The sequence below is a fragment of the Somniosus microcephalus genome, chromosome 1, assembly GCF_052327205.1.
Source record: "Somniosus microcephalus isolate GS21.2 chromosome 1, FLI_Smic_1.0, whole genome shotgun sequence".
NCBI lineage: Eukaryota > Metazoa > Chordata > Chondrichthyes > Squaliformes > Somniosidae > Somniosus > Somniosus microcephalus.
The window spans coordinates 237,102,104-237,246,282 of NC_140987.1; positions in this window are offsets into that span (position 1 = coordinate 237,102,104).

The following is a 144,179-nucleotide window of genomic DNA, read 5'->3' on the forward strand; positions in this document are numbered from 1 at the left end:
AATGGCGGAGCAGGCTCGAGGGGCCGAATGGCCTACTCCTGCTCCTATCTTCTATGTTTCTATGTTTCTCATAGGGTGAATATTACCAGGACTGCAGAGCTTTGATCTGATCCGTTGATTGTGGGATCGCTTAGCCCTGTCTAAAGCATGCTGCTTCCGCTTTTTAGCATGCATGTAGTGCTGTTTTGCAGCAGCCCCAGGTTGGCACCTCATTTTTAGGTACGCCTGGTGCTGCTCCTGGCATGTTCTTCTACATTCCTTATTGTACCAGGGTTGGTCCCCTGGCTTGGTGGTAATGTTAGAGTGAGGGATAATCCGGGCCATGAGTTTACCGAATGTGGTGGAATACAATTCTGCTGCTACTGATGGCCCACAGCACCTCATGGATGCCCAGTTTTCAGCTGCTCGATCTGTTCTGAATCTATCCCATTTAGCACGGTGGTAGTGCCACACAACACGATGGAGGGTGTTCTAAGTGTGAAGACGGGACTTCGTCTCCACAATGACTTTGCAGTGCTCACTGCTACCAATACTGTCATGGACAGATGCATCTGCGACAGGTAGATTGGTGAAGACGAGTGTGGTGTATGTAACCTGTTCCACCTTAAGAGAACTACTTTAAGAGATGTACTACTTTCTCTTGGCTGCTGTATACTGTAATACCGGTGGTGACCACACCGGTATATAAGTGTTGTGTAAGGATTTGCTGGGCAGTTCAGCCCTGACCTCCGAATAGTAAAGACCTGTTAAAAGTTATTCTTGTTGTCTGTTTCCAGTGATTGATCCTAAACATAACTGGGACACACAGACTCAACAGTGGCGACGAGTCCGATCTTACCCTGCGGCAGTTTTACATCCAAGGCAGCTTCGTCCTCAGAAAGGGCATCGAGAAGAGGCATCTGCCCTCATCATCCTGCTGAGCACCATCGCACGGGAGGCATCAAGAACCCGGGTTAAAAAAAGAAAAAGAATTCTGACCACGAAGCCCTCCATCAGCGACAGGCAGTGATCATCCCTTCTACCACGGTGGTGGGTAAGCCGATCAGCGACACGAGCAGAAAGTCGGCCGCGGTGGCTGTGGAGTAGGGGAGGGAAAACGGAGGAATAAGGGCGGAGAGCTCGACCACGGCCGGTAGAAAGGGCCGGGCTGCAATCGAGGCCGAGAGGCGCAGCGACTGGGGCAGCTTAAGGCTCGAGAGCCGCGGAGAACTCAAACACAGCCGATGTACAGGGCCGGGCTGCAAGCGGGGCTGCGAGGCAAAGCAGCGTCGGGGAGTTGAGAAGCTTAAGGCACGAGAGCCACGGAGAATTCAAACGCAGCCGGTGTAAAGGACCGGGCTGCAAGCGGGGCTGCGAGGCAAAGCAGCGTCGGGGAGTGAGAACCGCTGGGGAGGCGAGAACGGCAGCAGCAAGGCAATCGCCATTGCAGCCAGCGGGGGAAGAAGGCAAACGCGGGAATCCGCCATTGTAGTCGGCGGGGGAAGAAGACGAGCGTGGGAAAGACCGCCAAGTGTGGGAAGCCGCCATTTTAGTAGGCGGGGGAAGAAGACAAGCGCGGGAAGCCGCCATTTTGAGAAAAAGAAAAATTACAAGGATGCCTAAACATGGGAGCATTAATACCTTTGATAGCGATATCGAAGATTGGACCACGTATGTAGAACGTATGGAAGTGTATTGTAAAGCAAATAAGGTACCAAATGATGAGAGAGCACTAACCTTATTAAGCTCAATGGGTGCGAAAACATACGGGCTATTGAAGCACCTTCTATCACCAAATAAACTGGCGGATCAGACTTTCACGAATATTGTTACTCTCCTGAAAGATCATTTAAACCCCACGCCGCTGATGATAGCGGAACGATTTAAATTTTACAGAAGAATGCAGCTGAAGGACGAAAGCAACGCTGAATTTTTAATTGAACTGCGTAAGCTAGCAAAGTACTGTCAGTTTGGAACAGGACTAGCAGATGCGCTGAGAGATAAATTTGTGTGTGGATTGTTAAAAGAAGGAACACAAAAGCGACTGCTTGAGGAGAATGAGCTTATGCTTGATAAAGCTGTCACTATTGCAGCATCGCACGAAGCCGCAGTGAGAGGCACTGCGGAAATGCAGCTACGGTCACCGGAACTCAGCACCAATCAAATGGTCTTGAGTACAGTAAAATGTTATCGTTGTGGAAAGACAACGCACGATCAGAACCAGTGCTGGTTCAAAAGTCAGGAATGCAGAAAATGTGGCAGGCTTGGTCACATAGCTAAAGTATGCCGGTCAGGAAAGAAGACCAGCAACAAAAAGTCACAGCAGGAAAAGTACAGAAAGGTACATAAGGTGACAGAGAACAGTTCGAACGAACAGAAGTCAGATTCAGACTCCAGCAGTAATGAACTGGACAGTCTAAGAGTACACAATGTTGGTAAGGAAGCAGACCTCCAAACAATTTGGGTCACACTTCAGATAGCAGGAGTCCAAGTGAAGATGGAATTGGACATTGGATCGGCATTGACGGTCATGAATAAGAAAGATTACAAAAGGTTATTCCCACATATTCCCCTACGGGATACGGAGATTGTATTGAAAACATACACGGGGCAAAGAGTATACCCTATCGGGAAGATAGAGGTAAAGGTGGTCCACAAGGGCAAAGAAAGCCGAGGAATGGACTTATATGTGCTACCTGAGGGAGGTCCACCACTACTGGGATGGGAGTGGATTAGGAAAATGAATATGGACTGGCATTCCTTAAAAGCACTAACGGTAGATTCCGGTACAAAAGATGTCAAACCTAAACGATTGTCCAGAATATTGGACGATGCTAAAGAGGTGTTCCAACAGGGACTTGGAACACTGAGAGGAATTACGGCAAACATCAAGGTTGAAGAACATGCAAACCCGAAATTTGCAATACGACCTGCTGTGGAAGCTGAGCTGGAAGGGCTAGAACGTTCAGGAGTACTGTCTAAGGTAGACTGGAGTGAGTGGGCCACGCCGATTGTCCCCGTCATGAAGCATTCATCGAGCAACAAGCCGGGGGAACCGGGGAAGGCTCGCATCTGTGGAGATTTCAAGATCACTGTTAATCTGGTGCTTCACACGGTGCAGTATCCGCTTCCGCGGATTGAGGATATCTTCGCTTCGTTTTCTGGCGGGAAACACTTCACCAAGGTAGACCTGGCGCAGGCGTACTTACAGATGGAAGTTGAGGAAGAGTCACGCCAGTATCTCATGATCAACACGCATAGAGGCTTGTACCGGTATAATAGACTGGTTTTTGGAGTGGCATCGGCTCCGGCAATTTGGCAGAGGGCCATGGCGCAGGTATTACAGGGAATTCCAGGTACACAATGTTACCTGGACGATATTCTGATTACAGGAGATGATGACGAGGAACACCTTGCAAACTTGGAACTGGTGCTCACCAGATTGAAAGAATATGGTCGTCGAGTTAATCGCCAGAAATGTGAATTCTTTCAGAAGCGGATCTCGTACTGTGGTCATGTCATTGACCAGGAAGGGCTTCATAAGTCTCCTGACAAGATCGAAGCTGTTGTGAAGGCTCCCGCTCTGGATAATGTATCCCAATTGAGATCGTTTCTAGGGTTGATTAACTATTACCATAAATTTCTGCCAAATTTATCCACGGTGCTGCACCCGCTGAACGTTCTTTTGCAGAAGGGAGTTCCATGGAAGTGGAGCGAGGACTGTAAGAGGGCCTTTTGCGAAAGCAAGGCATTGATCACCTCAGAGGAAGTGTTGGCTCACTTCAACCCAACGCTGCCTATTCGTTTGGCTTGTGATGCTTCTCCATATGGTATTGTGGCAGTACTCTCACACAAGTTGCCAAATGGCCAGGAGAGGCCAGTTGCGTTCGCATCCAGATCATTGATCTCCGCTGAGCGCAACTATGCTCAGATAGATAGGGAGGCTCTCAGCCTTGTGTGGGGAGTAAAGAAGTTTAATCATTACCTGCAGGGCCAAAAGTTTACGCTTCTGACAGACCACCAGCCGTTGGTATCCATTTTTAACCCTAAGAAGGGTGTTTCGGTGATGACAGCACAGAGACTCCAGAGATGGTCCCTTTTCCTAGGGGCACATCAATATCAGATAGAATTCAAAGGTACAAAGCAGCATGGTAATGCTGATGGGCTGTCGCGCCTGCCACTACCTACAGAGGAGGAGGCACCGACGGTTGACCCTGTTGAGTTATTTCACTCGACCATCATCGAATGTTTACCAGTCACCAATGCAAGTATTGAAAGAGAAACCAGGAATGACCCGGCACTGTCCAGGGTCTACGAAGTGACAGTGAAGGGATGGCCAGCACATGGTGATCCACTGTTACCGGCATTCTCAGCAAGACGAGAACAGCTGTCCGTCTGTCAAGGAACATTGATGTATGGAACAAGGGTGATTATTCCTCCTAAGTTAAGAGAGAGAGTTCTAAAGGAACTGCATGAAGGTCATCTGGGGGGAGTCAAGATGAAAAGCCTTGCTAGGGCTTATGTGTGGTGGCCGGGTATCGACCAACAGATAGAGGAGCTGACGAAAAGCTGCTCAGGGTGCCAAAAAGTGCAAAGTGCACCTCCGATTGCACCGCTGCATCCATGGGAATGGCCTTCAACCCCATGGCAACGTGTACATATTGACTTTGCTGGTCCTTTCATGGACTCCATGTTTTTAATTGCGGTGGACGCACATTCTAAATGGCCAGAAGTGATTAAGATGACTACCACTACCTCGGAAAAGATGATCGCTGTGTTAAGAACGATATTTGCAAGAAATGGATTGCCAGAACAAATATGTTCAGACAAGGGACCGCAGTTCGTGTCAGAAGAATTCCAGAGATTCATGAAGAAGAATGGGGTGAAACATTATACCTCTGCCCCATATCATCTGGCTACAAACGGGTTGGCCGAGAGATTTGTACAAACGTTCAAAAAAGCGATAAAGGCCATAAGCGAAGATCAGATTCCACTACAACACAAGGTGGACAAATTCCTACTGGCATATCGAAACGCCACCCATGCAGTGACAAACCAAAGTCCTGCCATGATGTTCTATAACAGGAGGTTGCGGTCCAGGTTGGGCTTGTTAAAACCAAATGTGCGGAGGGAAGTTGAAAACAAACAGTTCCAGCATATAAATAACAAGACCACTCGGAGTTTCGAAATAGGACAACCAGTGTTAGCCCGGGATTATAAAAACGAGAAATGGCAATCTGGAACAATTCGGGCCAGACAAGGACCCCTGATGTACACGGTAGATGTTGGTGAAAATGTAATACGGCGTCATGCTGACCAACTGGTAGAATCGAGAACAAGGGTCGAACCCATGGTTACGGCAGAGACAACCGTGGAAAAAGTTAGTGAACCTGAAGCATCTACCTCAGAAGTGAATGTACCTGATGATGATGTCCAATCCACAAGAGACCAACTAGATGAGTCACCCCAACAACGAGAATCAGAGACCCCTGAAAGGCGTTATCCAACTCGAATCAGGGGGCCTCCTCAGAGACTGAATCTTTGAACTGTTTTGCATGAAGTTGTATATATGTTATTATGTTATGTTAAATGGGGATATAACTGTTAAGCTAAAAAGGGAGGATTGTGGTGTATGTAACCTGTTCCACCTTAAGAGAACTACTTTAAGAGATGTACTACTTTCTCTTGGCTGCTGTATACTGTAATACCGGTGGTGACCACACCGGTAATTAAGTGTTGTGTAAGGAATTGCTGGGCAGTTCAGCCCTGACCTCCGAATAGTAAAGACCTGTTAAAAGTTATTCTTGTTGTCTGTGTCCAGTGATTGATCCTAAACATAACTGGGACACACAGACTCAACAACGAGGTCAAGTAGGTTTTTCCCTCGTGTTGGTTCTCTCACCACCTGCTGCAGGCCCAGACTGGCAGTTATGTCCTTCAGGACTCAGCCAGCTCAGTCAGTAGTGGTGCTAGCAAGCCACTCTTGGTGATGGACATTGAAGACCCCTACATAGAGTACATTCTGTGCCCTTGCTACTCTCAATGCTTCTTCCAAGTAGTGTTCAACATGGAGGAGTACTGATTCATCAGCTGAGGGAGAGCGGTAGGTGGTAATCAGCAGGAGGTCTCCATGCTTGACCTGAAGCCTTGAGACTTCAATGTTGAGGACATGCAGGGTGACTCCATACCACTGTGCCACCACCCCTGGTGTGTCTGTCCTGCCATTGGCTGAAAGGTATGATTCTGTGAGTATGACTATGTCAGGCTGTTGCTTGACAGCTCTCCCAATTTTGGCACAAGTCCCCAGGTGTTGGTGAGGAGGACTTTGCAGGGTCGACTGGGCTGGGTGTGCCATTGCCATGTCCATAGCCAGTGCCGAGGTCGATGCTGGGTGGTCCGTCCGGTTTCATTCTTTTTCGTAGCGGTTTGTTACAACTGAGTAGCTTGCTAGGCCATTTTAGCAACCACATTGCTGTGGGTCTGGAGTCACATATAGGTCAGACCAGGTAAGGACGGCAGATGTCTTTCCCTAAAGGACATTAGTGAACTAGATGGGTTTTTACAACAATCCAATAGTTTCAGGGTCACCATTACTGATACTAGTAATTATTCCAGATTTATTTAATTAACTGAAATTAATTTCCCCAGTGCAGGGGGTGGCCTGTGGGGTGGCGCGTGCGCCCAGTCAGTTATGCCTCTGACTGTTTATGAGTTGTTCGAATCGCTGCCACGCCCCTGGGTTCTAGACACCGGACTTAGGTACAAGGCGGCGGTACAGAGAAGACTTGAGTAGACAGGTGGTTGGATGTAAACAAAAACCAAGATTTTATTGAAGAGGAAAATTGATACAATCTTATGGAAAGTTACTAGTGTACACTTCTGCAGGCAAAAATACAAAAGAATAACTATACTTATACAGGGAATGGGGAACACATGGCACATCGAGGGAAAACAACTGTCTTAACAATCCCCTTATCATTATCCCACCCCCTATACCTAACTAGGTTAAGCTATGAGGGGTCAGAACTTCATGCTCACAAATCAAAAGGGTTTGTTGGACTCAAAACAGCGGCGGGGTTCGGGGTTCGCTCTTGGTGCTCTCTGGAGCCTGCCGTCATCACGTGGTCTCCGGGCACTGCAAGGGCTTTGTCCAGGTTCGAGTACCCCAAAGTTAAAGTCTCTGGCCTAGAAATTGAGTTTGCGCTGCGCCAGGGCTTTAGCGCCGGAAGTTAGCGCCGGCGCTAAAGCACTTTGCGCGCGCCAAAAATTCAGTAGCGCCACGCCCAAACGGCTGCCGGCGCTACTGAAGGGTTTTAGCGCCTGAAAACTGGCGCAACGCGCCGCATTGCGGCGCTATTCCGGCGCTGCGGCGCCCGCTGCGGTGCGGCAGGCTCGGGAAGTGCAGGCCTCCTCCTTCCGTTAAGGAGGAGCTGCCTGCACCCGGCTGCGGCCCGCGCAAATCTCATCAAAAATGAGCCCGGCACCTCGGACAAGTGCCGGGCTTGCATCTGTTCCGGGGGGGGGGGTGGAGAAGTCCGGGGAGGGAGCTGCGGGCAGGCGGCCGGCGGGAAAGCGGCCGGCCGCCGCGCCTCCTTAAAGCGCCGGCGCAGACTCCGGCAACACTCGTTTGCCGGAGTCTTAGTTGCGGCTGCCACTGGCGAGGCGGCCGCAACTGAATTTCGGCTTGGGGCCGGGTTACCACGGCAACCGGGACGCTGCGCACACCGATGACGTCATCGGTGCCGGCGCAGCACTACCGGTCTACCGCCGCGGAAGGGCGCCAGGCAATTTAGGAACCGACGCCAATTGCAGCGCTAGGCCCTCTAGCGCCGCAAAATCGGTGCTAAGGGCACTGAATTTCTAGGCCTCTGTTTGTGTACTTTACCTTGCAGGGATGATTCTTCATCGTCAGCCGACAGTTTGAGTTGGTGTGCAGATATTCACAGGTCGGTTAAGGCTGAAGGCCTGATAATTCAAAGCCTACCCTCAGCCCATCTCCTCAGTTCATCTCCTCAATTGGTCTTCCTCAGGTGGTCTTCCTCAGGTGGTCTTCCCCACTTCCCCTCGTCGCGTCCCACCTCGCCTGGCCTGAATTGTCCATGTCTGCCCGATATGGTGCCGGGGCGATTCCAGATGGAGTGGGGAAAGGCACGGGCAAAGGCCAGGGGGTAAGCGCAGACAGGGAAAGAGCAATAGCCACGAGGGCGAGGGGCTGAAGAGCGGAGAGAGAAGAGAAGAGAGTGATTGCTACCCGGGGGCCTTCAATTATACTCTTTTTGAAAACCCTTATCTGCGCGCCAAATCAGTTTAGTTCTTTGTCTTAATCTTGGCGGGCTATTTTAAATAATGGTAGCAATCCATACTAACTGTTTTTAGATGGCCAGTAATCGCATCTATGGCCCGATAATTGACTTGCATTGTCATGAAAGTTCCTTGATGGGCCTGTCCAGCCTCGATGGCTCTCTTAATCTGTTTCCGATTATATATGTAGACTGCATGATGGCCTTAACTATAGGCCTAAACTGAATTTAGATTCATCTCCAATTCGGTCTAATACATAATTCAGAGTCCTGTCTGGTTTCAAAATACAAAGTCTCTCTTCACAGACATTGCAGCCTTGGGTTTCGATCCACAGCGTTGCAGAGTCCATTTTACAATCTCACAGGTTTCCTGCCATGAGGCACGGATGCCATCTTGGGTACCTTTTTTTGATTTAAAATGTCCACGCAGGGTTCCGTTTATGAATAACAACCTTCGGGGAAATGTAGAAATTTTGCAAATCTTACACTGGCCCCTGTGATACTAAAACTTGCTTGAAATATCACACTTTTAAGGTGAGCAATATTTTTCTGACCCTCCATAGTCAACCTTCCCCTGTAATTACCTGTCTTATATACCCACGAAACATGCACTTCCCAGTCTGCGAAAATGTAGTGTACATCAGCATACAGAGAGTAAAATTATAGACATTACACACACATCCAAGAATGGAGGGGTCCAACACCCCTGCACCACTTGGTACACATATCTTTATTAAACCGCGTCACAAAGAAACAACAAAAGAAAAAAACCTTTATTAAAAATAACAAATACAACGAAACAACAATCCTTTACTTATAATACAGGGAACAGACTTAAACTGGCGTATCTCCCTTCACCTTTACATAATGTTCCTTACAAATTTTCTGGTTTCGGAATTCTGACCACCGACCTTTTCCCTTACACTGGATACAAACTAAATACAACAGTATCCCTAACTGGCAAACCACAAGAATGTGGGAAGCCAGTCTGATCCACGAAGGGACCTCTATATTACTGAAAATGTTTCACCAGGGTGGAGTCACAATATCCAATATCTTAGTCCCTATCTCTACTGTTTTCTGTTCAAGTGTATAAAAATGTTTCTGCGGCACTATAACGGCTTTGAGTATTTTGGTAAGGTGTTCAGGGAGAGGGAGAATTTTATAGCCAAAGTGCACTACGTACTTCTGCAAATCCGTAAAATTCTCCTTCACAGTGAGATGAAGAGTGGAGGGTTCAGGAATGGGGACAATTCGCTCCTGGGGCACTTGAACTTCTGCCTCGGGTGTAAAACAGAAACTGCTGTCACTAACTGGACACCAGCTATGCTGTCCATGCTGGTAGTGGGACGCGCCGGTGGTGCCACAATATGTCCCACCTCCTATATATGCTACCTGCGGGGGAACATAGCCTTGTGCCATTGCCTCCATGGTACAATTTATAGTCTTTGCGCCAGCAGCTCTGAACCCACACTGCGATTTTGAATAGGCATTCAAGTGCTGGGGACACAGGATTATGTGTGCTCCCCGGCTCCGGCACCCTGAGAGGTCAGTACCTGTCATAGAGTGCTCCCACTTAATGACATAAGGCGGGACCGCTGTGAAACGAATGCGTGCACACCCTTGAATGACTCCAATGTTCTCAACCCTGTATACCGGTGTGGGTCGGGCTGTCCTACCCATGACCGGCATCCTAACTACTACTCCCATGATTGTGTGGTTGGACCGCCTACAATCCACGGGGACTGGATAGGCTTCGGAGGCTAGCCGGAGTTGGCACGGGCTCAATGCATTCTCAAAAGGGTGGAGGGCTGCGAGGTGCTTGTTGCTAATCCAGGAGGGTCCCAAACCCTGTTTTAAATCCTCCAGATTATTGCGGCCCTTGCCCAGTAACCACGCCCCGTATAACACACACACCTCATTCTGCACAGCCTGGTCAGAAGCATTTCTGTCCTCCCTTATGAGAGCATGTACCGTCTTTGCGTGATTTTCCAACTCGGCTATGATCTCCTTTAAATGGACCATCATGGCCTGGTCCTCATGCAACTCCGAGCCCACTACCTTGTTCTCATCCAGTAATATCCCTTTTAACTCTGTTTTTAAACCATTTATCTGGGTCTGCAGCTCTATGTCATCCAAGCTGTTGATGACAGAAGACCCAGTATTAAACGCAGCAAAAACATCATTCCATACACCCCGTCTTTGCCTCCCTGCATTACCCAAAAACTCTTGGTGTGTGGTGTAGAGTTCGGTCTTGTCCACGTGGGCAAAATCGAACTTGTAAAACTTCTTGAACATGCCCTTTAATAGGGCCTGGTATAACTGCTCTGTTTCTTTGGGACACCACTCCGGTAAATGTACCTTGGTGAGATTTAAAATCACGGAGGCTACCACGTAGTGTACCCCCTGGTATAGCATCTGATCAGTGAGGACTAGTACCAACCCATTACCTGGTCCCTTGGTGGTGGTGGGGCAATCTTCCCTGGATAACCTCACTGCCTGCGCCGTGGGCAGGGGCTTACGGGGGCGGGTTACCAGCTCAGTGGCGTTGACTGGGATCGGGGAGAAGGGGACTGTGCACGCCTTCAGGCTGGTATCCCACCTCATCCCATCCCTGGCGTCTTGCCACTGACGGTGGAAAATGATGGATATGCCTGCGGGGCAGACCTTCTCTGACCCCCACATACAGATATAAATCCCTTGAACCGATTCCCACCACTTGTCCCAACAGACGCTTAGTCCTCCATGAGTCCCGGTAATCTTCCGATGGGTGTTGTTTCCCAACCGTTCCCACTCGACTTCGGGGTTCCTCATATCCTTGCTCAACTTCCTGAGCCACCACCATCTATCCAGTGGAATGTGTCCTTTACATGTCAAACACATTCGCTTTCCAACGGTGACGCTGACCCTCGTGGTAATGACTCGTACCCTGGGGCACAGGAGGGAGGCTTCCCCGTACGTGAATCCGGTTTGGCTGGAGTACTGAGACGAATTGGACCCCAGCCATCCTGGCCACCTTCTCTCATGGAAGTAGACGGCGGTTTCCTCCGCATTCCGTTCACCTTTCCCATCGATCGCTAGGGGCGCCTTTTCTCCCGCACACCCGTAGATGTGGGAGTCTTGGACATTGCCCCTCCTCTCCACCCTCATCCCGATCAGGGCGAATAGGGTCATGACCCATTCCATCCCCAAAAATCTTCCTGCAAAAAGCTGTAAAAGAACATGCAGCCAGGTCCCTAAGAGATTCTCTGGCTTGGTGAAGCCTGGTCGGGTCCCGCGACCTCGACCCAAATATACACTCTTAACAGACTACTTAACTTAAAGCTACCCATTACCTTATTTAACTTAAATTATAAACACCTAAACTTAAGCCAAATAATTACACTTTACTTAAACTAAAACTTAAACTAAACATCCGCCGCCCATCTCTGGGAGGCCAGGCTAATCCCTTGTCAGACTGCGGCTCGCCGCTACCCCCAGCGTGACCGCACCGTCCTTGACTGTTGGTCCCTCGCAGCCCGTGGCTGCTGGCTGAGGACCTGTGTCCTTGGACCTCTCCCGAACTCGAGGGGAGGCCCTTGGTATCTGGAGGGCGGGTGACCATGGCTTTCTCGGCTGGGGCGTCCGTGGGGACCTTCTAGGGGCTTTGATGGGTGGGGCTTTCTTGGCCGCTGGGCCTTTTACCCGAACCGCTGCTCCTGCAGGCTTGACCTCTCCCGAACCTGGGCTGGGGGCAGGTAACTTTTCGCAGCCTGCTGCTGCGAGCTGAGAGTCTCCGCCCCCAGGCCCCATGGCTGGGTCCGGGGCGGGGTTTTCGACCTCAGGTCCCTCCCTCTCTGCACCTAGGTTAGGGGCGGGTTTTCGCCCTCAGGTCCCTCCCCCTCATATGGATCCCAGAAGAGTGGGGGAGTGTCCCAATCGATGGGCGGGATGGCCCCTCCCTTCAAGCAAGCCACAGCGCCTGCCTGTGCGGTCTGTGGACTCGCTCCTGCTTCAGGCTGAGGATCTTTCTCCTCAGACCTTTCTCCAACTGGCTGCTTTCCCCTTTCAGGTGTAAACAGCTTGCACTGGTTGATATGGAACCATTTTGTACGCCGGGGCATCTTCACGGCGTATACCATGGGGCCGGCTTTATCTACAATACTGTAGGGCCCCATGTACAATGGCTCCAAACTACCTACTCGGGCATAATTCCTCACCATAACCTGACCTCCTATCTCCCACTCATGGTGCTTTCTCGGTTCGAGCAGCAATCGGTTACTCCGATGCTGCCTTCCCATATTCCCAGCCGCCTGCTCATGGACCTGCTTCAGGTGCTCAAAGAGGTTTCGGGTGAACCTGTCCCAGTTTACCTCTCTGAGCTGACCTTCAGTGAGCACCGGGGCTAGTACATGGGTGGGGGCCCGCATAACCCTGCCAGTCATTAGCTCGTACGGGGAATACCCCGTGATTTTAAACTGGTTGGCCCGGATCCCCATCAAAACCAACGGTAGGACTTCGGCCCATTTACGGGGCGAGTCCACCGTTTCCTTTCTTAACCTTTCTTTCAGGGTCCGATTCATGCATTCTACAATCCCCGATGACTGGGGGTTGTGGGCTACGTGCCATTTCCCTTCAATGCCTAGCTGCATCAGGGTGTTCTGCATCACCTGTCTGATGAAGTGGCTCCCTTGGTCGGACTCCACAAACTGTGCTAGTCCCCACCTCGAGAACACTTCCCGGACTAGGATCCTGGCAGTACCCGGAGCTGTGGCAATCCTGCAGGGAAAAGCCTCTACCCACTTGGTAAACACGTCCACCAGGACTAGACAGTAATTATAGCCTCCCTGGGTGGTGGGCAGGTGCCCGATGTAGTTGACTTGTATCGACTGCCATGGTCCCTCTACCCTCCTGACATGTCCCATAGGGACCTTCCTTTTGTGGGGGTCAGGGTTGTTCACAGCGCACACAAGACAGCCTGCACAGAACTCGCGGACATCGTCCCTGTGTCCCGGCCACCATTTCGCCTGCTCCACCCGCTACCAGATGGTCTCAGGCCCGGGGTGTCCCGCTCCTGGACCCTCATGGGCCAGTTGAAGGAATTCCCTCCGGTGTTGCTGCGGCACAACCCACTGTTCCTCCCGGAACATCATGCCCTCTTTGACGGAAAGGGTCGCTGTGCCGTACGGACTACTCCTTTTCCCTCAGTTACTGCACTGAGGACTGCTTTGAGGAAGGGGTCTTGGGCTTGGACCATCTTAAGGTCCGGGGCTAACGCTACCCCTACACTCGCTTGGGTCCCGTCCCTACCTCTGACCGCCGCCATGAGTCTGGACCCCAATGGGTCCCAGAAATTGCCTGTGCAGGCACCCTCCTTGGTGAGCAAGTCAGCCTCCTGGTTGCCTTGGCCGCGGGGTTCTGTGGAGGAATGGGCCTTCACTTTGTGAATGAAAACCCCCTCTTCCTCCCCAACTGCTGCCAGGATCTTTTCCAGCAGGGGCTTTACGGTGAGGGATCTCCCGTCAGCGGAGGTGTATCCGCGGCGGGACCAGATGGCCAGGTACTCAGTATACGAATTGCACGTGAACATGCTGTCCGAGCAAATCGTGTAGGGGTTGGGGAAGATTTCGGGGTGTGTAACAACGTACACCACCGCGGACAGTTCAACCTGCTGTGCGCTCATGGTGCTGGGGAGCTTAATCGCCAGGGCAATGTTTGCCGCTGGGTCGTAAACTCCGCACCCCGTGAGACGCTCGGCAGCAGATACCATGCTGCAACTGTCTACGTAGATTTTGCGGCCTGTGGGATGTATCCCGGCCCGTAAACCTATGTTTACTTCCCAAACCCCTTCAATGGAACACCGATGGGCTGATCCAGGATATACCAGGTTGGCTGCGAGCTTTGGCTCACAGAGACCCTTCACCTTCAGATCCATCTGTGAGAGGAGCAAGGTTCAGCGGGCAATGCGGGCACTGCTCAGTGTTCCATCCTTGACCCTCATGCCCAGAATCATCTGGGTGGGTGTGTGATGGGTGAGGAGGGTGATGGGAGAGGTGCCTGTGAAGATCAATGATCTTTTCACAGCCCAATGTGTGGCCAAAAGATGCCACTCACAATTGGAATAGCTCCTTTCCACATCTGTGAGTATCCTGGAGGAGTAGACCATCGGCCGCAGATGGCCGTGCCGCTCTTGGAGCAGCACAGCACTGAGGCTGCCCCCGCTGGCCGCTACCTCCAGGAAAAACTCTTTCCTCCCATCTATGGCCCCTAAAGCTGGCGCAGTCTGCAAGTCCTTCTTGAGCCTGACAAATGCTGCCTGGCAACCCTCATCCCAAAGCCACTCCACTCCCTTGTGTAGCAGTCGGAGCAGAGGGGCTGCAGTGGCTGCATAGTCCTCAATGAAGTCTCTATAGTACCCAGTTAGCCCTAGGAATGACCTCACACCCGTTACTGTGTTAGGGACCGGTAGTTCTTTTACCGCCTCCCTCCTAGCCTTATCTATGGCCCTTTCTCCAGCACGCACGGTCAGACCGAGGAATTTGACCTCCTGCTGGCCGATCTGCGCTTTCTTGGGATTTACCTTGAAACCCTTCTGTCCTTGCAGCTCCAGCCATTCGGCCAATAGCGGGCCATGCTCCTCTTTTGAATCAGTGAACAGGAGCAGGTCATCCACATATTGAACCAACTGTCTGGGCTGGCTAAAATCCTTCAAACTGTCGGCCATGCACTGATGGAAAATGCTGGGGCTGTTGTGGAAGCCCTGTGGCAAACAGTTCCACGTGTACTGTTGCCCTTTAAACGCAAAGGCAAACTTGTACTGATCCTCCCTCCTTACAGGGATGGACTGAAACCCATTTGAAATATCCAGTACCGTGAAAGTGGTCGCGGATGCTGGAATACTCCCGATGAGGTTGGCAACTGCTGCTACTGTGGGTGCGCAGGCTGGGATGTTGCTATTGAGCACCCGATAGTCCACCGTGGCCCTCCAGCAATTGTCCAGCTTTCTGACCGGCCATAACGGAGAATTCTCGTGGGTCGCTATCGGTCTCAGAACTCCCTGTCGCACTAACGAGGACATGGCTGCTTCCATGTCTGGTTCTGCTTCCCTGGGGAAGTTATACTGTTTCTGTGGTCGGGCCATGGGGTCCCCGTCTACGCTGACCTGAAACCCTGTGACCCTCCCGCAGTCATGTTTGTGAGTGGCAAATGTAGCCAGGTGGGCCTGCACAAATGCCTGGAACTCTGGTGGGGTGTTGCTGACCATGAGCCCGAGGTTATAATCCTCTTTGGGCTTCATGGTGCAGAGGGTCCCCTTCCATTCCTTTCCTGGGATTACTACGACTTCACCGTTCTTTACTCTACCTTCCCCGCAAAGGCAGTGATTCCTCAAATCCACTAGGATCCCGTGGCCCACAATAAAGTCAGCCCCCAGGACCCCTCTTCCACCCTCCATGTCCCATTTCATGAGGACGCACGTCCACTTGGAGCGGAGCGGTCCTATCCGAATGGTGAGCAGGATGGAAAACGAGCCAGCCTGTTCCCTTCCCGTGAACCCCGATAGACTGTATGGGACCCCGCTGGAGAGAGGTGAGGCAAAGGGGTTAGCTGAGTAGATCACGGTGCATGATGCCCCCCGTGTCTAACAGCTAGGTCCTCGTCACCTTCTCCACCTCCATCTCCAAAAGGGGTCTTTTCCACTCATCATATCAGAGAGAACACAGATAAACAGGCTGCGCTGGCTCTAGTCACGGCTGTGGGTTGGATGGGGCTGACGGGGTGAGAGCACCGGTGGCAGCTGCTACTCTCCCCTGGCCAGTCAGTAAGGACCTCATGGCATCCAAAAGTGACTTGACCTCTGCGGAAGGGGTCCCTACCCCTGCCTTTTGGGCTGGGGCTGTGGGCTGCTTTCCCTTGTTATCCTTCCAAGGGTTTTTGCAATCCTTCCATCATTGACCATCCTTCCCACACCCGTAACAATTGGTCTTAGCATGGGGAGGGTGAGCCCCTTCCTGATGCCATTCCTTTCTACTCTGCACTCCTGGTTTTACCTCATGCACCTTCCCTTTTGGTGGGTGTACATGGGTTCCCCTGCCGTTTTTGTAGGCTAGGGTTAGCTGCCTGATTACCGTGAGTTCTGTGGTCTGGGGATCTTTGGGGTCGAACCAGGCTTCTGCCTTGGCCCGGACCTGTGGCAAGCTGTTCGCCACCAGACAACGGAGCCAATGCGTGAGGGAATTCCCCTTCAGGAACGCCCGGCTCGGCGTCACCGGTCAAGTCATCCGGTACACCGGCCACAGCCGGACCGCAAAAGCCTGCGGGGTTTCCCCAGAAAGCTGCATCGTCTTCTCCACACGGGAGAAGGGACTTCCCTCATCCATCTCCATGGCCTCTAGAACCGCATCTCTAAGCTCCTCATACCCGCTCTGCCCCCTTTTACACTCATCAGAGAGGGATTGGAGGAGATTACTCTCCAGGGAGAATAGCAGCATCTTGGCCTTCTCAGCGTCATCGCAGTCGTTGATGCTGACGGTCTGCTATATTTCCCTGAAGTAGATCGAGGGGTCTCCTTTTGGGGAAAGCTTCGGGATATGGTTGACCATAACCCTGAGCTGTTGGGTGTTAAAGGGTAATACGAACTGGTTTTGGAGGGGTCACTCAATGTCGCCATTAGCAGGTGGGCCGAACCTCCGATGCCGCGCTGGGCACATCGGTCCCAGCTCCGGCTTCTTGTGCGGGGGTTGCTCTACCTCCGCCTACACTTCTGGCTCCACTTCGGGTTCCACCCCCGGTTCCACCCCACCTTGCTGTCAAACCTCACTGTAACTTGGCGCTACAGGTGGTGGTCGTGATGTCTCCTCTCTCTCAACTGGGTCGTCCCTGGGAACCACCAATGACATTGGAACTGGCCTCCACTCGTTGCCCATAAAATCTGCCTGGCCTGCCTTTTGGCTTATGAGGCATCCCATGCATTTTGCCTTCCGGAGGGCCCGGCTCAGATTTTCTTTCCTCTCTCTACAGGGGCCGTGGTCAGCCTCCTCAAACCCCTGTTCACTTGCTAGCTTTTAAGCGGCTTTTACCTCCTGCACTCTCTCTTCCTGTTCCCTAATCTGCCTTGCCAAGCAGGCGTTTTCTCCCGCAACCTTAACTCATTTCCCTTGGCCTCGGTGACTTGGCACCGTAGGTACTCCAACTGGGCCTTGTGTTCTCCCACTAAATGCACTCTTTCTTGGTTCAAAGCTTGCAAAGCTACCAATAATTTCTCCCCTGCGAGAGCCTTATCCTGGATCTCCAGGGCTGACTCCCTTAACTCGACTGCCTGTGCTGCAATGAGCCCATCCAAGAGCTGGACATGCTTTTTAAAGCATATCAGCCAAATTACCTTCTCTAAGGACTTCTTGTGTTCCTTTCCCTCTGTCCACTTCGCTGCTGCATCTATCGGACGCCCAGCTCTTAAAAGAGTGGTGATCCACTTCTTAGTGATATTCACCTTGCTAAACACATAATCAGAAATCCTTTCCTCCATCATGGTTCGCTCATCCGAACCACTGTCTACTGCATCGCAACCTTGTTGCCGGTGTCCTGCCGTGGTCGCCATTTCTGTAGGGGGTGGCCTGTGCGGTGGCGCGTGCGCCCAGTCAGTTATGCCTCTGACTGTTTATGAGCGGTTCCAATCACTCCCACGCCCCTGGGTTCTAGACACCGGACTTAGGTACAAGGCGGCTGTACAAAGAAGACTTGAGTAGACAGGTGGTTGGATGTAAACAAAAACCAAGATTTTATTGAAGAGGAAAAATTGATACAATGTTATGGAAAGTTACTAATGTACACTTATACAGGCAAAAATACTTATACAGGGAATGGGGAACACACGGCACATCGAGGGAAAACAACTATCTTAACAATCCCCTTATCCTTATCCCACCCCCTATACCTAACTAGGTTAAGCTATGAGGGGTCAGAACTTCATGCTCACCAATCAAAAGGGTCTGCTGGACTCAAAACAGCGGCGGGGTTCACTCTTGCTGCTCTCTGGAGCCTGCCGTCATCATGTTGTCTCCGGGCGCTGCAAGGGCGTTGTCCAGGTTCGAGTACCCCAAAGTTAAAGTCTCTGTTTGGGTACTTTACCTTGCAGGGATGATTCTTCATTGTCAGCCGACAGTTTGAGTTGGTGTACAGATATTCGCAGGAAGGCTAAGGCTGAAGGCTTGAAAATTCAAAGCTTACCCTGAGCCCGTCTCCTCAGTTCATCTCCTCAGTTGGTCTTCCTCAGGTGGTCTTCCCTCCTCCCCTCGTCGCGTCCTACCTCGCCTGGCCTGAATTGTCCGTGTCCGCCCGATACGGTGCCGGGGCGATTCCAGATGGAGTGGGGAAAGGCACGGGCAAAGGCCAGGGGGTAAGCGCAGGATGGGGAAAGAGCGGCAGCCACGAGGACGAGGGGACGAAGAGTGGAGAGAGAAGAGAAGAGAGTGATTGCTACCCGGGGGCCTTCAATTATACTCTTTTCAAAACCCCTTATCTGCGCGCCAAATCAGGTTAGTTCTTTGTCTTAATCTTGGCGGGCTATTTTAAATAATGGTAGCGATCCATACTAACTCTTTTTAGATGGCCGGTAATCGCATCTACCGGCCCGATAATTGACTTGCATTGTCATGAAAGTTCCTTGATGGGCCTGTCCAGCCTCAATGGCTCTCTTAATCTGTTTCTGATTATATATGTAGAATGCTTGATGGCCTTAACTATAGGCCTAAACTGAATTTAGATTCATCTCCAATTCGGTCTAATACATAATTCAGAGTCCTGTCTGGTTTCAAAATGCAAAGTCTCTCTTCACAGACACTGCAGCCTTGGGTTTCGATCCATAGTGTTGCAGAGTCCATTTAAAAATCTCACAGGCTTACTGCCACGAGGCACGGATGCCATCTTGGGTACCTTTTTTTGATTTAAAATGTCCACGCAGGGTCCCGTTTCTGAATAACAACCTTTGGGGAAATGTAGACATTTTGCCAATCTTACACCAGCTGCTGTGGTGGGATTTGAGCTCACTTCGCTGGATCATTAGTCCAGGCCTCCGGATTACTAGCCCTCTCTTCTCTGGATTACTAACCCAGTGACATTACCACTACACTAATGCTATGGGGCTGTCCCATTGTAATTAATTTGTCATGTAACATTACATTCACAGCACCACCTACAGGCACAGTACTATTGGGATCCTGAGACCATTTACTATATTTAATATTTAACAGGTAGATGGATTTATACCTAATTCAGTTACTATTCCATTAATTTGTAATTACATAAAAACCTGAATGAAATTCAAGATGGCATTCCACAAAATGTTGTTCTCATCATTCTGTGGGGTCTTAAAATGTTGCACTATTTCTGTACACAAATATTTTGAGGCATTTGCCAAATCACCAGTAATCATTGAAAGTACAGATTCATGCTATACCCAATTTTGTTTGTTAACATTGCGACAGAAGGTAATGATGGAACACTGTATGGGACTCTGCAGTTTGTGTGCTCCTGAATTTGTGGAATGCAACTGGCCATGGTTTAACAATGCAGATTGTAACATTAGTTAATTAGCTCAGATTTGCTTTATTCGAATACCGTCGCAGGTCAGGGCTAAATGTTGCCTGTAGCAGTTTTTCCAGAGTGTTTGGAAGTGGGTAGTGGTGTCCCACAGAATTTAGTCTGGGCCACCTCTGTTCATTGTGTATAGCATTGATTTAGATATAGCCCTCGAAGGAGTGGAATTGAAATTTGCAGATGACACCCAAATAGGACATGTACTTAAATTTTTAGAAGGCCAATAGAAGTTGCAAAGGATATCGATAAGGTTGGGTTAAAAACTGGCAGATGGAATTTAATGTAAATAAGTGTGAGCAGTAATTATACTCTGAATGGAAGTAGCCTCAGTGCTGTGGAAAAGCAGAGACTTGGGCCTAGAAATTCGATTAAGCCGGAAAACAGCCGGTGACACCGTGGGCCAAGGCTAAATAAGCGCAGGCAGCACCAGTATTTTGGTCAGGAGTTCACTGGTGTAAATGGTGCAGAAGAGAGTTCAAATACATTTTTAACAACAGCTGACTTTTGAAGAACTCTTGAAAGAAAGAATTGCATTCTCTTGGTGAGAATATGGTATTAAGCGTTTTAAAAACAGACTTCCAAACTTTACATATTTTTTTATCAGTTCCTAAACTAGAAAACCCAATGTATAAAATTTAAGGAAATGCAGCATTGATTTTTTTACTGAGATTCTTACAACTGTAGTATAGTATAGTTTATTTTAAAAGTATTTGCCTCCTATAATTTTTGACTGACTGAGATTTGATGCATCTCATTGGAAGCAGTTTTCACTCCAATTACATAGTTAACAGTTATCTGAGCAGCTGTTTACTGTACGGGTTATAGATCACCGACGCTTTCTCCTGCCTCTCCATGCGGTCAATGGCTTCACGCGCAGGCGTGCTTTGGAGAGGGTGGTAAGAGGCACGGCGAGCTCCAAAATGGATGAGCATGCGTCAATTCAGCGTTGCATGTCGATTGATGTCATGCTCCTGCTAATTAAAATACTTACCGCAAGCGCAGGCAACAGTAGCGCTAGCAACCTGACGAAATTGCTGGCCGCCGCGGGACCTGCCGGAAGTGGGCGAAAGTGAGGCACCCATCATTTTATTCACCAAAATGCACCTAAAAGGCCAGTGCTAAAAACTCCAATTTCTAGGCTTTGGTGTGCAAGTTAAAAGGACATTAAAGGTAGCACCTCAGGTTGGTAAGTCCATTAAAAAAAAACTAGTAAAAGCATTATCACAAAAGGTATAAATTATAAAAGCCAAGAGGTAATGTTGAGGCTATATAAAACATTAATAAGACTTCAGTTAGAGTACTGCATGCAGTATTGGGCTCCACACTATAGGCAGGATATTGCGGCTTTAGAGAGGGTACAATGCAGATTAACTAGGATTATACCCGGTATTAGGAAACACAAATACGAAATAAGACTTGAAAAATTGAGGCTTTTTTCATTAGAACAATGCAGATTATGGGATGATATGATAGAAGTGTGTAAAATTGTGAAAGGATGCGACAGGGTAGAAAGAAGCAGATTGTTTCCAGTAGTTGAGGAGTCTAGAATGAGGGCCATAGATACTCGAGTAAAGTAAGAGATTTAAGGGGGAGAAATTCTGTATCATTCCCTCTGAGATTAAATAAAGTCGGGAGAGTCCATGACTGTGCCTATTGAACAAGGGCTAAATTGTCCTTTCTTGTTAGTAAGACTCAACACTATTATAGTGGTTTCAAAGAAAACTTTTAATTGTGAATTTTTTAAAAATGCTGCACTTCAAAGTGGCTGCCTGAAGCAACATTTACACTACAACTATGATGTTGGTAAAAGTGGTTTTGATCGAACTGATCCCAAGAAGTTATAGTGTAATGCTGAATTGAAAGTCTAATGTTACAGTTGTCATATGAATGGAGCCTCAACTTTCTGTTTGCCCAAAAAGACCACAGCTGGGTTTAACAACATCTACACTGATCAGCAAATGTCAGAAAGTCATTGAACTCTATACAGCAGCCATTTAAGCTGGGAGCTGATATGCAGGCAATCAAACAATAAATGGGTAAGCCAGGGATGATTCAATTATGCCCGAGAATGGGACAATAAATGAAAAAAAAACTTTTCAGGGTTTTTTTCTGACAACCTTGATTGGTGCCTTGAGGTCAGTACATGAACTATAACTTACAAATTTGTTGGAAAATCATTCTGTTTTACTCTTTGCGCTCTGGACTATAACAAGGGCTAAAGGAATTACGAGGGATTGATGGAGGCGGGGAAGAGGGCTAGACCATTTCCAATAAATATATTGGTTAGATTCTGTAGTTAGTTCATCAAAATTGCCTTGGGTAATGAAGCAGTCTCTGTTTCCTTCTGTGTAGCAGTTAATCAGGATCTAATGCGACCTTTTCTGTGTGGCCTTCTGCTGGAAGCTAGATTTCATTACAATGTGATATATTTCTCTGTGAGACTAACCAAGCAACGTACAAATGCTGAACTCATTAGTGGATTATGGTCAGTTTCACTTCAGTTGGTATTCCTCCTATCACATTCCTAGCCGTGACAAGTTCTCTGTATCTATTCACTGTGTAGCTTCATGATGAAAACCAGGTTACTCGTAAACCTGATGAATCCTTCTTCCTTTCTGGTTTTGCCAGTTTTCTCATCAGTGGAGTTGATAATCATTGTTCGGGTAATTATGTTTCAGAATGGATTTAGCAAGACATATTATGAATTATTCTGTCACTGTTGATCAGTCGAGAGCAATGTTTGTCACTGTGATACATGGAGATAAATCAACCAACCTGAAATCTTAAAGAACTCGATGCACAGCCTGTATGTGAGCAGCTGCACATTCTGTTACCTGTAAATCCAGAGACACTCTTTCAGTCAGACGGAATGAACACTTATATTCTTAAGGTTTCAACTTCCGCTTTTGAAGTGTAAAATATCTCCACAAAGTAAATCTCTGTAACATTGAGGCCCACAAGAAATACTGATGTCATCCCTCACCAAACTGCAAAAAATAATGCATCTTAAATGGTTAGTGCCTCTGTTAAACTATCACACACAGGAATTTGACCAAAACAGTTTAACCAGTACTCCTACTTAGACATTAGTGAATTGAAATTGTACTGTGAAAACAGTTATGGTCAAAATGACACCAGGCCGGCAAGGTTGTCCATGTCATTATTGATGTAGCCCAGGGTCCTCAGCCCCCTGCTCATCTACCAGTGCTAATCCACTGCACCATTGATATCCCAGTGCAGCAGTACAGATCACAATTTACCTCCAGTAAGCTCTTGTGTATTATCCTCACAATAAACTGTTCCTCTGGATTGTTAGAGGTTGCTACTTCCTTTTTGACAAGCTAGTCCCTGAATTCCTTACTCTGGGTTGAATCAATCCTGTTCCATAGATTTCAGAAGACTAAATTCATTCTGCAAACTCACAAAACTCTCTGTAACCAGCATTTATAAATCAATTTTACTAAGAATTTTTATGAATGTACAATTAATTATTTTCTATTGTGTTTTTAATCACAATTCCCATATCCCTGAAAGGTTCAAAACATAAGTCGAGATATATTCTAACTGCATTGATAAACATTAGATGCATTCTACCAGTACTAGGAATACTTAATCCACAGAATTTCAATCAGTATTCCAAATAACATTGGAGGCAATCTTTTGACATAAGTAAGAAATTGGTTAGCAGGTAGGAGACAGAGAGTAGGGATAATGGGTATGTACTCGAAATGGCAGGATGTGACTAGTGGTATCCCCCAGGGATCTGTACTGGGGCCTCATCCTTTCACTATAGAAACATAGAAACATAGAAGATAGGAGCAGGAGTAGGCCATTCGGCCCCTCGAGCCTGCTCCGCCATTCAATGAGATCATGGCTGATCATCCAAACTCAGTACCTATCCCTGCCTTCTCCCCATATCCCTTGATCCCTTTAGCCTTAAGAAATATATCTAACTCCTTCTTGAATATATTTAATGAATTGGCCTCAACTGCCGACTGTGGTAGAGAATTCCACAGGTTCACCACTCTCTGGGTGAAGAAATTCCACCTCATCTCTGTCCTAAATGGCTTAACCCTTATCTTTAGACTGTGACCCCTGGCTCTGGACTCCCCCGCCATCGGGAACATCCTTCCTGCATCTAGTCTGTCTAGTCCTGTTAGAATTTTATAAGTATCAATGAGATCCCCTCTCATTTTTCTAAACTCCAGTGAGTATAGGCCCTATCGACCCAATCTCTCCTCATACATCATTCCTGCCATCCCAGGTATCAGTCTGGTGAATCTTCGCTGCACTCCTTCCATGGCAAGAACATCCTTCCTCAGATAAGGCGAACAAAACTGCTCACAATACTCAAGGTGTGGTCTCACCAAGGCCCTATACAACTGCAGCAAGACATCCTTTTTCCTGTACTCAAACCCTCTCGCTATGAAGGCCAGCATACCATTTGCCTTCTTAACCACCTGCTGCACCTGCATGCTTACCTTCAGCGACTGGTGCACAAGGACACCCAGGGCTCGTTGCACTTCCCCTTCTCCCAATCTATTGCCATTCAGATAATAATCTGCCTTCCTGTTTTTGCCACCAAAGTAGATAACCTCACATTTATCCACATTGTACTGCATCTGCCATGCATCTGCCTAATCACCCAACCTGTCAAAATCATACTGGAGTTTCTCGGCATCCTCCTCACAGCACACACGCCCACCCAACTTTGTGTCGCCTGCAAACTTGGAGATATTACATCTAGTTCCCTCGTCTAGATCATTAATATATATTGTGAATAGCTGGGGTCCTAGGACCAATCCCTGTGGTACCCCACTAGTCACTGCCTGCCACTCAGGAAAAGACCCGTTTATTCCAACTCTTTGCTTCCTGTCTGCCATCCAGTTCTTTATCCAATTCAGTACCTTGCCCCCAATCCCATGTGCCTTAACTTTGTACGCTAATCTCTTATGCAGGACCTTATCGAAAGCCTTCTGAAAGTCCAACTACACCACTACAGAAATCACTAAAAGCTAGTGGAAGGTGTTGTGTCTGTGTATAATAAGACACAGACTGCAGGAGAAACGGTACAACAGGTGTTTACTGAATGAGGGTTACTCTAGAACTACAGTACAGATCACTACTCAGTGTTTATATACAGGTGTGGTCACTGCCGGTACTACAGTATACAGGAGCTGTAAAAAGTAGTTCTCTCCCTTATAGGTACATACATTACAAAAGGGTACAAAAATTCTTTATCAATAACTTAGCTGAATGAATAAACAGTGTAGGGGGTAGCACGTGAGCCCAGTCAGTTATGCCTGTGACTGCCCGTGAGTGGTTCGACTCGCTCCCATGCCCTTGAGATTCTGGACACCGGACTTAGGTACAGGTAGCGATACAGAAAATACTCGAGTAGACAGGTGGTTTGGATGTAAGCAAAACTCAAGATTTTATTAAACAGAAAAAAATTAACACAGTCTTATGAGAAGTTACCAATATATAAAATTACAGGCAAATACAAATAACTATACTTATACAGGGAATGGGGAACACACGGCACATTGAGTGAAAACAACTATCTTAACAATCCCCTTATCCTTATCCCACCCCCTATACCTAACTAGATTAAGCTATGAGGGGCCAGAATTTATGCTCACCAATCAAAAGGGTTCGCTGAACTCAAAACAGCGGTGGGGTTCGGGGTTCGCTCTTGGTGCTCCCTGGAGCCTGCCGTCGTCACATGGTCTCTGGACGCTGCAAGGACATTGTCCAGGTTCGAGTACCCCAAAGTTAAAGTCTCTGTTTGGGTACTTTACCTTGCAGGGATGATGCCTCTTCTTCGGCCGACAGTTTGAGTTTGTGTGAAGATAGTCGCAGGTTGGCTGAGGCTGAAGGCCCGATGATTCGAAGCCTACCCTCAGTTCGTCTCCTCAGTTCATCTCCTCAGTTGGTCTTCCTCAGTTGGTCTTCCTCAGTTGGTCTTCCTCCTCCACTCGTCATGTACGCCTCGCCTGGCCTGAATTGTCCGTGTCCGCCCAATACGGTGCCTGTGCAATTTCCAGGTGGAGTGGGGAAAGGCACGGGCAGAGGCCAGGGGGTAAGCGCGGGATGGGGAAAGAGCGACAGCCATGAGGGCAAGGGGCAGAAGAGCCGAGCAGAGAGAGAGAGAGATTGCTACCCGGGGCCTTCAATTGTACTCTTTTCGAAAACCCTTATCTGTGCGCCAAATCAGGTTAGTTCTTTGTCTTAATCTTGGCGGGCTATTTTAAATAATGGTAGCGATCCATACTAACTGGTTTTAGATGGCCGGTAATCGCATCTACCGGCCCGATAATTGACTTGTTTTGTCATGAATGTTCCTTGATGGGCCTGTCCAGCCTCGATGGCTTTCTTAATCTGTTGCCGATTATATATGTAAACTGCTTGATGGCCTTAACTATAGGCCTAACTGAATTTAGATTTGTCTCCAGTTCGATCTAATACATAATTCAAAGTCCTGTCTGGTTTCAAAATAAAAAGTCTCTCTTCACAGAAACCTGCAGCTTGGGTTTCGATTTCTCCATGAGCTGCCTGCGTTGCAGAGTCCAAGTTTTAAAATCTCACAGGATTTCTGCCACGAGGCACGGACACCATCATGGGTACCCTTTTTGATTTAAATGTCCACGCAGGGTCCCGTTTATTAATAACAACCTTTGGGGAAATGTAGAAATTTTGCAAATCTTTCAAGAGCCGTATATCCAAGTTTGTTGATGAAACCAAGTTAGGTAGCACAGTAAATACTGTGAATGGGAACAGAAAGTTGCAAATGAACATTGATAAATTAAGAGAGTGTGCAAAACTGTGGCAGCACGGTGGCATAGTGGTTAACACTGTTGCCTCACAGCGCCAGGGACCCGGGTTCAAATCCAGCCTCGGGTGACTGTCTGTGTGGAGTTTGCACATTCTCCCCGTGTTTGCGTGGGTTTTCTCCGGGTGCTCCGGTTTCCTCCCACAGTCCAAAGATGTGCGGGTTAGGTTGATTGCCCATGATAAAAAAATTGACCCTTAGTGTTAGGGGGGATTAATACGTGGGGTTACGGGATTACGGGGATAGGGCTTGGGTGGGATGGCTGTTGGTGTAGGGACCGGGTGCTAGAGTTGGATGATCAGCCATGATCTCGTTGAATGGCGGAGCAGGCTCGAAGGGCCGAATGGCCTACTCCTGCTCCTATCTTCTATGTTTCTATGTTTCTATGAAGCTCAGTGTGGGAAAGTTTGAAGTCATCCACTTTGGACCTAAAAAGATAGATAAAAGAATTTTCTACGAGGTGAGAAGCTAGAAACTGTGGAGGAGCCGAGAGATGTGTACAGAACTCACTAAAAGCTAGTGGAAGGGTACAAAAATAATTTAAAAGGCTAATGGAATGTTGCCCTTCATCTCAAAGGGGCTGAAATACAAAGGGGTGGAAGTTATGCTACAGTAGCATAGAGCCCTGGTTAGACCGCATCTGGCGTACTGCATTCAGTTCTGGGCACCGCACCTCAGGAAGGACATATTGGCCTTGGAGGGGGTGCAGTGCAGATTCACCAGAATGATACCGGGCTCAGAAGGTTCAATTATGATGACAGGTTGCGTTGACTAGGCTTGTATTCCCTCACATATAGAAAATTATGGTGTTAACTAATTGAGGTGTATAAGATGATTAAAGGATATGTTGGGTTAAATAGAGAGAAACTATTTCCTTGGCGGGGTTGGAGGGTGTCCAAAATAAGGCGGCATAACCATAAAATGAGAGTTAGGCTGTTCAAGGGTAATGTTTGGAAGCACTTCACACAAAGGGTAATAGAAATCTGGAACTCTCTCCCCCAAAAAGCTGTTGAGCTTAGGTTGTAGAAAATTTAAAAAATGATATTGATAGATTTTTGTTCGGTAAGGTTATTATGGGATATGGAACCATGACAGGTAAAGGGAGTTAAGGTACAGTCATGATCTAATTGAATGGCGGAATAAGCTTGCGGGGCTGAATGGCCTACACCCTTTCCTATGCTCCTATATTCCTAACATGTTAAAATCATGTAAGTGTATGCAAATAATGCTGGGAATTTGGCCCATTTCAACTTATTCTTTGTAGAGCTATGAAGTTTGGCATATTAGGGTTTCCATCAAATTGTCTTCAGTTTCCCCCTCCATTCTAAATAAAATGTGGACAGATCCACAAACTTTTTTTTTGAATAAATGAACAACATCTCTTCAATAACGGAAGAAGGGAAGTGTCTTGGTCTGGCTTCAGGGAGATTAAAGCAAACAATTTCCTAATTATTTGATGGATGATGCCATTCTCAGTCATAAAACACAAAAAGCTAACGTTGTAATCACCAATTATTATTCAGAATGATAAATTAGCACACTAAACTGTAGTCCATCGTGTGTTGAACATAAAATATTCAGCCTAAAAATGGCTCCTAAGCTAATTTAGAGAGAAAGAGAAAGAAAGAAAATTTTACAACCTCGCAACTTCTTTGAGTAGTGCCATGGCATCATTTACATCCACCCAAGAGGGCCGATGGGGCCTCGGTTTAATGTTGAATGCAACATGCAGCATGCCCTCACTATTGCAATGAAATGTTAGTATAGATTATGTGCTCAAGTCTCTGGAGTGGACTTGAACTCAGGATCTCCTCATTCAGAGGCACAAATACTACCACTGAGGCGAGGCTGACACCTTGTTCATTGGCTGTGCCGATCGGAGCATCAGCTTGAATTACAGCTGGCTACTCATTATCATTTCCCATGGTGAGGTATTTTTGAAGAGTGAAGTTTGCAGCATACAATGAGGATTCTGAAGATCTGTTGGTTTTTGTACTCTGGGAACTCCTCTGGTTGTTCCAAATATCTGAAGCAACGCTTCATGTTCCAATCATATGCTCAATGACAATCCTTGTACTGGCAGGAGCCTCATTATAACTGTGCTCTTCTGCTATAGCACCAGTTACTTCACTGGCACAGACACAAGGAGCAGAAGAGTAAAGGCAACATTTGAATCAGGGAAAAGCAGCGAGACATTCTCAAAGATCATCCCAGTTGGCCAATTTTATAATAAATTTTGGACGGCTCCACTCCTGATTGTCTGATTCATCAAGTGAGGCTCTGCACCCAGCATGCATCAGAAAATTGGGCTCGGAAATCATAATGCTCCCAAGTTTCCACTGATAGATATGAGGGAATTCAGAAGAATCCAGTAGTGACAAAACAGGCACCGTTTGAGAGATATAATTAGAGGTGAGGAAAAGGACTAGGAGATTAGATGACTAACTGGTCAAATCAAGGATATGACTAGGTAATTGATTAGTTGTTGATGTCATTCAGGATAGTGAAGGTCTATATGAAATATATATATAATAAAAATATTGCAGTTCAAAATTAAGTCATTGGTTATGAAGCACTTTGAGATGTCCTGAGGATATGATAAGGGGCTAAATAGAAACATGTTCTTCCTTACTACCCACATCCAAAAACATTCTTTTTCCTGACTCATTGCTTTCTGTCCCCAGGCATCTATCCATTCAGCTACATTTACTGTATACCATGTGTAAAGTCTATGGGTTGTGCAGTTAATTACGACACAGACTTCAGGAGTAACATACAACAGGACTTTACTATTCGAAGGTCAGGGCGAATCTGCCCAATAAGTCATGCCACAGCACTTATATACCGGTGTGGTCACCGTCGGTATTACCGTATACAGAAGCCAAACAAGTAGTGCCACACCTAAAATAGTTCTCTTAAAGGTGAACGGTTACATACATAGGCCTAGAAATTGGGTTTTGGCTTAGCCAGGGCTTTAGCGCCGGAAGTTAGTGCCGGCGCTAAGTCCCCCTGCGCGCGCCAAAAATTCAGTAGCGCCGCGCCCAAACGGCTGCCGGCGCTACTGAAGGGTCTTAGCGCCTGGAAAAGGGCGCTAACTGCCATTTAGCGCCGCAATTCCGGCGCTGCGGCACCCGATGCGGTGTGGCAGGCTGGGGAAGTGCAGGCCTCCTCCTTCCGTTAAGGAGGAGCTGCCTGCACCCGGCCGCGGCCCGCGCAAATCTGTTTAAAAATGAGCCCGGCACCTCGGACAAGTGCCGGGCTTGCATCTGTTCCGGGGGGGGGGGGAGAAGTCCGGGGAGGGAGCTGCGGGCAGGTGGCCGGCGGGAAAGCGGCCGGCCGCCGCAGGGCCTTTAATGCGCCGGCGCAAACACATGTTGGACTCTGTTGCCAGAGTCTTAGTTGCGGCTGCCACCGGCGAGGCGGCCGCAGCTGAATTTCGGCGCTGGGGCCCGTCGGCATGGCAACCGGGACGCTGCGCACACCGATGACGTCATCGGTGCCGGCGCAGCGCTACCGGTGCAACGCCGCTTTAGGGCCCCAGGGAATTTTTCAACTGGCCATAACTCTGGCGCTAGTCCCTCTAGCGCCTCAAAAGCGGCGCTAAGGCTAGTGAATTTCTAGGCCATAGTCTCTTAAAGGTAGACGGTTACATACACTACAATCCTCCCTTTTTAGCTTACAACATACGTATTTCCCATTAAACATACATTATAACATATATACAACTTTATGCAAGACAGTTCACAGATTCAGTCTCTCTGGAGGTTTCCGGACTCTGTCCGGATAATGCCTCAGTGGTGTTGTCATTCCTGGCGGGGTAGTAGGTGCTTCTGACAAAGTCGATTCGGCTTGAAAGACAGTGTCAGGTTCCTCTGATTCCAGTATTACCAGATCGGCGGTAGGTGTTCTGGGTATCTCGGTTTCAACAGTAACCGGGTAAGGTGGTGGAGTAGGTTGGCCAGTTGTGGCTGACCCTATGATCTGGTCAACATGGCGCCTTATTATACTGTCCCCAAGATCCACCGTATACATCAACGGCCCTAGCCTTTTTCCAATAGTTCCAGGCTGCCATTTCTCGGTACGGTAGTCCCGGGCCAAAACTTGTTGACCTATCTGAAAAGATCTAGTGGCCCTTTCATTCATGCCCTGGAATTGCCGGTTCTCTACGTCCCTTCTGACGTTTGGCTTGAGCAAATCCAGCCGGCATCTTAGTCGTCTATTAAAAAACATCATGGCGGGAGTTTGATTTGTGACCGCATGTGTTGCATTCCTGTACACCAACAAGAAGCTATCCACCTTATGTTGTAAATTAATGTCTTCATTACCCATGGCCTTGATGGCCTTCTTGAAGGTCTGGACAAACCTTTCAGCCAATCCATTGGAGGCGGGATGGTATGGGGCTGACGTGTAGTGCTTAACCCCATTGCTCTTTAAGAATTTCTTGAATTCTTCGGACACAAATTGCGGTCCATTATCAGAACAGATCTGTTCCGGCAGGCCATTCCTAGCAAACATAGTCCTTAACACTGTGATGGTTTTTTCCGTGGTGGTGGTGGTCATCTTTATTACCTTCGGCCACTTGGAGTGTGCATCCACCGCTATTAGGAACATTGAGTCCATAAATGGACCAGCAAAGTCGATGTGTACCCTTTGCCAAGGAGATGAGGGCCACTCCCATGGATGCAGCGGAGCCTGTGGTGGCACGTTCTGAACCTTCTGACATCCTAGGCAGTTCTTAGTGATTTCTTCGATGTCTACATCGATGCCTGGCCACCATACAAATGCTCTTGCTAGGTTCTTCATCTTCACTCCACCCAGATGCCCCTCGTGCAGCTTCTTTAACACCTTCTTTTGAAGTTTGGGTGGAATCACCACTCTAGATCCACACATCAGGGTTCCTCTACACACTGACAGCTGTTCTTTCCTCTGTGAAAATGCTTGCAGTGTTGGTTCGCCCTGTGCTGGCCATCCCTCCACCGTTAAATCATAGACTCGTGAAAGAGTCGGGTCATTTCTTGTTTCGTTTTCGATCATCGAATTTGTTATTGGTAGACACTCCACTATGGATGAGTGGAACATCTCTACCGGGTCCAATGTAGTCGCTTCTTCTACTATCGGCAATGGCAAGCGCGATAACCCATCAGCATTTACATGCTGTTTGGACCTTTTGTATTCGATGTCATATTGGTGTGCCCCAAGTAACACGGACCACCTTTGTAACCTTTGTGCTGTCATGGTGGAAACGGCCTTGTTTGGGTTGAATATGGACACCAACGGCTGGTGGTCTGTCAGTAATGTGAACTTCTTACCTTGCAGGTAATGATTGAATTTCTTCACGCCCCACACAAGGCTGAGGGCCTCCCTATCTGTTTGAGCATAATTTCGCTCCACGGAGGTCAATGATCGGGACGCGAATGCCACTGGCCTTTCCGAGCCATTTGGTAACTTGTGTGAAAGTACTGCTCCAATTCCATAAGGGGAAGCATCACAAGCTAGACGAAGGGGTAACGTTGGGTTGAAATGAGCCAACACTTCTTCAGAGGTAATCAACTCCTTGCTTCTGCAAAAAGCCTTTTTACATTCCTCACTCCACTTCCATGGTATTTCTTTCCGCAACAGAGCATTCAGCGGATGCAGCACCGTGGATAGATTTGGCAGAAACTTGTGATAATAATTAATCAACCCCAAGAATGATCTTAACTGTGATACGTTTTCTGGAGCGGGGGCCTTCACGACAGCTTCTATCTTGTCAGGTGACTTGTGCAGCCCCTCTCGGTCAATGACATGACCGCAGTACGAGATCCGTTTTTGGAAAAACTCACACTTCTTGCGATTAACTCGAAGGCCATATTCCTTCAACCTGGTGAGCACCAGTTTCAAATTTGTGAGGTGTTCTTCCTCGTCTCCTCCCATAATTAGGATATCGTCTAAGTAGCACTGCGTGCTTGGAATTCCTTGTAATACCTGCTCCATGGCCCTCTGCCAAATTGCTGGAGCCGAAGCTACCCCGAAAACCAGTCTATTATAACGATACAATCCTCTGTGTGTGTTGATGGTGAGGTACTGGCGTGACTCTTCCTCGACTTCCATTTGTAAGTATGCCTGAGCCAGGTCTATCTTGGTGAAGTGTTTCCCTCCAGCCAACGAAGCAAAGATATCTTCAATCCGCGGAAGCGGGTATTGTACCGTGTGAAGCACCGGATTCACTGTGATCTTGAAGTCTCCGCAGATGCGGACCTTCCCCGGTCCCCCTGGCTTATTACTTGGTGAAGACTTCATGACGGGAACAATGGGCGTGGCCCACTCACTCCAGTCCACTTTTGACAGTACCCCTGATCATTCAAGTTCTTCCAGTTCTGCCTCCACAGCTGGTCGTATCGCATAAGGTACCGATCTGGCTTTGAAAAATTTTGGGCTTCCATGTTCTGCAATCTTAACCTTTGCTTTAATTCCTCGCAGTGTTCCCAGTCCTTGCTGGAATACCTCTTTAGCTTCGTCCAATATTCTGGACAACCGTTCAGGTTTGACATCTTCCTTTCCGGAATCCACCGTCATGGTGTTTAGTGAATGCCAGTCTATCTTTATTTTCCGGATCCACTCCCATCCCAGAAGTGGTGGACCTCCCTCAGGCAACACATACAGGTCCATCCTTTGGTAATCTTTATCCTTGTATCTCACCTTGACTTCTATCTTTCCGATGGGGAATACTTTGTGCGCCGTGTATGTCTGTAGTACTAGTTCCGTATCCCGGAGTGGAATATGCTTGAATAACTTTTTATAGTCATGCTTATTCATGACCGTCAGCGCCGATCCAGTGTCCACTTCCATTTTCACTTGGACTTTTGCAATCTGTAGTGTGATCCAGATAGTTTGTCGGTCAGCTTCATTACTCACATTGTGAACTCTCAAACTATCCAGTCCTTTGCATTTGGAGTGTGAGTCCGACTTCTGTTCCTCCGGACTCTTCCTAGTCACCTCATGTACCTTTCTGTACCACTTTTGTGGTGACTCATTATTGTTGGTCTTCTTCCCTGACCGGCATACCTTAGCTATGTGACCAAGCTTGCCACATTTCCTACATTCTTGGTTTTTAAACCAGCATTGGTTCTGGTCGTGTGTTGTCTTTCCACAACGATAGCATTTCGTTGTACCCGAAGTAATTTGTTGTACCCTGAGTGCCGCTGCCTTTAGCTGCATTTCCGCAGTTCCTTTCACTGCGGCTTCGCTTGATGCTGCGATAAGGACAGCCTTATCAAGTGGAAGATCGTTCTCTTCAAGCAGTCGTTTTTGTGTTTCTTGCTTCAACATTCCGCACACGAATTTGTCTCTCAGTGCCTCTTCCAGGTTGTCCCTAAACTGACAGTCTTTCGCTAGCCTCCGCAGTTCAACCAAGTATTCTGCGTTGCTTTCGTCTTTCCGTTGCGTTCTCGCATAGAATTTGAATCGTTCAGCCAACATCAACGGTGTAGGGTTCAAGTGGTCCTTCAGGACAGCCACAATATCATCGAAAGTCTGATCCGCCGGTTTAGCTGGTGCTAGTAGATGCTTCAAGAGCCCGTATGTCTTTGCGCCCATCGAGTTCAGCAAGGTTATAGCTTTGTCATCTTCTTCTATTTTATTGGCCTCACAATAGATCTCAATGCATTCCACGTACGTGGCCCAGTCTTCTACTTCGGAATTAAAATCGTTGATGTTACCACGCTTAGGCATCTTCCTCTCTTTGGGAACAACACAAGTATTTCTTTAAATTATTATTTCTTTTTTTTTCTAAGATGGCGGTTTTCCCACGAAAATGGCGGTTTCCCGCTCTTATCTTCTCTCCCCGCCCACTTCAATGGCGGTTTCCCACTTCTGTCTTCTTCCCCGCCTAATGGCGGCTTCCCGTGTTTCTTCCCTGGCGGGAGGGGTACACTTTCCCCACGGGCGACGGCCGCTGGCTTTCAGGTTCATAGCCTGCGCGTCGGCTTCAAGGCTTTCCCTTTTTTTTTAATTTTATGGCAGGGCGACCGGCTCTGGGTACCCCGTTGACGGCGAACAGGTTCAGCCGCTGGGCTGGCTCTCGCACAGTTCCCCTTGCTCGGCTCTGTCTCTCTCCCGCTCGCTCGGCTCTACCGGCGCTGGGTACACCCCGTTGACGGAGGACAGTTCAGCCGCTGGACTGGCTCTCGCACAGTTCCCCTTGCTCGGCTCTGCCTCTCTCCTGCTCGCTCGGCTCTACCGGCGCTGGTTACACCCCATTGACGGAGGACAGTTCAGCCGCTGGACTGGCTCTCACGCAGTCTCTCTTGGTCGGCTCTGCCTCTCCCGCTCGCTCGGACCCCAATCGCGCCTCCCAGCCCTCTCGCAGTCCGGTGCTTCTCTCCACGGCTGCGGCTGAGTTTCTCTCTTCCCGCGCCTACGCTCCCGGTCGCAGCGCTTCGTGGCTTCGGTCACCGCCCGGCTTTTCCCGCCGGTCGCGGTCTCTCACGACGCCGTTGGACCCGACTTTTTGTCCGGCTCCTTTTCCCCCTCGACCGTGGTCGCGTGCCCAGCCCTTATCCTCCGGCTATTCTTTTCACTTTCCCTTACTCACAGTCACCGTGGCAGAAGGGACAGTCAGTGCCTGTTGCTGATGGAAGTTTTTGTCGCTAAAGTCTTCCTCCTTTCTATTGCTGCAGCCTTGAGTTTTCTCCCAGCCGAATGACGAGGGCGGTTGCCTCTTTTCGACGCTCTTTCGTTGCTTTGAAATTATTGTTGCCGCAGGGTACGATCGGACTCGTCGCCACTGTAAAGTCTGTGGGTTGTGCAGTTAATTACGACACAGACTTCAGGAGTAACATACAACAGGACTTTACTATTCGAAGGTCAGGGCGAATCTGCCCAATAAGTCATGCCACAGCACTTATATACCGGTGTGGTCACCGTCGGTATTACCGTATACAGAAGCCAAACAAGTAGTGCCACACCTAAAATAGTTCTCTTAAAGGTGAACGGTTACATACATAGGCCCAGAAATTCAGTGCCCTTAGCACCGATTTTGCGGCGCTAGAGGGCCTAGCGCTGCAATTGGCGCCGGTTCCTAAATTGCCTGGGGCCCTTCCGCGGCGGTAGACCGGTAGCACTGCGCCGGCACCGATGACGTCATCGGTGTGCGCAGTGTCCCGGTTGCCGTGGTAACCCGGCCCCAAGCTGAAATTCAGTTGCGGCCGCCTCGCCAGTGGCAGCCGCAACTAAGACTCCGGCAAACGAGTGTTGCCGGAGTCTGCGTCGGCGCTTTAAGGAGGCGCGGCGGCCGGCCGCTTTCCCGCCGGCCGCCTGCCCACAGCTCCCTCCCCGGACTTCTCCCCCCCCCCCCGGAACAGATGCAAGCCCGGCACTTGTCCGAGGTGCCGGGATCATTTTTGAAGAGATTTGCGCGGGCCGCGGCCGGGTGCAGGCAGCTCCTCCTTAACGGAAGGAGGAGGCCTGCACTTCCCGAGCCTGCCGCACCGCAGCGGGCGCTGCAGCGCCGGAATAGCGCCGCAATGCGGCGCGTTGCGCCAGTTTTCAGGCGCTAAAACCCTTCAGTAGCGCCGGCAGCCGTTTGGGCGCGGCGCTACTGAATTTTTGGCGCGCGCAAAGGGACTTAGCGCCGGCGCTAACTTCCGGCGCTAAAGCCCTGGCGCAGCGCAAACTCAATTTCTAGGCCATAGTCTCTTAAAGGTAGACGGTTACATACACTACACCATGTGTCTCTCAATGTTCGGAACAAATCTCTTTTGTAGCATCTTATCAAACACCTTCTGAAAATTCTTATATACACACACACACACACAATAATTGAGTATAATGGGCCTATATTTTCTGGAGTTTAGAAGAATGAGAGGTGATCTCATTGAAAAGTATAACATTCTTAGAGGGCTTGACAGGGTAGATGCTGAGAGGTTGTTTCCTTTGGCTGGAGAGTCTAGAACTAGGGGTCATAGTCAATGTTCCCTCTAATTTTATTTTTGGATGTGCAGCCCCATTAATGGGCTGCATGGCCCATTCAAATTTCCGTGCATGCGCGGATTTTCCATTTAAAAGCTGGTGAGCGGCTTGCATGGGACTTCCAGATCACTGCTGCCGTGTTGACATGCAGCTTAACGGGATCATTGGTCATCATCTCGGGATAAGTGGTCAATCATTTAGGGCTGAAATGAGAAGGAATTTCTTTAGAGGGTTGTGATTCTTTGGAATTCTCTACCTCAGCGGACTGTGGATGCTCAGGCAATGAGTATTTTCAAGATTGAGTTCGATAGATTTTTGGGCACTAAGGGAAACAAGGGATATGGGGATAGGGCGTAAAATTGGAGTTGATGTAAAAGTTCACACATGATCTTATTGAATGGCGGAGCAGGCTCGAGGTGCCATATGGCCTACTCCTGCTCTTATTTCTTATCTTCTAATGTTCTAATAAACCATGTTCTCTTTATCTATGCACTATGATTTACTTGAAAAGTTCCATTAAATTAATCAAGCACAAGCTGCTTTTAACAAATCCATGCTGAGTGTGCCCAATTGCGCCATATTTTTCTAGGTCTTCACCAACTTCACCAATTGTGGTTCCTTGTGAAGTTTGATCCCGAATGGCTAAGCTCCAGGGCAAATCTAGCCAGAAGTGTAATGTGCTGACTGCACACAATTTCCTGGGTGAGCTCATTGCCATCATTATTCACATTTCCCAGTGCAGCTTTGACCTTTCAGGAGGAGGTGGGAGAAGGGCTGTTAAATTGCTGCATTAGTGAATTTTAAAGGGTTGCGGTTATTTAATGTAAATAGTCACACAGGGGATGAAAATTCTTACAGCTATTCAAATGGCAATTCAACCCATTGGCAGCATTCGTCAAGGCTGAAGGGAGGAGAAGAGTGGGATAAGAAGTAGCAGATGCGAATAAAGTGAAAGAAACTCAAAATTGAGGCCCAATATGGAGTCTGGAGGCATGTGATGGCGCAGTGCAGCACATTAGTCCATTCCATTGCTGGTGAACCAAACGTCCCAGTGCCCAATGTGATCGTGAGAAAGATTGTCCTTCTCGATAAGGAATCATGGCAACAACAAGCCTGGTGTGTAAAAGCAAAGCTCTCATCACTCTCACCACCGCAGATGACATGCCAGGAAGTGAGAAGAAGTAACCAGAAACTCAATCAGCCAATGTGACAGAAGGTATTGCAGGTCCATGTCATGCGCCAGCTTGTGGTGGTACAGGGGCGCCTCAATCCCAAACAGTTACCATCGAGACCCAGCAGCCAACAACCCTACTTAACCATTCCACTGGGGATTCATTTAGGAAAAATTGGTACCAAATAGGAGTAAAATGGTGCACACAATACACAAGAACTCAGGGGAAAATTGAGGCAAAAAACACAAGTGAAACCACACACATATCACACAAAAGCTACAGAAATAAATTGTAGCAATTTAGGATTCAACAAAGGAGGACAAAGGGATTAATTAAGAAGGGGAAAATAGAATATGGGAGTAAGCTTTCAGGGAACATAAAAACTGACTGTAAAAACTTTTATAGATATGTGAAGAGAAAAAGATTGGTGAAGTCAAGCGTAGGTCCCTTGCAGCCAGAATCAGGGGAATTTATAATGGGGAACAAAGAAATGGCTGACCAACTAAATACATATTTTGGTTCTGTCTTCAAAAAGGAGGACACAAATAACCTCCCAGAGATGCCGGGGAACATAGAGTCTGATGAAAGGGAGGAACTGAAAGAAATCAGTATTTGTAGGGAAATGGTGTTTGGGAAATTGATGGGATTGAAGGCCGATAAATCCCCAGGGCCTGATAATCTACATCCTAGGGTACTTAAGGAAGTGGCCCTAGAAAGAGTACATAAGAACATAAGAACATAAGAAATAGGAGCAGGAGTAGGCCATACGGCCCCTCGGGCCTGCTCCGCCATTCTATAGGATCATGGCTGATCTGAATCTAGACTCACGTCCACTTCCCTGCCCTCTCCCCATAACCCCTAATTCCCTTATCTGCTAGGAAAATGTCTATCTCCATTTTAAATTTATTTAATGTTGCAGCTTCCACAGCTCTCTGGGGTAGCAAATACCATAGGTTTACTACTCCCTGAGTGAAGAAGTTTCTTCTCATCTCAGTTTTGAAAGGGCAGCCCCTTATTCTAAGATTATGCCCCCTAGTTCTAGTCTCACCCATCAGTGGAAACATCCTCACCACATCCACCCGATCAAGCCCCCTCACAATCTTATATGTTTCGATAAGATCGCCTCTCATTCTTCTGAACTCCAATGAGTAGAGTCCCAACCTACTCAACCTTTCCTCATACATCAACCCCCTCATCTCTGGAATCAACCGAGTGAACCTTCTCTGAACCGCCTCGAGAGCAAGAATATTTTTTCTTAAATATGGAAACCAAAACTGCACGCAGTATTCCAGGTGTGGCCTCACCAATACCCTGCATAACTGCAGCAAGACTTCCCTGTTTTTATACTCCATCCCCCTTGCAATAAAAGCCAAGATTCCATTGGCCTTCCTGATCACCTGCTGTACCTGCATACTAACTTTTTGTGTTTCATGCACCAGGACCCCCAGATCCCTTTGTACTGTAGCACTTTGCAGTTTCTCTCCATTTAGCTAATAACTTGCTCTTTGATTTTTCTGCCAAAGTGCATAATCTCACACTTTCCAACATTATATTGCATCTGCCAAATCTCTGCCCACTCACTTAGCCTGTCTATGTCCTTTTGCAGGTTTTTTATGTCCTCCTCACTCACTGCTTTCCCTCCCATCTTTGTATCATCGGCAAACTTGGATATGTGGCACTCGGTCCCTTCCTCCAAATCGTTAATATAGATAGTAAAGAGTTGGGGTCCCAGCACTGACCCCTGCGGAACACCACTAGTTACTGATTGCCAGCCTGAGAACGAACCATTTATCCCAACTCTTTGTTTTCTGTTAGATAGCCAATCTTCCACCCATGCCAGTATATTACCCCCAATCCCGTGATTTTTTATCTTGATCAGTAATCTTTTGTGTGGAACCTTGTCAAATGCCTTTTGGAAGTCCAAATACATTACATCCACTGGTTCCCCTTTATCCACCCTGTATGTTACATCCTCAAAGAATTTGAGCAAATTTGTCAAACATGACTTCCCCTTCATAAAACCATGCTGACTCTGTCCTATTAAATTATGTTTATCCAAATGCTCTGTTACTGTTTCCTTAATAATGGACTCCAACATTTTGCCAACCACAGATGTTAGGCTAACTGGTCTATAGTTTCCAGCTTTTTGTCTACTTCCCTTCTTAAATAAGGGTGTTACATTAGCAGTTTTCCAATCTGCCAGGACATTTCCTGAGTCCAGGGAGTTCTGGAAAATGATCACCAATGCATCCACAATCTCTACCGCCACTTCTCTCAAGACCCTAGGATGTAGGCCATCAGGTCCGGGGGATTTATCCGCCTTAAGTCCCATTATTTTACTGAGTACCATCTACTTAGTGATTTTAATCGTGTTTAGCTCCTCCCCCCCCCATTGCCCCCTGTTTGTCCAGTGTTGGGATATTTTTAGTGTCCTCTACTGTAAAGACTGATACAAAATATTTGTTCAGCGTCTTTGCCATCTCCATGTTCCCCACCACTAGTTTCCCGGTCCCATCCTCTAAGGGACCAACGTTCACTTTAGCCACCCTTTTTCTTTTTATATAGCTGTAGAAACTCTTGCTATCTGTTTTTATATTTTTTGCTAGTTTACTTTCATAATCTATCTTCCCTTTCTTAATTAATCTTTTAGTTATTGTTTGCTGGCTTTTAAATGCTTCCCAATCTTCTATCCTCCCACTAGATTTGGCTATTTATATGCCCTTGTTTTCAGTCGAATACTATCCTTTATTACTTTACTAAGCCACGGATGGCTGTCTTTTCTTTTACTCCCCTTTTTCCTCAGTGGAATATATTTTTCTTGAAAGATGTGAAATATCTCCTTGAATGTAGACCACTGCTCTTGTACCGTCTTACACTTTAATCTGTTTTCCCAGTCCACTTTAGTCAATTCTACTCTCATACCTTCATAGTCTCCTTTATTTAAGCTTAGTCCGCTGGTTTGAGATCCAACTCTCTCACCCTCAAACTGAATTTGGAATTCAACCATATTATGGTCACTCATTCCAAGGGGATCCTTTACTAGGACATTTTTTATTAATCCTGTCTCGTTACACAGGACCAGATCTAAGATTGCCTGCCCCCTGGTTGGTTCAGTTACATACTGCTCAAGGAACCCGTCCCTATTACACTCTATGAACTCTTCCTCATTGCTGCCATGTCCAATTTGATTAGTCCAGTCAATATGAAAGTTAAAATGCCCCATGATTATAGCTGTTCCCTTATTACAAGCCCCAACTATTTCCTGATTTATACTCCGACCAACAGAGTGGCAACTGTTCAGAGGCCTATAGACTATGCCCACTAGTGACTTTTTCCCCTTATTATTCCTTATCTCCACCCAAACTGTTTCACTATCCTGATCCTTTGACGCAATATCATTTCTGACTATTGCAGTGATTCCATCCTTGATTAACATAGCAACCCCACCTCCCTTTCATTCCTGTCTGTCCTTCCTAATTGTCAAATACCCTTGTATGTTTAGTTTCCAGTCATGATTATCTTGCAACCATGTTTCCGTAATGGCCATTGCTGATCATCTTCCAACATTCGATGGAATCTGGAACAGTACTCATGGATTGGAGGGTAGCTAATGTAACCCCACTATTCAAAAACGGTGGTAGAGAGAAAATGGGGAATTACAGACCAGTAAGCCTGACATTGGTAATGGGGAAAATGCTACAGTCCAAAATAAAAGATGTAATAGCAGAGCACTTGGAAAACAGTGACAGTATCGGACAAAGTCAACATGGATTCACAAAAGGTGACTAATCTACTGGAATTTTTTGAGGATGTAACTGGTAAAATAGATAAGGGAGAACCAGTGGATGTGGGGTATCTGGACTTTCAGACGGCCTTCGATAAGGCCCCGCATAAGAGATTAACGTGTAAAGTTAAGGCGCATGGGATTGGGGGCAAGGTATTGACTTGGATAGAGAACTGGTTGGCAGACAGAAAGCAAAGAGTTGGAATAAACGGGTCTTTTTCCGAATGGCAGGCAGTGACTAGTGGGGTACCGCAGGGATCGGTCCTTGGACTCCAGCTATTCACAATATATATTAATGATCTAGACAAGGGAACTAGATGTAATATCTCCAAATTTGCAGATGACACAAAGCTGGGTGGGCGTGTGTGCTGTGTGAAGGATGTCGAGAAACTCCAGGATGATTTGGACATGTTGGGTGATTGGGCAGAAACATGGCAGATGCAGTATAATGTGGATAAATGTGAGGTTGTCCACTTTGGTGGCAAAAACAGGAAGGCAGATTATTATCTAAATGGCAATAGACTGGGAGAAGGGGAAGTGCAACGAGGCCTGGGTGTCCTTGGGTACCAGTCGCTGAAGTTAAACATGCAGGTGCAGCAGGCAGTTAAGAAGGCAAATGGTATGTTGGCCTTTGTCGCAAGAGGGTTTGAGTACAGTAACAAGGATGGCTTGCTGCAGTTGTACAGGACCTTGGTGAGACCACATCTTGAGTATTGTGTGCAGTTTTGTTTGCCTTATCTGAGGAAGGATGTTCTTGCCATGGAAGGAGTTCAGCGAGGATTCACCAGGCTGATACCTGGGATGGCAGGAATGACGTATGAGGAGAGATTGAGTCGATTGGGCTTGTACTCGCTGGAGTTTAGAAGAATCAGAGGTTATCTCATTGAAACTTATAAAATTCTGACAGGACTGGACAGACTAGATGCAGGAAAGATGTTCCCGATGGTCGGGGAGTCCAGAACGAGGGGACACAGTCAAATGATAAAGGGTAGGCCATTTAGGACAGAAATGAGGAGGAATTTCTTCACCCAGAGAGTGGTGAACCTGTGGAACTCTCTACCACAGAAGGCGGTGGAGGTCAGTTCATTAAATGTATTCAAGAAGGAGTTGGATATATTTCTTAAGGCTAAAGGGATTAAGGGGTATGGGGAGAAAGCTGGGACCGGGTACTGAATTTGGATGATCAGCCATGATCGCATTGAATGCTGGAGCAGGCTCGAGGGGCCGAATGGCCTACTCCTGCTCCTATCTTCTATGTTTCTATGTAATTACAGTTTATGTAATCTTTGTCCAGAATTTATTTTGGATTGTGCAGAGTAATGTTGGAGCTCCTTAAAGGAGGGGCATAGATTGTCATGTAGACAACAATGTTGAGGATGTTGTTTAGGGCACTAGATTAAGGGCAGCAGTTAGCTGACTAGGGATAATTTTGCAAGGCTCTGATTGTCCATGTGGAGTCTTGCTAGATGTGTATGTGAATTAGACGTAGGACTATATCACTATGGTCCAGATTCTCTGTGTATTACCTGTGTAATCTGGTACAACAGTTTTCCTGGCTGAAAAGTTGTTTTTGTAGCAACATTCTCAGCATCATTTTTTGAATCATGTTCTGGTCTTGACTGCAGGTAAGCTTCCTCCTCCACTACAGTTAGATGTCTTTGTACTGCAAAGATAGAAGACAACATTATCTTTGAGTGGGGCTGTACCATAATGTGCTCTCTGATCTGTTCAGGCATCTGAAGCACTGTTTTGAAATATCAATAGTATCAATAATATCATGATCCTGATAGGTGGATAGGCCTCATTGTATGTGCCCATGGCTCATGCAAGTGTCTCATTATCTATCTTTGAGTCTGCCTCTGTCTTCAAATAAGCCTGGCGCATAAAATTGCTGCAGAACAGGCTACATTTATATTTTATATATTTAAGGGGGAGCTTGGTAATTAGAGGGAAAGGAATAGAAGGATATGCTGATAGGGTTAGATAAAGTAGGGTATTATGAGGCTAGTGTGGAGCAAAGAACAGTTGGGCTCTATGGCCTGTTTCTGTGCTGTAAATTCTATGGAATTCTATTACTACAAAACAGAATGTTGACATAGCAGTGAAACATTGTAGTCACCTAAAAAGACAGATGAGAAAACTGGCTCAATGGCAAGAGACTATTCCACCGAATGACCTTAACCTGCACTGGGCAAGCCATGCTCCAGGACTCTCAAATCCATCTTCAACACTGGATTAATAATTCAAAACTCTTACAAGGTTTTAGAATCATATAAATTGTACAGCACAAAGGAGGCCATTCGGACCATGGCTCCTGTGTCGAGCTATCCACTTAGTCCTGTTCTAACCCCATGCCCTATTTTTTTTCTTTTTCTGATTATTTCTCCATAAAAGCTATTATGAATTCTATTTCCAGCACTGGCAGGGATTCTAGGGACACAAATTTCATAACAGATGTGATTTGTACTAACAATAACGATCATTTGCTCAAGAGTAAGGTTATAGTCACATGATTGAGTGACCATCAGATCATTATGATTGACAAATTAAAACAGGAAAATGGCAAATTTGAATTGTTAACCATTAAGGAAAGTTTAAAGTTGAAAGGAAAAAGACTGAGAACCACTATTAGACAGGCAGGTACTAGAGAGCGAGATAGCGGGGCATGTGAATGCAGTAGCCCAACAGTGAAGTGAAAGATTTGCTCAGGGTAATGCAAACAGTTATTGAAGAAATCCTACTGTGCAAGTTCTTTTTAGGAATGAACAACGGAACACATTTAAATGAGGACAGGGACAGTTATTAAAGCAAGTGAAAAATTGCGACAAAACGTATCTATTTCTGGAGCAAAGCAATAGCTGAAAAGCTGAGTGGAGAAACAAATCTAGAATTGGGTTAATACTCCTGCTAATAAAGAGCAAGTGAAAAAACAGAAGTGATGCTAAGATAGTTGCACAAAATGTTAACCCTTTCTTGTCCAGCACTGGAGGAAGAATTGGACAGAATGTTTGCCACTCTCTCCTTTCCCTCCTCCTCCAGTGTGGTAGGAAGTGAAGTAACTAAAGCTTTTATAGTATTAGTAGCTTCATGAAAAAAAAAGGCTTGACAAATCTTGTTTTGTTTGAGGAGAAAGGACCAGAGAAGTTTATAGCATAAGTGGCAGCCATTCATCCCGTTATGCATCATTCTTGTCACACTGGTGACACATGCAATAGACATGAAGCGTTGTTTTGATGGCTCATGTCGCACCATCTTTTATAAATAAAATGTTCAAGAAGACTGTTGAAATTATAAGTGAAAAAACAAAGTTGAAGTAACTGTTAGCTTTTCTAGAGTATTTAAACACGGTTTTAATAGTAACAGTCAAAAAGTTGTTTAATTAGTGCAATTATTTTTCAAGTCCAGGCAGTGACATATAAAATATGGGGCCGTATTTTCTGATCGGAGACCTCCTGCGTGCGGAGGCCTCTGATCTGGAAAAATTTACCAATTTACCTGAGGGCTCCCGGGGCGCCTACACTTCCGATCCTGGGCCTCTCCAAACTCCAAGTGCACAGGGCCCATGTATCCCAGAGGCACAGGCAGTTCGCAGCATCCCTGGGATTACGTGGGCCAGGTCAGCCAATAGAAGAAGGGAATCTCCCTTCATACACTTGACAGATAGACCTGTCAAATATATGAATGGAGATCAATGAGAAAACATAGTAAATTTTAAATACATTTTAGAAAAACCATCACCTTTTTAAAATTAGTTGAAATTACAATAAATTAAAAATTTTAAACAAAAATTTAATTTTTTGAAAAAATAATAAGTTTTTTACAGGGCTAAAAATAAACTTACCATTTTTAAAGTATTTTTAAATGATAAATGACTGAAAACTTTTTAAAACTTTTTTCAACTCTTATCCTGGTAAAAGCATGCCTTACGCCTGCGGTTACCAGGCGTAAGAATTCTAAGGGTTTTCTGCGGACGGAGGGTATCCAGAAAGCGGAACTATCCGCCTGCAGAGACCCTTCTCCAGAGCATTCTTGACAGATCGGAAATGCATGCCTGAAACCGGCATTTCCAATGTCCCTATGGGTGGATACACAGCGCGTACCTACCCGTAGGAATTGGGATATCCGGGCCATGATGTATAACTGATGCCTTAAGAACATAAGAAATAGGGGCAGGTGTAAGCCACACTGTCTCTCGAGCCTGCTTCGCCATTCAATAAGATCATGTCTGAACTTTTACATCAACTCCACTTTCCCACCCAGCCCCATATCCTTTGATTCCCTTAGTGTCAAATAATTCATTGATCTCTGTCTTAAATATACTCAATGACTGAACAGCCACAGCCTTCTGTGGTAGAAAATTCCAAAGATTCACAATCGCCTGAGTGAAGAAATTTCTCCTCATCTAAGTCATAATGGTCAACCCCTTATCCTGAGACTGTGACCCCTACTTCTAGACTCTCCTGCCTTGATGCATGTTTTTATGTCCTCTTAATATATGGTAGTGACCTATAGATCAGTGTACCTTGGAGGATTTTTATCAAAATGGCAACCGTGTACAATAGTGTGATTTATAGACTTGATTTTATGTTGCATCCAAATTTTCAAAGGGCAGCAACTGATCAGCTTTGTGGTCATCTTCTCTGGCCAAGGGGTTTCTAGGTCCACTCTAGTTGTTTGACCAATATATAATAAAGCTGACAAAATGATACTAACTCTAGATGGCAACTTAATGATAGACACTACCCTGTTATTGTTCAGAGAAGCTAGTGTGACATTGAATCGTCAGATTCTCTGTAGCAGGATGGCATAATTGCAAGTTAAAATGTGATTAAATGCATTACTTGAATGACAGGAGAAAGTGTGTCAGAATGAAAGTGCTGGTGTTAGTCCTGATGAGACAAGAGACGAAGATACCACATTATAGCTCATATTGTTCCTGGTGATATAAATGATCTCCTTAAAGTTTGCTCTACAAAGCAATGCTATCTATATGTAAATTTGTGTCATTTTGTGCTGTGGGAAGAGCCCAAAAGCTGTTAACAAGAAGTTGTGCACTGAGCTGGAGGCAGCATAGACATGGTTTGAATAGAACCAGTTCAGGTTTAACATATTAAAAAAGAACTTGTAAACTGTACACTAAGATTGATGATTCAATGTTTATCTGCAAAATTAAGGACAAAGCTTTCGAGATGGCAAAAGTTAGAAAGTTATCACTGGGTATTGATTAATGATGTTTTAACCTTCAAACAACATACTGAATATGTTGAGAAAGAAAGAAATGTCAGAGGTTATATCTGTTTGATTAGATAAGGCGCTACCTTCCTCTCAGCAGGCAAATATTTTCTCTAATGCACACGTGCCATCCATCTTCACATACTGCATATCTGTTTAAGAGACCTTCAGTAACATACAACTTAAAGATCAACAGGGGTCCTGGCGCTGAAGAATATAGATATAAATCACCATCACTTTGAGGTGCTTAAACAATGTCTTGTGGCGTTATTTGATGATAGGGAAAACGCCCAAGTCTGATATTGTTTTGAAAATGTCATCATAACAGGCTGCAACTATGAGGAAACAACATCGCAAAATCTAAGAGACCAACATGAAATTGATCATATGTCTGGATTTTTATTGCTGGTGCTCAGAACAGAATTACTACACCTTCATTTCTCTAAGGGTGCATTCATGCTACAACTGCAGCTTCTGTGTAAAACGGTTGTGCATCTAATCGGCACTGCACTTAGAGTGTAAATGAAGCCTGAATCCTGAGTTAGGGCCCGACCTAACACTGAAACTTTCTCAGCTGAGTATTGAAGGGGATTCAAAACCACTTTGCACTAAAGTTAAACTTGTAGTGTGAATGCACCATATGATGTATAATGGGTTGCCTAAGATGCATAATTACACTATTATGTTAAATGAGATTTTTGCCATGGCAGGGTCTTTCATTAGTCTCTAACTCACTTTTTAACAACATTTATATTTCAGTTGGATTTTAATATTTGAGCATGCTTTCTATATTATTTGTATCAACTACAAACACCTGCTTCTAAGACGCCTGTCTATAGAATTGTAAGATGTATAGGGGGAAAAATTCAGTTGTTTGCGTCGCCCGTTAGCGCCTTAAGAGGGTTCTAATAGAGGGCGCAATGCAACTAACGCCCGGGCGCGGCGATGTTTGCGCTGCTCGCAAAATTAACTAGACATTTTGCGGTGGCGCTAAACACTACCGCCACAATCTCCTGCGCCGGCAGATCATGACGTCAGTCGAGTGCGCAGCGCCCCGGTAGCATCCCGGACCGGATATTGAGTGGCGCCCCCTGCCTTACTGCCTGCCACTAGCAACGACAGGTTGAGGGGAGCGTTTTGCAGTCAGGAAGGGACTGGGGGAGCGCTATTTAAAGGCGACTGCTTCCTGCCTTTTTTTGTTGGTGACATTTTTGCACCATGCATTCTGAGAGAGAGAGAGAGAGACTTCTGGAGAGATTCAATGCTGTGTGAAGGAGTTTGGGTGCTGAGCAGCACTTTGCAGGTTCATTTGGATTTGCCCTTTCTTATATCAATTTAGAAGAGACTGTGGGGGCTGCATTCTGAGCTCTTTCCCTGGGTCTCTCCATTATTCTTTCCAGCAGATTTGATGTACAGGTCTCTCCAGGCCGAGATTCAAGGCTGCAATGAGCAGGATGTGGATGGAGAGCAAAATCAACCCTCCCCTTTAAGATAAAAGCAGAAAATGCTGGAGAAACTCAGCAGATCAAGCAGCATCTGTGAAGAGAGAAACAGAGTTAACGTTTCAGGCCGATGACATTTCGTCAGAACTCCCCTTTAAGAACTGGCCGGCGACAGTGTGTCTGTGTTCCATTGCTGACTGACATCACATGAGCTTCGCCAGCGCTCTGCGGTAGCGCCTTGCTCCTTGGCCTTTGCGCCATAAGACAGGTGTGAAGCACCTGATTTAGCGCTCCAATCACCTCCAGGGACGATAAAAGCCAAGTTTGCCATCGGAGGCGATAATTAGCACCAGGCGCTAAACTTTGCGCATGGCCGATAATGGCGCCCCAAATGGGGTGATACTGAATTTTTCCCCCATAGTCTTTTCTTCATCAATCCCACCGTTGTCTCTTTAATCATGACTGACTGACTGTTCTGACTTCAGATGCTTTTGAACTGAAGCATTCTCCCATAGGCTTGGTTTCTGCCAAAAGATTTGGGCCTAGAAATTCATTGACGCCACTTTTGGGGCGCTAAAGTGGGGCGTCCGCTAAAGTTTGCGGCCGCCGCCAAATCTAGGCCACTTCTCCGATATTCATTAGCTTCGCCCTACTAGTTCGGGCGAGCGCTAAAACTGCTGCTGGACGCCTCTCTTTGGGCGCTAAGCTGGAGGTGGTGATCGATAGCGTCGAGGCCGGGCGCAGCGCAGGTGCGGCCATCTCGTGACTGACAGCAGACACCCTGGCGCCGGCCAGCTCTTAAGGGGGAAGGGTCGACTGTGTCTGCTGCCACGCCCTGGATAGTGGAGCCCTCCAGCTAGGCCTGAACACTGCTGCTGGACCCAAATAGCGCCTGAAGACATGGAGAAGGCCCGTGAACGTGCGCAGCGCTTCTCAGAGCGTGATCTGAGTGTGCTGCTTGCTGCTGTGGAGAAGAGGCGCCATGTTTTGTACCCGGACAATGGCAAGAAGGCGACGGTCCGCGTCTACAGGAGAGCCTGGAGGCATGTCGCCAGCAAGCTGTCAGCCAACAGCGACGTCCCCAGGACTGGTGCCCAATGCCGCAAAAAGTTAAATGACCTCACACGCATTGTCAGGGTGAGTACCCTTTCCAATGACCTCCTCATCCTTGCATGTGCACCTCACATTATGGGCAAAGGGACCTGAAAGCTCTAATGGCCAGCCTTCATCCAGCAGCTATGGCACAGGCATGAGCATCAATTGCACATTCTGCACTGAACACACTGGCCAAGCTATTCCACCATGGGAGGCATTGCACACCAGATCATGGCGACACACTGGCCAGGCTATTCCACCATGGGAGGCAGTGCACACCAGATCATGGCGACACACTGGCCAGGCTATTCCACCATGGGAGGCAGTGCACACCAGATCATGGCGACACACTGGCCAGGCTATTCCACCATGGGAGGCAGTGCACACCAGATCATGGCGACACACTGGCCAGGCTATTCCACCATGGGAGGCAGTGCACACCAGATCATGGCGACACACTGGCCAGGCTATTCCACCATGGGAGGCAGTGCACACAAGATCACGGCAACACACTGTACTTAGAGGCCGTCCTTTCTCTTGCAGGCCAAGCTGGCGAATAATCGCAAGAGCCGGACTGCGACCGGGGGAGGACGACCCCATATCCAGCCACTCACCGACCTGCAACATTGCGTGGAGCGCCTCATGGGTGGCCGGGTGATTGGGCCCGTTGCATGTGGAGATGCCGACCCTGTTCTGGGCAGCAATGGTAAGGACATCACCTTTTGCACCTCTCTCGTCCCACTTGCGCATCAGATCTACATCCTTTGCCACTGTCCGACCAATGCGCTGAATGCCACCACTCATGCATCCCGCACTGACGCCCTCTCCTCACTCTAAAGCTACTCTTGTGCCTTCCTGCTTTCAGATGGTCAAGAGGAGGTCCCTCAACTTTCCAGTGACAGACCCTCCGAGGAGGAGCAGGAGGAGGAACAAGAGGAAGGCGGCCCATCAGGGGAACCCTCAGCCGCGGCCACCCAGGCCAATGTAGGGGACACGTCTTCCCTGGAGGGCAGCGTGGCGGAAGTGTCGAAGGGGAGGGGAGCTCCTGGGACCTGCGTGCTGCAGAAAGGCGGGAGGGTGTGGAAGCTCGGCGGCCTTCTCCCCAGAGGGGGGATGCGTCGGAGGGGAGTCCAATTGCTGGGCCCAGCGGCCTCCAGCAACACAGGAAGGGTCGGCCAGCTCGGCGGCCTTCTCCCCAGAGGGAGAGTCCGGCCTCCAGTCAGGAGATGCTCTTCGCCGAGGAGATGGAACGCCTCGAAGACTTGTCCGCGGACTCGGAGCGCCGGCACACGGAGCTCATGGCGGCAGTGGCATGGTTGCCTGAGTCCATCGATTCCCTCTCTCGGAGTGTGGCCGAGTTCGGGCCCTTAGAGGCCACCAGTCGGGCGGAATACCGGGCAGATCTGTCAGCGACTGGCCAGGTGATTAGTGGTGCCGTCCAGTCACTGGCTGCTCTGCAGCGACTGATGCTGGCCAGCCACAGCTGCAGCAATCAACAGCCGGCCGCTCGACGGCCAGACCTCGACTAGGCCGACCCCCAAGGGCATCTGCCGTCACGACATGTGCCCCTCAGGAGCCTGCCCCCAGCCTTGCAGCAGCCAATGGCCTTACTTTGAGGTGGAGCAGCAGGGCGGGCAGAGGCCACCCAAAGATGGCCAAGGCATCGCCCTAGCGGGCCAAATAGTCGAATGTGTGGCCATTTGTGTTTGTTTCTTGAGGCCGAGAATTGGATGTTTGTTTTTTGAAGGCCGATGATGTGATGTTTGTTTTGGACGAAGGCCGAGAATGACGGCCATTTTAGTTGCCCTATTTTGTTAATCCTCCCCAGGTTGTGGGAGCGAGTAATGTGTTTGAGTGTTTTTTGGGGGTTTCATCTGTTTTTGGTTTTCATGTGGGAAGGGTCCAGAGTTTGTACAATAAAGCATTTTATTTATTCACATTGTCCATGTTTGATCTTTGAAGTGTTTGTTGCCTTAACCGGCTGAGGGCTTGCGGAGCAGCTGCAATCATGTTCTATCATTGGCACAAGCCATTCCCTGACAGGGGGCCTAGAAGTAACGTTCAATAAGCCGACGACGGGCGGCCCTTGGACCTTGTGCGTCCCTCCTGGGCTGGTACTCCTCGTCCTCGTCATCCTCATGCTCCTCCTGCTCCTCCTCCTGAGGTGGTGGTCCAACGTGAGGTGGCAGTGCCTGAGTCCTGCGGATAGCCAGGTTGTGCAGCATGCAGCAAATGACGACGAATTGGGAGACTCGATCCTGCGAATACTGGAGGGCTCCCCCGGAGCGGTCGAGACAGCGGAACCGTTGCTTGAGCACGCCGATTGTTTGTTCTATGAGGTTCCTCGTCGCTTGATGGCTCTCGCTATATGCCTCTTCAGCAGGGGTCGTGGGCGCGCGGAGCGGGGTCATGAGCCAGGTACACAAAGGATAGCCTTTGTCCCCGATAAGCCATCCTCTTGGGGGAGGCTGTGCCTGGAACATGTCAGCCACAGTTGTCTGTCGCAGGATAAAGGCATCGTGGCTGCTGCCTGGAAAGCGGGCATTGACAGCTAGGATGCGCTGCCTGTGGTCACACACCAGCTGTACATTGAGGGAATGGTAGCCCTTCCGGTTGCGGTACTCCTCGGCATGCTCAAGAGGTGCCCGCAAAGCCACATGCGTGCAGTCAATGGCGCCCTGCACCATGGGGAAGCCCGCTATTCTTGCAAACCCCACTGCACGCTGCTGCTGCTTGTCCAGGGTCATGGGGAAGGAGATGAATTGATGTCTCCTTCTGAAAAGGGCTTCGGTCACCTGGCGGATGCAGCAATGCACGGCGAACTGGGAGATGTTAGCGATGTCCCCAGTAGCGGATTGGAAGGAGCCGGAGGCATAGAAGTTGAGAGCCACCGTCACCTTCACTACCACCGACAGAGACGTCCTGCGCATCAGCTGTGGCTGCAGATCTCTCTGAAGCAGCCGGCAGATGTCTGCAACCACCTCCCTTCGGAATCGCAGCCTCCTAACACACATCGCGGCAGACATGGCCAGATAGGAGGTCTGCTGGCGGTATACCCTGCATGTGTAAGGCCTCAGTTGGCGACGCCTGTTGCCCCCTCTGCGTCTAGCCAGGGCTGCCACTCTCTCACGGCGTCTGTAAGCCCTTCTGGCATAAGGCTGAAATTCAGCGTTGCCACCCAATGCAGCCCCCATTATATGCTGGCAAACACTGAGCTCTGAATGAAGGCAAAGATAATTGGTAAGCTCTGGCCTGAGCTAAAAATACCTGTCCAAGTGTTGGTCCAAACCAGTAAACTCTCCTCCTTGGTCTCTGTCCAAAAAACCGTTGCACAAGAGTGAATGCTGCAAAATGGCTGGCCTTTATACTGCTGGGTAAGTGCCCTTTAATTAGCGCTCCCCCCGGCCCGGCTGGCCTGTGTACCGTTCCACTTCACAGTCGCTTGGGACGCCCGGCGCACAATGGGCCGGCGCGAGTGAAGTTCCGTTTTGGGGCGCACAAAGGGCGTTGCACTATTAAATGACGTCATGATCTGCGCGCGCAGCAGGGCGCGCGCTAAGACTTTGCGCCGACGCTAAATGTGTCCTGAAGTTGGGGAGAGGCACAGATCGCGCTGCGCCCGGGCGATAAGAGCCTAGCGCTCGAGATCTACTCCCCCTAAGGCGCTAACGACTGGCGCGCCCAACTGAATTTCTAGGCCTTGAACTCTGTGGGTTGATTAGAAGTTTGCACCATTCATGCACAGAATTGCATCACGAAGCAGAGAAAACAGACTTTCAACCAAAAATCCTATTGCTGTGTAAAGAATGTGTTCTAAAAAGGAGGTATTTTAAGTCCTTGTGGACTGACTATTTTCATTGTTTTCAAGTACTGTACTCGCAGTATCTTGCTGTACCATTTGGCTTCTGTGTATTTATTATGCTGTAAATAAATCAGACCAATTAGTTTTCACTTATAAGCATTTGTCTATTGGTATGGTATTTTCCACCTTTTAGGAGAGACAGAAGAATGTTGTGGGCATCCCACATAAACTACGATACACTATTTTTGACAATTAGGGGGTCATTGTTAATTCTGAGCATGTTATACCATATATGGGGGGAGAAATTCAGTATCGCCCCGCTTGGGGAGCGATTATCGACCGGGAGCAAAGTTTAGTGCCTGGCGCTAATTATCGCATCTGACTGCAAACTTGGCTTTTATCGCCCCTGGAGGTGATTGGAGCACTAAATCAGGTGCTGCACACCTGTCTTAAGGCACAAAGGCTGAGGAAGGAGGCACTAAATCAGAGCGCGGGCGCAGCGCAGTTGATGTCAGTTAGCGATGGAACACCGGCACACTGGCGCTGGACAGTTCTTAAAGGGTGGGTCAATCCTGCTCTCCAGTCACACCCTACTCATTGGAGCCTTGATCTCGGCCTGGAGAGACCTGTGACTAAATTTTCCAGCCAAGGACTATGGAGAGTGTGAGAGAACGAGCTTAGCACTTCAGTGAGCAGGCCTTGGAGGCTCTGGTTGGCGCGGTGGAGCGCAGAAGATCTATACTCTACCCTGAGAGTGGCAGGAGGCCTTTGCCACGTGTAGGAGTTCGCAAAATACCCTCAGCCCCCAAAGATCGGGAAATGTTAATCCACATCGTAGATGAAGACTTTGTGTGATTTAAATTGTCTCTGGGTTGGACAATGTTTTAAAACGTGCCCAAACCACAAAAGGCTGCGTTAAGGAGCCCGTGAGCTAAGCAGCACTTGGACACTGGAATCAAAGGACTTTGTAAAAATTGCACACTTTAAGATAGTAACAATACTGTGGAGGAGGAATTCCTGGAGTGTTTACGGGATGGTTTCCTGGACCAATATGTCGAGGAACTAACCAGAGATCAGGCCATCTTAGACTGGGTATTATGTAACGACAAAGGATTAATTAGCAATCTTGTTGTACGAGGCCCCTTGGGTCTGAGCGATCATAATATGATCGAATTCTTCATTAAGTTGGAGAATGAAGTAGTTGACTCAGAGACTAGGGTCCTCAATTTAAATAAAGGAAACTATGATGGTCTGAGGAGTGAGTTGGGTAGGATTGATTGGGGAATGGCATTCAAAGGGTTGACGGTGGCTAGGCAATGGCAAACATTCAAAGAACAAATGGATGAGCTACAGAATTTGTTCATCCCAGTTTGGCATAAAAATAAAACAAAAAAGGTGACTCAACCGTGGCTAACAAGGGAAATTAGGGATAGCATAAGATCCAAGGAGACGACATATAAATTGGCCAGAAAAAGCAATAATCCTGAGGATTGGGAGCAGTTTAGGATTCAACAAAGGAGGACAAAGGGATTAATTAAGAAAGGGAAAATAGAATATGAAAGTAAGCAAGCAGGGAACATAAAAACTGACTGTAAAAGCTTTTATAGATATGTGAAGAGAAAAAGATTGGTGAAGTCAAGCATAGGTCCCTTACAGTCAGAATCAGGGGAATTTATAATGGGAAACAAAGAAATGGCAGTCCAACTAAATTCATACTTTGGTTCTGTCTTCACAAAGGAGGAAACAAATAACCTCCCAGAGATGCCGGGGAACATAGGGCATGATGAAAGGGTGGAACTGAAAGAAATCAGTATTTGTAGGGAAATGGTGTTAGGAAAATTGATGGGACTAAAGGCCGATAAATCCCCAGGGCCTGATAATCTACATCCCAAGGTACTTAAGGAAGTGGCCCTGGAAATAGCAGATGCATTGCTGGTCATCTTCCAGAACTCGATAGACGCTGGAACAGTACCCATGGATTGGAGGGTAGCTAATGTTACCCCACTATTCAAAAAAGGTGGTCGAGAAAAAGCAGGGAATTATAGGCCGGTAAGACTGACATCGGTAGTGGGGAAAATGCTAGAATCTATTATAAAAGATGTAATAGCAGAGCACTTGGTAAGCAGTGACAGGATCGGACAAAGTCAACATGGATTTACAAAAGGTAAATCGTGCTTGACTAATCTACTGGAATTTTTTGAGGATGTAACAGGTAAAATAGATAAGGGAGAACCAGTGGATGTGGTGTATTTGGACTTTCAGAAGGCTTTCGATAAGGTCCCACATAAGAGATTAGCGTGCAAAATTAAGGCACATGGGATTGGGGGCAAGGTATTGACTTGGATAGAGAACTGGTTGGTGGACAGAAAGCAAAGATTTGGAATAAACGGGTCGTTTTACGAGTGGCAGGCAGTGACTAGTGGGGTACCGCAAGGATCGGTCCTAGGACCCCAGCTGTTCACAATATATTTTAATGATCTGGACGAGGCAATTGGATGTAATATCTCCAAATTTGCAGACGACACAAAGCTGGGTGGGAGGGTAAGCTGTGAGGAGGATGTCGTGAAACTCCAGTATGATTTGGACAGATTGGGTGATTGGGCAGAAACATGGCAAATGCAGTATAATGTTGATAAATGTGAGGTTATCCACTTTGGTGGCAAAAACAGGAAGGCAGATTATTATTTGAATGGCAATAGATTGGGAGAAGGGGAAGTGCAAAGAGACCTGGGTGTTCTTGTGCACCAGTTGCTGAAGGTAAGCATGCAGGTGCAGCAGGCGGTTAAGAAGGCAAATGGCATGTTGGCCTTCGTAGCAAGAGGGTTCGAGTACAGGAACAAGGATGTCTTGCTACAGTTGTACAGGGCCTTGGTGAGACCGCACCTTGAGTACTGTGTGCAGTTTTGGTCACCTTACCTGAGGAAGGACGTTCTTGCCATGGAAGGAGAGCAGCGAAGGTTCACCAGGCTGATGCCTGGGATGGCAGGAATGACGTATGAGGAGAGATTGTGTCGATTGGGCTTATACTCACTGGAGTTTAGAAGATTTGTTGAGTCTGTGTTTCCAAATGTAGTTATGCTGAATAACTGGACACAGACTACAGAAATAATTAAACAGGTCTTTCGTAATTGAGGGTCAGGGCTGAACTGGAATACACTTTGCTCCACAGGGTTTATATACCGGTGTGGTCACCACCGGTACTACAATGTACAGGAGCCATCAAAAAGTAGTCCATCACCTTAAGGTATCCTCTTAAGGTGGTACAGGTTACATACACTACAATTCCTCCCCTTTTAGCTTAACAGTGTACACCCCAATTTAAACATTACATGGACAACATATATACAACTTTCACACAAAACTGTTCAAAGATTCAGTCTCTGAGGAGGCCTCCTGATCCGGGCCGGATAATGCCGTTCAGGGGTCTCTGGTTCTCGTTGCTGGGGTGACTCATCCATTTGATCTCCTATGGATTGAACATCATCATGTACGTTCGAGTCTGAGGTAGATGCTACAGGCTCAATAACTTCTTCAACTGGTGTCTCTGCCGTAGACATGGGGTGGACCCTTGTTCTCGATTCCACAAGTTGGTCAGCATGACGTCGTATTACGTTCTCTCCAACGTCTACCGTGTACATCAAGGGTCCTTGTCGGGCACGAATTGTTCCGGATTGCCATTTATCATTCCTATAGTCCCTGGCCAACACTGGTTGTCCTATTTCGAAACTCCGAGTGGCCTTGTTATTTACGTGCTGGAGTTGCTTGTTTTCGACTTCCCTACGCCCATTGGGTTTTAACAAATCCAACCGGGACCGCAACTTCCTGTTATAGAACATTATGGCAGGGCTTTGATTTGTCACTGCATGCGTGGCGTTTCAATATGCCATCAGGAAATTGTCCACCTTGTGTTGTAGTGGAATATGGTCTTCGCTCATGGCCTTTATCGCCTTTTTGAACGTTTTTACAAATCTCTCGGCCAACCCATTTGTAGCCGGATGATATGGGGCAGATGTATATTGTTTCTCCCCATTCTTTTTCATGAATTTCTGGAATTCTTCTGACACGAACTGTGGTCCGTTGTCTGAACATATTTGTTCCGGCAACCCATTCCTTGCAAATATGGTTCTTAGAACTACGATCGTCTTTTCAGAGGTAGTGGTCAACATCTTAATCACTTCTGGCCATTTAGAATGTGCGTCTACTGCTATCAAAAACATGGAGTCCATGAATGGACCTGCAAAGTCGATATGCACACATTGCCATGGGGTTGAAGGCCATTCCCACGGATGCAGCGGTGCAATTGGAGGTGCGTTTTGAACTTTTTGGCACCCTGAGCAGCTTTTAGTCAGATCCTCTATTTGTTTGTCGATACCTGTCCACCACACATAAGCCCTAGCAAGGCTTTTCATCTTGACTCCCCCCAGATGACCTTCATGCAATTCCTTCAGAACTCTCTCCCTTAATTTAGGAGGAATAATCACCCTTGTTCCATACATCAATGTTCCTTGACAGACGGACAGCTGTTCTCGTCTGGCTGAGAATGCTGGTAACAGTGGGTCGCCATGTGCTGGCCATCCCTTCACTGTCAAATCGTAGACCCGAGACAGTGTCGGGTCATTTCGGGTCTCTCTCTCAATACCCGCGTTGGTGACTGGTAAGCATTCGATGATGGTCGAGTGAAATATCTCGACAGGGTCAACTGCCGGTGCCTCTTCCACTGTAGGTAGTGGCAGGCGCAACAGCCCATCAGCATTACCATGTTGCTTTGTACCTTTGACTTCGATATCATATTGATGTGCCCCTAGGAAAAGGGGCCATCTCTGAAGCCTCTGCACTGTCATAACCGGAACACCCTTCTTAGGGTTAAAAATGGAAACCAACGGCTGGTGATCTGTCAGCAGCGTAAATTTTGGCCTTGCCGGTAATGGTTAAATTTCTTAACTCCCCACACGAGGCTGAGAGCCTCCCAATCTATCTGAGCATAGTTGCACTCTGCGGAGGTCAATGATCTGGATGCAAACGCGACTGGCCTTTCCAAGCCATTTGGAAACTTATGTGAGAGCACTGCCCCGATACCATATGGAGAAGCATCACAAGCTAAGCGAATAGGCAGCATTAGGTTAAAGTGAGCCAACACTTCCTTAGAGGTGATCAGTGCATTGCTTTTTTGAAAAGCTCGCTTACAATCATCGCTCCACTTCCATGGTATTCCCATTTGCAAAAGAGTGTTCAGCGGGTGTAACACCGTGGATACATTTGGAAGAAACTTGTGGTAATAGTTAACCAACCCAAGGAACGACCTCAGCTGGGATACATTTTCCGGAGCGGGAGCTTTCACAACAGCTTTGATCTTGTCAGGTGACTTATGGAGCCCCTCCTGGTCAATGACGTGGCCGCAGTACGAGATTCGCTTTTGAAAGAACTCACATTTCTGGCGATTAACTCTGAGCTCATATTCTTTCAATCTGGTGAGCACCTGCTCCAAATTCGCGAGGTGATCCTTATCATCATCTCCTGTAATCAGAATGTCGTCCAAGTAGCATTGTGTGCCTGGAATTCCCTGCAATACCTGCTCCATGGCCCTTTGCCAAATCGCTGGAGCCGATGCCACTCCAAAAAACAGTCTATTATACCGATATAAGCCCTTATGTGTGTTGATCGTGAGGTACTGGCGTGACGCTTCATCAACTTCCATCTGTAGGTACACCTGCGCCAGGTCTATCTTGGTGAAGTGTTTCCCGCCAGACAGCGAAGCGAAGATATCTTCAATCCGCGGAAGCGGATATTGCACCGTGTGAAGAACCGGATTAACAGTGATCTTGAAATCGCCACAGATGCGAACCTTCCCAGGTTCCCCCGGCTTGTTGCTCAACGAACGCTTCATGACAGGAACAATGGGTGTGGCCCATTCGCTCCAGTCCACCTTTGACAGTACTCCTGAATGTTCTAGCCCTTCCAGCTCTGCTTCCACAGCAGGTCGTATTGCATAAGGTACCGGTCTGGCTTTGAAAAATTTTGGGTTTGCATGTTCTTCAACCTTGATGTTTGCCGTAATTCCTTTCAGTGTTCCCAGTCCCTGTTGGAACACCTCCTTAGCATCGTCCAATATTTTGGACAGTGGTTTAGGTTTGACGTCATCCTCTTTACAGGAATCTACAGTCAGTGCTTGCATGGAATGCCAGTCCACATTTATTCTCCGGATCCATTCCCATCCCAGTAGTGGCGGACCTCCATCAGGTAACACATACAAGTCCATTTCCTGACTTTCTTTACCATTGTAGACCACATTTACTTTTATCTTTCCGATGGGGTATACTATTTGCCCCGTGTATGTTTTCAATACAATCTCCGTATCCCTCAGGGGAATGTGCGAGAATAACCTTTTGTAATCTTGCTTATTCATGACCATCAATGCCGATCCAGTGTCCAATTCCATCTTCACTTGGACTCCTGCTATCCGAAGCATGACCCAGATAGTTTGGTGGTCTGCTGTGTTACCCACATTATGTATTTTTAGACAACCCAGTTCCTTACTGCTGGAGTCTGAATCCATCTTCTGTTCATCCGAACTGTTCTCTGTCACCTTGTGTACTTTTTTGTACTTCTCCTGCGGCGACGTTTTGCTGCTGGTCTTCTTTCCTGACCGGCATACTCTCGCTATGTGACCAAGTTTGCCACATTGCCTGCATTCTTTATCTTTGAACCAGCACTGGTTCTGGTCATGCGTTGTCCTTCCACAACGATAGCACTTTACTGCGCCCAATGCCATTTCATTGGTGCTGATTTCCAATGGCCTTTGCTGTATCTCTGCAGCGCCTCGTGCTGCTGCCTTGTGCGATGCTGCAATGCTGAAAGCTTTGTCCAGCGTAAGATCCTTTTCCTCTAGCAGTCGCTTCTGGGTTCCTTCCCTTAGGGGCCCACACACAAACTTATCTCTCAGTGCATCTGCTAGTCCTGTACCGAACTGACAGTACTTTGATAACTTGTGCAGTTCGATTAAGAATTCAGCGTTGCTTTCCTCTTTAAGTTGAATTCTTTTGTAGAATTTAAATCATTCCGCTATCAGTAGCGGCGTGGGGTTTAAATGCTCTTACAGTATAGTAACAATATCCACGAAACTCTTTCCTACTGGTTTATCTGGTGTTACAAGGTTCCTTAATAACCCGTACATCTTCGCACCCATCGAGTTTAATAGGGTTAGTGCTTTCTTATCCTCTGGTACCTCATTCGTTGTACAGTAAACTTCGACGCGTTCCACATAAGTGGCCCAATCTTCCACATCGCTATAAAAAGCAGTGATGTTACCCATTTTTGGCATCCTTGTTGAGTTTCCTTTCCTTCGGACATGATTATTATATTATTTTATTTTTTTCAAAATGGCGGCTTCCCACGCTTGGCGGCTTTTCCCGCGCTTGTCTTCTTCCCCCGCCGACTCAAAATGGCGATTACCGCGCTGTTGCTGTTCTCGCCTCCCAGCAGTCCTTTATTTTCCCCTACGCTGCTGCTCTTGTTCCCTGCCGCTCCCGCGGTCCTTGTGGACATAAACGCTTTTCTGGCTGCTGCACGTCTCTGCCCCGATTGCAGTCCGGCCCCTGACACCGGCTGCGGTCATGTTCTCCGCCCTTTTCGTCGTTTCCCTCCCCTTCTCTCACTGGCAACTCGGCCGACTTCCCCCCCGTGCCGCTCGATCGGGCTTACCCGCCGCTGTCGTCGAAGGGATGCTCACTGATGTTTGACTTCGTGACCAGAAACCAACCCGGGTTCCCGATTGCCTCCCGTGCTATGCAGTGCCCAGCAGGATGTTGAGGGTGGATGTCCTTGATCGACGCCCGTTTCAGAGGCGAAGCTTCCTTTGATGCAACTGCCGCTAGGTAAGATCAGACTCGTCGCCACTGTTGAGTCTGTGTTTCCAAATGTAGTTATGCTGAATAACTGGACACAGACTACAGAAATAATTAAACAGTCTTTAGTAATTGAGGGTCAGGGCTGAACTGGAATACACTTTGCTCCACAGGGTTTATATACCGGTGTGGTCACCACCGGTACTACAATGTACAGGAGCCATCAAAAAGTAGTCCATCACCTTAAGGTATCCTCTTAAGGTGGTACAGGTTACATACACTACAAGACCTCATCGAAACTTATAAAATTCTGTCAGGCCTGGACAGACTAGGTGCAGGAAGGATGTTTATGATGGCCGGGGAGTCCAGAACCAGGGGTCATAGTCTAAGGATAAGGGGTAAGCCATTTAGGACTGAAATGAGGAGGAATTTCTTCACCCAGAGAGTGGTGAACCTGTGGAATTCTCTGCCACAGAGGGCGGTGGAGTCCAGTTCATTAAATATATTCAAAAAAGAGTTGGATATATTTCTTAAGGCTGAAGGGATCAAGGGATATGGGGAGAAGGCAGGGACAGGGTACTGAATTTGGATGATCAGCCATGATCTCATTGAATGGCGGCGCAGGCTCGAAGGGCCGAATGGCCTACTCCTGCTCCTATCTTCTATGTTTCTATGTTTCTATAGTACATTTTATTAAAGAAAAGGATGTACTCTTGAGTTTTGAACATCATGGAAACAGAATTTTCAGCAGGAAATGTGACAGATAGGCCATTAGCATTTGAATGGAGCCCGAGCTGCCAAACACCATGTGGTATTGGGTGGGTCAGGTAACCTACAAGCTGTTTGTTTACACTGGGGAGTAGCCTGTTTGAATCTGCCAATCAAAGGCAGTTCAGGAAGCCCCTCCCTGCTGAGTCAATCGATTTGTTTACAGAAACTGCTACAAGGATGTTTGCACAAGGAGTAACCACTTGAGACTGCATTCTCAGTTGACCACAGACAATGGGTTTCTGTTTACATGTGGTGTGGAGATGCCGGTGTTGGACTGGGGTGGACAAATGTAAAAAGTCACACAATACCAGGTTATAGTCCAACAGTTTTATTTGAAATCACAAGCTTTCGGAGCGCTGCTCCTTCGTCAGGTGAAGTGGAGAGATGCATAAAGACACAGCTTATATAGTCAGAGAATAATGCCAGATGAGTACAGGTAATCGTTCTAACTGCCATTTATCACACCTCGGCAGAGAGATAATCACAGCAATCAAAGGTGTGAATGGTGTCCAAACAGGTCAGTCAGGAAAACATTACATCAAAGAACAATGAGGTGGGGTCACAAGGGGTCAAATGTTGCAGATGCTGGGGTCTGTATGAAAAACAAAAAACAGACAAAAAAGCATTTTTTTTGCCGGAAACCACAGCAGGTCCCGTTGCATCTGTGTAGAAAGAACAAGCCAACAACAACTCGAGTCTGGATGACCCTAAGTCAGGTGGGGTTACATGTAGCGTGACATGAACCCAAGATCCCGGTTGAGGCCGTCCTCATGCGTGCGGAACTTGGCTATCAGTTTCTGCTCTACGATTTTGCGTTGTCGTGTGTCTCGAAGGCCGCCTTGGAGAATGCATCCGAAGATCGGAGGCTGAATGTCCTTGACTGCTGAAGTGTTCCCCGACTGGGAGGGAACACTCCTGCCTGGTGATTGTTGCACGGTGTCCGTACATCAGTTGTCGCAGTGTCTGCATGGTCTCGCCGATGTACCATGCTCCGGGGCATCCTTTCCTGCAACATATGAGGTAGACAATGTTGGCCGAGTCACATGAGTATGTACTATGTATCTGGTGGGTGGTGTCCTCACGTGTGATGATGGTATCTGTGTTGATGTTCTGGCATGTCTTGCAGAGGTTGCCGTGGCAGGGTTGTGTGGTGTTGTGGTCGCTGTTCTCCTGAAAGCTGGGTAATTTGCTGCGAACGATGGTCTGTTTGAGGTTAGGCAGCTGTTTGAAAGCGAGTAGTGGAAGCATGGGGATGGCCTTAGCGAGGTGTTCATTGTCATCGATGACATGTTGAAGGCTGCGAAGAACATGGCATAGTTTCTCCGCTCCGGGGAAGTACTGGACGACGAAGGGTACTCTGTTGGTTGTGTCCCGTGTTTGTCTTCTGAGGAGGTCGATGTGATTTTTTGCTGTGGCCCATCAGAACTGTCAATCGACGAGTCAAGCGTCATATCCCATTCTTATGAGGGCATCTTTCAGCGTCTGTAGGTGTTCATCGCGTTCCTCCTCGTCTGAGCAGATCCTGTGTATTCGCAGGGCTTGTCCATAGGGGATGGCTTCTTTAACATGGTTAGGGTGGAAGCCGGAGAAGTGGAGCATCCTGAGGTTGTCCGTGGGCTTGTGGTAGAGTGAAGTGCTGAGCTTTCCGTCTTTGATGGAGATTCGTGTGTCCAAGAATGAAACCGATTCTGAGGAGTAGTCCATGGTGAGTTTGATGGTGGGATGGAACTTGTTGTTGTTATCGTGTAGTCTTTTCGGTGATTCTTCGCCGTGGGTCCATAGGAAGAAAATATCATCGATGTATCTGGTGTATAGTGTCGGTTGGAGGTCCTGTGCAGCGAAGAAGTCTTGCTCAAACTTGTGCATGAAGTTGTTGGTGTATTGGAGTGCGAATTCAGTCCCCATGGCTTTTCCGTGTGTTTGGGTAAAGAACTGGTTGTCGAAGGTGAAGACATTGTGGTCAAGGATGAAGCAGATGAGTTGTAGGATGGTGTCTGGAGATTGGCTGTTTATATTGTAATACAACTCCATTCAAACCCATCAGGATGAATGAAGACACATTCAAACCACTCCAAGATTTTTTCGACAGCCATCACAGACAATGGACACATTTAAACTGCAACTTTATTCAAACCCATCCCAGACAATGGGGACAGTTGGATCCCTTTTGTTTTAGCCCAGAAACTTCCGGATCTGGGCGGTAACATTTCTGAAGAGGTAAAATCACCAGCAGTTTACTTTTAAAACACTGGGGTGTTTCTTTACTTCAGGACAGTGAAGATCTTGTGGGGCACGGAGCTGGCATTATAGTGGTGAGCATATATTTTTCTGGCCTTCCACAAGGCAACTTAGGTTAGGCTTAGGGGTGGGGGTAAAGTGGGGATTTCGTTAAGAATTGTTATTTTAGTCATTTTCCCTCATTGTGTCTGTTTTTCCCTCCCCTATATAAGCCATTTTACCGTGATTACTTTAATTGTGTGGTGTAGTTTCTTTAGTTTAATAAAATTTGACTTTCTCACATCCAGACCATTTGTCCATTTTAATATGTCATTAATTATAAGTTCCTCCAAACAGAACTGGAAGGGGTGGTTTAGCGATTCGAAACCGTTGATTGGGACTGGTCATCGTGCAGTGGAAAAAGGCTGCCTGACCAGGTGAATTACCGTAAACCAGGTAAAGGAAGGTAAATGACTGTAAACCAGGTAAAAGATGCCCCTACATGCGCAAGTGCAGAAGAGTGTGGAGGGAGGTGGCTCAGCACGTCTCCTCCAGGAGCATGGTGCCCAGGACCCATACTCAATGGCACAAAAAGTTCAACGACCTCACTCGGGTCATCAGGGTGAGTGGCTTTTTTTCAATACCTCTCCATCCCTCCATCTCAACCTCACTCTATGACCAGATGGTCTTAAAACCCAAATGCCCAACACTTATCCAATATCTATGGCCTTCTCATGAAACACACATGTGCATGCCACACTTTGCATACAGTAAGGGCTATTCAACTATGGGAGGCACATCAGGCAAGACCATGGCTGCATACATTATTAAGGGCTATTCAACTATGGGAGGCACATCAGGCAAGACCATGGCTGTATACATTAAGGGCTATTCAACTATGGGAGGCACATCAGGCAAGCACATGGCTGCATATTTACTCAGACGCTGTCCTTTTTCTTGCAGGCCAAGCTCTCTCATAATAGGAGACAGCAGCAACGGTTGGGTGTAGGGCGGCCTCAGCTGCAACCCCTCAGCGATCTTGAGGTGCGCGTCCACAGGATTGTGGCAAGCCAGGTGATCAGTCCTGTTGCCCCTGGAGAGGCCAACCCCATTCGGGACAGCAATGGTAAGGTCATCATCTTTTTCTCCTCTCTTATTCCAGTTTTCCCTCACAACACCAGCCTTTGAAAATTTCAATCCAACTTACTAAATCACTGCACTCCTTCCTCCCTTACTGCCCCCCTGTCCTCACGCTAAAGCCACTCTTGTACCTCCCTGCTTTCAGATGGTGATTCACCAGCTGAGGAGACGGGCCCTCAAGCTGCCAGTGGGAGCGAATCTGCAGGTGAGGAGGAAGAGGAAGCCGGAGCATCAGCACCGCCCTCTCCCGAGGAAACCCATGCCCACACTGAGAACACGCCTTCCCTGGATGGGAGCAGGGGGGAACGGTCTGATGAGGATGAAGCTCCAGGACCCAGCGCTGCCCTGTAGTAAGTTTGAATGGAACCCGAGCTGTCAGCCACCCTGTGGTATTGGGCGGGTCCAGTAACCTACAAGCTGCTTGTTTACACTGGGGAGTAGCCCATTTGAATCAGCCAATCATCGGACAGCAAGCACAATGTGTTGTTTACACACATCCATTCACTGAAATTGACTCTACTACTTGATGTCTCCATGTATGAATGGAGGAAGTTAAAAGCCCTTCTCTTGTGTATTCGGACTTTTCGGCGCGAAATTGCGCACGGACCATTTCGGCGCGAAAACAGCAGGGACTCCCAGGGTATAAAAATTAAGCCCAAGAATTCCTCTTAGGCTTTTTGTCTCTTTTACTCTTTGGACTGCAGGTGAGCAAGGCTTCTGACCCACTAGCAAGACAATCTAGTGAGAAGTAAAGGGGTGGTAATTTAAGGGAAATGTTGCTAAGATTGTAAGATTAACATTGTAGCTATTTATCCCTCATTTTTGCCGTCTGCCTTCCCCGTTAAGCAATTTACCATGATTACTTTGATCATGTGGTGTAGTTTCTTTAGTTTTAATAAAATTTGACTTTCTTGCATCCAGACCATTTGTCCGTTTTTAATATATCATTAATTATAAGTTCCTCCAGTCAGAACTGGAGGGGGGGTTTAGCGATTCGAAACCACTGATTGGAATTGGTCACAGTGCAGTGGCAAAGGCTGTCTGACCAGGTAAATTACCGTAAACCAGGTAAAGGATGCCCACTTACAAATCGACAACCGCGGCAGGACTGGAGGCAGTTTTTGATATGATAAGTGGTCTGGTCCCCAGCTCTTGCTTTTCTTGCTTTCAGTCTGTGGGTAGCCCTGCAGAAGTTAGCAGCAGCATGTAAGCTGACCTATTATTGTATAGGTGACTGGGTTAAGAAGGTTGAGATGAGGGTGCGGGAGGGGGTTACAGAGGCCAAGAATCGAGAGTCAGAGTTTGAAAAATGCCAGGCGGAGGTAGAACGCCTCATAAGAGAGGTGATTGAGGCCAGAGATAGTGGGATGGGGGTGTGGGAGGAAAATGCATGCCTCACACTAGATGTCACGAAACACCAGGCACAGATAGAGCACCTTGTGCAGGAAGTCACAGAGGCTAGGGACAGTGAGATGAGGCTACAGGAGGAAAACGCACACCTCACCCAAGAAGCTAGCGAGGGCAAAAGCCACGCGAGGCACAAGATAGAGTTCCTAAAGTGCCAAATTACAGAAGCAAAGAGTAACGAGATGAGACTGCGGGAAGAGAATGCCCGCCTCACCTCAGAAGTAACAGAGCAGGAGGAAAAGGTTAGGGAGGTAAAGGCAGCTTATAAGCTGGCCTGCGACCAAAGGTTTAGTGGAGCAGATCATACCCCATGTAACAGAAAGATAGAGAGTTTGGGTATGGAGTTACTAAGGACTAAAGGGATGGTATGTCATAAGTCGGAAGCGAAGTCCGTCGGACAGTTTGAGCAGCCCAAATCAAACCGCCCCACAGGCAGCACCCAGAACAGAGCTGGCTAGGGAATTAGAGATCCCAAGACTGCAGCCCACAGCTCCGAGTTTTGAGGTGCTCTGGCACCAAGAAGGGGTGGACAATGTGGTGGTAGGAGAATGCCAGCAGGTCCCGCTAGGCGGGCAGGGACCAGGACCAGTGAACCCCCTCCGACAACAGAGGTACGGTCCGCCCGTGAACGATAATGACACGGGGCTGTTCAGCATACCTATCTGGTTCCCTATGATACCCAACAGCTCAGAGGCCTGGTGAAACATATTCCCCTGCTCTCCGAAAAGGGAGATCCCTCAATGCACTTCCAAGAGATAGAACAAGCAGCCTGTGTTAATGGCTGTGATGATGAAGAGAAAGCCAAAATGTTGCTTTTCTCTGTAGATAGTAAGCTCTATCAGACCCTTTCAGATGAGGCTAAGAGAGGGCAGAAGGGTTTTGAGGACCTAAAAGAGGAAATACTGGAAACCATGGGTGCGAACGATGGCAGTCTGTTTGATTGCATTGGGAAAACACTGCAGAAGGAAGGGGAGACCCCACAGGCATTTGCAGACAGGCTGTGGCCAGTCTACAACAGCACGTGTACAGGGGGACAAGATAGGGCACACCTGAACTAGCGGCAGCGGACCCAATGTCTTCGTTGCCTGGTGTCCAATTGCCTGCCCCAGATATAAGCAAAGGCTGATACTTGGTTTGACCACTGAGACCCCCTAGCAACCGAAGAGACTGTTATCCAGCAGCTCACGGTATCATATAGGAATGGTAGGAATAGTGGGACCCCCCAGCAAAAGGGTAAGGTCCACGAGGTTAAACCTGGGGCTCAATACAAGAAAGAGTGGCGCCAGGAGGGGAGCCGTCCCTCCCAGAACAAGGTCACTTGTTACAGGTGCGGGGAGGATGGCCACTGGTGCAGGGATTGTGAAAAACCTGGAAGAGACGATAAAGCCAGTACCCCCTCAGCCCCAACTCAGAAGGCAGAGACAGAAACTCCTCCTGATACAGTCGAGTCCATCATGGAGTCGATAAAATCTTTCCTCAGGGCCAATCAGGGAAAGGTAGCAGCCATCAGTGGTGCTGCAGCCCTCTTGCCCACCTCTGCCTCCCCACAATGACTGGAGCCCGCGCAGCCTGTCCGTCTCTGTAATCTCTGGTACGATGAATGGAAGAGACTGCTTGTACAGATGGAGGTAGAGAAGGTTACAGGGACTTATCTATTGGATACGGGGGCATCATGCACGGTGATCCATATGGATAATCCCACCACCTCACCTCTGTCTAACGGGGTTCCATACATGCTATCGGGATTCACCGGTCAGGAGCAGGTGGGGGTATACTTCAGACCCCTCTCAGTCCGTCTGGGTACGCTGCAAACTAAGTGGACATGCATCCTGGCAAAGTGGAATAAGGAGGAAAGAAAGGGGATCCTAGGGGCCGACTTCATGGTGAGCCATGGGATCCTCATGGATCTCCGCAACCATTGCCTTTGGGGGGCTAGCACAGACAGGGAAGAAGGTGCAGTGGTCATCCCGGGCAAGGAGGGTAAGGGGACCTTTGTACTGTGAAGCCCAAAGAAGGTTTTGACCTCGGGCTCATGGTAAATGGTGTCCCGGAGGCACTGCAGGCAGTCGTGCAGGCAAACCTCACAGCATTTGCCACCCATAAACACGACTGCGGGAGGATCACAGGGTTTGAGGTTAAAATAGACGGGGACCCCATGGCCCAACCACAGAAGCAGTACAATTTCCCCAAGGAGGCAGAACCCGACATGGAGGCAGCCATCACCTCCTTAGTTAAACAGGGAGTGTTGAGGCCCATAGCCACTCATGTTAATTCTCCACTTTGGCCGGTTAGGAAACCGAACAATTCATGGAGAGCCACGGTGGACTATCGGGTGCTTAACAGTAATATCCCCGCGTGTGCCCCCACAGTAGAAGCAGTGGCTAATCTTATTAGCAGTATTCCAACATCCGCGAACATATTCACGGTGCTGGACATTTTGAATGGGTTCTGGTCCATCCCTTTAAAATGGGAGGACCAATATAAGTTTGCCTTCAACTTTAAGGGACAGCAGTATACCTGGAACTGTCTGCCACAGGGTTTCAAAGGGAAGTGGCACATAGCCTACAACCCGCGTTCCTCAGGGATTGTGGAGTGTATGAACCATGCCCTTAAAGAAAGATTGAGGAAAGAGGCCGTGGGGTCACCCCAAAAATGGGCAGAGACCTTACCTCTGATCCTTATGGGGATCCGGGCCAGCCTGTCCAAGAGTACAGGGCATTCAACTCATGAGCTCATGACCGGCAGAGTTATGAGGACCCCCACTCATGTCCTTGCCCCAGTCCTCACTGAAGGACAACTGCAGGAAATAAACTGGGATAAATTCACCCGAACCCTCCTAGAACACCTCAAACAAATTTATGGGCAGGCAGCAGTCATCATGGGGAAGCAGCATCGGAATAATCGGCTGCTGCTCGAGCCTAGCATGAGCCACCAGTGGGAGATAGGAGACCTAGTGATGGTAAGAAACTATGCCTGGGTGGGAAGTTTAGAGCCACTCTACATGGGACCCTATAGTATAGTTGATAGGGCCAGCCCCATGGTCTATGCAGTAAAACTACCCCAGTGCACAAAGTGGTTCCACGCCAACCAATGAAAATTGTATAAATCTGACCATACAAGTTCAAGTTCACAGGCTGTAAAGACAGGTGCTGTGGCTTGCTTCAAGGGAAAAGTTGTCCGGCCCATCAATTGGGACACTTCCCGCCCCAGTGAGACCTAAGTTTTGGCCAAAGTTTAAATTTGAACCAGTTATTTAGTTCAGAAACAGAGAAACCACAGCCTGAGAGTAGAAATCTGCAGGCTGCTGCGAGTTCATTCACAGAAAATCGCTTGGGGGGCTCCAGGGAGGAGCCGCCTTTTGAAAAGACTGCCCGTGCATTCATAGTCGCTGGTCTGGAGACAGGAATTCCCCAGTCTTTTGAATGGTCTGTTCGCGCAGGCGCAGTTCCCCAGCCTTTGACCACAACGTTCCCTCTTCAGTTTCCCTGCGCAGGCGCAGTCTCGCGCCTGAGGGGAGAGGTTTCCCAACACTGGGTTTGCGCAGGCACAGTCGCCTGTTTGAATACAGAGGTTTCACAGCCTCTGCCGCGGGATTCCAGGCAGGAGGTTCGTGCAGGTGCAGTCAACTGTTTAAAGGGACAAGCTTCCCAGCCCGCTTCTAGAGTGGTTCCCCCTATGGTGTGAGACTCTGAGGAGGAAGGGATAGCAATTCCTCTTGCAGTGGACATATGGAAGGAGCTGGTACCAGGTTTTGGACCTGGAGAGGAAGATTTTCAGCCACCAGCAGCGGGTGGTGAGGGGATACCTACCCCAGGACAGGAGTGGGTAGGGAAAAGGAGACAAACCCAGATTACTGGCAGGCAGCCAGGTATATAAAACAGCGTGGGCTGTTTGTATCAGGGGAGAAGGTTCCCAGCCAGCTAGGGCTGTGACCCAGGCTCAGGGTCCGTCAGCCAAAGTTTCCCCCATAGAAACGCCCCTCAGAAGGTCTCAGCGGGTCCGCAAGCCCAAGATAAGATGGTCACCAGAGTACCCGCCACAAAGAGCAACCTCCCGAGCCCGGGAGGAAACAGATCACAGAGGTCCCCAACTAGCAGCCATAAGCTGCCAGGGACTAGAAGCAGGAGGCAGTCCAGCTTCGCTGCAGGCAGCTGTAATCTGCAACAGTGACACCAGAGATTAGCCTGGCCGTCCGGAGTCAGGCGGCATTTGTATTATAGCTTTGTGTTAAGTTACCAATGTTTATAGCTTGCTTTTAAGGTGTTTCAATTTTAAGTTTATAATGTAACTAGTAGTTTTGAGTTTAAGTTTAAAGGTTAAGTTTATAAGTGTGCCAAATGCTTGCATTTTTGTCCGAGGTCGAGGGACCCGAGCATGAATCCACCTAAGGCAGCAGGTCAGTGAGAGACCTGGCTGCATGTCCTTTTAAGTTCTTTTGCAGGAGAGTGGACAAAGGAGCAGCCCTGTTCGCCCAGCCCGAGCTGGGCATCGAATGAAGATATGGTTATACAGAATGTTGGGGATCACCTCGCCACTGGACAAATCTAGGAGGAGACCCCGCAGCGACCTTCGGGAGAAACCGGACAGGGTCCGGAGGAACCTGCCTACTCATCCTACGTGGAAGAGATGGCCGCAGCTGGGTGGGGCACGGCCCCAACCCAGTACTACCCTGACCGAATTTCACTTGTGGGAGACCTCGCTATTGATGAGTCATGGTGGAGAAGCGCGGGCACCTTGTCAGATAGGGATGCATTCCTAGTGGGTGGTGATGGCCCGGGAAAGATTGCAAAGGGGAGGGGGAAACTCAAGAGTCGCGTGGGTGCGTTCGGGGAAGGGAGGAACTCACCCGGGGCCCACGGGCAAAGTTAGAGTGTAAGTGTGGCTGGGAAGGATGAGTGGGTGGCTGGACCTGGGATCCAAGTTTGAGTGTGGGGCCAGTGAGAGCCGCCACACAAGCACCCATCATTTTCTGCAGCCAGTCGAGGGAAGATGGGAGGGGGAGGGACTGGGAGTCACGATCCCATACTACCCGGTCTCGGTCTGTGAAACATGAGGGGTACCTCACCTCCACAAAGGGACAAGGGAACGGCTCGGGGCAGGTGGACCAGACTGTTCTATAAAATCCATTCTGTATGTTTTAAAAGTTTAAGACCACTAAAGGGGGGGTGGAAGGAACATTTACTGCCCAGGTGGGAGGAGCAATACCCACTCGAATTTCATGACCCATCATTGGCACGTGATGGTTGGGGTTTATTTCAGTGTTTTGTTTCAAATGTTTAATGAAGATTTTTGTATTTTGTTTTATAGTTCCAAGCGGTGCAGAGCATAGGACCCTCTCCACGCTTGGGATCATTTTGATTACATTGTATAACCAAGATTGCAACATTTTGCAATATGTTATAATGTAACAAGTGGTGCAGGGGTATGAGCCCCCTATTGTAACATTTTGTAATTGATGTATCTATAGATGCCTACCGTACCATGGTTTTTCTCGGATTTGAGGGTCGGGGAATCAGTGATAGGTAGCTGTAGGTAAATACAGGGGATGATTGTTTGTGGGGGGTCAGAAAATTTTGCTCACTTCTTCAAGAGGATACTACAAGCAAGTTGGAAGTATCCAAGGAAGGAATGTAGGGGTTGCAAAATCCCCACAGCCCCCGAAGATCGGAAAATATTAATCCACATCGTGGATGAAGACTTGTGTGATTTAAATTTTCTCTGGGTTGGACAATGTTTTAAAACATACCCAGAACTGCAAAAGGCTGCGTTAATAAGTTCGTAAGCTAGGCAGCACTTGGACACTGGAATCAAAGAACATGGTGAAAATCGCACACTTTAAGATTGTACATTTTATTAAAAGATGTACTCTTGAGTTTTGGACTGTTTAAATTGCCCAGGTCATAAAAATGACTGAACAGACCTCATGGAAACAGAATTTTTAAAAGGCAGCAGCAAAGGACAGGCAGGCTGTTAGCATATGAAAAGCTCAGCGCTGCCCTGTAGTAAGTTTGAATGGAGCCCGAGCTGTCAGTCACCCTGTGGTATTGGGCGGGTCTGGTAACCTACAAGCTGCTTGTTTACACTGGGGAGTAGCCCGTTTGAATCAGCCAATCATCAGACAGCAAGTACAATGGGTTGTTTACACACATCCATTCACTGAAATTGACTCTACTACGTGATGTCTCCAAGTATGAATGGAGGAAGTTAAAAGCCCTTCTCTTGTGTATTCAGATTTTTCAGCGCGAAATTGCGCACGGATCTTTTCGGAGCGAAAACAGCAGGGACTCCCAGGGTATAAAGATTAAGCCCAGGAATTCCTCTTGGGCTTTTTGTCTCTTTTACTCTTTGGACTGCAGGTGAGCAAGGCTTCTGACGCACTAGCAAGGCAATCTAGTGAGAAGTAAAGGGGTGGTAATTTAAGGGAAATGTTGCTAAGATTTTCAGATTAACATTGTAGCCATTTATCCCTTGTTTTGTCGTCTGCCTTCCCCTGTTAAGCAATTTTACCATGATTACTTTGATCGTGTGGTGTAGTTTCTTTAGTTTTAATAACATTTGACTTTCTTGCATCCAGACCATTTGTCCGTTTTTAATATATCATTAATTATAAGTTCCTCCAGTCAGAACTGGAGGGGGGGTTTAGCGATTCGAAACTGCTGATTGGAATTGGTCACAGTGCAGTGGCAAAGGCTGCCTGACCAGGTAAATTACTGTAAACTAGGTAAAGGATGCCCCCCTACATACAGCTCAGTTTTGGATCATATAAGAGATGGTTTGTTTAAGGAAGCTGCATTTTTACCGTGAACACACAACAGAAGTTTTGGGCACCATAACCTTGCCTTCCAACAAAATGCATGTGCAAGCTGGATCTGTGCAACAAATGGGAAAGACTCCAAACCAACGGCTTGCTGAGGAGGGAGAAGATTTGGAGAGACACTAAAGCAAACAGGCATAAAATATGCAGATTGCGACAATCAATAATGCATTGGGCCTGGTTCTACATTTAACCTTTGGCACTGTATCTGGCTCCCAGCCACTGCTGAGCCTGACCCTGCCATCAGCTCCCAACTGCCTCTAGGCCTCTCATTTGCATTAAAAAAAAAATAATTTATGGGATGTGGGCGTCGCTGGCAAGGCCAGCATTTATTGCCCATCACCAATTGCCCTTGAAAAGTTGGTGGTGAGCCACCTTCTTGAACCACTGCAGTCTGTGTGGTGAAGGTACTCCCACAGTGCTGTTAGGGAGGGAGTTCCAGGATTTTGACCCTGCGACGATGAAGGATCGGCGATATATTTTCAAGTCAGGATGGTGTGTGACTTGGAGGGGAACTTGGAGGTGGTGGTGTTCCCATGCATCTGCTGCCCTTGTCCTTCTAGGTGGAGGAGGTTGCGGGTTTGGCAGGTGCTGTTGAGGAAGCCTTGGCGAGTTGCTGCAGTACATCTTGTAGATGGTACACAATGCAGCCACGGTGTGCCGGTGGTGGAGGGAGTGAATGTTTAAGGTGGTGGATAGGGTGCCAATCAAGCGGGCTGCTTTGTCCTGGATGGTGTCGAGCTTCTTGAGTGTTTTTGGAGCTGCAGCCATCCAGGCAAGTGGAGAGTATTGCATCACACTCCTTACTTGTGCCTTGTAGATGGCAGAAAGGCTTTGGGGAGCCAGGAGTTGAGACACTCACCGCAGAATGAAGGGATAATTACAGTCCTAGCCCTTTTGGGCTATTCCAGATCAGGCATATTCCCCAGATGTTATCCCTCAACTTAAGTTAGAGATAGCCAAATTCCATAAGACGCTTAAATGGGTCTAAAGCTTCAGACTATCTCTCCCTAAAGGAAAGGAACAACTAAAGATGTTACCGTCTTCTGGATAGTACTTTTAACAAGTTGAACTAGACTGTAACCTTCCAGTTATTATGGGGGTCCGGAATACCCCCCAGAATTCTGCAACTCCTTACAAAAGAGTGTACAGAATTTGTGCGTTCGCAAGTCTATACAGATTTACTCTTTGAGACAATTCTAAAAATATAGTTTTATTTAAGAGCCGACATTCAGTTAATATCTGTTGAATCAGTTGCAACATTAACAATTCAAAATACAATTAGCTTACATTTCTTATTTCTCAGAGACCCTTATTCTCAAATCTTTACTTTGTTACATTTCTTATTTCTTACTTATTTCTAAATCCAGAACATCCACCAAAATCAATCTGACTTCATGAGACTCATAATTAAAGACTTACAGAGATGCCTCTGGAAAGTTGAAAGATGCCCTGCATGTTCAGTGTATTCTGACTTCTGTTAAAAAGTCTTATGTTTTATACTCTTTTGGCAGTGGTTTCTTCTTTGATGTTCTCTGCTGATGTTAGCTAATTGTCTTTATTGATACCTCTTTCGAATACTTTCTATTCTTACTGTCAATTCAACTATTGCATGCATAATTATTTCTCTACCTTTAGGTGTTGCAAATAGGTATCATAAAATAGCTACTATCGCTTTATTTCCTTGATGTAATTCTTATTATCAGATGTTGTGTCTCCGTGGTTTTCCACGTTCAACACAAAAACAATGCAATTGCTTGGTGTCATCTATTTGATGTCATATCTTCAAAGTCTTCTTGTTGGTATGGCTTTTACTATATCTAAATGAAAGACTCTTCAACTGAATGTTTCATGCATTTCTAGCTATCTCAAATGGTTGCATATTTAATCGTATGGTTCCTGTTTTTTAAGTTTACCATAAAACTATTTGACCAACAGATGATTCTTTTACTTGATGTCATGTTTTCAAAGGCACATGCCTCTTTTAATGTTTGTATTTCTGTTCCAAAGTATTAGCTCTTCACACTTAAACTGGGCATTCTCATTGTGTTCATTCCAAACTCTAGACTCTTCAGAAGCACCAATGGATTGCTTCAATCTTCCATTGTTTTAATGGAATTAATTCTCATTTCAAAGCTTGTTTACAACTTTGTTATCAATGGATCTTTTCTCAGAAGCCTGTATTTCTGTTTACAGCCTTGTCTGCTGAGATTTGTGTCTTTTAAACCCAGTATGTATTTTATTAATAACTAGCTAAAGTGCCCGGCAGTGCCGAGGGTTTTTTGAGGGCATGTTGTTGTTGGAAGAGAGAGAGAGAGCGACTGGGGGGAAGAGAGAGCGACTGGGGGAAGAGAGAGAGTGACTGGGGGGAAGAGAGAGAGACTGGGGGAAAGAGAAAGAGAGACTGGAGGAAAGAGAGCGAGAGACTGGGGGAAAGAGAGAGAGAGACGGGGGAGAGAGAGAGAGACTGGGGGAGAGAGAGGGAGACTGGTGGAGAGAGAGAGAGACTGGGGGAGAGAGAGAGAGACTGGGGGAGAGAGAGAGTCACTGGGGGAGAGAGAGAGAGACTGGGGGAGAGAGAGAGAGACTGGGGGAGAGAGAGAGAGACTGAGGGAGAGAGAGAGACTGGGGGAGAGAGAGAGAGACTGGGGGAGAGAGAGAGAGACTGGGGGAAAGAGAGAGAGACTGGAAGAGAGAGAGAGAGAGACTGGGGGAGAGAGAGAGACTGGGGGAGAGAGAGGGAGACTGGTGGAGAGAGAGAGAGAGTGGGGGAGAGAGAGAGTGGGGGAGAGAGAGAGAGTGGGGGAGAGAGAGAGAGTGGGGGAGAGAGAGAGAGAGAGTGGGGGAGAGAGAGAGAGAGTGGGGGAGAGAGAGAGAGAGAGGGGGAGAGAGAAAGAGTGGGGGAGAGAGAGAGAGTGGCGGAGAGAGAGAGAGTGGGAGAAAGAGAGAGAGAGAGAGAGAGAGAGTGAGAGAGAGAGAGAGCGGTAGAGAGAGAGTGGGGAGAGAGAGAGAGAGTGGGAGAGAGAGAGAGAGTGGGGGAGAGAGAGAGAGTGGGGGAGAGAGAGAGAGAGTGGGGGAGAGAGAGAGAGAGTGGGGGAGAGAGAGAGAGAGGGGGAGAGAGAGAGAGTGGGGGAGAGAGAGAGAGTGGGGGAGAGAGAGGGTGGGGGAGAGAGAGAGAGTGGGGGAGAGGGAGAGTGGGGGAGAGAGAGAGTGGGGGAGAGAGAGTGGGGGAGAGAGAGAGAGTGGGAGTGCGAGAGAGAGAGTGTGAGTGTGAGAGAGAGACTGGGAGTGTGAGAGAAAGAGAGACTGGGAGTGTGAGAGAGAGAGAGACTGGGAGTGTGAGAGAGAGAGAGACTGGGAGTGTGAGAGAGAGAGAGAGAGAGAGGGAGAGAGAGAGAGAGAGGGAGAGAGAGACAAAGAGAGGGAGAGAGAGACAGAGAGAGAGCGGGAGAGAGAGACAGAGGGAAAGAGAGAGAGAAAGAGAGGGAAGGAGAGAGAGAGGGAAGGAGAGAAAGGGGAAAGGGGTAGGGGAAAGGGGTGGTGGGGAAAGGGGGGGTGGGAAGCAGGGAAAGGGGGGTGGGAGGGGGGGAAATGGGGGGTGGGAGGGGGGAAAGGGGGGGTGCGAGGGGGAGGGGTGGAAAGGGGGGCTGGGAGGGGGTGGGGGGAAAAGGGGGTATGTGGGGGGAAGGAGGTGTGTGGGGGTTGGAAGGGGGTGTGGGGGTGAAGGGGGTGTGTTGGGGGAAGGGGGTATGTGTGGGGGGAAGGGGGTGTGTGGGGGGAAGGGGGGGTGTGGGAGGGGGAAGAGGGGATGTAGGAGGGGGGAAGGGGGGGTTTGGGCGGGTGGGTTAAGGGGGGGTGGGATGGGGGAAGGGGTGTGTGTGTGGGGGGGAAGGGGTCTGCGGGAGGGGGGGAAGGGGGTGTGTGGGGGGGGAAGGGTGTTTGTGGGAGGGGAGGAAGGGGGTGTGTGGGGGGGAGGGGGGTGTGGCAAGGGGGTGGGAAGGGGGAGTGTGGGAGGGGGGAAGGGGGTGTGTGAGAGGGGGAAGGGGTTGTGTGGGAGGGGGGAAGGGGGTGTGTGGGAGGGGTGGAAGGTGGTGTGTGGGAGGGGGAGGGTGTGTGTGGGAGGGGGGAAGGGGGTTTGTGGGAGCGGGGGAAGGGGGTGTGTGGGAGGGGGGAAGGGGGTGTGTGGAAAGGGGGTGAAGGGGGGGTGTGGGGGCGGGGGTGAAGGGGGTGTGTGGGAGGGGCGTGTGTGGGATGGGGGAAGGGGGTGTGTGGGAGGGGGGGTGGGGAAGGGGGGGAAAGGGGAGCCAGCAGACCCTCTCCCCTCTGCCAGTGTTGGTCCCTGTCTGGGCCGGAAGCCTGGGACTGGAGTTGCGCTGCCGGCCATTGGAGAAGTCTAGGCCTCGGGCCCCTGCACTGACATGGCCCAGCCTACCTTTTAATACCTTGAAACATGAAACTTAAAGTACTTATAAAACATTTTTGGTAAACCTTTCTATAACATACACTTTACAACCTCACCAATCTTTTTATTAAAAAAGGGGGCCCGCACCTGTCAGTGTGTTGTATCACAAACAACAATGGCCGCCGCTTGCTTTTCAGTTGGAAAGATTAGGCCCCGCCCACACACTCGATTGTCTCTCCAGGACCCGATTGGGAGCACTGAAGCCCCAATGACTCTATGTTCCTGTACTAAGTTGGCCGCGCATGCACTCTGTTACACACTGAATCAAAATGGCGTCGCACTGAAACTTTTCGCCCTCCTTGACAAAGATGGCTGCCGTTAACCTGGGGCTGTCAGCAGAAGAAATCCCCTCAGCTGCAAACACGGGACCTTCAGATAATTATTCGGGGCTTGCGACCTACCCCAGTTGCTTATGAAGCCTCCTCACCTACTGACCCCGGGAATGGAGCGGAGGCAGCAGACCCTCTCCCCTCTGCCAGTGTTGGTCCCTGTCTAGGCCGGGAGCCTGGGACTGGAGTTGTGCTGCTGGCGGTTGGAGAAGCCTCGGCCCCGGGCCCCCGCATTGACATGGCCCTGAGAAATTAATCACATACTGGACTCATTTATTACACGCAAATTATATAATGAGCTAGTTGGGCTCCTAAGTACCAATATTTGTGCTGGTAAAATCCCCTCCACACGCACAGAAAGTGGGAAAAATAAATCAATAGTTAGTAGTTAGGAATCAAGATGGCTGACACTCACCTCGGTTCAGAATGATAAGGCCCGCCCACACATGCACCGATTGGTCAACCGTCAGGTCACTGAAGTGTAGGATTGGTCAATGGTCCTGTCACTCGACTGTAGGATGGCCCGCCCACACACACAATGAACCCGCTCCCACTTGATGCAAATGAGCGGATAATGAGCGGAATTTTGAACGTTTTTTGGATACCATCGGCACAATTTTTGTCCGAGCAACAAGTAAATACACCTACAGGAGTCCCCTAATGATGAGCTTTCTTTTGATATAACATATGTGTAGGTACGCTCTATAACTTTTGATTGTATAGCCGGACAGAGAGACAGAGACAGAGAGACAGACAGAGAGACATATCCTTTTATTTATATAGATATTAGAGAGCTGTTCATAGTTTTGTGTATTTCTCTGAATCATGGCTATTCCTTCACATGAATACCTAGCCTCTGACCTGCTCTTGTTGCCACATATTTTATGTGGCTGATCCAGTTAAGTTTCTGGTAAATGATGACTCCCAGGATGTTGATGGTGGGGGATTTGGCAATGGTAATGCCATTGAATGTGAAGGGGCAGTGGTAGACTCTCACTTGTTGGTGATAGCCATTGCCTGGCACTTCTGTGGCACGATTGTTACCTGCCACTTATCAGCCAAGCCTGAACATCGTCCAGGTTTTGTTGCATGTGGACATGGACTGCTTATTTATCTGAGTTGTGAAGGACACTGATCACTGTGCAGTCATCAGTGAACATCCCCATTTCTGACCATATGTTGGAGGAAAGATCATTGGTGATGCAGCTGAAGCTGGTTGGGCCTAGGACACTGCCCTGAGGAACTCCTGCAGCGATGTCCTGGGGCTGTGATTATTGACCTTCAATCACCACAACCATCTTCCTTTGTGCTAGGTATGACACCAGCCAGTGGAGTGTTTTCCCCCCGATTCCCATTGACTGCAGTTTTAATGGGGCTCCTTGATGCCACACTCAGGCAAATGCTGCCTTAATGTCAAGGACAGTCACCCTCACCTCACCTCTGGAATATGGAGTGGGCCTTTGGCGTAGTGGTAGCATCCCCGCTGCTGGGCCAGAAGGCGTAGGGTTTTGAACCCGGCTCCAGACAGTCCCGGCAAGTGGAGTCGGAGCTCCGGCTCTAAATTCTGGGTTGACATCCAGTGGGATACTTGCGTCCGTGGCTGTGGGTGGCCCCCCCCTCGTATGGGTTGTGGGAGCCCATAAAACCCTCCCGCCATAGGACTAACCACCCTAATGGCTGGTACGAAGATGGTTACGGTCACGGAAGGAGCGCTAATCATGGCCAGAAATCCTTCCACCACTTCATACAGTTCACCAAAGGGAACAGTGTGAAGACACGTACGACGACGACCTCTGGAATTCAGCTCCTTTGTCCATGTTTGGACCAAGGCTGTAATGAGGTCGGGAGAAGCGTGGTCTTGGCGGAACACAAACTGGTCAGCAGTGAGCAGTTTATAGGTGAGTAAGTACGTGCCACTTGATAGCACTGTCGATGACACCTTCCATCACTTTGCTGATGATTGAGAATAGACTGATGGGGCAGTAATTGGCCGGATTGGATTTGTCCTGGTTTTTGTGGACAGGACATGCCGAGGCAGTTTTCCACATTGTCGGATAGATGCCAGTGTTTAGCTGTACTGGAACAGCTTGGTGTAGGATTCACAAAATTCCCACATCTCCCAAGTTATTAATAAGGGACCCTGAAGGACAAGTTATTAACAAGGGTACCCTAAAAGGAAATGGCTTTTGGACTTCATGACAAAACCTGGAAGGTTAAAGGCAGGACCCTGCAAAAGGCATGTCAAGTTCCAAGCTCAAAACTTGACATGCCCGGGCCTGTAGGAGACAGTTTTAATTTGTGATTTCAAACCAGACAGCTAAAGGAGACAGAACACGCATTCTTCCCTTTAAAACAAATCAACTCAGGAAGAGGTTTAATCATGCACAAAGTTAAAGCCATCAAATCTATGCATATATAATTGCCTACAATTCAAACTAGCTACCAAGCCAGGAAGATACCGATTTACATTATGCATAACAAACACCGAGACATTAAAGACCATTTAGCAACAGGACAACCACCCAAAAATCAGTTAAGGTGAATGACCATAATCACCTTAAACGAGCCCACCAAAATTAGACAAAGAAATAGCCCTGATTTGGCGCGCAGATAACGAACTTCGAAATAGTATAATTGTAGGCCCACCGGTAACCAGGAGAAGAAGAAGAAAGCAAGCAGACAAGCAAGCAGAGAAGGGCAGAAAGAAAGCATTGGGGACAAGCAGGCACACGCTCATGGCCAGGGTCGCTCAAAACTCAAAGAAGCAGACGGAACATCATGACGAGGAGGCACGGTGGGTCAGGCTCGACCGAAGATGACTAGGCCGCTACCGTAGCCTTATACAGAGACTGACCACAAGCACCGCGGTAACAAAGGGCCGGGTAAACCATACCTTCAGATCATTACCACTACACAGGTAATGATCTAGGCCACCACGACCGAGCTGACACCGAAGACTGCCAGCCGAACCCCAACCACGATAAAAACTCGACAAACAGGCCACCACCAGAAGAACAAAACTTGAAGTTTTCCACTCTACAAGATAAAGTACCCAACAAAGACTTTACTCCCTATCTCTAACGCAGAAAAGAAGGTACTCACCCAGACAAATCCACAACCGCGCCCTTACCGCATCTGCGGACTCCACCCAACTGAAGAATCTTTGCAGATTCTAAGGCTGAGACCACGTGGCGATGGCACGCCCCAAAGGGCACAAAGAGCGAACCCCAAAACGCAACCGGCTTAATTGACAGGATTCAAACTGTCAAAAAACCCCTGTTGGTGAGCATAATCCCTGGCTCTTGTAATGCAATATAGTTAGGTATTGGGGGTGGGACAAGTTTAGTGGGATTATTAATGTGATTTTCCCTCATTGTGCCACATGTTCCCCATTCTTAATTAAGTGTACTTCTGTATGCCTGTAATGATTCCAGTAATTTTCAGTGTTGTCATTTTATTGTGCCTTTAATAAAATACAGTTTCCTTGCACCAAACCAGTTGTCTACTCCAATTTGTATCGCAGCCTGTACCTAAGTCCGGAGTCTAGAAACACAGGGGTGTGGGAGCGATTCGAACCGCTCAAAACAGTCAGGTGCTAGCTGTCTGTGCACACCAAACCCCCTACAGAAATGGTGACCGCGGCAGGACTCCGGCAACAGGGGTGCAATACAGTAGACACTGATTCGGAAGAGCAAACTGTAATGGAAGAGAGGATTTCTAATTATGTATTCAGTAAAGTGAATATCACTAAGAAGTGAATCTCTAATCTGTTAAAAGCTGGGCGTCCGGTAGATGCTGCAGCTAAATGGACAGAAGGGAAGGATCATAAGAAATCCATAGAAAAGGCAGTCTGGCTGATGTGCTTCAAGAAACAGATCCAGCTTTTGGACAGGCTCGTTGAAGCACAGGCAGCCGAGATACGGGAGTCAGCCCTGGAAGTCCAAGAATGAACTCCATCAGGGGGGAAGTTGCTGGCAGGATTGCAGGCTCTGAACCAGGAAAGGGTGCAGTTAATGGGGGAGCATAAGGCCAGCCAGGAATGTTTACAGTGCCAGGTCACCGAGGCCAAGAGCAATGAGCTGAGGTTGCAGGAAAAGAATGCCCGCCTAGCAAGACAAGTAAGAGAGCAGGAGGAGAAAGTAAAGGACGTAAAGGCAGCCTATAAGTTAGCGAGCGAGCAGGGGTTTGAAGATGGAGATCATGGCCCCTGCCAGGAACAGATAGAGAATCTGAGCCTGGCCCTAAGGAAGGCAAAACGCTTAGTGTTCCTCATAAGCCCGAAGGCAGCCCAGGTGGCCTTTACAGGGAACCTGGGGAGAACAGTTCAGGCACCATGGGTAGCCCCAATGGATGACCCAGTTGAGGAACAGGAGGTCCCACGACCACCACCTGTAGCACCAGGTTTCAGCAAGCTCTGGCAGCAAGGGGGAGTGGAGTTAGGGGTAGAAGCTGAGGTGGAAAATCCCCCACAAGAGAAGCTGGGACCGGGGCCGATGTGCCCGGCCCAGCAGCGAAGGTTTGGCCCACCCGCTGATGAAGGGGAGGAGGGACCCCTCCAAAATGAGTTCGTAGTTCCCTACGGCACCCAACAGCTTAGGGCTATCGTAAGCCACATACCAAAGCTCATGGCAAATAGGGACCCCTCGGACAACTTCAGGGAAGTAGGGAAGTTGAGCAGGCAGCCAGCATCAATGAGTGCGATGATGCTGAACAGGCCAAAATGCTGCTATTCTCCCTGGAGATTAAGCTCCTCCAGTCCCTCTCTGACCAGTGTAAGAAGGGACAGTGCGAGTATGGGGAATTCAAGGAGGAAGTTCTTGAGGCCATGGGGATGAATCAGGGAAGTCCTTTCTCCCGAGTGGAGAAAACAGTATAGCTCGCAGGGGAAACCCCGCAGGCTTTCGCGGACAGGCTGTGGCCGGTGTATAGGAGTGCCTGTACTGGGGCACCTAACTGGGCTCACCTGGACCAGGATCAGCTGGCCCACTGGCTCTGTTGCCTGGTGGTAAATAGCTTGCCAGAGGTCAGGGCCAAGGCAGAAATGTGGTTTGACCCAAAGCATCCCCTGACTACCGAACTCACGGTGATCAGACAATTGACAGTAGCTTACCGGAATGGTAAGGGAACTGATGCATACCCACCTAAAGGGAAGGTACATGAAATAAAACCCGGCCAGGGTATAAGAACATAAGAACATAAGAAATAGGAGCAGGAGTAGGCCAATTGGCCCCTCGAGCCTGCTCCGCCATTCAATAAGATCATGGCTGATCTGATCCTAACCGCCAATCCACTATCACAGAACCATCTCCTGAATCTAACAGAATTAGACACACGAAATAGGAGCACTTTCAGGCTACACGGCTCCAGGGCCCACTCCGCTACCCACAGGGCCATGACCGATCCGAACCTAGACTCATGTCCAAATTCCTGCCCGCTCCCCGTAACCCTTAATTCCCTTTACTTCTAGGAAACTGTCTATTTCTGTTTTAAATTTATGTAATGATGTAGCTTCTACAGCTTTTTGGGGCAGCATATTCCATGGACCTACCACCCTCTGAGTGAAGTAGTTCCTCCTCATCTCAGTTTTGAAAGAGCAGCCCCTTATTCTAAGACTATGCCCCCTAGTTCTAGTTTCACCCATCATCGGGAACATCTTCCCCGCATCCACCCGATCCGACCCCTTCACAATCTTATATGTTTCAATAGATCGCCTCTCATTCTTCTGAACTCCAATGAGTAGAGTCCCAATCTACTCAACCTCTCCTCATATGTCCATCCCCTCATCCTCGGGATTAACCGAGTGAACCTTCTTTGTACTGACTCAAGAGCAAGTATGTCCTTTCTTAAGTATGGACACCAAAACTGTACGCAATATTCCAGGTGCGGCCTCACCAATACCTTGTACAACTGAAGCAATACCTCCCCATTTTTATATTCTATCCCCCTAGCAATGAAAGCCAACATTCAATTGGCCTTCTTAACCACTTGCTGCACCTGCATACTAACCTTTTGAGTTTCGTGCACCAGGACCCCCAGATCCCTTTGTACTTCAGTACTTTCCAGTTTCTTGCCATTAAGATAATAACTTGCTCTATGATTTTTCCTGCCAAAGTGCATAACCTCACACTTTCCAGTATTGTATTCCATCTGCCAAATCTCTGCCCACTTATTTAGCCTGTCGATGTCCCCTTGCAGGTTTTTTATGTCCTCCTCACTCACTACTTTCCCTCCCATCTTAGTATCATCTGCAAACTTTGATATGTTACACTCGGTCCCCTCCTCCAAATCGTTAATATAGATTGTAAAGAGTTGGGGACCCAGCACTGAACCCTGCGGAACACCACTAGTTACTGGTTGCCAGTCTGAGAATGAACCATTTATCCCAACTCTCTGCCTTCTGTTAGATAGCCAATCCTCTATCCATGCCAGAATATTACCCCCAATCCTGTGATTTTTTATCTTAAGCAATAATCTTTTGTGTGGCACCTTGTCAAATGCCTTTTGGAAGTCTAAATACACTACGTCCACTGGTTCCCCTTTATCCACCCTATATGTTACTTCCTCAAAGAACTCCAGCAAATTTGTCAAACATGACTTCCTCTTCATAAAACCATGCTGACTTTGTCCTATTAAATTATGATTATCCAAATGTCCTGTTACTGTCTCCTTAATAATGGACTCCAAAATTTTACCAACCACAGATGTTAGGCTAACCGGTCTATAGTTTCCAGCCTTCTGTCTACTGCCCTTTATAAATAAGGGTGTTACATTAGCAGTTTTCCAGTCTGCCGGGACCTTTGCCGAGTCCAGGGAGTTTTGGAAAATTATTACCAATGCATCCACAATCCCTACCGCCATTTCCTTCAAGACCCGAGGATGTAAGCCATCAGGTCCAGGCGATTTATCTGCCTTGAGTCCCATTATTTTACCGAGTACCACTTCCTTAGTGATTTTGATCGTGTTTAGCTCCTCCCCCCCTTTAGCCCCCTGTTTGTCCAGTGTTGGGATATTCTTAGTGTCTTCTACTGTAAAGACTGATGTAAAATATTCATTCAGTGTTTTTGCCATCTCCATATTTCCCACCATTAATTTCCCGGTCTCATCCTCTAAGGGACCAACATTTACTTTAGCCAACCTTTTTCTTTTTATATAACTATAAAAACTCTTACTATCTGTTTTTATATTTTTTGCTAATTTACTTTCATAATCTATCTTCCCTTTCTTAATCAATCTTTTTGTTATTTTTTGCTGCCTTTTAAAGTTTTCCCAATCCTCTATCCTCCCACTAGATTTGGCTACCTTATATGCCCTTGTTTTTAGTCGAATACTATCCTTAATTTCTTTACTTAGCCACGGATGGCTGTCTTTTCTTTTACACACTTTTCTTCTCAGTGGAATATATTTTTTTTTGGAAGTTGTAAAATAACTCCTTGAATGTACACCACTGATCATGTATCGTCTTACCCTTTAATCTATTTTCCCAATCCACTCTACTCAATTCCGCTCTCATACCTTCATAGTCTCCTTTATTCAAGCTTAGCACGCTTGTTTGAGATCCAACCTTCTCACCCTCCAATTGAATATGGAATTCAACCATGTTATGGTCACTCATTCCAAGGGGATCCTTTACTAGGACATTTTTAATTAATCCCGTCTCGTTACACAGGACCAGATCTAAGGTTGCTTGCCCCCTGGTCGGTTCAGTTACATACTGCTCAAGAAACCCATCCCTAATACACTCAATGAACCCATCCTCAAGGCTGCTCTGCCCAATTTGATTTGTCCAATTAATATGATAGTTGAAATCCCCCATAATTATAGATGTTCCCTTATTACAAGCCTCAACTATTTCCTGATTGATACTCCGTCCAACAGAGTTGCCACTGTTCGGAGGCCTATAGACTACGCCCACTAGTGTTTTTTTCCCCTTATTATTCCTTACCTCCACCCAAACTGTTTCATTATCCTGATCTTTTGACCCAATATCATTTCTCTGTGTTACAGTGATTCCTTCCTTTATTAACATAGCCACCCCACCTCCCCTTCCTTCCTGCCTGTCCTTCCTGATCGTTAAATATCCTGGTATGTTTAATTCCCAGGTATTGTCACCCTGCAGCCATGTTTCTGTAATGGCCACAAGACCATACCCATATGTAGTTATTTGTGCCATTAACTCGTCTATTTTGTTACGAATGCTACGTGCATTCAGATAGAGAACTTTCAAAGATGTTTTGTGACACTTAGCTCCTGCTTTTGCCCTTTTTATTACTTTACCCTTTACTCCATACCTTCTGCCCCTTCCTGACACGCTCTGGTTTTTAATTTCCCCACTGCTACCTAAGTCTATTACCTTCTCTGTTGTCATTTTTATTATTTGCTCTCTAGGAACCTTCCCCCCACTAGTTAGTTTAAAGCCTTCTCTACAGCCCTAGTTATATGATCCGCCAGGACTCTAGTCCCATCACTGGCCAAGTGAAGCCCGTCCCAACGGAACAGCTCCCTCCTGCCCCAGTACTGGTGCCAGTGTCCCAGGAAGCAAAACCCATTTCTCCCACACCAGTCTTTGAGCCACGCATTTAACTCTCTAATTTTATTTGTCCTAGCCAAATTCGCTCTTGGCTCAGGTAATAATCCAGAGATTATTACCCTTGTGGTTCTGCTTTTTAATTTGGCCCCTAGCTGCTCAAACTCCCTCAGCAGGACCTCCTTCCTTGTCCTATCTATGTCGTTGGTACCAACATGGACCACGACAACTGGATCCTCCCCCTCCCACTCCAAGTTTCTCTCCAGTCCAGAGGAGATGTCCTTAACCCTGGCACCGGGCAGGCAACACAGCCTTCGGGACTCTCGCTCTCGGCTGCAAAGAATTCTATCTATCCCCCTAACGATACTATCCCCTACCACTGCAACATTTCTTTTAACTCCCCCCACTTGAATGGCCCCCTGCTCCACGGTGCTATGGCCAGGTTGCTCATCCTCCCCGCAGTCCCTGCTCCTGTCCCCACAGGGAGTAAGAGCCTTGAACCTGTTGGACAAGTGCAAGGTCTGCAGCTCCTCCAACACGACCTCCTGGATCCCCGTACCTGCCTCACTTCTAGTCACACCATCCTGACCCTGGCCACGGACTACATCTGAATTAATTAATCTAATTGGTGTGACTACCTCGTGATACACAGAGTCCAGGTAACTCTCCCCCTCCCTGATGTGTCTCAGTGTTTGAAGCTCGGTCTTCAGCTCTTCAACAGGGTAGGAAGGAGTGGCATCAGGAAGGGAATAACCCTTCCAGCACAAAGCTTAACTGTTACAGGTGTGGGATGGATGGTCACTGGAGGAAGGAGTGTAGAAATCCTTGGAAGGATAACAAGGGAAGGAATTCCTCAGCCCCAGCCCAAAAGGCAGGGACAGGAAACCCTCCCGCCACGGTCGAGTCATTTTTGGACGCAATGAGGTCGCTATTGACTGACCAAGGGAATGTAGCAGCCACCACCGGTGCTCTGACCCCATCCGCCCCATCCAGCCCACAGCCCTGACTTGAGCCAGCGTAGCCTGTCGATCAGTGACCACTTGAAAACGATGAGGGGAGCAGGCCCTGTGTTAAGATGCGGGTGGAGACGGTGCAGGGGAGATATTCAGTGGACACTGGAGCTTCCAACACGGTGGTCCATTCGGAAGACCCGACCAATTCACCCAGGTCTAACAAGGTCCCATTTAGCCTAATGGGAGTCACAGGGAATGAGCAGGCTGAGGAAATGTCCAAACCTTTGGCCATAGATTTAGGATCCCTTCATACCACGTGGGAGGGTACCCAAAAGATTGACGAGGTGGCCAAGCAGGGAGCCAGGGAAGGAGAATTCTGGGATCCCTGTAGAGCAGGCCCGGTAGCTGCAATCTAGGATAAGGGAGGCACACAGAGGGTAGCTTTGGCCCCGGACCTAGAGCATGTCCAAGCCGGGGACCCGCAGCCGGCAGCATCAGGCTATGTAGAGTTGCCTGCCCCTATCCCAGGTTTAGGAGAGGTGGAATGTGAGGGTGAGGACCCTCAACCGGCAGCATCAGGCTGCGTAGAGTTGCCTGCCCCTAGCACAGGTTTAGGAGAGGAAAACCCTGAAGAGAAAAATCCCCAGCAAGTGGTAGTGGAAAGCCCACCGACCGCACAGGAGGGGGCAGTGGCTCGTGTTGAAGATCGACCATCCAGAAAACCCCCACCAGCCAAAATCCCTAGAAGGTCCCCACGAACGCCATGGCCAAAGTAACCGTGGTCACCAGCACCAGTGGTGGGAGTCGGAACAGGGAATTTATGTCTGCATGCGGGGGCCGCAAAGGGCCTGCCCCACGGGTATATCCATCATCTTTTCCGCATTATGGCAGGATAAGGGGGAGGGGTGGAATGGGATTCCCACCTACACACTTGCAGAGTCCCACGCTACCCAGCCACAGTCAAAGCCACTGAACTCGTGGCATGCGCCCGAAAGCCCCTGCCCATGACTCAGACAGAAAGGACACACATAGAGGGGTGCCCTGCCACCACCAAGGGACCAGGGAATGGGCTGGTACTAGTGCCGACAGAACAGGTGCTATACCAGGGGGTACACTACCCGGTAGCTTCCTTGATTTTAAACCTTACCGAGGTACACTTACCTGAGTGGTGCCCCGCAGAGACAGACCAGCTATACCAGGCCCTGTTAAGAGAAATGTTTAGGAAATTCTACGAGTTCGATTTTGCTGACGTAGACAAAACAGAACTGTGTACTACACACACTGAATATTTTGGTAATGCGGGGAGACAAAGAAGGGGAACCTGGAATGACGTTTTCACAGCATTTAACACAGGATCCTCTGTTATAAACAGCCTGAATAACATAGAATTGCAGATACAGATAAACGGTTTAAAAACACAATTACGAAAAATCTTAATCGATGAAAATACAGTAGTAGGCTCAGAGTTACACGAGGACCAGGCTATGATGGTCCATTTAAAAGAGATCATTGCTGAGCTGGAAAGACATGCCTAAACTGTAAATGCCCTCATAAGAGAGGACAGGAATGCTTCAGATCAGGCTGCACAGAATGAGGTGTGCATACTGTACGGGGCATGATTGCTAGGCGAGGGCCGCAGAAACCTGGAGGATTTAAAACAGGGTTTAGTCCCCTCCTGGATCAGCAACAAGCACCTCGCAGCCCTCCATCCATCTGAGAATGCATTGAGCCCGTGCCAACTCCGGCTAGCTTCTGAGGCCTACCCTGTCCCAGTAGATTGTGGGTGCTCTAACCACACCATCATGGGGATAGTAGTGAGGATGCCGGTCATGGGTGGGACAGCCCCACCCACACCGGTATACAGGTTAGAGAACATTGGAGCAATTCAAGGGGGTGCACACATCCGTTTTACAGCGGTCCCACCTTATGTCATAAAGTGGGAGCAAGCTATGACAGGTACTAACCTCTCGGGGTGCCAGAGCCGGGGAGCACACATAATACTGTGTCCCCAGTGTGATAAAAATAATAACTTCCGGGAAGTTATGTCATCACTTCCTGTGAACTGTGAACTATGAACTATGAACTGTGTACATACCTCACTTCCTGTCATATGTCACTTCCTGTTGGACTGGTATAAATACTGGTCTGTTCAGTATTGTAAGAGGCTTCTACCAGAGGCATGGTAAAGACCTCTCTTGCATATAGTGTGTTTATAAGTTACTTAAAGCTTACTTTAAAGTTACTTGATGGTAAGCCTCCTTTTTCTTACATCAATTTAAGTAACTTAGTATTTACACTCACAAATACTAGACCTTCGGACAAACTCGGAATTAAGGATCCAGGGAACCACCCATCATGGAGAAAATCCTTAGACCTATTCGTCTGGACTTGGACCCGAATGCACCAGCAGCTGGCAGGGTATGGAAGCATTGGTACCGTACTTTTGAGAATTTTCTGGATGAATGTGAAGCGGATGCTCCTGCTAGATTGAAGATACTTATCAATTATGTGACCCCAAAAGTGTTCGAATATGTTGATGAATGGGATAATTACAATGAGGTGATTCGGGCACTTAAGAAACTGTATGCCAAGACCCCAAATGAGGTCTATGCTAGACATCTACTGGCCACAGCCCAACAAGGGCCAGGGGAATCAATTGACGAATTCCTGCAAGAACTTCACAGGCTCAGCGTAGATTGTAACTTTCAGGCAGCCTCAGCTGAGCTGTACCGCCAAGAAATGATTCGTGATGCTTTCATCTGCGGGATTGCCTCTCCATTTATACGCCAGCGTCTACTAGAAAGTAAAACACTTGAGCTACAAAAAGCTTTTGACCTAGCTTGTTCACTGGATTTGGCAAAGAGAAATGCAGGCCTCTATCAGCTGCCCAGATCTCGATCTGCTGCTGTAGCTGCAACCAGACAATTCAAGCGGTCTCAGGTGAACCCTATCATGGGGGAATCTAATTCTGATAATTCTGATGAAGAAGAGGAGGACGACCCCACTTTAGCAGCCTCTTGGCAATCTAGGAAGGAATGCTTCTTTTGTGGAGATGCTTTTCACCCTAGGAAAACCTGCCCTGCTCGCAATGCAATCTGCAGTTATTGCGGGAAAAAAGGACACTTTGCTAAAGTTTGCCTATCAAGGGCCTCTACGAGGGCCAATCCAGCTAAGGCCTACCGAACTGCCCCAATTAGGGCCTATCAAGATGCTCCAGCAAGGACCTATCAAGCTTCCTCTCGAGCTCTCTCCCGAAGAAGCACACCGAGAGTTTTAGCCACTCTCTGTGCAACGACACCAATTACAGCTGCTTGCCCACAGAACCTGTCTCATGCAGCCACAAAAATTTCAATTAAAGGGCATACCTTAGATGCCTTAATTGACTCAGGAAGTACTGATAGTTTCATTAAGGAACAGATTGTTGCGAAATTGAAACTACATGTCTTCCCATCGGACCAGGCAATTGCGATGGCCCAGTCATCACTTAATACCAGAATCTCCGGCTTTTGTGTTGTTGATATGACACTTCATGGTCGTATGTATCCCTCCACCCGACTTTCGGTGCTCAAGGACTTATGTAGTGATCTCCTCTTAGGACTGGACTTCCAAAAACAGCATAAGAAACTCACCATTGAGTTTGGTGGATCCAAACCCGGACTTACTATTTCTAATATACCGTCTAAATTACCATTTTGTGCATTATCAGCAGCTTCACTTGATGAACCCTCATTATTTGCCAGTATTCCGCCTCAATGCCAACCGATAATAACGAAATCGCGGCGCTTTAATCAGGAAGACCAATCTTTTATTGCGGCTGAAATCTCTCGACTTCTAGCAGAGGATATCATTGAACCATGTTCGTCGCCCTGGCGGGCTCAAGTCGTCATTGTCAAGAACCCTCTAAAACCTCACAAACAGCGACTATGCATCGATTATTCGCAAACCATCAATCAATATACCGACTTGGACGCCTACCCATTGCCACGCATTGATGATATGGTTAATAAACTGGCCGAATACAAAGTGTTCTCAACTTACGATTTAAAAAGTGCCTATCATCAGTTACCCTTGAAGGTCTCAGATAAGCAGTACACAGCCTTTGAGGCAAATGGACGGCTGTACCAATTTCGTCGCCTCCCATTCGGGGTTACTAATGGAGTGGCTGTCTTTCAACAGGCAATGGATGGCCTGGTTAAGCAGGAAAACCTAAGGGACACTTTTCCCTATCTTGATAACATTACCATTGCAGGTCACGATCAACAGGAACACGACTCCAACCTCTGTAGGGGTTTTTTTCCTGCTCTCTTGCCCGTTCTGGCCCCCTGCCAGGCTTCGTGCAAGAATTACCCTTGAGTGGTTCGACCCACCCCCCCTACGGTTCTAGACCTTGGACTTAGATGCAGAGAACAGTAGTGCAAAGAAGAGGACTCAATAGACCAGGCTGAATAGCACGAAATGGATGCTTTTATTTTTGAACAGTTTGAAGCATTACAAAATACATGTCATAGGCACAGATTAAAGTAACTACAATCATGCACAAATTTATGAACTTGACTCTCTGCAAATGGGGAACACACGGCACATCGTAAAAGGGGAAACACATTACGATTACCCTTAACTCCCTCCCCTATACCTAAACTAAGTTTCGACCTGGGGAACTTGGGATCATGCTCACCACTCTCGAAATCGCGAAAAAAAAAAGGGGGTTCGCAGTCTTTTGGCACCGCTTTCCGTCGTCACGTGGATTTGGAAACTTCTGGCGCAGTTGATATTCTCTCTCCCTCGAAGCGGTGGGTTAGACACAGCCTCGATGAGCGCTCGTCAAGGTTGAGATCCACAATCGTGGATTTGGGTTCATGGAGTAGACCTAGATGCAGGTTATGCACATGGGAGAATCTTGTGGCATCGATCGCCGGTTCTCCAGAGGGTTTCTTCTCCATCGGCCTGGGTCGTCGATGATCTCCCGACCCCAGTACCCGGGCCACCCTTGTTGTCTTCTCGTCGTGGCCGAGCCTTGTTTGGCTGAACACCGGCCACGTTGTCCTTTTTCCGAAACCGTCCGTCTTTAAAAAAAGACGAAAACGTTTTCATCGATCTGCCGAAGTGGAAGAGGCGCCGATCCGGGCACCGTCCGCCCTTCGCTCGTTCCTCGTAGAAGAAAGTTCTTGAAGAAATGGAAGCCTGAAGTCGCCCAACAAGAAGCCGTAGCAGTGAAGAAGTAACTTAGATGGACTTTCAATCCATAGTTATACTCTTTTGGGACAGTCTTATCTCCCGCCAAATCATAGTCCTGTCTTTGTATTAATTTTGGCGGGCAGAGATCTCTGCAGGGGCGCTTTGTCTTGTAACGGAGCCGGTGATAACTTGAACTGGCCTTCCTGGCCGATAATGTCTGTTAATGTCCTTTGCATTGTCACCGCGGCTCGGTTCACATATTGATCGGTCCGGACATTTTCCTTGATGGCTGCTAAACGGTTTTTCCTTTGTACAATAAATGGGTATAAGTGTTTTTACATTGTCCGCCCATATCTTGATGGGCCCCATCCTGTACTTATAATCCATTGAATATGTATGCTGTTGCTCTGAGTTTCGGTTCCCAGATACTGGCTTTCGCGGGTTTACTGTCTTCAACCCACAAGCCTGTCTAGCTTGCAGTAACAGAAATAAACTGGTTCAGAAACTGATCACGGGGCCTGGCGGCCATTTTGTATGCCCTTTTATCAAAGGTTTTTCTGTGCAAGCTTACTTTGGTCAATAAACAGTCTTATTTTATCCAGTTTTCTTGCGTGATTTTTGCTGAAAATTTTCGAATCTTACACCTCCAAAAATTTCGGGATGCCCTCCATCGCCGTAATTTGACCCTGAATGAATCCAAATCTGTTGAGTCGCAACCGACCATCAACATCCTTGGCTACTGCGTAGGCAATGGTATCATTAAGCCAGACCCAGAAAGACTTCGCCCGCTCCAAGAGCTCCCGTCACCTAAGAATCCGACTTCTTTACGTCGGGCTCTCGGTCTGTTTGCATACTACGCTAAATGGATTCCTCATTTTTCGGACAAAATCCAACCCTTGCTGCATGCTAGATCATTTCCACTGGGAACAGCGGCTGTTGCAGCCTTTAACCTTCTCAAAAAACAGTTGGAGAAAGCGGCTCTTCACTCCATTGATGAGAATCTCCCTTTCGTGGTTGAATGTGATGCCTCGGAGGTGGCGATCTCGGCTACTCTGAATCAGGAAGGTCGTCCTGTAGCATTTATGTCCAGGACCTTACAAGGTGCCGAGCTACATTATCCTCCGGTTGAGAAAGAAGCCACAGCCATCATAGAGGCAGTACGGAAGTGGAACCATTTTCTAGCTCGCCAGCACTTTACATTGATCACGGACCAACGATCAGTCGCCTTCATGCTCGATAATCGAAAACGAACCAAAATTAAGAATAATAAAATACAACTTTGGAGGATGGAACTGGCCTCTTTTGGTTATACCATTCTCTATCGGCCTGGCAAGGAGAATGTGGCCCCGGACACCCTCACACGGGCATTCTGCTCCACTATGTCATCCTCCACTCTCATGGATGTCCACAATGGTTTGTGTCATCCTGGCGTTACGCGCATGCTACATTTCGTACGATCACGGAATCTCCCTTTTTCCACTGGAGATGTAAAGAAAATATGCTCAGAATGCCGGCTTTGTGTGGAATTAAAACCTCAGTTCTTCCGCCCCTCAGATGGTATACTCATACATGCAACCCAACCGATGCAATGACTTAGCATCGATTTTAAGGGCCCAGTGCCCTCTTCAACTCGGAACACATATTTGCTCACCATGATCGACGAATATTCACGTTTTCCGTTTGCCTTCCCCTGCTCCAATATGCTGGCGTCCACAGTAATCTGCTGCCTTGAGCAGGTATTTTCTCTCTGTGGCATGCCGGCTTATATTCACTCAGATCGGGGTCCATCCTTTATGTCGAGGGAACTCAAGGACTACCTCTCAGAACGGGGAATTGCTACAAGCAAAACAACACCATACCATCCCATCGGAAATGGGCAGGTAGAGAGGTATAACGGTATCATCTGGAATTCCGTACGTCTCGCTTTAAGATCTCGGGGCCTACCAGACCAGCAATGGGAAACAGTGCTTCCGGATGCATTGCACTCTATACGGTCCCTGCTTTCTACAGCCACAAATACTACACCTCATGAGCGGTTCTTTGGATTCCAGCGTCGCTCATCTCATGGGACATCACTCCCGTCATGGCTAACTACTCCTGGACCTGTATTACTCCGAAGATACGTTCGGACGTCTAAAAATGATCCTCTTGTAGATGAGGTCGAACTAACCGATGCCAACCCCACCTATGCAAACATACGATATTCCGACAGCCGAGAATCTACCGTATCATTACGGGATCTGGCTCCCTGCCCACCAGGACCTAGTGGGACATCGGGTGATGGCATTTCACCAGGAAACTCTTGGGACCTATCGGGTACCCCTCTCCAGGATCCTGATCGGACACCAACTAGCTTGGTGCCGGTAGAACCCCGTGCTCAAGGTTGCGACCCTCCCAGTACCGCGCATGAAAGTACTGGTCCGCCACAGACCAGCTCTGCACCTCCCTCTGAACAGAGGCAGTCCGACTTTGAACCTATTGGGGCTCGTACTCGAAGCCATGATCTCCCCGACCCTTCACAGGGCAATCCAGGCCACACGGACTCTGACCAATGGCCAACCGCATGTAAGCGGACCAGCGACCCTCTACAACGGGAATCCAAACGGGTGCGACTCTTCCTTGTTCGGCGGCTGCGGACCAAAAGGTAGACCACAGCCTCCTAAACCTGCAGGAGGGAAGAATGTGATAAAAATAATAACTTCCGGGAAGTTATGTCATCACTTCCTGTGAACTGTGAACTATGAACTATGAACTGTGTACATACCTCACTTCCTGTCATATGTCACTTCCTGTTGGACTGGTATAAATACTGGTCTGTTCAGTATTGTAAGAGGCTTCTACCAGAGGCATGGTAAAGACCTCTCTTGTATATAGTGTGTTTATAAGTTACTTAAAGCTTACTTTAAAGTTACTTGATGGTAAGCCTCCTTTTTCTTACATCACCCAGCACTTGAACGCCTATTCTAAACCACAGTGCTGGTTTAAAGCTGCTGGTGCTCGCCCTATAATCTGTACCATGGAGGTAATGGCACAAGACTATGTTCCCCCACAGGTAGCATATATAGGAGGTGGGACATATTGTGTCACTACCAGTGCACCCCACTACCAGCTTAGACAGCATAGCTGGTGTCTGGTAAGTGACAGCAGTTTCTGTTTTAAACACAAGGCAGAAGTTCAAGTGGCCCAGAAACGGATTGTCCCCATTCCTGAACCCTCCACTGTTCACCTCACTGTAACAGAAAATTTTACCAACCTGCAAAAATATGTAGCACATTTTGGCTATGAAATCCCCCCTCGCCCAGAACATCTTACCAAGTTACTAAAAGCAGTAATTGTCTCACAAAAACATTTCTACATGTTAGAGCAGAAGACAGTAGAGATAGGGGCCAAGATATTGGACATTGTAGTTCCACCCTGGTGGGACATTTTTGAAAATATAGAGGTCCCTTCATAGGTTAGAATGGCTTCCCACATCCTCGTGGTTTGCCGGCTGGGTATAGGATTGTACCTAGTGTGCACTCAGATTAAGGGAAAAGGCAACATACTAGAATTCCGAAACCAAAGGACTTGGAAGGAGCATTATATTAAGGTGGAGGGAGACACACCTGTTTGAATCTTTTATTTTGTATTTCTGAATAAAGATTGTTGTTTTTGTGTGTTTTGTTATCTTTAATAAAGACTTGGATGTGTTATTTTAATAAAGACGTATGTGTTCCAAGTGGTGCAGGGATGTTGGACCCCTCCATGCTTGGACGTGTGTAATCAATTGTATTTTTGCCTATGTATGCTTATGTACACTACATTCTTAAGGAATGGGGAATGTGTGTGTCATGGGATTTTAGATAGGTAATTAGAGGGGAAGATTGGCTATGGAGGGTTGGGAATTTTGCTCACCTTCGTAAGTATGATACTTGAAGCAAGTTGAAGTATCACAGGGGGGTGTGTAGGATTCACAAAATTCGCACATCTCCCAAGTTATTAATAAGGGACCCTGAAGAACAAGTTATTAACAAGAGTACCCTAACAGGAAATGGCTTTTGGACTTCATGACAAAACCTGCAAGGTTAAAGGCAGGACCCTGCAAAAGGCATGTCAAGTTCAAAGCTCAAAACTTGACAAGCCCGGGCCTGTAGGAGACAGCTTTAATTTGTGATATCAAACCAGACAGCTAAAGGAGACAGAACACGCATTCTTCCCTTTAAAACAAATCAACTCAGGAAGAGGTTTAATCATGCACAAAGTTAAAGCCATCAAGGCTATGCATATATAATCGCCTACAGTTCAAACTAGCTACCAAGCCAGGAAGATACCGATTTACATTATGCATAACAAACACGGAGACATTAAAGACCATTTAGCAACGGGACAACCACCCAAAAATCAGTTAAGGTGAATGACTATAATCACCTTAAACGAGCCCACCAAAATTAGACAAAGAAATAGCCTTGATTTGGCGTGCAGATAACGAACTTCGAAATAGTATAATTGTAGGCCCACCGGTAACCAAGGGAAGAAGAAGAAAGCAAGCAGACGAGCAAGCAGAGAAGGGCAGAAAGAAAGCATTCAGGACAAGCAGGCACATGCTCAGGGCCAGGGTCGCTTGAAACTCAAAAGAAGCAGACGGAACATCACGGCGAGGAAGCACAGTGGGGCAGGCTCGACCAAAGACGACTAGGCCACAACCGCAGCCTTAAGCAGAGACCGACCATGAGCACCGCGGTAACAAAGGGCCGGGTGAACCATACCTTCAGATGATTACCACTACACAGGTAATGATCTAGGCCACAGCAACCGAGCCGACACTGAAGGCCGCCAGCCGAACCCCAACCGCAACAAAAACTCGATGACCAGACCACCACCAGAAGAACAAAACTCGAAGTTTTCCACTCTACAAGATAAAGTACCCAACAAAGACTTTACTCCCTATCTCTAATGGAGAAAAGAAGGTACTCACCCAGACAAATCCACAACCGCGCGCTTACCGCATCTGCGAACTCCACCCAACTGAAAATCTTCGCAGATTCTAAGGCTGAGACCACGTGGCAACGGCAGGCCCCAAAGGGCACAAAGAGTGAACCCCAAAACGCAACCGGCTTAATTGACAGGATTCAAACTGTCAAGAAACCTCTATTGGTGAGCATAATCCCTGGCTCTTGTAGTGCAATCTAGTTAGGTATTGGGGGTGGGACAAGTTTAGTGGGATTATTAATGTGATTTTCTCTCATTGTGCCGTGTGTTCCCCATTCTTAATTAAGTGTAATTTTGCATGCCTGTAACGATTCCAGTAATTTTCAGTGTTGTAATTTTATTGTGCCTTTAATAAAATACAGTTTCCTTGCACCAAACCAGTTGTGTACTCCAATTTTTATCGCAGTCTGTACCTAAGTCCGGAGTCTAGAACCACAGGGGTGCTGGAGCGATTCGAACCGCTCAAAACAGTCAGGGGCAAGCTGACTGCACACACCAAACCCGCTACATTGGCTAGAGGCACAGCTAGTTCTGGAGCACAAGTCTTCAGCATGATAGCCGGGATGTTGTCAGGGCCCATAGCCTTTGCTGTATCCAGTGCGCTGAGCCATTTCTTGATAACATGTGGAATGAATCGAATTGGCTGAAGACTGGCATCTGTGATGGTGTCGAACTCAGGAGTAGGCCAATATGAATCATCCACTCCGCACTTCTGGCTGAAGATTGTTGCAAATGCTTCAGACTTGTCTTTTGCACTCACGTGCTGGGCTCCACCATCATTGAGGATGGTCCACCACCATTCACGACTGGATGTGGCAGGACTGCAGAGCTTTGATCTGATTCGTTGATTGTGGGATCGCTTAGCCCTGTCTATAGCATGCTGCTTCCGCTTTTTACCACACATGTAGTCCTGTGTTGCAGCTTCTCCAGGTTGGCACCTCATTTTTAAGTACGCCTGCTGCTGCTCCTGGCTTGCTCTTCTACACCCCTTATTGAACCAGGGTTGGTCCCCTGGCTTGATGGTAATGGTTGAGTGAGGGATATGCAGGGCCATGAGGTTACCAAATGTGGTGGAATACAATTCTGCTGCTGCTGATGGCCTACAGCGCCTCATGGATGCCCAGTTTTGAGCTGCTAGATCTGTTCTGAATCTATCCCATTTAGCAAGGTGGTAGTGCCACACAACACGATGGAGGGTGTTCTCAGTGTGAAGACGGGACTTTGTCTCCACAATGACTGTGCGGTGCTCACTGCTACCAATATTGTCATGGACAGATGCATCTGCGACAGGTAGATTAGTGAAGACAAGGTCAAGTAGATTTTTCCCTCATGTTGGTTCTCTCACCACGAGTAATAGGACCGGACTGGCAGTTATGTCCTTCAGGACTCGGTCAGTATTGGTGCTACCGAACCACTCTTGGTGATGGACATTGAAGTCCCCCACATAGAGTACATTCTGTGCCCTTGCTACTCCCAGTGCTTCTTCCAAGTGGTGTTCAACATGTACTAACTCATCAGCTGAGGGAGGGCAGTAGTTGGTAATCAGCAGGAGTTTTCCTTGCCCTTGCATGACCTGAAGCCATGAGACTTCATGGGGTCCGGTGTCAATGTTGAGGACTCTCAGGGCCACTCCGTCCCGACTGTATATCATTGTGCCACCATCCCTGGTGGGTCTGTCCTTCCAGTGGGACAGGACATACTCAGGGATGGTGATGGAGGAGTTTGGAACATTGGTTGAAAGGTATGATTCTGTGAGTATGACTATGTCAGGCTGTTGCTTGACTACTCTGTGGAACAGCTCTCCCAATTTTAGCACAAGTCCTCAGATGTTTGTGAGGAGGATTTGCAGGGTTGACTGGGCTGGGTGTGCCGCTGTCATGTCCGTAGTTGATGCTGAGGTCAATGCCGGGTGGCCCGTCCAGTTTCTTTCTTATTATTTTGTTTCGTAGCGGTTTGTTACAACTGAGTGGCTTGCTAGAGCCATTTAAGAGGGCAATTAAGTATCAACCACATTGCTCTGGGTCTGGAGTCAGATATAGGCCAGACCAGGTAAGGACAGCAGATTTCCTTCCCTAAAGAACATTAGTGAACCAGGTGGGTTTTTACAACAATCCGATAGTTTCATGGTTACCATTACTGATACTAGTTTTTTTATTTCAATGTTATTTAATTAACTAAATTTAAATTCCCCAGTGGTGGGATTTGAACTCACGCCTTGTTGGATCATTAGTCCAGGCCTTCTGGATTACTAGCCCAGTGACATTACCACTGTACTATCATTCCCGGTATTTGGTTATGGACTGCTCCTCTGTTCCTGAACACTGCCACTGTTCCATAACCTTGGCATTAAAAAAGGTAAGTGATAGAAACAGTACATTAATAAGAGCATATGTGTGAGAGCCACTGAGAGAATGGGAGATGTGCATGTGAGGCCAAGGGAAGGAAAGACTATGGAAATAGTAATAGAGAGAAAGAGTGAGCAAAAAACTCAGACACAGAGCTATACAATGAGAAAAGTGTGGCAAAGCCATACAAAAAGAAAGATGAGTGGAAGATAAACAGAAGGAAAGAGGGATGCAAAAGAAGGAAGTAAAGGAACAGTTAAAGATAAGCCATGAGTAAGATATATTGGTCATAAAGTAGCATCAAGACTAGAATAACCTTCCTCTCTTACACCTCATGTGTCTTTTGCCATAAATTAAAAATCCCCTGAATAGGAACTTGCATTGCACATATTAACCTGAGCAGCTCAAATTCAATGGTGTTTTATACCCAGTCACTGCCCTTTACAATGCTATTTAAGTTTAGAAATTTCTAAATACCCTTTTGAAAATTAGTGCTATATTTCAGAGTGAACCATGATTGTTGCAAATGCTACTTCTTGTGTATATTTAATGATATGGATTAATTTGCCAAACTAAACAATATTAACAGCAGTCAGCATGTTATGTGTTAAATGTTGTCTGTTCATCCCTGGTCCTTTGCTACATTCATCAGAGTAGAACTGAACTGGAAATTAAAGAGATCTACTAAATAGATGTCAATAAGTGTGTCCCCAAGGTCTTCAACATCAGTCTTATGATCAATGTGAATGCCGGTAGTACGAGTTTCACTTTCTTCTTTGGCTGTGGAAGCAGCCTCAAGAGGTTCCTTAGTGATAGCGGTATTGAATCCATGGATACTTGGAAGTGCATTACATGTGAAATGATCTCATGACCTACATTCATGCCAAAACCTCTGGAAGCACGATCAAGATCATGCAAGTCAGCAGGATATCACTGTCAGAGCTACGTGCCTATTGTGGTGGCATCATTTATGAATTTACGACATATTTATCTAAAAAGGAAAGAAAGACTTGCGTTTATATAGCGCCTTTCACAACCTCAGGATATCCCAAAGGACTTTGCAGCCAATGAAGTACTTTTTGAGGTATAGTCACTGTTGTAATATAGGGTGACTCGGCAGTCAATTTTCACACAGTAAGATCCCACAAACAGCAATGTGATAATGACCAGATAATCTATTTTTGTGATGTTGATTGAGGGATAAATATTGGCCAAGACACGGGGAAAACTCCCCTGCTCTTCTTCAAAATAGTGCCATGTGATCTTTCACATCCACCTGAGAAAGTAGATGGGGCCTCGGTTTAACATCTCATTCAAAAGATGACACCTCAGACAGTGCAGCACTCCCTCTGCACTGCACTGGAGTGTCAGCCTAGATTTTGGTGCTCAAGCCTCTGGAGTGGGTCTTAGAACCCACAATCTTCTGACTCAGAGGCCAGAGTGCTACCAACTGAGACACAGCTGACACTCTACTAGGGTTCCAATATTTTCCATCTACTAACTTATAATGCATCAGTTTGCACTTTCATTGCAGATGAATGCGTTCTCCTCCAGAACTAATGTCACTGATTATGGATGCAAAGGTATTAAAATCTTCTTTTTAGCAAAAAATGTCATGAAAAGATACTTATGAAGGATCCTGTCACAGTGAGTGGGAATGTATCCACAATGCAATACACAGAGCTTCCACTTGCAACAGATTTAAGACAGACTAAGAATACATTTATGCTACAATCGATCATCAGTGAATGATAAATTTGCAATGTAAATGTAGAGTCAGGCCTAACTGGATCTCAAAGCAAAATGGAGTGCAAAATCCAGTGCAGAGTCAAACCTGGCATACAAAGTGCTCATAGGAGGCGATTTTGTCAATGGGAGCGTGTTGAAGGCAGGACTGCTGCTTGTCCAATTTTAGTCCCGCCTCCATCGACTTGTGGCCAACCCATGCTATTTTCCATTGATTGACTTTGTTAAGCCTGCCCAGTGGGCTTAGCAGGCCAATTAAGGGGAAGCTGGCTACAGAGAACGTAAAAAATTTTGACAGATGAATTGTCATCGTTTCACAGCTCTGTGAAGCTGTCAATCACTGACATTCTCTGTTGTTTGATGAGTCCTTGTATTCAAGACTCATCAAACCTCTTTTGTGAGCAGAAATTAGATGGATGTCGCATCGGAGAATGCAGCAGCCATCTGTCATCTCTGCTGGTGAGATGCGAGACTCTTGGCATCCCCAAATGTTGAAGCCTGCAGGAAGGAACAAAGGTAAGTAAACATTTTCTAACATTTTCCACTCACCTCACGCACCTCTCCACACTTGCACCCAACACTCACCTCCACAGCACACTTTTGCACCCCTCCGACCCCCGCAGACCCACTGCTCGCCTCGGTGACCCTGGCGTTGGGAAGACCGCACCTATGATGGAAAAATGGGGATAATCCTCTTAACTGCCTGTTAACTACCTGTTAACAGGCAGTTAAGTGGCTGTTATCCCCTTCCCACCTCCACGAGATGGGGCGCAGCATGGGTTGGCTACCCGCCTCCTGGGAAGATGGCACGGAGGCGCGTTGGGGGCGGGATGGGCACCTGCCTCCTGGGAAGATGGCACGGAGGTACCCACCCCCAGGTTCTGCCATTTTTCCAGCAGTCCTGCCTCCAAACCCGCCTCCCCAGGGCTGGCAACATCATGCCCAAAGAGTCCATTGGACCCATGGGAACCTTTTAAATCTAAAAGACTTCAGTTTAAATATATGAAGAGCGTGGATTTTTTCCCTTACAAAGCGGTGAAGCTATGCTACTTAGAGTCAAATAAGATGCAAAATATACACAGTGACCTGAAAGGTTGTTGGTGGTATATACAATAAAAGAGAAAAGAAACAAAAAAGAAACATAGATAGTATACTGAATTGCATCCAAATTCATCCTTAACAGGGTGGGTGCATGTCTGGGCAGCTCCTTAGCTGCTGTAGATTCTGCCGCTGAATTTAACCACCAGAGTGCATGGCTTGTACACTATTGCTTAACTCAGATCCTTAACATGGCGGAACTTCTCTAGTAGTTTTGTGTACTGTGGTGAACCAGGCATTATTTTTCTCACACACAGTCCTAGTAGAACTCAATGTCTTTGTGTCCCTTGGCCTGAGATCCATTGGCACAAAGCAGCTCTGTGCATGTCATGTTTGTACAGTCTTCAGCTTCTTAAAAAATGCAACAGGCTTCCTCTTTTGAAGGCTTTAAGTGCATAAGAAGGTAAGTAATGAGGAAATTCCATTCAACCCATTGACAATACACAACACAGACAGTGTATACTTACTTTATCATGTACTCTGCACAACACATGTACTGCCCCCAGGAAGGCAACTAATCACAATAAAACCTGTAAAAAGATTAAATTCCATTGCCATATAAAATGTGGAAACCCTGTTTAAAACCAGTTATTAAAAGGTACAAAACTACTAAAAGACAAAATTAGGACTTCAAAAAGGGGGTATTAAAAATGTTCATAGTGCATAGATGGTGATGAATGTCTACCCAATCTCCATAGCTTCTTTAATTGCCCAATTGTACATTCTTGTTTTAGTTTAGAAAACATAAGAGTTGCTCAGTTAAACCTATCCTAATGTTCCCCCTTGGGTATTGTAAATCTTGATAACTTCGGTCCGGGACAGTGAGTCAACCATTATGCTTTAAAAAAAAGTCTCCAGATTTAAAAGAAAATTTGATGGCAGAATTGCAATAACAATAATGTTCCCTACAATGCTAACTTAAAATAGAACCAGTTTCAGGTCCAAGTCACTGTTATTGTCCACAAAGGAAAATATAGCAAGTAGTTCCAATTGTTGAAAAGTTGCCCTTTAAATGTTTCTTCATGTAATCTGGATGTTCTTCTTTGAACCGGGATAGAACAGCTGGTCAGAGTTCACCAGGACTTAGGTTTCACTCACACTCCACACGATCGGATTATACTGGGGAATCAGAAAAATGACTAGTTCTGAAGAGCTGCTGGTTATGTTGAAAACAAATCTCCAGTCAGAAATCTGGTAAGCAGCTCACTTTCATCCCAAAGATATTTTATTTGTTTTAGGTGGGGTGGGGAAATGCGGGCGAAGTAAAGATGAAGGGGGGAGGTGAAATTGGATATGGCCAAAGATGCCAAACGGGCAGAATCGCTTTTGCCGCCCTTTGAACAATTCGCCCGCAATTCAGTGCTATTGAAGTTAATGGAACTGAATATCGGGCTTGGCGTCTAACGCATGACCCACACTATACCGTCCCTGTCCAATTTCACCCCCACGATGGCTGCTCAGGACTGTAATCTTTCTGCTAGTTTTTTGTCCCCACACAAAAGTCACCTGACAACATTCTATGTCCCAGCACTAGGATGGCCCTAATTATATTAAACCAGGACCACATCATCGTTTTTAACACAACTTGAAATGTAAGATTATTCCACTAAAAAGCGGTTTTGTAGAAAAAAATTAAACAAACAAAAGAAAAGATCAAACTAACAGCAAAGCATTGCGCACAGTACTGTTCCTTTTTGACGTAGTCAGTCACTTTTGGTTACCCAACAATTCAACCTTAACCTTTCTGCACATTTACACTAACCCGCTTTAAAAACAAATTTGAAACAAATGCCTGTGAATCTTCCACTTGGGATCTTACATACTTCAAATCAAGTATATTGTGTTATGTATTGTGTGTTCTATTGTGTGTTCTCCTCCCACCTGTGGTGGCGCTGTCACAGGAGATAAATGGTTGGGTGTTCTCTGTTAAGTTTAGCTCTCTTTGTTCGGAACTTGCCAGAACTTCCTTTCCTTCCAATAAAGCACTTCATGTTTGAATCTCTGAGTTCTGAGTCCTAAATTGTGTCTAGGTAGAAAGGTACCGACACAACAAGTGGCAACGAGGAGCGGATGAATCTGTGTACGTTACGGGTGCAGTGAGTAAACATAAATTTTAATTTGAAACGTGAGATGGCTACTATATTAGGAAACATTGGTGATTTTGATGAAAATGCGGAGCAGAACATTTTGATTATTTTGTATTGGCGAATGCGGTGGCAAATGAAAATGTCGTGCCTACCTTTTTGAGTGTAATCGGGCTGAAGACATTCAATTTACTTCGCAGCCTCGTGCAGCCAGATAAGCCAGGAACTAAAACATATAAGCAACTAGTGGAAATTCTTGGAGCACATTTTTCACCAAAACCTCTGGTTATTGCTGAGAGATTTCGATTTCACAAATGGAATCAAGAGGAGGAGGAATCAGTGACGATGTTTATTGCTGCTTTAAGAAGGTTATCAGAACACTGCGAGTTCAAGGAGGTGCTGAAGGACACCATTAGAGACAGACTCATGTGTGGTCTGCAAAATCCAGCCACACAGAAGCGCCTTCTTACTGAGGACAACCTTACTCTTGAAAAGGCCATTGAAGTTAGTGTCTCCATGGAGATGGCGGAAAAGGAGGCTCACCAGTTGAGTTCAACAGGGAGAGTTCACAAGGTGTCGTCTGAGCCTAAAGGTGCGCGGAACGGCACATGTTACCGTTGTGGGAAAACGGGCCATCACGCTAATGACTGCTGGTGTACGGAGCTGGAATGCCGAAATTGTGGCAAAAAGGGTCACATTGAACGCGCCTGTAGAGGTAAAAAAAGAACAGACAGAGCTGGGAAGCATGGAAGCAAAATGTCTGTATTTGGACAAGAGAGGAAAAAGAGTGTTCATTCAGTGCAGTATGATGGAACAAGCAAAACAGAGGGGAGCGACACCTCTGAGGAGGAAGAGGTGCACATAATGACAGTTGCAGGTGATTCAAATGGCTACTGGGTGTCACCACTGGTGGAGGGACAATCAGTGCGGATGGAGGTGGATACAGGCACGGCTGTGTCCCTTGTTTCAGACATTGTCTACAACAAAATGCTAAAGCATCTTACCCTTCAGCCAACAAACATTGTGCTAAATACGTATACTGGTGAACCTGTGGCCATGAGAAGCGTCATTGAGGTGACAGTTAAATTGAATGGACAGACTGCAAAACTGCCACTATATGTGGTAAAGGGAAATTACCCATCGCTACTGGGACGTGCGTGGCTAGAGAAAATCACGCTGGACTGGCCTGCAATCCGCATGATGTCAAAAGGGGAGTCAGGTCTGTCTGCAGTGTTAAACAAACATGCAGAACTCTTCAATGGGGAACTTGGGAGCGTGAAAAAGATCAGCGTGAGACTGGACATTAAACCTGACAGCAAGCCAAAGTTTCACAAAGCCCGACCTGTACCCTATGCAATTAGGCCAAAAGTTGAGGCTAACTTGGGGGACTTAGTTGAGAATGGAGTCCTGGAGCCTGTGAGCGTGAGCAAATGGGCCACACCCATTGTTCCTGTCCTGAAAAAGGATGGATCTTTTCGAATCTGCGGGGATTTTAAAGTGACTATTAACCCGGTGCTGTCTGCCAAACAGTACCCTCTTCTCCTCATTGAGGATCTTTTTACGGGCCTGGCCGGAGGGCAAAAGTTCAGCAAAATAGACTTATGCCAGGCTTATCTACAAATGCATGTCGATGACAAGTCAAAGGAGCTGCTGACAATTGTGACACACAAGGGGCTATACAGGTACTGCCGCCTTCCGTTTGGAATTACATCGGCCCCTGCTCTATTCCAAAGGGCAATGGATCAGATTTTGAGTGGACTGCCAGGAGTCCAGTGCTACCTGGACGACATCCTTGTCACTGGGACAAATGAGGAGGATCATCTTCTGAACTTGGATGCGACACTACAACGACTGAAAGAGTACGGACTCAGAGTTCGTAAAGACAAATGTGAATTCTTTCAGTCTTCAGTTGTGTACCTGGGGCATGTGATTGATGCTACTGGCCTGCATAAGGCGCCGTCAAAGGTCAAGGCGATCGTGGAGGCCCCAGCACCCCAGAATGTGAGCCAGTTACGTTCATTTCTGCGGCTACTTAACTACTATGGGAAGTTTATTCCAGGCTTAGCAACATTGCTGAAGCCGTTACATCAGTTGCTATGCCAAGGCAAAACATGGAAATGGACTGAACTGTGCAACGAAGCTTTCGCCCAAGCAAAGAAAGCATTGCTGAAATCGGAGGTCCTGACACACTTCGACCCAAAGCTACCCGTGCAGCTAGCATGTGATGCATCACCATACGGTGTGGGGGCAGTCATATCCCACATCATGCCTTCGGGTGAAGAGAAACCTATCGCCTTCGCATCACGCACCTTGAACAAGGCCGAGAGTAACTATGCGCAGATCGAGCGCGAGGCCTTGGGAATCATTTTTGGAATTCGAAAATTTCATCAGTACCTGTTTGGGAGAAGGTTCACACTCCTGACGGACCACCATCCATTGACTTCAATCTTTAGGCCCCACACCGGAATTCCGTCTCTCGCTGCAAGCAGGATGCAAAGGTGGGCTTTACTGTTGTCAGGACACACATACGACATCAAATATCGCAAATCAGACTTGCACGGCAACGCAGACGGTCTCTCGAGGCTACCCTTGCCTATTACTCCCCCAGAGCCTCGTCAGATAGACATCTTCTACTTTAGACAAGTGGAGGGAGCACCTGTCACTGCAGTTCAGGTGCGAAGGTACACCCGCAACGATCCAGTCCTGTCTGAGGTAATGGACGATGTCATTCGAGGGAGAGCTATAGGAGATTCTCCAAGTTTGAAACCTTACGGTGCAAAAAGAAATGAGCTCTCCGTCCAGGCAGGTTGTCTTCTTTGGGGACGCCGTGTTATCATTCCGCCACCCCTGAGGGAACCTATACTGCAACAACTTCATACAGGCCACAGTGGGATGGTTCGGATGAAGGAAATGGCAAGAAGCTACTTCTGGTGGCCAGGTCTCGATGGGAATATTGAGGAGAAAGCCAAAACATGTTCCCCATGTCAAAGGGTCCGGAATGTTCCACAGCTGGAAAGCCTACACCCCTGGGATTGGCCTGCAGAAGTGTGGCAGCGAGTACATGTGGACTTCGCCGGTCCTTTTGAAGAAAAGATGTTGATGGTGGTTGTAGATGCTCGTAGCAAGTGGCCGGAGGTCGCTGTGATGAGGTCTACCACGGCAGAGAAAACAATTGAGAAACTTGGTGAGATGTTCAGCCGTTATGTCTCACCGGAACAACTCATAAGTGACAACGGTCCACAATTTGTATCACAGGAGTTTGCAACCTTCCTGCATGTGAATGGTGTCCAACACATCAGGTCTGCGCCCTATCATCCCTCTAATAACGGCCAGGCAGAAAGGTTCGTGCAAACTTTGAAGCACGCCTTGAAGGCATCGCAAGGTCAGGGCTCCATCCACCAATGTCTGAACAGCTTCCTGTTGTCCTACAGGAACGAGCCGCATGCCACAACCAAAACTTCCCCCGCTTCGCTCATGATGAAGAGGCAGTTGCGGACAAGTTTTGACTTACTCAAACCTCCAAGGGCAGAGCAGGTTGTCCATCGTCAACAACAAGCTCAAGTTGAAAAGAGAGAGAAAAGAGCCAAGGAGAGACGGTTTCATCCGGGAGAGCACGTCCTAGCTCAAAACTACAACACTGGACTGAAATGGGTTCCTGCTATGGTGATCGCGCAGACGGGCCCTGTGTCTTACATGGTTGAGACTGCTGAGGACGTCGTCTGGAGAAGACACACAGATCAACTGTTGCTAGAAGCAGAAACAGCCACAGAGGCTCCAACGGCTGGTTGGCCTGAACTGTTTCCAGATGATACCGCAAACCAGCATCCTTTGCCACAGTGCTCTTCTCCAACACAGGAAGTCATAGAGACTGTTCCACCTGTGCAAACTCCTGACTTTCAACTGACACAGGCACCTTCTCCATCCAGGCCTGTGTCAATGCCTACTGCTGTGGAAGCCAGCGATGACTGCCGGTACCCTGTCAGAGAGCGGCGGCCTCCAAGACGCTTGGATCTGTAGGCTTAGTGACTTACCCACAAGACTGGGGCAGAATAACCCCCAGGGTAAAGTCAGGGGTTGAGGCAGTCTACCTCTACCCTAGGTTCGTTGAGTGCATTGAAAGTAACTTACCTGTTGAGGAATAATGTGGACCTTCCATTTAAGAGGGGAGGAAATGTTGTGTATTGTGTGTTCTATTGTGTGTTCTCCTCCCACCTGTGGTGGCACTGTCACAGGAGATAAATGGTTGGGTGTTCTCTGTTAAGTTTAGCTCTCTTTGTTCGGAACTTGCCAGAACTTCCTTTCCTTCCAATAAAGCACTTCATGTTTGAATCTCTGAGTTCTGAGTCCTAAATTGTGTCTAGGTAGAAAGGTACCGACACAACATATTGGAAAATGCTTGACTAACTAAGATGGAAGAAGTTCAGAAGCAAACAGCTAGAAATCAATCAAATAAATCACCGACACTGGAGGAATCCGCGTGGTCCCCTGAGCACTCAGTTAGAGCAGAAGCAGTTAATCTTATGATGTTGGCTTCACTTTAAACTCCAGAGAAATGCAATATGCAAATGATTGCAGTCTTTAAAGCAGGCAATAAGGTAACTATCTCGACTTTGCTTCAATCTTTGATTTCTTCTCCCGGACTCTTGTGCCACTGGTTTCTGTTCCATTTTGCCAGTTTTTTACGCTTCCATTTCTACCTGTCTTACTCCCCCACAGTGTCAACTATTCACATATTCCCTGTGTCTTGTAAAAGTCTTGGGGGGAAAAATTCGGTTGATTTGCGCCTCTCGTTAACACACTAAGCAAAGCAACTAGCGCCTGGGCGCGGCGCAGCTAATGCCTCCCACGAAATTCAGCGGGAGGTTACTGGCGCTGCTAACCATTAGCGCCCCGCGGTGATGCGCCACCGGCAATAACATCATTGCCGTGCGCAGCGCCCCAGCTGTAACCTTCGGTAGCGCCCCCTGACTTACTGCCGGACGCTATGGGTCAGGGGGGCCTACCTGCGGCTGGGGCGGTGCAAATTAAAGGGGAGGTGCCGGGCGGCCATTTATGTTGCTGGCCGCCTGCCAGCACCTGCCCGCTTTGCCGTCCCCGGCCTTTTGAGCAGCACCCCGCGGAGTGCTGGCTGTGCTCTGTGAGGCACTTCTCTTGAGTGCCGGGCTCTTTTGCTGGTACTCTGATCCCTGGTGGCCCAGCTGGGCCCCGGGTCATGCTGCGCCAGGCTGCTCTCCTTTAATAAGGGGAGGAAGGCCTGCAGTGCTGCGGTGTAATGTGTCACAGAGCATGGTGCTGTGGCACGTAGCACTGCGATATTCATTCGCAGCGCCCCAAGAGGGAGGTGGGATACTTCCAGTAGCGCCCCGCCTCCCTCTTGGAGCGCTACCGGTGAATTTCAGGAGCGGGGGCATTAACTTTTTCGGGGCGCTAAAAGTAGCGAAGTTAGCACCCCAAAGGGGGCGTGACCCAATTTTTCCCCCTTGAACATCTCTCATTATTGACTCACGTTAACATCACTTTTTGGCCGTTTAACCAGCTTCTGGTTTCCACTTAAGCGCTTTACATGTCATTCTATTTCTTCTCTTCTGGGTCTGTATAGGGCCAATTTTAACTCCAGCGGGGGGGGGATGGCAATTCCACGTGCAAGTCTTTGGCAGAGGTGAGGCAGATTTTAACTGCCGGGCCCCATTTTAATGCCACCGGCCAGTTGCTCACATGTTTCGAGTGGAAAGTGGCAGCTAGTTAGCGGGGGGCTGTGATCAGTTGCTTTGTTTCTGTGAACGCTTTATCAAGGTTGGCATTCTATTTAAAATGTATATCCTGTTTCATTAGACTACCTAATAGTTCTGACAGTTTTGGCTTGAAGCAAATTTTGTAAGATAGTTCAATATACCTGTGATTGCCTTAAGTTCTGCTTTGTCTTTGGGGGCATCATGTTTCAAACAACCTTGACCTTTTTAGAATCTGGTTAAAGACTGTTAGCAGTATTGATGTGTCCAAAATACATTAGGTGTGATTTTAAGGCTACCTGAAAGGAACAGTTGGGCAAGGGGTTAAAATGGTGGCTGGGTATAACCTGCTGCATTCCCACAGCATTCCCTCCCACCCCCTGATTTTAACTCCTGGGTTTTCGGGAACGTGAAACCCGCCTGGGTAGGGGCCTCAGAAATATTGTAATGTAATTCAGACACGGACGTAATTTTAATGTGAAAAACTGTGAATTGTGCACAGTAACAGAGTCACCAGCAACAGCTGGCAGCAAGCAGGATTGGACCAGAAGAGGCCCATGTAATGGCTATTTATAAGAATTAGGTACAGTTTGTGTAAGGTAAGGTTACTCTGCCCCAGGCGCCCCAACACCCCCTCCTGCAACCCCCCCGCCCACCCCCCACCCTCCAAGCAGCAAGTGTACCAGACCCCAGACTCCACCCACTTCACTTACCTTGCCGAGGACAATTTTCTTGGATCCCTTGCAGTAGCGGCAGCAGCATGATTAATCTCTCCCGCCCGCTGGGATATACATCATCCCCACAAGCTTCGGGAAGGAGTCAGTGAAGGTGGAAAAAGGTTTAAAATGAGGCCCAGATGTTACAATTGTCCGGGCCTCACGCTCCAGGTGGCCGAACGGATCGGCACCCACTTCAGCCCCCACACCCTCAATTGCTGCCCCTAGGTTAGAACATAAGAACATAAGAAAGAGGAGCAGGAACAGGCCATTTGGACCTTCAAACCTGCTCTGCCGTTCAATAAGATCATGGCTGATCTTCTACCTCATCTCCACTTTCCTGCACTATCCCCATATCCCTTGATTCCCTTAATATTCAAAAATCTATCAATCTCTGTCTTGAATATACTCAACGACTGAGCCTCCACAGCCCTCTGGGGTAGAGAATTCCAAAGATTTACCACCCTCTGAGTGAAGACATTTCTCCTCATCTCAGTCCTAAATGGCCGACCCCTTATTCTGAGACTGTGACCCCTGGTTCGAGACTCCCCAGCTAGGGGAAAACATCCTCCCTGCATCTACCCTGTCAAGTCCTGTAAGAATTGTGTATGTTTCAATGAGATCACCGCTCATTCTTCTAAACTCTAGAGAATATAGGCTTAGTCTACTCAATATCAACCCAGTTAAAATCAGGGCTTATGCTTTCAGAACTGTGATTTGCATTTGATCCTTATTGAGTCTCAGGTTCCTCCCACAATTCCTGATGTTATGCTCTGATGTTTTTGCTGTATTTATTTTGCAAAGCTCAAAACACTAAAATATGATTACAAAAGAAAAATACTGCAGACGCTGGAAATCTGAAATAAAAACAGAAAATGCTGGAAATACTCAGCAGATCAGGCAGCATCTGTAGAGAAAGAAACAGAGTTAATGGCCCAGAAATTCACGTCGGGGGCTTCCCGCGGGTGCAAGCCTCTGACCGGCACTTACCTAGCGCGTCAGCCGTTGAGCTGTGGGCCTGTGTGGGATTCCGATCCTGGGCCTCCTCCAACTGCCGGCGTGCAGTGCTTGCATATCCCAGGAGCACAGTTAATTTGTAGCGTCCCCTGGGATCACGTGGGCCATGGAGAGCCAATCGTAGCAGGGAAATGCCCATTCATAAAATTGACAGGAAGAGTTGTCAAAACTATAAATACTATAAGCCCCAAAACATCAATAAAACTTCAAATAGTTTTTTTTTTAATCACATTTTTAAAATAACAATAAATTACATAAAATAACAATTTTAAACAATAATTTAAATTTTTGAAAAAATTAATTACATTTTTTAACAGGGCTAAAAATAAACTTACCTTTCTTTAAAGTATTTAAAAATAATAAACCTGTGGAAAAAATGTTTTAATTTTAATTAATTCACCACTTACCTTGTTAAAAGCAGGCCTTGCATCTGCTTTTTACATGTGTAACCGCTGGAGACTAACCCTCCCGGAGAAACCTGCAAAAAAAACGTAAGTTCCATGTGCACATGCTGCTTCTCCGGCACACGCGTTCGACCTCTGAAACCCTTCCTTTAAGGGAACGGAAGTTCCGGTTTCCCATGCATGCGCAGTGCATGCACGAAACCGGCACTTCCGTTGGGCCTACAGGTGAATACCCCATGCGTGCTCACCCGTGGAGACCCAAATTTCTGGGCCAATGTTTCAGGTCTGGAAAAAGTTGTCAGAACTGGAAAAAGTTAAAAATGTAACAGTTTTTAAGCAAGTGTAGGGGCAGGAAAAGGGAGGAGGGGAGGAAAGAACAAAAGGGAAGGTCTGTGATAGGATGGAGAGCAGGAAAGATTAAAAGACAAAAGGGTTGATGGTGCAATGCAAAAGGAGATGGTAATGGGACAAGTTAAGAAACAAAAGATGACTCTAGATGAGGTGTAAATGGCAATGGCAGAATCATCAACAGCTGCCATGTGAGTGAAAAAAAGAAAAAAGAAAATAATAAAAAGAAAATAGGGGCCGAGGTTATAGACAGAAATTTTTGAACTCGATATTGAGTACAGAAGGCTGTAAAGTGCCTTGCATTCAGCTTTGTTGGAACAGTGTAAGAGGCCGAGGACAGATAAATCAGAGTGGGAGTGGAACAGAGAATTAAAGTGACAGGCGACCGGAAGCTCGGGGTCACCCTTATGGACTGAGTGGAGGTGTTCAGCAAAGTGGTCATCCAATCTGCATTTGGTCTCCCCAGTGTAGAGGAGACCGCATCATGAGTGGCGAATACAGTGTACTACATTGCAAGAAGTACAAGTAAATCGCTGTTTCACCTGGAAGGGGTGATTGGGGCCCTGCACAGTGGGAAGGGAGGAGGTAAAAGGGCAGGTGTTGCATCTCCTGCGCTTGCACGGGAAGGTGCCGTGGGAAGGGGAAGGGGTGTTGGGGATGATAGAGGAGTGGACCAGAGTGTCGCGGAGGGAGCAGTCCCTTTGGAATGCTGAAAGGGGAGGGGAGGGGAAGATGTGTTTGGTGGTGGGATCACGCTGGAGGTGGCAGAAATGGTGGAGGATGATCCGTTGAATGTGAAGGCTGGTGGGGTGAAAGGTGAGGACAAGTGGAACTCTATCGTGGTTCTCGGAGGGAGGGGAAGCAGTGAGAGCAGAAGTGTGGGAAATAGAACGGACACTGTCAAGGGCCATGTCTACCATGGTAGAGGGGAATCTTCGGTTGAGGAAAAAGGAAGACACATCGGAAGCACTAGTATGGAAGGTGGCATTGTCAGAACAGACGCGGCGGAGCTGGAGAAAATGGGAGAATGGAATAGAGTCCTTACAGGATCGGGGTGGGAGGAAGTGTATTCCAGGTAGCTGTGGGAGTCAGTGGGCTTACAGTGGATGTTGGTTGATAGTCTATCCCCAGAAATGGAGTCAGAAAAGTCGAGGAAGGGAAGGGAAGAGTCGAAGATGAACCATGTGAAGGTGAGGGAAGGGTGGAAATTGGAAGCAAACTGAATGAAATTTTCTTGTTCAGGGCGAGAGCAGGAAACAGCACTGATACAGTCATCAATGTACCAGAAAAAGAGGTGAGGGAGGGGACCTGAGTTGGACTGGAACAAAGAATGTTCCACATATCCCACGAAAAGGCAGGCATAGCTAGGACCCATGTGGGTTCCCATAGCAACCCCTTTAATTTGGAGGAAGTGACTGGAGTCAAAGGAGAAGTTGTTCAATGTGAGAACAAGTTCCGCCAGGCGGAGGAGGGTGGTGGTGGATGGGGACTGGTTGGGCCTCTGTTCAAGGAAGAAGCGGAGCGCCCTCAGACTATCCTGGTGGGGGAATGGAGGTGTAGAGGGAATAGACTTTCATTGTGAAAAGGATACGGTTGGGGCTAGGAAACTGGAAACTGTTAAAGTGGCGGAGGGCATTGGAACAGTCGCAGATGTAGGTGAGAAGAGATTGGACAAGGGGAAAAGAAACAGAGTCGCGATAGGAAGAGATAAGTTCCATAGGCAAGAACAGGCTGAAACGATGGGTCTACAAGGGCAGTCCTGTTTGTGGATCTTGGGAAAGTGGTAGAAGCGGGCTGTGCGTGGTTGGGGAACTGTGAGGTTGGTGGCTGTAGAGGGAAGATCTCCAGAGATGAGGTCAGTGACGGTCTTGGAAACGGTGGTTTGATGTTCGGTAGTGGGGTCATTGTCCAGGAGGAGGTAGGAGGAGGTGTCGGAGAGTTGGCGTCCAGCCTCCGCTTGGTAGAGGTTGGTTCGCCAAACAACAACAGCGCCACCCTTGTCAGCAGGTTTAATGACAATATTGGGGTTGGACCTGAGAGAACAGAGTGCTGCAAGTTCAGAGGGAGGTAGGTTGGAGTGAGTGAAGAGAAAAGAGCAGAGATATATCATTGACTATCACCTAGATTCCATCTAGGACTTGATGAGCATGTTGCTGGAATACTTCCTGCGCTAATGAAATTCCAAATAGCATGCACATGAAATTCTATCACCCAAAGTATTCAATATAGTTAAGGATCCTTAAAGTCAGCTTTTATTACTTATTTAAAGAAACATTCCTTTTTTGTTTTAATTTTTGAACATCAAAATTAGAGGTGAAATAACACAGCCCAAAAAAAGCAGGGGAATTTTGAGAAATCAGTAAAAATTACCTTTTATTTGGACAAAAGGTCACAGACCTGAAACGTTAACTCTTTTTCTCTCTCCACAGATGCTGCCTGACCTGCTGAGTACTTTCAACGTTTTTTGTCATTATCTTACTGTGTTCCTATTTTCAACAGAGAACTAATACAGTTTGCTTAAAGAGTCCCGTTCTTGGTCTTGGTCATTTGGTAGATCGCGTATGATATTTTTTGTTGTTTTTGATCCTTTTCTACTCTTCTGAATCTCGATGTTCAACCTTCATATTTGCAATCACTTTCAGATGCATCCAAGAAAATTTTCCCTAACCTTAATATTTAGTTAAATTTTTAATGAAATGTCCTTGAGAATGAAGAGACCAAATTTTACTTAAATTATTTTAGCTACTTAATTATCCTATAAGTTTTCTCTCCTGTCTTCAATAAACAGTAGGGCATTTCACTTTTATCTATTAAGTGAATTTAACAAAAGCAGATAATTAACGCACAAAGTAAAAGTTATTCTATCTAGTTGTTCAACTGAAATCAATAAAAGGTCTAATCTAAATGCTGAGGCTTTTTGATTTGTACGTAATTTTTATATACACAGAGTTTCTTTTCTTGTATTGCACACCAGGAGGAGGGGGAGAAGTTCAAACAGCTACAGCTCCTTCAATGTCCCTGGGAACAGTTAGCGGGACTTCCTCAATTTCAATAACTGTTGACCGTATTCTAAAATAATTGGCTGTCGCATATTCAACTGAACAAATCATGCTGTTGATGTTTGTTCAAAAGTAGCTTAACTCCTCCCTCAAGCTTTGCAGACAACTGAAGAAAACTTGAAACATTTGTGTTGAGTTAAACTTGCTAAAAGATTTTGGTTGCAACTGGCTTTTAAACTTCTTCGGCATTTTTTCAGATTCCAGCATCTGCAGCATTTTGATTTTTCCTTGTGTATTATGGTTGGATTTGAAGGGAGAATCACCAAGCAAAATTATACCAAAAATAAACCACATACTTCAGTTTTGCACAAGGTGATCTTAGCTTTCAAGGGAACGATAAGCAGATGGTTCAAATGGTTCCCTCATTCATCCTTCTGATCTAAATGAAAGATGGCTGCAGCCCTAGGCAACATTAATTAGTGGGTACAGCACAAACAAGTTTCCCTATGAAAGAAAGAAAGACTTGCATTTATATAGCGCCTTTCACGACCACCGGACGTCCCAAAGCGCTTTACAGCCAATTAAGTACTTTTGAGGTGTAGTCACTGTCGTAATGTAAGAAATGCGGCAGCCAATTTGCACACAGAAAGCTCCCACAAACAGCAATGTGATAATGACCAGATAATCTGTTTGTGATGTTGATTGAGGGATAAATATGGCCAGGACACTGGGGATAGCTCCCCTGCTCTTCTTCGAAATGCTGCCATGGGATCTTTTACATCCAGCTGAAAGAACAGACGGGGCCTCGGTTTAATGTCTCATCCAATAGACGGCACCTCTGACAGTGCAGCACTCCCTCAGCACTGCACTGGGGTGTCAGCTTAGATTTTTGTGCTCAAGTCTCTGGAGTGGGAGTTGAACCCACAACCTTCTGACTCAGAGGTGAGGGTGCTATCACTGACACTTTTTTTTATACAACCATGAACTCATCCTTCAAGCTTTACAAACAATCAGTGAAACTTGAAACATTAGTACTGAATTAAGCTTGAGACAAGATCCTGAGTTTCTTAGTACTTATAAAGAAGATCTCCTGATAACTAGTGACCAAAGCAAAGGAGCATCCAGCAAATATAACAAGACAGAACTGCTTTATTCTTCCTCACATAAAACATATCCTTTGCTTGAATAACAAAGCGGTGAGAAATGTTTGTTTTTCCCATACTTATGGTGTTTGACATAAATAACTATGCCATTATCCCTGTTGTGTGGCTGTTACCTGCCTTCATTACAATTCTCTGTGTACATGAAATTGTATACTTTCATGTCTGCATGCTTGATTGCATGTACAATGTTGTAGCTCACAGTGAGTCACCTGCTTTAAGTAACAACAATTTCTTGATGGTGAAATTCCCATCAAACCTTTCCATCATTGTGTCGCTTTTTACTTTCCTCGTCTATCCAGTTGAATATGTTAGAAAATCCTCTGCTCTATCACCCATACCGTAAATCAATGTATGTACTAGTCTAATTTTTGCTCTGTTAGAGCTGACATGATTCAATAACATTGAACAATTTTTCCAGCTCAGTCATCCGTCAGACAAAGAAATTTTAAATTTCACTATTGCAGTGTCAGTTTATGTCATACTAAGTTTATTAACTCACAGTTTGAGACATTCAGCCAGTATTCTGCCTGCAGCTCTCCTGAAATAGACTTTTTGGCTTGATAGTCACATGGACTTCTAATTGTTTTTCTCTTTTTTTACTGGCATCACTTCAGCAGCTTTAATTAACAACTTTTTTTCATTTTCCGCGGTGACTTCTAGCGCCATCTAGTTTCAGTGATACACACAGACAGACTCATTACACATTGTATTGCAACAGGAAGTGCCTAAATTTATTTGCAAAGGTAACTAATTGATCACAGACGTAGGTAAAACTAGCAGATCAGAAGTACAGATTCCAACATATAGATCAATTGCCATCCCTTAAGATTCTGATTGGAGGAAGTGCCTGGGCTCCCTTTACCTGCAGGCTAACAACGCATTCCATTCAAAACCCAAGCCCCATCCAAAGCCTATGGGCCACCCATTAGGGATATGGTCCAATCTGACTGAACCTGCACTTCTTGAGGCTAAATTAAGAACTGGACCCTGTTCATGCGAACTTCCAAGAGCAAGTAAGCTCATCAACAGCACATTCCCAACCAAGGCAGAGAAGTGTGATCATCTGGAATTTCCAAAAGGATTCTTCAACAGGAGATCATCAGAACCCCCAAAGAAATGTTGTAAACAGCTAAAACCAGCCATTTATACCGATACTCTGTTGAAGTTACAGCAGGAGATCAGGAGAACCCCACGGAAGATCAGGACCGATGGGATACTGTTGCATTTTGATACTATGGGGGTGACATTTTTCTATGCCAGTATCATGAAACAGGCTGATAGGGAATCTACAGATGGTTTTACACCGCGCCAGATTTTCTTTTCAGAAGAGAAAAGAATTAGGCCAGGAGAAGTCACCCGTTGTGTGAGAGGAGGAGTGGAAGTCAAGCTGTGGTCCATTTGGCTGGACCCCTGCTTGATTAGCAGCCCAAAGTGCTCTCTCACCAAATGTGCCAAAGCTTCATTTTAATATGATAATAGATTTTAATCGCCCCCTAGCATGATTTCTTCTCTATTTACATTGCAATCGTGTTGTTCCCTCTGCTTGCCCATATGGAGCAAGTGAAAAGAGAAGCTCTAGGTGCAAGGGAGCGCTTAAAGGAGTGGAGTCTTCTTTTGCCTGTTTTTTATTTGAATTTTATATTTCATTAGTGCCTTTTAGCACTGGTTTGAGTTTCTTTTGCATTCGAGCAAATTGGGAATGTTCATGCTGAGGCAAAAACAGCTGATTATTGTCTGAGAAATCACTGGAAAGTCAACTGCAATTGACACTTTACAAGATTAATGCGGAACAGGAACAGTACAAAAGGGGAAGGAATAGGGAAAGTGGCTCTTACAATACAAAACGCTCACTACAGCTCAGGGAGTGACTAGGGGGCGATTTTCTGACATCGGAGGAGGCGGGTTTGGAGGCGGGAAAGGCGGGAAAATCAGAAACAATGAGGGCGGGTTCGGAACTCGCCTCCGCGGGATTTTGCCGATGCTGGTTTTGGAGGTCAGGAAACGGTCCCGCCTCCAGCTGGCCATAGTGCTCATTAACATCACTAAATGCTCATTAAGGGCCACTCTAAGCCTATTTTGAGACACTGGGGGTCTCCAATTTCGCTCCCAGAAACCTTAAGCAAAATAAGGTTCTACCTATTGGTGAAGAAAATGCTTAGGCAAAGAAAGATAAACACTACGGACTGGATTTTACCAGCCCTGAGGAGGCGGGTTTGGAGGTGGGACTGCAGGCTATAGGGGGTGGCATGTGCCCAGTCAGCTCTACCCCTGACTGCCTCTGAGCGGTTCGAATCGCTCCCACACCCCTGGGTTCTAGACAGGCGGCGATACAGAAATAGAGTAGACAATTGGTTTGGTAGAAGAAAACCGTAATTTTATTAAAAGGCACAACAATAATACAATACTGGAAAAGTCACTAGAATAATTACAGACATACAAAATTACACTTAGTTGGGAATGGGGAACACACGGCACAATGAGGGAACAATCATATTAATAATCCCCCTGCCATTGTCCCACCCCCAATACCTAACTAGATTGAGCTAAGAGGGGCCAGGGATTTATGCTCATCAACGGGGCTTCCTTGACAATTCGAAACCTATCGATCAAGCCGGTTGTGAGTTTGGGGTTCGCTCTTTGTGTCCTTTGGGGCCTGCCATCGTCACGTGGTCCCAGGGTGCGGCGATGGAGTCGTCCGAGTAAAGCACCCCCTTTCTCCTCAGTTTGCAGAGTAAAGTCTTTATTGTGTACTTTACTTTGCAGGATGGTTGTTCTTCTGGTGGTGGTCATTGGATTTCGTTGCGGCTGGGCTCGGTTGGTGGCCTTCGGGGTCAGCTCAGTCATGTAAGGCTACGGTTGCGGCCTAATTGTCCTCAGTTATTAGGCTCTATTCCTCAACGTGCCCCAATGGCTGGCCCTCTTCTGCCGCGCTGAAACCTCAATCTTGCTGCTTGGCTCTATTCTTCAATGTACCCTGAGTGCATGCTTCCTCATCTACCGGTGGGCCTATAATTATACAGGTCCTCCATTCCCTTATCTGCACGCCAAATCAGGTCAGTTCTTTGTTTAATTTTTGGCAGGCTCGTCTAAAGTGTTTACAGTCATTCACCTTAACGACTTTTGGGGTGGTTGTCTCCTGGTTTTAACGGCTTCAATATCCTGGCTGTTTGTCATTTATGAATGTTTAATCCTCTTTTCCTGAATTGGTGGCTCCTTTGAGCGGTTACCGATTATGTATGCAAAAAGTTAATGGCCTCAAGATTACGTCTATCCTGAATCAACTGTTTCGAGACGAAGAAATGCATATTCTGTGTTTACCTAGCTGTCTGGCTTTAGAAAATGACAAAGTCTTCCACACAGATCCATGCATATTAGGTTTTGTTTCAGGATTTGAATGAGCCTGCCTTTTGCAGGGCCTTGCTTTCTAAAATCCTGCTGTCCTCAGTCATGAGGTTACAGAAGCCATTTTCTTTCGGGTACCCTTTTTAATAACTTGCCCAAACAGGGTCCCTTTATCCATAATGTTTGGGGAATGTGGGAATTTTGAGAACCCTACAAGACAAAATCAAAAAGAATGGGAGCGGGTCCTGAACCCGCTCACAACCCACCTCAAAATAATCTTCCCAGGAGTCTGGTCCCTGATTTGCACAGGGACCCGACTCTTAGGGTGGGAAGTGGATTATAGCCACTTAACTGCCTGTTAACAGATAATTAACAGGCAGTTAAGAGGCTTTTACCCATTTTGAGACTTCTGCTGCGTGCTTTCCAACGTCGGGGAACCCCGCCAGGGTAAGTGAGGCATGCTGTGGGTCTGTTGTAATGTTTGTGTATAGATGGCAGCTACAGCAGTGGTGTGAAGAATCCAATGGGACACTGGTGAGTATCAGAGGTAAGGAGATGTTGGGAAAGTCATTTTTAATGTGTTTAGATTTTTCTATAGGTGACAAGCTTTGAAGTATTTGTGCGACCTCACCTCATTGGGAGAAGTGACAGATCGCTTCTGTAACTTCACCTGTAGCTGCCATCTGTTTTATCCTAAGGAGAAAGTCATTGGGGAGCTGGAGTGCAATGGTTCACCTTTGTACAGTGATTGTCAGTGTTTGACAGCACCTTACCTTTTTGAGTCTTTGGTATGTTGAGCTAATAATACCTGATGTAAAACCAAGAGTGAAAGCAATGGAGGAGGTGATGTACTGGACTTTTAGCTGAAAAGAAAGACTTGCATTTATATAGCGCCTTTCACAACCACCAAAAATCACAAAACGCTTTACAGCCAATGAAGTACTTTTGAAGTGTAGTCACTGTTGCAATAGGAAACACAGCAGCCAATTTGAACACAGTGAGCTCCCACAAACAGCAATCTGATAATGACCAGATAATCTGTTGTTGTTATGTTGATTGAGGGATAAATATTGGCCAGGACACCAGGGATAACTCCCCTGCTCTTCTTCGAAAGAGTGCCATGAGATCTTTTACGTCCATCTTTAGCCATAAAAATCTCCCCTCAGTGTCCTTGACACTGTTCTCTTTTATGGACGGACTCACCAAAACAGCCACCTCTCTATGGCTATTGTTTGCAAAACTTGCAAGCACCTCGCCCTTCCAAACCTTCTGAACTCTTTCTGTTGTTACTTCTGAACTCTTTGTAGGATATCTTCATCCCAAAAGTTTTCTTGCAGACACAAGTCAGTACCTTTTAAACACTGCAACAACTACTGCAATTTTGTCTCACCTCTCAGTCCATTCACATTAATTGAGACCAATGCAATCATGGCTCCGAATAAGGGAAGTGTGGCTAATAATCCCCCCATCATTTAATCTCCGGCCCTTCCCTCCTCTCATTCGCCTTCCCAACTTTTCCGTCAGCTCTTGCTTTCTCCTGCAACCTCCAGCTCTTTTTCACCTTCTGTTTGAACCTTCCCTGCAGTTTCAGCCTCTTCCTTATATTAGGTTTGTGCCAAGAAGCTGCCTCTTCTCCATCCTTCTGCCCCATCACTAACCTTTCCCTTTCCACATGATGCCATCCCACCCCCACTTCCATGTCTCTGCCCCTCTCTGACTCCTCACTCTTGAGCTTCTGTAACCTCCCGCCCCTGCTCCCCATCAGATACATAATCTCCCTTAGAGAGTCTTCCTGCTATCACAGTTTCTTCAACAGTGCCTCTCCCTTTGGCCTCATCTCCACCACTGACCCTTACTCCCCTTTTCCTCTCTCTCTGGGACAATGGCGCGTCTGCATCTATTTCACTCCCTCCTGGCGTCTTTGTCTCCCCATCCTGCTGCCCCTTTAAGGCTACTGCCTCTTGCACCCTCTCCTTGTCTTGCCCCCTCCTGCTGCCCGAGATGTCCGACTTCCCATCTTTCTTTGGAGTACTTACACTTACCCCTCACCCTACTCCTGCCTCCTCTCCCCCCGCAGACACCAGATTCTTAGGGAGACCCGAGCCATATTATGGCTTGACTGCCCTTAACCTGTGCTGCCCTCTGCTGTCTTTGTCCTTTTCCACCGTACTTGGTGTGTTTTCCACCATCTCAAACCTGTTCTCTGCTCTGCAATCTTCTACCTCTTCCTGCGCTCTTTTCTCCTTCCATTCACCAGCTGTGTCCTCCACCTGCTCCGCTCCTCCGGCCACTCCAGTCACACCTCCTGCTCCTTCTCCATCTCCTCATCACTCAAGGGGCTTCCTTCTGCCTCACACTCACAGTGGGTGGGGCCTTTGTGACACACCCCACAGCTCTCAGCCTTGCAGCTCCGAGCGATATGTCCAGGCTCGCCACAGTTATAACAGTACAGGTCTGGACAGGTTCTTACAAGTTGATCGTGCCAAAGACAATAATAACAAACCTTCATCTGATTATCATGCAGTACCCGGCAGTACTGCACTCCTTCCATTGTCTCGAATTTCATGCTATATGGCAATGACTTCACCCCCGCTGGGAACCGCACCTTAACGTAACGGGTTCCATCTGCTACCCATGTTCCTGGATAGCATCTCCTCTTTATTGCCGAGCAAATTTTAATGTCCCATGGCTCCAACATTTTTATTAACACATCGTCCTCAATATAAACCGGCAGGTTTAAGAATGAGACCACCACCTCTTCAGAATATAGCAGAGATACCTCCAACAACTTATCTCCAACATTCAAGCTCAGCAAAAGTCTTTCCACCTCCTCTCGGCCACTGACGGTCACCTCGAGCCCAACATTCGGCTTCGGTCAGCAGGCAAAGCAGCTTCCCTCGCCGCAGTCCTTATGTACTGCTTGGGTAATATCCCAAGATCGTATCCCCTTATCCTCACACTGAACCACCACCGTGTTTTCTTTTCAAGAGGGAGTTAGATATATTTCTTAAGGCTAAAGGGTTCAAGGGGTATGGGGAGAAAGCAGCGACCAGGTACTGAATTTGGATGATCAGCCATGATCGCATTGAATGGCGGAGCAGGCTCGAGGGGCTGAATGGCCTACTCCTGCTCCTATCTTCTATGTTTCTATGTTTTTCCAAACCTCCTGGTGTTCTGGGTCAAATCTTTGGGCCTTTTTTTCTCCCTTCCCCCAACATTTTCTCCCCTGATTAAATTCATCCTGGGAACATGGTTCTCTGAGGAGCCCGGCACCTCAGCAGCCATCTAGCTGCTGTTTAAGGACCAAAAAGGACCTGAAACCTGAAAAAGAAACCACCACCAACTTTTTTACAAACTCACTCCAACTCCCTGCAGTAATCCAGCACCCAGCAGCACCTGCTTACTCCTAGTTCCTCCCACCTAGAGAGTGCTACCCACTGAACCACTGGCTGACACTGAGCTTAAAAGCGAGATCACGTGATGGGAGGTTGGAAGAAATTTAAAGAAGGCGAAATAGAGAGAAACGGAGGGTAGTTTAAGCTGAACTGTCTGTAACATGCGTTCTTCTGCGGCAAGCACCTTGTATAATCTCAGGGATAAAAATTCAGTTGATTTGCACTTCCTGTTAGTGCGGCGCTACAACTCCGATGATGATGTCATTGCCGTGTGCAGTGCCCCACTCGTGCCCAAGCCGTGATCTTCAGTAGCGCCTCCTGACTTATCGCCAGATGCTGTGTCCAACAGTGTCAAGGGGGCCTACCTGTTGCCGGGGCAGTGCAAATTAAACGGGAGGTGCTGGGCGGACATTTTTGTTGCTGGTCGCCTGCCAGCACCTGCTCCCATTGCTGTCCCCGGCCTCCAGTGAAGCCCCCCCCGTGGGGTGTCGGCTGCGCTCCGTGAGCCTGGCACTTCTCTTGAGGGCCAGGCTCTTTTTCCAGCACTCCGATCCCTGGTGGCCCAACTGGGCCCCAGGGTTCGCTGCACTAGGCCCCTCCCCTTTAATCCAGTAGCGCCCCACCTCCCTCTTGGGGTGCTACCAATGACTTTCGGGCGCGGGGGCGCTAATTTTTTCAGGGTGTGACCCAGTTTTGCCCCCTCAGTGTTGGTTTGAAGTATGTTTGTTCATTTAACCCTGAATAAACCTCCAGGCGTTTGACTCCGTGTTTCAAACTCATTCTTGGCACCGAGGCACAGGGCTGCAGCCTTTGTCTATATTATTACAAAAATACATTCTCAACACCCGCAGCAATTGAGATGGTTGTGGCAGTTTCTTGGAGAGTGAGAGATTGTCATTGAGGGTGAGATTTGCTGCAGAGTGAGTCAATGTGTCTTTTTTCACTTTTTTTGGAAAATGACAAGAATGAATTCAAGCAGTTAACCCAACATTCTGCCCCCTCATAGGGCTACTGCTCCAGGAAGCTGTAAGATGACAGCGGTTTACTGTTCTTTGCAACTGGAAAGGAGGTGAATAAAAGTATGGGGAGCAAAGCCTGACTTGCTGTGCATATAACAACAACTTGCATTTATATAGCAACTTTAATGTAGTAAAATGTCCCATGGTGCTTCACAGAAGCGTTATCAAACAAAATTTGACACTGAGCCATATAAGGAGATATTAAGGCAGAGGTAGGTTTTAAGGAGCGTTTTCAGGAGGAAAGAGAGGTAGAGAGGCAGAGAGGTTTAAGGAGACAATTCCAGAGCTTAGGGTCTTGGCAGCTAAAGTCATGGCCGCCAATAGTGGAGCAATTAAAATCAAGGATGCAAAAGAGGGCAGAATTGGAGGAGCGTAGATATCTCGCAGGATTTTAGGGCTGGAAGAGGTTACAGAGATAGGGAGGGTCAGGGTCATGGAGGGATTTGAAAATAAGGATGAGATTTTTAAAATTGAGGCATTGCTAAACTGGGAGCCAATGTAGGTCAGTGAGCACAGGGGTGAACAGGACTTGGTGCAAGTTAGGACATGGGCAGCAGAGCTTTGGATGACTTTAAATTTATGTAGGGTGGAAGATGGGAGAGCATTGGAATAGTCAAGTCTAAAGGTTACAAAGGCATGGATGAGGGTTTCAGCAGCAGATGAGCTGAGGCTGAGGCAGAGTCAAGTGATGTTATGGAGGTGGAAATATCAAGATGTTTGTTTTTTATTTCAAGTTTCTAGCACTCATGGGCCTAGAAATTCAGTATAGCCACTTTTGGGGCGCTAAAGTCGGGCGGCCGCTAAAGTTTGCGCCCGGCGCAAAGTCGCGCCACCTTCGGCGATATTCAGTCGCATCGCCCCAAGAGGTTGCTGCTGCGCTAAAACAGGCGATGCACAACTATCTTTAGGCGCTAAGCCGGCGGTGCAGAGCGATACCCCCGAGGCCGGGCGCAGCGCCGGTGCGGCGAGTTCTTGATTGACGGCAGACACTCTGGCGCCGGTCAGCTCTTAAAGGGGGAGGGTGGATTTGTTTGCCTGCCACGCCCTGCACACTGCAGCCCTCAACCTAGGCCTGACCACTTCAGCTTCATCTGCACAGAAGGCCAGGGAGAGAGCGCAGCGCTTCAGCGATGGTGACCTGAGGGTGCTGGTTGGTGGAGTGGAGCGCAGGCGCCATGTTCTGTTCCCAGAAGGTGGCAAGAGGCCGCTGCCCAGCGCCTACTGGAAAGCCTGGAGGGAGGTCTCAAACAGGGTGTCTTCCAACAGCGTGGTTGCCAGGACTCCTGTGCAATGCCGGAAGAAGTTCAACGACCTCACTCGGGTTGTCAGGGTGAGTACCCTTTCCAGTGCCCTCCTCATCCCTGCATGTGCACCTAACTTTATGGGCAAAGGGACCTGAAAGCCCTAATGGCCAGCCCTCATCCAGCAGCTATGGGACTGGCATGAAAATCACTTGCACATTCAGCACTTTACACACTGTACAAGCTATTCGACCATGGGAGGCATTGCAGACAAGATCAGGGCTTCACACTGTACAAGCTATTCGACCATGGGAGGCATTGCAGACAAGATCAGGGCTTCACATTGTACAAGCTATTCGAACATGGGAGGCATTGCAGACAAGATCAGAGCTTCACACTGTACAAGCTATTCGACCATGGGAGGCATTGCAGACAAGATCAGGGCTTCACACTGTACTTAGAGGCCGTCCTTTCTCTTGCAGGCCAAGGTGGCGCACAACCGGCGGAAACTAACTGAGACCGGGGGAGGCCGCCCTGACGTCAAAGAGCTCTCCGACCTCGACCAGTCTGTGGAGCGCATTATGGCAGGCCGGCTGATTGGCCCCGTCGCCAGTGGAGATGCCGACCCTGTTCTGGGCACCAATGGTAAGGGCATCACCTTTTTGACCTCTCTCGTTCCACTTGCGCCTCAGATCAGCATCCTTTGCCACTGTCCGACCAATGCAGTGAAGGCAGCACTCATGCCTCCCTCGCTGCCGCCCTGTCCTCACTCTAAAGCTACTCTTGTGCCTTCCTGCTTTCAGATGGTGAATCGCCAGGTGAGGAGGTGGGCCCTCAAGCTGCCACTGTCAGCGCTTCCGAATTAGAGGAGGAGGAAGAGGAAGCCGGCCCATCAGTGCCACCCTCAGCCGCGTCAGCCCATGGCGATGAAGGGGACACGTCTTCCCTGGAGGGGAGCCGGCGGGAAGGGTCGGAGGAGAGTGAAGCTCCGGGGCCCAGCGGCCTGCAGCAACGCGGGAGGGGTGGGGAAGCTCGGCGGACTTCTCCCCAGAGGGTGAGTGCGGCCTCCAGTCCTGCGACGGTCAGCGCAGAGGAGGTGCGGCACCTGGAGGAAATGGCCGTCCAGGCTGAGCGCAGGCACAATGAGCTCATGGCTGCAGTGGCAAGGATGCCTGACTCCATTGAGTCTTTGTCAAGGAGTGTGCAGTAATTTGGAGCAGCACAGGCCAGGAGTCTACAGGACTTTGCGGCAGCACAGGCGGCTTCGAGCCAAGTGCTCAGTCGTGCCGTCCATTCACTGGCTGTTGTCATGCGGACACAGACCAGGGCCACACGGGCACTAACTGCTGCCACCCTCGCTGGATCAGCCAGGCATCGCCAGGGCACTCGCCGCGCAGCAGCAGCCCAGCAGTCTGTTCTTCAGCTGTTTGCTGCGCATGCTGCAGTGCTGGCCCGTGCGAGTGCCACTGTATCAGGCGGCCAGCGAGCACCTGCGATCTGTCAGGTTGGCACCATTCCTGCAGCCGACACTGCCACTCCGCCATTGCAGCTGCCACGAGCCGCTGGACAGACTGCTGCCGCCCAAGCAGAGTTGCAGCAGTCAGCAGCCAGCCCCTCGAGGGCCAGAGCTGGTGCAGGCTGACCCCCAAGGGCATCTGCCGTCTCGCAATCTGACCCTCAGCAGCCTTGCTGCAGCCACTGGGCTCCCATTGAGGAGGAGCTGCAGGGCGGGCAGGGGCCAGGCAAGGATGTGAATGGCATCGCCCTCGCAGGGCAAAAAGTAGAAGGTCTGCACAAATGGGTTGTGGTTTTTGTAAGGCCGAGACTGGTGTCTTTCTTTGTTTTTGTAAGGCCGAGACTGGTGTCTTTCTTTGTTTTTGTAAGGCCGAGACTGGTGTCTTTTTTAGTTTTTGTAAGGCCGAGACTGTTAGTTTTGTGTTTTTGGAGGGGGCTTCTCCACATGAGGTTGTAATGTGGGAAGGGCAGAGGTTTGCAATAAATTAATGTTCTTAAATTGCACTGTGCATGGTTTTTTGTCAAGTCCTGGTTGCCCTGTTCGGCTGAGGGCTTGTGGAGTGGCTACATTCATCTGCTGACATTGGCACAAGCCATTCCCTGAGAGGGGGCCTAGAACCGACGTTCAATAAGCCGGCGACGGGCGGCCCTTGCACTTTCTGCCTCCCTCCTGTGCTGGTCCTCCTCCTCCTCCTCCTCCTCCTCCTCAGGTGGTCCTCCAATCTCTGGTGGCAGTGGCTGAGTCCTGCGGATAGCCAGGTTGTGCAGCATGCAGCAAACGACCACAAAATGGGAGACTCGCTCCGGCGAATATTGTAGGGCTCCACCGGAACGATCCTGACAGCGGAACCGTTGCTTCAGGATGCCGATTGTTTGCTCTATGATGTTCCTGGTCGCTTGATGGCTATCGTTGTATCCCTCTTCAGCAGGGGTGCTGGGCGCACGGAGCGGGGTCATCAGCCAGGTACACAAAGGATAGCCTTTGTCCCCGATAAGCCATCCTCGTGGGTGAGGCTGGGCCTGGAACATGTCTGCCACAGAAGTCTGGCGCAGGATGAAGGCATCGTGGCTGCTGCCTGGAAAGCGGGCATTGACAGCTAGGATGAGCTGCCTGTGGTCACACACCAGCTGGACGTTCAGCGAATGGTAGCCCTTCCGGTTGCGGTAATCCTCGGAATTCTCCAGAGGTGCCCGCAAAGCCACATGCATGCAGTCAATGGCGCCCTGCACCATGGGGAAGCCCGCGAATGCTGCAAAGCCCATTGCACGCTGTTGCTGCTTGGCAAGGGCCATGGAGAAGGAGATGAACTGACGTCTCCTTTTGAAAAGGGCATTGGTCACCTGGCAGATGCAGCAATGCACGGCGAACTGGGAGATGTTGGCAATGTCGCCAGTAGCGGATTGGAAGGAGCCGGTGGCATAGAAGTTGAGAGCCACCGTCACCTTCACTGCCACCGACAGAGACGTCCTGCTCCTCAGCTGTGGCTGCAGATCACCGCCAAGCAGGTGGCAGATCTCTGTGACCACCTCCCTTCGGAATCGCAGCCTCCGAACACACTGCTCGTCAGACATGTTGAGATAGGAGAACTGCTGGCGGTATACCCTGGGTGGGTAATGCCTCCTTTCCCAGCACCTGTTGCCCCCTCTCCGTCTAGCCAGGGCTGCCACTCTCACGGCGTCTGTGAGCCCTTTGGATGCAATGGAGAAAGCCAGCGTTTGCACCCATTGCAGCCCCCATAATATGTTAACAAACAATGATATGTCAATGAAGGCAAAGACAAGTGGAAAGCTGTGGCCTGAAGCCACAAGTACCTGTCCGAGTGTTGAGCCAAAGCAGAAAGCTCTCTACCTTGATCTCTCTGCAAAGATCCGTCACTCAAGAAGGAGTGCTGCGAAATGGCAGCCTTTTATAGTGCAGGAGGAGTGCCCTTTAATTTGCGCCCCCCGCGCCCCGCATCGACTCAGCACCGTTCCACTCTACCAGTCGCTAGGGGCGCCAGGCGCACAATGGGGCGTCGCGACTAAATTTCCGGTTTGGGGTGCACAAAGGGCGTTGCACGAGGAAATGACGTCAGGATCTGCGCGCGCAGCTGAGCACGCGCAAAGACTTTGCGCCACCGCTAAATCGTGAGTGAAGTTGGGGAGAGGCGCAGATCGCACTGCGCCCGGCCGCTAGGCGCCTAGCGCCCGACATCTACTCCTCCTAAGGCGCTACCGGCTGGCGCAACCAACTGAATTTCTAGGCCATGATGTTTTATCCCCTCCAATAATATGTGTGTAGATTATTGTGAGATGTCTTTTATTGTACGATTGTGGATTTGTTCTTCTAAAAATATAAAATAAAGAAGGTATCTAAAGGTTTAAGGAGATGGGAACACAGCTGTCATTCTTTGGGTTAAAATCAATTGGGGGTAATTTTAACCCCCAAGATTGGATGGGTTTGGGTTAGGTGAGAAGTCAACATTTTTAAAATTTCAAACCCGACCCCAATCCGCTTCAAACCCACCCACTTTCGGTTTTAATGGAGGTGGGATGGGGGGAGTGGGCATCTAATCCACTCTCAGAAGGCAGGTCCGTTGGTAACAGCTTTTAAGGAGGCTGTGTGCCTCCAATTTAACTGAATTTTTATTATAACCCATTTCAGCCGGGTTCCCCAGGCCTCGGGAAACCCGGCAGGTAAAAAGAGGTGAGAAGGGCCGGATCCATAAGGTAAGTGCCTTTATAGCAGGAGTGTTTTCCTCCAGCCCATCAAGCTTTCCTGCTTCCATCTCCACGATCACCGATTTCCCCCCCAATCTCCAACGCCCCCCCACGATCTTCCCCCCCGATCCCCGTGATCTGCCGCCCCCAGCCACAAGACCACCCCCGAGCACCATCTGCCCCCGCAACCATGCTCTCCCCCCACTATGACTCCCGCCTTGACCACAAGACCCACCCCGCCGCGATCTCTCCCTGCCTCCCTACCTGCTCTCTGCTCCTCGGCTGCAGCCTTGTGCCACAGGCTTTCCCACCCGAGAAGCAGCCAATCTGTTAATCAGGCTGGCTGTCGGGCGGGAAACCTGCAGAAAAAATTTAAAAGTAAGTATCTGCAGGATGTCCGAGAAACCCGTGATTCCATGTTTCTGGATGTCCAGAACTCCTCGCCCCCAACCCACTCAGAATTTGTCTCCCCATAAATATCGGGGCCATCATGTCTCCTTCCAGTTTCAATGTAATTGCTCCGCATGATGGAGGGATTGGATTATAAAAAGTGATTATGTAAATTGGGCATGTTCTCACTGGAACAGAGAAGGTTGAGAAGTGATATGATTGCTGTTTTTTGGGATTCTAAAGGGACTAGATAATGTAGACCATGACAGGCTGTTTTACCTTGTCCAGAACAGTAGAACCAGAGAATACAGCCTGCACTTGAATGGGGGTAAATTCAAAACTAATCTGTGAAAACGTAGTGATGGTAAATCTATGGAACAGGCTCGCTTGGAAGACGATTGAAGCAAAAAGTTTTGATTCATTCAACTGCAAATTAGATAGATTTATTTCAGAAAATAATATTTTGAGATACAGTATATGATTAATTTGAGACATTACATATGGTAAGTGTAGCATGCTTGAGAGGTGACTTTGGACCTATGGTTCCTAAACCTTTCCAGTACTGTGGTTTTCCTTGCCACATATCTGAGACTCTTATACCATGTAGCCGATAAAATGTTTCTTTTTCATTTTAATGACATTGGCCCAGTAATTCCGTTCCAAACACGTGAGTACGGTCGGCGTACTCACGCGTCTGGCCGGAGGAAATGCCGGTTTTCAGCATGCACAGCGCATGCGGGGAAAACCGGCATTTCCTGTCCTCTGAATGAAGGGGTTCAGAGGCACAGCACGTGCGACTGCACAGGCAGCGCGTGCGCAGTGAACTTTGTCGATTTCATTCATGGATTCAGTGAGGTTAAGTCCTTACAACTTACACATGAAAAAAGCATGTGTAAAGTTGCTCCATAGGCTGCGGAGGAAGATATATTTTATCGTGGAGCTTCTGAAAGGCAATATTTTTGTTTGGGAAAGGGAGGAAAGTTATTTTAAGAAATGCTGAGGTAAGTTTTAAAGTTTAATTTTTTTTTTTAAACGGGTTTTCAGTACTGTAGGTAGAAGGAGCAATTGTGGCTGTGTGAATTGAATTTGCTGTGTTTATTAAATGTGAAAATGACTGTTCTAAAATGAGTAATGTAACATTTCCAACATTTTTAAGAAAGAAACTTTTCATCAGTAATATATTCTTTTAAGTAATTATGCATGTATGTCCATATATATTCCTTTACGTATATGTATGTATGTATATATTCCTTTAATTATATGTATGAATGTATGTATTTAATTATGATTTTCCAATAAGTTGCTTTCTCTGAAAGTCATAATTAAATACATACATTCATACACATAAGTAAAGGAATATATACATACATACATATACGCAAAGGAATATATACAGACATACATACATAATTACTTAAAAGAATATATTACTGATGAAAAGTTTCTTTCTTAAAAATGTTGGAGTCATTTTCACATTTAATAAACACAGCAAATTCAATTCACATAGCCACAATTGCTCCTTCTACCTACAGTACTGAAAACCCGTTTTAAAAAACAAAAATAAACTTTAAAACTTACCTCAGCATTTCTTAAAATAACTTTTCTCCCTTTCCCAAACAAAAATATTGCCTTTCAGAAGCTCCACGACAAAATATATCTTCCTCCGCAGCCTCTGGAGCAACTGTACTCATGCTTTTTTCATGTGTAAGTTGTAAGGACTTAACCTCACTGAAAGCATGAATGAAACCGGCGAATTTTACTGCACACGCGCTGCCTGTGCAGTCGCACGTGTTCTGCCTCTGAACCCCTTTGTTCAGAGGACAGGAAATGCCGGTTTTCCCCGCATGCGCTGTGCATGCTGAAAACCGGCATTTCCTCCGGCCAGACACGTGAGTACGCCGACCGTACTCACGTGTTTGGAACGGAATTACTGGGCCAACATTTTACATGTCAATAAAATGAAAAATTTAACAAATGCACGATTTGCCCCCTCGCATCTGCGACTGAGGGCCCAAGGAGGTGCATTGCGCAAGAGGTCATCGTCGTACGTATCCTCACACTGTTCCCTTTCGGGAACTGTATGAAGTGGTGGAAGGATTTCTGGCCACGTTAACGCTCCTTCCGTGACCATAACCATCTTCATACCAGCCATTAGGCTGGTTAGTCCTATGGCGTGAGGGTTTTATGGGCTCCCACAACCCATCTGAGGGGGGGGGCCACCCACACCCGCGGACACAAGTATCCCGCTGGATGTCCACCCAGAATTTATAGTTGGAGCTCCTACTCCACTTGCCGGGACTGTCTGGAGATGGGTTCGAAACCCTACTCCTTCTGGCCCAGCGGCGGGGATGTTTACCGCTACGCAAAAGGCCCACTCCGCGCAAAAGGTGATACCCATACGTTTCCTGTGCCTTTTCCCTCCCCGTGACTGGAGCCCTATGCTGCCACTTGAAAGACCAAGCTATCATCTGTCCTTTTTGTGGCGCCTTGGACTTCTCATTACCAATGATGAGCAGTCGCTGCGCCTCCACCTCTTTGAGGAGATTGCTGAGGTCATCATCAGTTCAATTGTGAGTTCTTTTAATGCCGTGAATTGTGCTCATTCCAGCGATTTCACGTTGCTAATCGGAGTGGGCCTTTGGCGTAGCGGTAGGATCCCCGCCACTGGGCCAGACGGGGTAGGGTTTCGAACCCCGCTCTAGACAGTCCCGGCAAGTGGAGTCAGAGCTCTGGCTCTAAATTCTGGGTTGACATCCAGTGGGATAATTGCGTCCGTGGGTGTGGGTGGCGCCCCCTCGTCTTATAGCTTGTGGGAGCCCGTAAAACCCTCCCGCCATAGGACTAACCACCCTAATGGCTGGTACAAAGATGGTTACGGTCATGGAAGGAGCGTTAATCATGGCCATAAATCCTTCCACCACTTCATACAGTTTCCCAAAGGGAACAGTGTGAAGACACGTATGATGACGACGTTGCTAAATAAATAAATGGAATGAAAACAATTCTTTCAGGGCTTTTAAAAGTCTTTAAATTGCTTTAATTCTGTTTAAAACTACTTCAGATTCTTCAAAATAATGTAAACATTTTTAAAAGTTTATAAAAGTTACCAAAAGCTTCATAAAAATACCAAAAACCTATTTGAAATGCTGCTCTGCATGTAAAAATGCTTTGCAGCTTGTGAGAAACATTGGGGGTGTGTCCTATTAAACAGAGATCTCAAGGGGCATGTCTCAGTTGCACAGCGCGCTCCAGGCTTCGCGCTGGCTGCACTCCTGGGCGGCGTGACGTCAGACGCTGCCCGGGATTCTTCTCTTTCAAAAAGGAATTCCAGGCATCCCTGGAGGTGAACGGCAGGCGCGTCGGGTAAGTGCAGATCGGGGGCTTGCACGCGCGGCAAGCCCCCGATCCGAATTTCTGCCCCAATCAATTTTCCCCTAAAATCGAATTCCTAAAGGAAATTAATTTCTATAAAGATATATAAAACAATTGAGGAGGTTGATAGAGATTGATTAATTAATGCTTCAGTATAATTGTATCATGCGACTACCAGGAAGGTAGAAAGTGTACTAGATGGACCTGGTTCTTTTTAAGTCTAGCAACTCCTATGTAACTAGTGTGTATGGGCTAACAGCACAAGATCCATTGAGTGTATTAGGGATGGGTTTCTTGAGCAGTATGTAACTGAACCGACCAGGGGGCAGGCAACCTTAGATTTGGTCCTGTGTAATGAGACAGGATTAATTAAAAATGTCCTAGTAAAGGATCCCCTTGGAATGAGTGACCATAACATGGTTGAGTTCCATATTCAATTAGAGGGTGAGAAGGTTGGATCTCAAACAAGCGTGCTGAGCTTGAATAAAGGAGACTATGAAGGTATGAGAGCGGAATTGATTAGAGTGGATTGGAAAATAGATTAAAGGGTAAGACGGTACATGATCAGTGGTGTACATTTAAGGAGTTATTTTACAACTTCCAAAAAATATATATTCCACAGAGGAAAAAAGGGTGTAAAAGAAAAGATAGCCATCCGTGGCTAAGTAAAGTAATTAAGGACTAAAAACAAGGGCATATAAGGTAGCCAAATCTAGTGGGAGGATGGAAGATTGGGAAGTCTTTAAAAGACAGCAAAAAATAACTAAAAGATTGATTAAGAAAGGGAAGATAGATTATGAAAGTAAATGAGCAAAAAATATAAAAACAGACAGTAAAAGTTTCTATAGTTATATAAAAAGAAAAAAGGTGGCTAAAGTAAATGTTGGTCCCTTAGAGGATGAGACTGGGAAATTAATGGTGGGAAACATGGAGATGGCAAAAACACTGAACAATTATTTTGTATCAGTCTTTACAGTAGAGGACACTAAGAATATCCCAACACTGGACAAACAGGGGGCTCTAGGGGGGGAGGAAATAAATACAATTAAGATCACTAAGGAAGTGGTACTTGGTAAAATAATGGGACTCAAGGCGGATAAATCCCCTGGACCTGATGGCTTGCATCCTAGGGTCTTGAGGGAAGTAGCGGTAGGGATTGTGGATGAATTGGTAATAAATTTCCAAAACTCACTGGACTCAGCAAAGGTCCCGGCAGATTGGAAAACTGCTAATGTAACGCCCTTATTTAAAAGGGTAGCAGGCAGAAGGCTGGAAACTATAGACCTGTTAGCCTAACACCTGTGGTTGGTAAAATGTTAGAGTCCATTATTAAGGAGACAGTAACGGGACATTTGGATAAACATAATTTAATAGGACAAACTCAGCATGGTTTCATGAAGGGGAAGTCATGTTTGACAAATTTGCTGGAGTTTTTTGAGGAAGTAACATACAGGGTGGATAAAGGGGAACCAGTGGACGTAGCATATTTAGACTTCCAAAAGGCATTTGACAAGGTGCCACACAAAAGATTATTGCTCAAGATAAAAAAATCACGGGATTGGGGGTAATATTCTGGTGTGGGTGGAGGATTGGCTGTCTAACAGAAAGCAGAGAGTTGGGATAAATGGTTCATTCTCAGATTGGCAACCAGTAACTAGTGGTGTTCCGCAGGGGTCAGTGCTGGGTCCCCAAATCTTTACAATCTATATTAACGATTTGGAGGAGGGGACCGAGTGTAACATATCAAAGTTTGCAGATGATACAAAGATGGGACTGAAAGTAGTGAGTGAGGAGGACATAAAAAACCTGCAAAGGGACATAGACAGGCTAAGTAAGTGGGCAGAGATTTGGCAGATGGAATACAATACTGGAAAGTGTGAGGTTATGCACTTTGGCAGGAAAAATCATAGAGCAAATTATTATCTTAATGGCAAGAAACTGGAAAGTACTGTAGCACAAAGGGATCTGGGGGTCCTGGTGCACGAAACTCAAAAAGTTAGTATGCAGGTGCAGCAAGTGATCAAGAAGGCCAATGGAATGTTGGCTTTTATTGCTAGGGGGATGGAATATAAAAACAGGGAGGTATTGCTGCAGTTGTGCAAGGTATTGGTGAGACCGCACCTGGAATACTGCATACAGTTTTGGTGTCCATACTTAAGAAAAGACATACTTGCTCTCGAGTCAGTACAAAGACGGTTCACTCGGTTAATCCCGGGGATGAGGGGGTGGTCATATGAGGAGAGGTTGAGTAGATTGGGACTCTACTCATTGGAGTTCAGAAGAATGAGAGGCGATCTTATTGAAACATATAAGATTGTGAAGGGGCTTGATCGGGTGGATGCGGTGAGGATGTTCCCAATGATGGGTGAAACTAGAACTAGGGGGCATAATCTTAAAATAAGGGGCTGCTCTTTCAAAACTGAGATGAGGAGAAACTTCTTCACTCAGAGGGTGGTAGGTTTGTGGAATTTGCTGCCCCAGAAATCTGTGGAAGCTACATCATTAAATAAATTTTAAACAGAAATAGATAGTTTCCTGGAAGTAAAGGGAATTAAGGGTTACGGGGAGCGGGCAGGAAATTGGACATGAGTCTAGGTTCGGAATGGTCATGGCCCTGTGGGTAGTGGAGTGGGCCCAGGAGCCGTGTAGCCTGGTTCTGCTCCTACTGTGTTCTAATTCTGTGTTAGATTTCAGGAGATGGTTTTATTCCTGTTCCTGGCTGGGGTGGAGATCGCCTTTACAGAAGGTAAGTACTGTAGAAAATATAGGGACAGAGTGATCTCCTGGAAGAATTTCGATCGCCTAGATGGGTCGGAGAGGAATTTCCCAGATTTTTTTCTCCCAAATTGGCCATTGGGTCTTTATCTGGTTTTTCGCCTCTCCCGGGAGATCACATGGGTTCGGGTGGATGCACAGTGATAGAAGATTTGAGGTTAGGATCAGATCAGCCATGATCTTATTGAATGGTGGAGCAGGCTCGAAGGGCCGATTGGCCTACTCCTGCTCCTATTTCTTATGTTCTTATGTTCTTATTGCCTCCAATTAAGCATCATTTGAAAATCTCACTCAGCAAGCCCACAAGTTGACAGGTGAGAGAACTGCTGCCACACTAAGTGCTTTTTTGGAAATTGGGGCTGAGGCATGTTGAGCGGGGAGAGCAGAGGGGACATTGGTCTGCTCTAACCCTGCTTTATCTGATTTGGGAAAACTTGATGGTTCCATTCCCTAGCACCACATCCATCATCTTGATGATCGCAACTTTAATTTAAAGGAGCCTTTGTGAAGTTGATTTGACCGTCTGCACATTGTATAGTATTTTAATTAAAGTTTTGAGAACTTTAGCACTCCATTTTGACTTGAGGCTAACTTCACAACTATGAATCAAATAATTCCACAATATCTCCTGGGCACTGGCACACTGTTGATTGGTGATAAATATATTTCTGTAAAAAATAAAATAAAATACCATGTAGCCAATAAATGTTTTTTTTCCATTTTAATAACAATCAATTTTCCCCTAAAATCGAACTCCTAAAGGAAATTAATTTCTATAAAGATATATAAAACAATTGAGGAGGTTTTGACCCACCAAGAGAAATTTTGTACGAACTAATTTATCCAGCAAAAGCAAAGCTGAAGCTCGAGGTTCATGAAATGATCAAATTATATAAATAATAAATGTTATAAATTAGATGAGAAATGAGATCAATGTTTATGCATTATATATTGCCTGACTCCAACAGTGTGGAAAATTGAAAGTTATTTAAAGCATCTGTTTCTCGGCAACACTTCCTGCACGTCATAGTTCTTTAGCTTTTTTTGAATGAGTTAAAGTTAGTTTTGCAAATATATTAGTCTTTATCAACTGAAGGAATTTGTCACATTTCCTTAAATATAAACAGGGAGTTGTGTATTGCTGACATAAGAAATGTAAAAAAAAATCAAAGCTTCTAAAGTGTTACAAACAGCCCATCTTGTTCCTAATCTAATCCTGCTTTCACAACATTAATGAGGAACACAGCCAGGTTCCCCTGGAACAAATCGACAGCTTTTGGCTTCTACGGGAGGGATGGTAACTTATTACACAAGTTTGCAACACTAGGGGGTCGATTTTCATTGACCCGTGGAGCCGGGATTGGAGGCGTGCAGGGAGTTAAAGACCCGAATTCGGGGGTCCCGACCCCATCCCGCCTCCATGTAAGTTTCAAAGGAGGTGGGTACACACCCCACACTGGGACCCGCCTACCCGAGGCGGGAAGGGATTACTGCCAATTAACTGCCTGTTAACAGGTAGTTAACAGGCAGTTTTTAGCCTAATCCCTATTTTAAAGCTTGAAGTGTGGGATTCCCGATGGCTCCAAACCACGGCAAGTTAGAGGAGTCGGGCCGTTGGGTTGAAGGACTTGGAGGGGTCGAGATATCGGTGTTCAGGTGAGTGATGGGTGCATGAGTGCAAAGATAAGTGTGTTTGGTGTGTCTAAAGTGTGTAAAGAAGTTTAAACTACCTGTACTTACATTTACCTGAGAAAGGATTAATTAGAAATCTTGTTGTACGAGGCCCCTTGGGTCAGAGCGATCATAATATGATAGAATTCTTCATTAAGATGGAGAATGAAGTAGTTGACTCAGAGACTAGGGTCCTGAATTTAAATAAAGGAAACTACGATGGTCTGAGGCGTGAGTTGGGTAGGATTGATTGGGGAATGTCACTCAAGGGTTGACGGTGGATAGGCAATGGCAAACATTCAAAGACCGCATGGATGAACTACAGAATTTGTTCATCCCAGTTTGGCATAAAAATAAAACAAAAAAGGTGACTCAACTGTGGCTAACAAGGGAAATTAGGGATAGCATAAGATACAAGGAGAGGACATATAAATTGGCCAGAAAAAGCAGTAAACCTGAGGATTGGGAGCAGTTTAGGATTCAACAAAGGAGGACAAAGGGATTAATTAAGAAGGGGAAAATAACATATGAGAGTAAGCTTTCAGGGAACATAAAAACTGACTGTAAAAGCTTTTATAGATAAGTGAAGAGAAAAAGATTGGTGAAGTCAAACGTAGGTCCCTTGCAGTCAGAATCAGGGGAATTTATAATGGGGAACAAAGTAATGGTAGACCAATTAAAGATATATTTTGGTCTGTCTTCACAAAGTAGGACAAAAATAACCTCCCAGAGATGTCGGGGAACATAGCGTCTGATGAAAGGGAGGAACTGAAAGAAATCAGTATTTGTAGAGAAATGGTGTTAGGGAAATTGATGGGATTGAAGGCCGATAAATCCCCAGGGCCTGATAATCTACATCCCAGGGTACTTAAGGAAGTGGCCCTAGAAATAGTAGATGCATTACTGATCATCTTCCAACATTTGATGGAATCTGGAAAAGTACCCATGGATTGGAGGGTAGCTAATGTTACCCCACTATTCAAAAAAGGTGGTAGAGAGAAAAACAGGGAATTACAGACCGGTAAGCCTGACATCGGTAGTGGGGAAAATGCTAGAGTCCATTATAAAAGATGTAATAGCAGAGCACTTGGAAAGCAGTGACAGGATCGGACAAAGTCAACATGGATTTACAAAAGGTAAATCATGCTTGACTAATCTACTGGAATTTTTTGTGGATGTAACTAATAAAATAGATAAGGGAGAACCAGTGGATGTGGTGTATTTGGACTTTCAGAAGGCTTTTGATAAGGCCCCGCATAAGAGATTTCCGTGTAAAGTTAAGGCACATGGGATTGGGGGCAAGGTATTGAATTGGATAGAGAACTGGTTGGCAGACAGAAAGCAAAGAGTTGGTATAAACGGGTCTTTTTCCGAGTGGCAGGCAGTGACTAACGGGATACCGCAGGGATCGGTCCTTGGACCCCAGCTATTCACAATATATATTAATGATCTAGACAAGGGAACTAGATGTAATATCTTCAAATTTGCAGATGACACAAAGCTGGGTGGGCGTGTGTGCTGTGAGGAGGATGCCGAGAAACTCCAGGATGATTTGGACAGGTTGGGTGATTTGGCAGGAGCATGGCAGATGCAATATAATGTAGATAAATGCGAGGTTATCCACTTTGGTGTCAAAAACAGGAAGGCAGATTATTATCTGAATGGCAATATATTGGGAGAAGGGGAAGTGCAACGAGACCTGGGTATCCTTGTGCACCAGTCACTGAAGGTAAGCATGCAGGTCCAGCAGGCAGTTAAGAAGGCAAATTGTATGTTGGCCTTTGTAGCGAGAGGGTTTGAGGACAGTAACAAGGATGTCTTGCTGTAGTTGTACAGGGCCTTGGTGAGACCACATCTTGAGTATTGTGTGCAGTTTTGGTCACCTTATCTGAGGAAGGATGTTTTGCCATGGAAGCAGTTCAGCGAAGATTCACCAGGCTGATACCTGGGATGGCAGGAATGACGTATGAGGAGAGTTTGGATCGATTAGGCTTATACTCACTGGAGTTTAGAAAAATGAGAGGGGATCTCATTGAAACTTATAAAATTCTGACAGGACTGGACAGACTTGATGCAGGAAGGATGTTCCCGATGGTTGGGGAGTCCAGAACCAGGGGTCACAGTCTAAGGATAAGGGGTAAGCCATTTAGAGCAGAAATGAGGAGGAATTTCTTCACCCAGAGAATGCTGAACCTGTGGAATTCTCTACCACAGAAGGCAGTAGAGGCCAATTCATTAAATATATTCAAGAAGGAGTTGGATATATTTCTTAAGGCTAAAGGGATCAAGGGATATGGGGAGAAAGCACGGACAGGGTACTGAATTTGGATGATCAGCCATGATCGCATTGAATGGCGGAGCAGGCACGAGGGGCTGAATGGCCTACTCCTGCTCCTATCTTCTATGTTTCTATGTTTACAGCCTTCCTTCCTTTAGGTTTCGGGAGTCCATCAGCCAGCCGGCACAGAAAGCAGAATGGCTGCGAACTGTCAAAAGTGACAGCCTGCATCTTTCTGTGCCAGTGAGATTTCTAACTGAGTCTGTGTAGAAAGACTCAGGTTAGAAGTAAGACTGTCAGTGTTTGGCAGCTTCAAACAGCTGTGAAACGCTGATATTTCATCTGTCAAAACGTCTTGACAAATGAAATTTCAGTCTGTGACATCACCTTTTGCCGGGTGGCCCTTAGTTGACCTGCTGAGCCTGCTGGGTGGGCTCAACAAGGTCAATCAAGTTAAAATCACATGGATTGTCCGCATCTCGATGGAGGCGGGACTATAACCCCGAAAGTTGTAGTTCCGCCTCCTTCCCGACTTCTGAATGAAAATCACCCCCAAAATGTGAATAATTCCATTATAAACTGCTTTTAACTCAGGGTCCTCAACAGTTTAATTATGTTCACTGTACCTCCTTTGTGCAAGTTCTTTAAATGATGTTAACAAAACTGTTAAGGAAAAGGCTATGTTCTCCATTCGAAGACAACAAGTGGAGATTCACCCCGGGTGGAAATAGTGCTCACAGACACTGAGAAGTGGGTAGCCCAATTATTGAGCCGGGAAGGGGTTGTCAAATGTAAGCTAGGAGCCACCTCCATTGATTCTGGCATGTGTCTTCCCAGTTTATCTGTCTCTTTAGAGCATGCATGAAAATCATAGAATGATACAGCGCAGAAGGGAGCCATTCGGCCCATAATGCCTGTGCAGGGTCTTTGAAAGATCTATCCAATTAGTCCCACTCACCTGCTCTTTCCCGAGAGCCCTGCAAATGTTTTTCCCCTCCAGGTATTTATCCAATCCCCTTTAAAAGGTTGCTATCAAATCTGGTTCTACCACCATTTTAGGCTGCGCATTCCAGATCATAACAACTCACTGTGTAAAAAAAATTCCTCATGTCGCCTCTGATTCTTTTGACCGTGTTGTGTACAGTAATACAGCTCAACATGGCTATGTCATTTATTATCTGATACAGTAACTGTCACTAAACATAAATCTTCTTTATGTCTGTTCAGATACACAAGAGGGGAGATTACAAGACTTGTTTTCCACAGAGTTATTGGAATGTGGAATGCTTGTTATAAATGATGATCAATGCCGAATCCATTAGAGCATTCAAAAAGTTTAGGATAATTGTTTAAAGTAGAAATGAGTTTAATTTCCTAAGGGGTTGTCTCGATCATTTTAAGTAGCTTTCGTGGCCGCAGAGACCCTGATCACGATGTTTACGCTTTGTCTCCACGGTTTCCGCAAATGTTCCATTGAAGTCACAGCAGACGATCGGCAGAACCCACGTGTAATGGTGGAAGAATACAAAAGGCTGTGGGGAAAAATGGGACTGTGTAAAATCAGCCCCAAGACGGCCCAATATTCAGAACAGGAAAGAGCATCTGAATTTCCCCCGTCCCGTGCTAAAATGTCTATTTTCCAGGATATGTTGACAAAGCTGGAGTGAGAGTTTTGAGTCCAATAAATTTCCTTTCACTACAGATAAGGTCGAACCACATAAAATGTCAACACAAATTGAAACCCAATACCAGCGCAGGAAATGTGACTCCTGCACCAACAAAATCTACAGCATTGCCATCGTGTTAACACTTCACTGGCACAGAGAACATATCATTACCAATGGAGGAAGGCAAGACTGTAAAGCCATTCAACTAAAATGGATTGCGAGAATGGGCTGAAGGTCTAGATTTACTACTAAATAAAATTGAACACATTAAGAACTAGAAGGGTTGCATGTTCATATATCACTGTGTATGATGTGTCGAATAAATTTAAACACTCCATGCTTGATCACTCTGCTCATCTCCAACATTGTGTGAAATGCCTCCTCTTACATCTACCGGCTGATGTTTGAAATATACAACCACTGAATCTAACTTAATAAAAGCCGCTGAGAAAAAACCCAGACACCGACACAGGATGATCCATGGAGGAGTTTTAATACAAATACAGTATGATAACAAGGTGCGAAAATCTTATTGAATTGTCTGAAATAGTCAGCATGCTTAATGTGGTGCCTTTGTAATTGATTTCAATGGTGATGGCAATGGTAAGAGCCATTTTCCTGATATGAGAGGTTGGCTGTGATAAAGGCTGATGTTATAAATGGTGAGGACTGTACTATTCAATGGATCTGAGGTGGAAGAATATCTAAGGTTCCTTCTCTGAATTTTATGGGATGCTGGACGATGCAAACTAGCTACATTAGAGGTAACATCAACCAATAGGGGCTAGAATTAAAACTTCAATGGTTACATAGAAGCAATATTGCAATCTGCTTGACAATGTACAAATTAATAAATGATTTTGATAATTGTACTCATTTCTATACCACTCTGAACATGTGTCTGCTAAAAATCAATAGCAGAATTATCCTGGAATTTGAATTTCTGTTTACTACAGAACTAAGCTATCAGGTAGGATATCATGTAGGTGAAATATATAAAATAAAATACACACAAATACAAGTCCTGCTGTCATTCATATATATATTATATATATTATATTTATACAATGTTAGATCATGTAATTAATTTCAGTGGACCACACTGATTTGAGGTCAACACACTAAAATTAAAGTTTGCGAGTCGGTGGTAAGTTTTAAATAGTCAATTTATTGCATCACTTGATTTACACTGTTTGACTTCCTTCATCCGACTAACATCATATTCAAAATGGCTGGTTTTTATACAGCAGCAGATGTACCCGGCCCATTTATTACCATTGGCTCAGCAGCATGCATACAGAGCTATGGTTGGTTCAGCTACATCACACTGATTGGATCTCTGATACATCACTCATTCTTTTGTTCTCTAGTTAAGCAGAATCATCACTTCAGTTTTAAGCTAAGATC